Below are 124337 nucleotides of genomic sequence, written 5' to 3' on the forward strand. Positions count from 1 at the left end.
GCTGGGGAAGGCCTGGTCCCCCCAGGGCTGCCCGAGCTGGGCTGGGGTTTGCTGGGCTGTACGGGTGGGAAAGGGCCACCGTCAGATGGGAGCCGAGAGGCTGGGAGGGCAGGGAGCTGCCGGAGGTCCATCCCCGTGCTGCCGGCTGTCCCTTGCCCAGGGCTGTGGGTCAGGACCCCCTCCCCGCTGTCCCCAGGCCACCCCCTGCTCCCCACCTCAGCACGTGCAGGCAGTTCCCGATCCTGCCTGCAGCTCTTACCGCATCTCTTGCATGATGCAATGGTCCAAACCACCCTGCAATCGCCTGCTGGGGTTCTGGGGGGCCACGGGGGCCGGGCTGTGGCTCTGCTCTATCCCCAGCAGCCGCCAGCTTGGGTCCGCTGGGCTCGCTGCCCCGCCGAGCCCCTTCCCAGGCGAGCACCCGGCGAGGGCTGGCTGCACCCCGGCTGTCCCCAGGACGGCCTTTGGCAGATGCAGGGCAGGAGTTATTGCTCCTCGGGCTGCGAGCAAGGACGCCCAGATGTGTTTGCCTTCTGCAAGGAAGCCCGCCCGCATCCCTTTCCCTCAGTGCCACAACCGCCCTGGGAATTCCCCGGGGCCCCAGCAGCCGGTGCTGGTGCCAGAGGCATCGCTGCCGCCATTCACTTGCAGCTGCAGGGCAGGGCTGCGGGCTGGCAAACGCCTGCAGGGGAAACGCAGGGGAAAACCCCAGGGACTTGGCAAGAAAAGCGAGAGCGAGCCGGCTGGTTTTGGAGGCAACTTGGAAAAGAGAAGTCCACAGCCCTTCCTCTATCCATTTCCAGCCAGGACAAGTTCACTGCCACCAACAGAACCGGGCTCTGACCAGGACCTGTGGCCACCATGGTTGTCCCTAGGCCCGCAGGGAATTCACCCAGAGCTCGGTGAAATGCTGTCAGCATCGAGCCGCGGCTCCTGCCCACTCCACGTGTGCGGGACCACGGCCAGCCTGACGCTGCCCGCCGTCACCTGCAAGTCCCTGACAACCTTGGATCCAGCCGCATCTAAAAATACAGCCGGGGGATGCGCAGGGGCTCATCCGCTGTTGTTTTCCAAGCTGCGGGAGTGGTGTGACCCGGCGCCGGCTCTTCCTGGAGCCGGGAGGGCTCTCTGCCAGCGCAGGGTCGCTGCTGATGCCAGCCCTGACTGCTGCATCAAAAACGGGCAGCCGGGAACACCCGGGGACGCGAGGGATAAAAAAGCGGGAGCCCCGCGGGACATGGCGAGCAGCTGCGCCCGGCAGACGAGGACCCTGGGCGCAGGGACACGGCCACAAGCAGCGAGGCTCCCAGCAGGAGCCCAGCCCCAGCAACCGTCCCCGAAGCTGGGCTCGCCGCCCTGGCCCGCCCTCCACCCCAACATCCCGGTGACAGCCCGGGGGACCCCGGGGACCAGCGCTGCAGCCAGAGCATCTTCCCCACCCGCCGCGGGCTGCCACGGCCCCCAGACAGGCAGGCTCCTCTCGCAGCACACCAGCTCGTGACGCGAGGTCTGGGAGCCTCGTGGGAGACAAAAGGGGACGCAGAGAGCCGAGGGGGATGATGTTGCAGAAAAGTAAAAATAAAAATGCAGGAATGGTGACCTCGGGCAGAGCCTAGGGGGATCTGAATGGTGGCTCTGTGCCGGCGGAGGGGCAGGGCAGGAGGCCACATGCAGCCGGTCCCAGCAGCTGCTCGGGACAAACAGGACATGGAGAAAGGGAGCAGAAGAGGAGGGTGAGCTCGTGGCGTCGGGGCCCCGGGGCACCCGGGAGGCCCCCAGGAGCTCTGCCCTTTGCTGCGCAGGCATGGACCCCAGCACCCCCGCTCCCACCTCCAAGCCTTGCTGTCTCAGGGCAGCAGCAGGGCACGGGGCGCTGCTTTAGGGTGCTACAGGGGTGCAGGGCTGGATCCAGCATTCGGGGGGCTTTGCAGGGTGGGCTAGTTTAGCACAGCTGATAAGAGCACCGCAGGGCCCAGGCTGGGAGCCGCTGCCCTCGGGCACCCCGTGGTGTCGGGGTGGTGGGGTCCCGCTGGGCTCAGCTTCGCACCCTTCCCCTCCTGCTGCCCAGTGCCCACCAGTGCCAGAGAGGGATCCTACCTGCTGGCGTGGGACCTGGCCAGCCACGCTGCCTCCCTCCTTGCCCGGCCCCGCTGCCTTTCAGAAAGCGTACGAGCCAAAGTGAGTTCTTGGGCTCATTTCAGCGGTAACCAGGCAATTAAAGAAGGTCAGAGCATGAGCTCATACTCCCCTCGCACTCAGGGAAACTATAAAAAGGCTGAAGCAGAGCATGTGAACTAACGCAATTAACAGAGCAATTGGCCGCTGGTGGGAAAGGGAGGAGCTGGCCCAGCGGGCCCCCGTTTGCATTAGGGATCCCGGGCAGATGCTTGGAGCGGCTCGGCGCGGAGGGCCAGCCCTGTGCGGAGCTGCGGGCCTGGAGCTGCGCGGTGGCTGCAGCCAGGCGCCCCGGCCCCGCTCCCCACGGCCGAGCCTCTGCCCACCCCGCACGCCGCCGGTGCCTGAGCCCTTGCAGCACTCGTGATCTGTACTGCTGACGAAAGGGCTCTCGCGAGCTCCCAGGGAAACGGGAGGGAAGCACAAAGCCCTCCCTGGCGCCGTCCTCCCGCCGAACGAGCCAGCAGCCCAGCTGTACCTCCTCCGGTCTCGGCTTGTTTTCACAGCGCGTCCTTTGGCCACTCACTAATCCCCGGACAAATGTTCATTACCGAGCCTGCCCCAGCAGCTTGCGGCCCACGCTGCGGCCATCCCACCCGCCCCTGGTTCTGTCCCCCATCCCAGCCCTGCTCCCGTCCCTGTGCCCCGGTGGAAGGGACTTCAGCAGGGAAGAGAGCTCCGGGAGCGCTGCGTGCCGTGCCGGGGGATTGGGAGCTGTGCCAAGCAGCAGTGGTGTGTGTCAGGGGGTACCAAATCTGGGGCTTTGGCTCTTATGCTGATTGTTTTTGTACGACTTCTGATCGCTAAATCACACAATTCTGCCTTCGAGTAGGTACTTTCAATCGTTGAAACGTCCCAAAGAGCTGTAAGAGCCACTTCCCTCTGCGGTGCTTGCAGGCCGATTCAGAGCAGAGGCTGCGCGCCGTGCTAAGGGCTGCTGTGAATGCAGAGCAGCCCCGATGGCTCGCACCCGCGCCGCCCGGGGTGGCTCGGAGCGGGAAGCTGCCACAAGTCCCGTGTGCCTGCAGGTGTGCACGCAGGCGCACACGCAGACCGGGCGCCTGCACACGCACGTGCACGCATACGTGCACACGCACACATACATGCACACACGCACATGCACACACACGCACATGCGTGCACACATGCACGTACACATGCACGCGCACACTCGCACACTCATACACGCACACTCACGCACACCCACACGCACCCCCGCCCGCGCAGCTTTGCCCTTCCCGGCGCCGGGACGCGCCCCCCGCGGGAGCGGGGCCGGGCGCTGCGCGGGGGGCGGCGGCGCGGCGCGGGGGGCCCGGGGCAGGACCCGCCGGGGGCTGCCGCCCCCGCACCGCGGGCTCCTTCCCGCGGGGCCCCGCACACGCACGCGGACCCCGCAGCCCCGGGGGCCGGCGCCGCCCCCGCCCCTGCCCGCCGCCGCCTCGGGGGGCCCGGGGGTGCGGGGGGCTCCCGGGAGGAGCCGCCGCCCCGGGGCACCCGGCGGACGGGCGCTCCCCCAGCCCGGCCCGGCCCCCCCGGCCCGGCGGCGCTCCCCGAGCCGCCCCCCGCCAGCCCCCTCCCCCGGCCCGCCCCGCCGCGCTCGCTCTTTCGTCGCCTTTTCTTTCTTTTCCCTTTTTTTTTTTTTTTTCCCTTTTTTTTCCCCCAGAAGAGGCGCGGCGGGCGGAGGGAGCCGGGCCGGGGCCGATGGGGCCGGGGCTGCCCGCCCGCCCCCGCCCGCAGCCCGGGGAGGCGCCGGCGGCCGGGGCAGAGCCGCCCGCGGAGCGGCGGGCGCCGGGACCGCGCTCGGCCCCGGGGAGGACGAGGGACGGGAGCCCCTCTGCCCCGTAGACATGGTAATGCCTTTGCTTTCCTGTCCTCCCTGCCCACCGCCCCCGCTCCCCGCCGCCCGGCAGCGCCCGCGGGCCCCCGGCCCGCCCCAGCACGGGGTGGGCTCCGGAGCGATGGCCGGGGGTGCGGAGGCGGGGTGCGGAGGTGGGGTGTGAAGGCAGAGGTGGGGTTTGGAGGTGGGGTGCGAAGGCCAGGGTGGGGGTGCGGAGGTGGGGTGCGAAGACGACGGAGGTGGGGTGCGGAGGCAGAGGTGGGGTGCGGAGGCCAGGGTGGGGGTGCAGAGGTGGGGTGCGAAGGCGGAGGTGGCCGTCGGCGCTCGGGCAGGCGCGTGCGGGGCCGCGGCCCGCGATGCTCAAACTTCCCCACAAAGTTTGGCAGGGGTCGGGGCGCAGCAAGTGGGTGCTGCTGCGGGAACCGCGCCTGGCGCGCAGGTACAGGGCGCTCGGCGGATCCGTCCCTGCACTGGCCGTCTCGTTTGTCACCGCAGCGGCACGCGCCGTCGCCCTGGGCTCCCGGGCGATGCCGTGCTGAGCGCTGGCCTCCCGCTCCGCCGGGCTGGGGCTGGTCATTGGCGTTTGCATCCTGCCCTGCTGAAGCCGCTGACAACGGGAGCTGCGGGAGCGGGAGAGGAATTGTTATTCAGGGCTGGTCCCAGCGCTGCGACCTCGCTCCTTCCTGAGCAGGAGGGAGAAGGGAGATGGAGCTGAGTCACCCTGTGGCTTTGGGTACGAGTTAAACAACTTCACAGCACCACAACGCCAAAGCCCAGCTCATCTTGTTGGTGTAAACCACTTTAAAAAATATGGGTATTTGGGGAGAAATATCAATCTCTATTTAACAGCACTTTGGCTTATTAAAATGAAAATAGCTTTGCAAATGTAAATCTCCTTATGCTCCCTAATGCCTTTTGTTTCGGTTCTGCGCTCCCTCGCAGCTGGCAGAGGGACAGGGGCTAATTGGTTGCTCTTGGATTTCTGACGGCTCCCCAGCCGGCCTGGGCTCAGCTTCTCCCACCAACGCGGAGCCGCTGCCCCGTGGTTACCCCAAAATCCTCCCCCAGTGATGAAGTGCTTTCTGACGCTCGGTGAAAATACTTTTAGTCATTCCAGGCCAAAACCTTCCCCAGCCCAGCGCCAGCAGCGTCGGCAGTGCTCTCCCAACGTTGGCTCACGCAGTCCCCGCTGCTGGATGAAGTCCTGGGTGGTTTTGTTCCGTTGACAGGGGAGTGGCTTTGTTTATTCAGTCCATCCATCCCCTGGCGCGTCCCGTTGCTGTGGGGTTTTGGTGGTGACTTGGAAGATTTTCCCTTTCCCCCTGCAGCAGGGCTCTCCCCCCCAGGCACCCCGAGTTTATCCCAGCCGCTTTACTCAAACTCTGGGCGTTTCTCCCCAGCAGCCAAGGCGCGGGACCGGCAAGGCCGGGGAGCCGGGCTGTGTGTGCCGCGGCTGGGGGGGGGCTGCTCCGGGGTTTGGGGGGATGGCGGCGTGAGAGACGGTGGGTGTGGGATGGGGCTGCTGGAGGCGCGCGCCTTGGCCCCGTCGGACCGCGGTCTGCGCCCCCCGCCCCGCAGAGCCCTCCCCGGCAGCGCGGCCGAGCCGGGGAATGGCCGGGTTTGGGGCTGCTCCTCTGGGTTTGGGGCTGCTCGTCGCCCCGTGCCGCAGCCTGCCCGGAGCAGAGCCCCGGCGGCCCCGGTCTCCGGGGATCTGGCTTCTCTTTCTGTTTTCTTTTCCTCTTTTATCAGTGCCACACGAGCTCGGCCAGAAAGAGTTTAGTTCAGTTTCAAAAGAGCTGGTTTTGGGATGTGCCCGGGCTGTGCAACGGTGACTCTGGGCAGCAGGCTCTGGCGAAGGCAAGTGCAGGCAGGGCAGGCAGTGCTGGCCCATCTCTCGCGGCAGCATTAGGAGCTGGACGGATCTCCTGTTGCTGTTCCAGACTCGCCTCCATGCTGGGACAGGGAAGGAGCGGAGCTCGGCGGTGCCAGGCAGGGAGGTGGTGGGCGCCCGGCCGGACTCGGTGCCTGGGAGCGGGCGGCTGCGCCGGGGCCCCGCGGGAGCAGGGAGAGCGGGGAGCTGGGCTTCACGGTGCAGCAGGGCTCTTCCAGAGCAAGGTCTCCCGTCCCTCCTAGGGACCGCACAAAGCAAGGCCCAGCGCGACCATCCCGGCAGCCCATGCAGAAGGCCTGCCAGGGGAACGCAGGTCGGCGCACCAAGAAGGGACTTGCTCCGCTCCTGCTCTGCCCAGGCCCCGTGGCTTCTCCTGCCAGGCCCAAGGGCAGGAGATCTCTGTGTGGAGACATGGAGAAAAAGTCAAGAAGAATTAACCGAAGCGTGACTGCAAAGTGCTTTAGCTAAAGCGCATTAAAGCTAATTAAGCTGAATTAACGGAGGCCACTTTGTCTCTGTATGGGCTCCCAGGCCAGTTTCAGCTGCCTGAAACTAATGCCCACCTTCAGCTGATCCCTGACTTCCCGGGTGCCCGTGCAGGGGCACGGGGACGAGGGCGAGCTGCGGCTGCCCGAGGTGCAGGACCTGGCTGCTGCCCCGGCTGCGGGAGGATGCTCAGCCCTGCGGCAGCTCCCGCCGGCTGCCTGCGGCGCTGGGGTCCCTCCGCCAACAAATCTGGAGCCCAGCCCCGGGTGATGGGCCCGGCTTCGCCGAGGGGCTCCTCGTACCCGGCGGCTGGCAGAGGTAGCACACACCACACTGCAGGAGGAGGAGGAGAGCCGTCCTGCTGCAGAGCGGCAGATCCCCGGCCGGCCAGGGTGAGCCTGACCCTGCACCACGCAGAAACCTGCGTCTCTCCCGCAGCAGCACCGTTTCCAGCAGAAAAGGTGCTGTTTGCCCACCCGCCCCCCAGGCACCGGCCCCAGCCTGATTTGTTCTGAGCCTCTCCTGCAGAAATACCCCCGAAGCAGTTGGAGAAGCCTCTCTCTGTCCCACTCGCCGACGGGCTCCTTTTGGCAGCCATGTCTGCAGTCACCCCCGCGCTGCCTGTAATGCAGCTGGGACGTAACGGGCGCCGTCTGATGGCTTCCCTCTGTGCACCCTCTGCGCCAGCCGGCTCTGCGCAGCCGACGTCTCCTGCAAAGCTGGGAGGGCAAACTCAGAACTGCCAGTTTACGTGTGGCACGAAACCAGCACCCTCATCCCGGTCTGGAAGCGGTGCAGGGGAGGGGGCTGTAACCCAGCAGAGCACTTCCCAGAAAACACTTAGAGAACTAATTTTGAGTTTGGCAAATTCAGCGATGAGTCTGAACCGAAACACCCTATCCATCTTCAGATGTTTGTCCTTCCTTCCATCCGCTGCATTCCTACTGAGCCCGGCACATCCCCACGCTCTGTGTCTGGCTCAGCTTAACCCCTTGGCTGCTGCAGCTCCTCCGCCCCCGCACGGCCAGTGTTCCCAAGCGGGGCGGCAGGCTGTGCTCAGGGCTCATCTCAGGCTCCTTAAACCACAGCCCAATGCTGGGAACCAGACCCGGCCGTGCTCCTGCGCCCCGGCCGCGCGGTGCTCCGTGTGCTCTACACCCAGTTCCTCCCCAGTTTCTAGCCCAGGAAGGTTTGGAGCCCCCTGAGCTCGGCGGCGTTGCCAGTGTGGTTGTACCAGGGACCCGGCAGAGGCGCGGTGCAGCGGTGCAGTGCGGGATGGTGGGCACGGGCTCCGTGGGGAGTGACGGCGTCCCGTTGCGGGGCCGCTCTCCCCACCGGTGATGCTTTCCTTCCACAGGACGCCAGGTCACTGGACGCGGCGGTGCAGAGTGCCCTCCAGGCCCTCTACCCCCCCTTCGAAGCCACGGCCCCCACGGTCCTGGGCCAGGTGTTTCGGCTGCTGGAGACCAGCTACCGGGGAGATGGGCTCTGCTGCCTGCTCCAGTTCCTCATCCCGGCCAAGCGCCTCTTCGAGCACGTGCGGCAGGCAGCCTGCGTAAGCCCACACGACCCCGCGCCGCGGTGCCCTGTGCCCTGCTCCCGGCCATGGGGGGGTCTTATAGCATGAGACCCTGCACGGCTGTGCCCTGCGCCAGGCTGCAGGCTCCCTCTCTGCATGTCCCCCTCTCTGTCCCCGTCCCCTCCCCGCAGAGGGGACCGTGGTGTGCCCAGCTCCCCGGGACGGCTCCAGCACAGAGCCTGGCACACACGGTCCCCACGATAAGGGCAGGAGGGCTCCCGGGTCACTTTGTCTCGCCCCTGGAGAGGCACGTGGGGAGCACTCAGCACCCCAGGAATAGCCATGGGCTTGGGGTGGGCTTGCAGGACCCTGCTGTGGCTCGGCTCAGGGACATCCCACTGGGTTGCCAGGCTCTTCAGTCCCCGTTGTAGGAAGCACAGAGCCAGGCAGCGAGAGCGCGTGGGGCCGGCCAGGAGGGTTCGGAGCTGGCGGGGGCTCTTGCTCATGCGCTGTGTTGTTCTTCCCTCCCAGGCTCCCTACTTTAACTGCATCTTTCTCCATGAAGGCTGGCCCTTGTGTCTTCACGAGAAAGTGGTCGTCCACCTCGCGCCACTCAACCCCCTCCTGCTGCGCCCCGGGGACTTCTACCTGCAAGCGGAGCCCTGCGAGGAGCACTCGGCACGCATCACCGTCAAGCACCTCTCCCATGACCTGCGCACGGTGGAGGAGACACCCGTCCCCGAGGCCGCCTACGCGCTGCTCTTCACCAACGAGTGGCTGGAGGAGATCAACGGTGACCGGGCCAGAGCCCCCCTGCACACCTGCCTGGTGGCCACCGAGAACGGCGTCGCCCCGCTGCCGTGGAGCAAGATCGCCACGCCGGAGTTCATCGACAAGCCCAAGGCTGGAGCCGATGGCGCGCCCACGGGGGCCCGGCACGGCCCCGCTCCTGAACCAGCAGCCGAGCCGGCAGCACCCAGCACACCCACGCCCCGTGGCACGGCGGATGCCCCGGTGCCCTACGGCAATGTCGCGGGCACTGTCCCCGGCTGCAAGGTCACCTCTCGGAAGTCGAGCCAGGGAAGATACCCAGGACTGATCAAGGTGGACCAGGCTGGGCTGCAGAAGAAGCCGGCCACGCTGGCTGTGCCCAGCCTCTGCGAGATCATCAGCCAGAACCTGGAGGGGGAGTACGTGGACCTGCTGGAGCTCTCCCAGGAGCAGCTGGACCTCCTGGCCAGGTCCCTGCCGCCCGCCTGCCCGGCAGGGCCAACAGGGGCCAGGGCCGAGGCAATGCTGCCCTGGGTGAACGAGGACGCGGGGGCAGACGCCTGGCCCTGCGGGGGGGCACCCAGCTCGGAGCAGGGTCCCTGCACCCCGTGCCTGGGGAGGAAGCTGAACCAGGAGCCAGAGCTACACGGCCCGCGGTGCCGCCACCGCGACTCCTACCTGGCCGCGCTGCAGAACCCAGTGAGCTTCGGCCCCGGGCTGATGGCAGCCATCCTGGAGGAGCCGGATGGCCCCAGCCCTGAGCTGTCCCCCGCCACTCCCCGTGAGACCCCCACGCAGCACAGGAGGGGGGCTGGCAGCCCCACACTTCTCACCCGCCGTCTCCGCCGAGCGAGTCCAGGGGTGCAGGCGGAGGCACTGGCGCGGCAGGGCAGCCCCCGGCTCCCCCCTGGCTCCAGCCACAAATTCTCCTTCCTGAAGGGCCCGCGGCTCGGGGCGGCCCCTGGGGACGAAAGAACCACCAGCCAGCACGAAGGGGCCTGGAAGAAGATGTCTGCCATCTACTCGCCCAGGATGGGTAGAGCCAAGCCAGCTGGGAAAGGTACCATCCGAGCAGGGCTGCGGCACCTGCCCAGGCTCTGCGGGTGCTTTTGCATTTCTCCACCTCGTTGTGCATCACCAGCTCCTCTCTCCTCTGTCCCCACGGGCAGGTATGGATCCGTCAGCCGCTGTCCCCGCGGAGGAACGGTCCCTGGAAACCACCGGTTGCAAGAACAGTCCCTCCGTGCCCGGCACCAGCACCCCTGGCCGGGAGCCGCCGGCCTGGCAGGACCTGCACGCCGGGCTGCTGCGCTCGGGCATCGTGTGCCTGCCAGGTATCGCTGGCACCACGAGACCCTCGGGGGGATGTCGGGAGAGGCCTCCAGAGGGAAAACGCCGGGCTGCTGGAGAGGGTTTTCTGGAGGAAGGTTTCAGGGCTTTGCTGGAGGCCAGAAAGCCCCCAAGTGGAAAATTTCCTTTCAGCTGGGCGAAAATATTAAAAACATAAAATCAAGCAGTCTGCTCTGAGCAGCTGCCCCGGCTCCCAGCTGCACCGAGCCCTCCCACACCATTCCTCACCAATGAAGCCGTTCAGCATTTAGCTGCCAAACACTAAACATTTGGCTTCTTCCTTTTCCCAAGAGCTGAAAAACAGTGACAAAAACCCCATCTTTTTTTCAGGAAAAACGTCCCCAGCAGCTCTGCCCTAGCATTTCCAGGGCCAGCGTTTGTGCTGAGACCCCTTACGGGCTGGCGCTGCCCCTCCGGAGGGGCTGGGGGAGACTGCGCCGGGGTGGCACCGGGGCAGCCGCTGCGCTGCCACAGCTGCACAGTATTGACCCGGGCTGAGCCCCCCGCGCTGAGCCCCCCGTGCTGAGCCCGCTCCCGCACCCCTCGGCAGCTGTTCCGGCTTGGCGAGCAGCAGCGAGGCCGACGGGAGCCCCAGCCCCTCCACGGGGTTGCTCGGGGCTGGAGTTGGCAGCCGGCGGGTGGCTGCTGGAGGGGTCACTCGCCCCTTTCCCCGCAGGGAGCTCGGACAGGCTGGGCAGGGCCCTCCTCCAGGTGACCACCAGCGGCAGCGCCTGGGGGGCCACGTGGTGCTCGGCCACCGAGCTGGCGAGGCTCGTCCTCTACCTCTGCTCCCTCCCCAGGTAAGGGCCTGGAGGACCTGTCAGGGACCCCCCGGGCCGCTTCCCAGCTGGGGGGTCCCGGGCAGCCCCCGGGCCAAGCCAGGGTGGACGCCCAGCACCCCACACGTGCTGCTTTGGGCACACCCTGCGCGGCCCCCACCGTGTCCACTGTCCCACCTGCAGCCAGCCCTGAGGACCCCGTGCCGTGCCTCTGCTGAAGGCCTGCGTTACTGGGGGTCCGGCGCTTCCCTCGGCTGGGGCGTCCCATGGGGATGAGGCCATTGCCCACAGCTGGCGGCCCCTGCCTGCCCTCGCCCTGCTGCCCGGGGGTGCAGAGCTGTGGGAGGGGGCTTCAAGCGGGTCCTGCCAGAGGGGAGGGACCCCCACTTCACATGCCGCTTCTAACCAGTGCGATCTGCCTCCTGCTTTATTTCCCCTTGCTAGGCGAGAAGCGAAGGACGGCGGGCTCACCGTTGTGGTGGATGCCAGGAAGCAGCCGCCTGCTCCTGTCCTGTTCTCGGCCCTCCGCTCTGTCCAGGTACGCTGGGCTCCGCGTGCCTGAGCCACGGACGTGCTGGGGGGTCCCGGCCCGGCAGCGAGCGCTGCCGCCCTCCAAGGGTCCCCCAGAGCCTCCCCTGCGCCCGCTGCGCGGTCTGATCCCCTGGCTGGCGGCAGCCTCTCTGGCAGCCCCCGGCGCTGCCATGCCTGAGGCCGTGGTTTTTATCTTGCTCGCAGATTTTACCCGTAAGCATCGCGGTGCGGATTTACCGAGGCAGCTCTTGGCTGCCTGTGGCTGCATCGCAATGCATTGATCTAGAAACCCCACGTCTCTCTTGCCTCTTCCTCCCCAGCGGCCAGTCCTGGCTCCTGACTCCCTGTAGGTCTTGTCGTGCTTAAACAACTGCCACTTTGTTCCCCGAAGCTGCTGATAAAGCTCTAATTTCTGAGCACGTCTGCAGCGGTGCAGATCATCCCCCAACAGGGCACAGAGACCGCTTCCCCCAGCCCCCCGAACCGAGCTCACGCCTGGGGCTTGCATCTCCCCGGCTCCTCGAACACCAGCCGCGAGGCACCGGCAGCTTGGGACTGAGGGTCTCTTCCCAGCCCCGCAGGATCTGGCCTCGGCCTCGGCTCCACTGTCACCCGGCACCACGGCGAGCCCCAAGCCCCTAAAGGATCCCGCTGGCTGAGCTCACCTCCGCAGCGATGGTCGATTCATCCTGGCAGGGTTTCCGTGCCGGTGCCGAGGCAGTGCCGCGGGAGTGCCCTGTGCTGTCCCGGGGGCCGCAGGGTCCTCTGCGCCACAGTGCCCTGTGCCTCTGCTGCTCAGGGCTTGCTTGCAGCCTGTCCGATAAATCCTGTGCCGACCCCAACGCTTCCTGCGCGGAGAAGCATAGCTGGTGCGAGCAAAGGGGTTTGCTCATGAGGCTCTGTCCACGGGGCCATTCTGCCGGGAGCTGGTGGATGGGGACGGGGTCACGGCCTGAGCGACCCGTTTCCATTTCCCACGCCAGCGAGCTCGGGAGCCTTTTCCTTTGTAACGAGCTCACCGGCCTCAGCTGACTTGGGCAACGAAGCCCCGGCATCACCGTGGGTAACCCGGGGGCTGCACCGTGGGTTTGCCGTGGTGACTCTTCCCTGCCTCTCACAGAGTGTCTCACCGGGCTGCATCCACACCGTGCTGCTGCTGGCCGAGAAGGAGCTGGTCGCCCCCCGTGAGAGGCTGCCCGGGGTGCAGGTGAGCCTGTCCCTGTCCCTCCTCGTGTCCCCGCATCGTCTCCTGTGGGAAGAGCAGAGCCAAGGTGAAGGGAGCCTCCTGCCTCGGGGACCCTCCATCCCTTTGCTTGGAGACCCCAGTTCCCCTACCTGGGGACCCCGAGCAGAGCAGCACCCCGCTGGGAGAGGTCCCCCCGCGCTGGGGGCAGGGTGGGCCGGGCGAAGGGTGCCCAAGGGCAGCCAAGCGCTTTCCCAATTACCTCCAGTGGCCAGACACAGGCAGTGGGATAATAAATCTAAACTTGAAAGGGTTTATTGTTCTTTTGCTGCTGCTCAGTTTAATTACTATAACGTGAAATATTAATGAGCTCAATCACCTAGCTTGGCTGTCATGGCAGATTATTGCAGTCCCGGCGATCTCCTGTGCATTCAAACACCGCGGAGCTGCCGGGAGCTGCTCCGAGCGGAGCTGCCACGTGGCGCGCTCAGCCCTGCTGGCACGCAGGGCTCCCAGGGCCGCGCGCCGCACGGTTCACAGGGCAGGGTGCTTAGGGGAGGAGGGGGTTCTGCCCCCTGCTTCACCCGGGGCTGTTTCTGGGGAGGGACCTGGCACGGTCCCGCAGCGCTCACGAGCCCTGTGCCCCGCAGGTGGAGACCCTGGCATCGCTGAAGGCTCTGGGCCGCTACGTCGACAGCTCCCAGCTGACACAGGAGCTGGACGGCACCTTCCCCTACTGCCACGGCGAGTGGGTTCAATTCTTCCAGGTGTCTGTTATCACGCCATTAGCCATCGCCTCACCTCCCCGCGGTGCCCCTCCGTCCCTACCGCGGCTTCCGTGTCTCACAGACATCCCTGGAAAAGCGACAGGAAAGCCCAGGAGAGGGGAAGGGAAAGGGGAGCTCTGAGCGCAGGAGGGCAACCCCCCTCCTGCCTGCTTCTGACTGCTCCTGCCTGTAGCTGCCCGTCCACCTCCACACTCCCTTCCTCCTCAGCTTTAACCCGGTGCCCTGCGGTATTCCTGCTCTGGCCTGGCACTGCTCCTCCTCCTCCTCTTCCTCACGGGCAGGTTGCCCCCCCACCCCGCTGCTTGCCCAGCCGCCCGGCCCCACTGACCCACTGTGTGTCCCACCCGCAGAAACTGCATCCCTTCACGGCCGGCCTCAGGCAGGCATCAGAGGTGCTGCAGAGCTGCATCCAGGAGCTGCAGAGCGCCGACGCACTGGCAGGGACACAGGTAACAGGCGGGTCCGCGGTCCAGCACACAGCGACATTTCACCCCGGTTCCCCAAAACTTGGTGCAACCGCTCCTGGCTGCAGGGCTGTCCCCATCCCCTTTGCTTGTCCCTCGGGGTGCAGCCCTGGGTGCCCGTCCTGCGCTGGCCCGGGAGCCGCCAGGCGAGGCCCCAGGTGAGACGCGTGTCTGACCCTCCTTCCGCAGGATGCGGCCGCGTGCATCGGGAGGCACCAGGAGCTGATGCGGAGGGTGCTGAGCGACCCGCAGCTGGTGTGCGTGCAGCGCGAGGGGGGGGCCGTGCTGGCCAGGCTGCGCAGGGAGGCCGCCCGCCTCAGCGCCTCGGCCGATGTCAGGTAGGAGGGGGCGGCTTTGCCAGGAGAGGGGTGCCAACGCTGGGGACCCCCAGCCTCCTTCGCTGGCCGACAGAGCCACCTCCCCAGGGACAGCCTGGTCCCCATGAGCACGAGCCGGAGCTGGCGCCACGCTCCCTCCTGCCCTGCAAACTCCCTCCGAGCGTGGAGCCCTTTGCAGGATTTCCCGTCATCCCGGCTGGGGAAGGTGCCCAGCTCCCTGGGAGGGTCCCCTGCCCCGGGACCAGGCTCTGGGGCTGCTCGGCGAGGCCTGCAGCGAGCCCTCCAGGCTGGTCTCAGGCAAAGCCACTAGATGGGGCCAGGCCCCGGCGATGCTGCATATGTCCGGCGATGCCGCACTCGTCCGGCGATGCTGCTGCACATGTCTGGAAATGCTGCACTTGTCTGGCGATACTGCACATCTGGCGATGCTGCGCTTGTCTGGTGATGCCATGCTCATCCAACGATGCCGCACATGTCTGGCGATGCTGCACATGTCCGGCGATGCTGCACATGTCTGGCGATGCTGCACTCATCCGGCAGTCCATGCATGCAGGCAGCGCTAATCCCACTGCTCCCTTCTGCTCCCTTCTCTTGGCTGGGCCAGGCCACACTGACAGCCAACGCTTTCCCATCCCGCGTTCCCTGACACCCATCTTGCTCCATGGGACGGGGAGGTGGGGGGGCACCTGCAGGGCCAGGGTGCTCTGCTGCAGCGTGCCTGGCGCGCAGGGCCTGGAGCCCGCTGTCCGGCGCACCCCGGGGAGCGCCCTCGTGTCCCAGGTGGGCTCTGAGGACGCATGGGGCGGGTGGGGAGGAGGTCTCTTGGTCGGCTCCTGACCCAGACACCTGCTGGGCTTTTGCCAGCCACACGTGCTGCGTCGTTGCCTGTCTGCTCCCTCGGCTCCTGGCTGCCCGCATGGCCACATGCCAGTGCCTGCTTCCAGGGAGCTGCCTCATCCAGAGGCTCCTGCCTGCTGGAGAGCTGCCTCGGCCGGCGTCTTCAGGGGGAGCCGGCAGCACCCGGCACTGACGGCCCCTCTCCTCCCCAACCACCAGGACCAGCATGGAGTCAGCCGAGCGGCTGTACAGCCAGCTGGAGGAAGAGCTTCATGACCTGGTGTCCCAGTCCAACAGCTGCCTGGAGCACCTGGAGTTCCTCCGAAAGGTCCGGGGGCTCGAGGCGGAGTTCGGCAAGGTGAGTTGGGCGCCCCTGGGGTCCTGCTCTGGGTGCGGCAAGTTGAAGTTGTCCACTGCGGTGTTCCCATGGGTGAGCATTCTGCCCACATTTCCTCGGCTTTTGATGATGAAGGAAGCCCAAAGAATAACAGGATTGCCTGAGCTTTGATTTTCATTACGGGGCGACTCTGCGTAGCCACGCCTGGGATGGGATGCCCCGGTCGGGGAAGGAAGGGGAGGTGCTGCGGAAGCGCTGCTGCCGGCGGCGGGTCCCGCCTGACCCTCGGTCCCGCTCTCTCTTGCAGCTGGGGTGCTGGCTGGACGGGGAGGCAGCGGCACGGCTGCGGGAGATGGGCGCCGAGGAGTGGAGCCCCAACAGCTTCCAGGGCTCCGCCGAGCAATTTAACGAGTTCCTCGTCCAGGCAACAGTATGTTTGGAGGGGGCTTTTCTGTAACATGCATCCCTAGGGTATTGCTGCCAGCAGCACTGTTAGGTGGCTCCGGCCCCTGCCTGGCGCACGGCAGAAACTGAAAATGCCAAATTAGAAACATTTGAACGTCATTTCAAAGTTTGATACAATCAGCCCAAATCCCGCAGGTTTGGAACGAGGCTTCTGGGCAAAACTGGGTGTCCCCAGGCTGGCTGGGTCAAGCTGCAGTTTTCAAGCCCAGCTTTGCCGGGCTCTTTGGGCAGCCCTGCTCTGGTGACAGGGATGGTCGCGCTGCTCCCTGGTGCACTTCAGGCTGGGGCTGCTGTTCCCAGCCCCTCCTGCGCTCCATCCTTCGCGGCCCCTTCCTCCCGCAGGGCCGGGCTGCAGAGCCTGGACGTCCATCAGACAACGAATTATGTGGTGATGAGGATTTGTTCCTCCCGTACCTCTACATCTGGAGGCCTTTTAGTTATGCGCACCGCAGGGAGGACGAAGCAAGGTGACTCCACTCAGGACAGGACAACGCATTTTGTGCCGAGCCAGGACAGAGCAGAGATTTTGAGAATCCCCATTCTCTTTGTTTCTTCTCACTTGCCCAGAAACATTTCCCATATAGCTTTGATAGCGATGCTGAGCGCTGACGTGCTGAGAGCCTCACCCTGCACGCACGTCCCAGCACCGTTCCCGGAGTGTGGAGCTTGTTCCTTCCTGCCGTCCCTGCAGGCTCAGTACCAGCATGGCCTGGCCCTGTGTCAGGAGGCGGCTGAGGTCCGAGACGCGGCTTTCCCCGAGGCAGACCCCTTCCAGGCGGCTGCAGCCCTTTTCCAGACGAAGCTGATGAGCTTCTACAGGCAGGTGGAGCGGCGGCAGGCTGAGCAGGAACTGCTGCGGGAGCTCGGCCAGTTCTCCGGCAAGGTGGGTGCATGGGCTCTCCTCCCGCAGGACCCGGTGTCGGCTGGGCAGCCGTGAAAGCAGCCGCTCTTGCCTTCTTCTCTAGGTCACGGGGCTGAGGCTGGACTGCAGGCAGTGCTCAGCCCGGGGGAGGCGCGGGGAGGGCCAGGCGCTGCAGTGCCTGCAGAGCTCCTTCCAGAAGCTCTCGGTGGAGTTTGCCCTGGAGAAGCTGCAGGAGATGAAGGCTCAGGTGTGCAGGATGCAGAGCAGCCGAGGGTTGGCAGCCTGGACCGAGGCACGGCACCGGTACCAGGAGACCCGGCAGATCCTGGAGGAGATGCTGGCAGAGCTGCAGGAGGCCTGGGGAGCACAAGCCGACGGGCAGGGAGACGCCTTCGGCTCCCCCGGCTCGGGGGCCGCAGCCCCTTGCAAGGAAGCCCCAGGCTGCAAAGCAGCTGCCAGCCCCGAGCCAGCCATGTCGGGGGGCCGGGGCACAGCGGAGCAGCCAGAGCCCAGCGCCCTGGGACCGGGACAGCCCCAAGGGTCAGGACAGCCCCGGGCCAGCAGCGTTCCTGGCCCTGCGCTGGGTGCGGAGCCGAGCTCCCCGCAGCCCCGCTGCCAGCAGGGGCCGGAGGGCGACTGTGCCTTTCACTGCCATGTCTCTGCTGATGCCTCCCTCCCAAAACCCAAGAGCGGAGCCTGCCTGGGAGCTGCAGGACACCTTGCCCAGGAGCGCAGCCAGCCCCTCCAGAGGCATCCCTTCACACTGCCTCCCCGGGCGCATTTTCCAGGTGCTGACCCGTTGTCTCCCACCACTGTGCCCCACGGGACTGTCTCAGCCCCCGGCACGCACGGTCCGCCTGCAGATAAGCAGGCAGAAGCCACCCAGTACTTCCAGGTTTCCAGCCAGAGCAGTTTCTCCTCTGAAGACTCAGACTCGCAGAACTCCACCGAAGAAGCCCCATCCGCGAGGCTGGCTTTTCTCCGGGACCTCCAGAGTCCCTCCGAAAAGCCCCCCCAGATTGTTTACCTGGAGAACCACCACACCGAGAGTCCAGCTAAAGCAAATGCCAAGTAAAACCAGTCCCTTCCAATTGGGGCTGTGTCTGACCAGTTGCGGAGGTCTCGATCACCGACTGGATGGGATGTCCTGTGCTCGGAGGTGGGATGCTGGGACCCGTTGCCCAGCCCTCAGTCCCAGAGTCCTTTAGTTCCCCATACTTAGCACTCAGCCCGCTGTGGAACGGCAGTAACCCTACGACCAGCCTCACAAAGTTCGTTAATAATTACTAGTGTGTAGCAATCCTTGCATAAAGTGCATTTATCCCTACAAGCGCCAGGTTTGCCTCAGGACAGCGGTGAGGGTTCCCTGCAGTCAGCAGCCGTGCTCGGAGCGTCCCATGGGAGCACAAGCCTGTGCTGAGGCGTTCCTGCCCGCCAGCCCCGCTGTGGTCCCCCCTCTGCCGGGCGATTTTACCGTCCCCTCCGCTGCTGCTGCAGCCCTGGCCGAGCGACAGCAATGGGCATTTTGTTCATGTGCACTCGTTAACATGGGACTAACGTTATTAATGTTAATAAACCCGAAGGGAAGCACCCAGCGTGGTCCTTGTGGAGCAGAACGAAAAGCCATGTCCTGCTGAGAGCTGGGTGCTGTGCTGCTCGCCCGGGCTCCCCGCCGCTGCCCCAGCCCGGCACCAACGGGCAGCCGGTGCTGCCGCAGGAGCCTCCCGTGCCACCGGCGCAGGCTGTGGCCACAGCCCAGCTCTCCTGCCCACCGCCAGCATCTCGCTCCGGTAGGATGGTCCTGCTCAAACCGCTGCTGGCTGGTCCCTGTTGTGCCCTGCCCCACCGGCCCCCGCTGCCAGGCTGCAGAGATTTGCAGAATGAGTCCCTGTCCCATTTGTAAAGGTTAAATGCCTCCGTCTCTGGTTCTCACACCGTCCTACCCCCTCCCCGGCACATGGGCGAGGGTGGTGTCATCCTGCCCAGCCTCCCGCTCGCTGGGAACAGGCTGTCCCAAAGCCTCGGGATCCATCTGCGCTGGGCGCGACCTCACCGATTGCCGTCCGAAACAGCGCGGGGTCCCCGGGGATCCCATCCCCACAGGCGCGTCCCGCCGAGCCGCACCGCCTGTTTGAGCACCCGGGAGCGGGCGAAGCCCGGCGGGAGACGGGCTGTCCGGGGCAGGGCGCTGCGCCGCCCGCCACCCCAGGCGGCCGCATCATGAGCTCATCAAGAAACATCACAGAAAAAGCAATAGCTCATGTAGAGGCCGTTCCAGAAAAACACTCTCCTCCTCCCAGCCGCGGCGTGGTCGTGGCTCGCGGCCCCGCACGATGCTGCGCCTCAGCAAAGGGCGCTTGCCCATCCCAGCGTTTGTGAGCATCACTCCTACCCCCCTCAGCCTTGTTTTTGCCAAATCCCCAAGCCAAGCCCCGCTGAGCTCCTCGGGAGGCTGCAGTCCCGGCCGCCCCCCGCGGTGCCACGCTCCTCCTGCCCAGGTCATTAGCGGCAGTGTTAATGAACGCCAATCCCAGCCCGCTCCCCAGGCGCTACCCTGGGACCTCCTGCCCATCGCTTCTGCTCCCAGTCCTACCCATTGCCTGCTCTTAAGTTCTTTCAAACGCCACCTTCTCCAGCTCAAACACAAATTTCCCTAGTAGCACTTCTATCAGCGCCTCACTGAAATCCCGCTAGGCGAGGTCTATCCCGTTCCTTTTTTGCTTAAAAGTAATTATCATAGAGAGACGCTGGGGAAGGTCTGCACGATCCATCCTGGGTGCACCCAGCCGGCTTTGCTCCGTTCTCCCACTAACGCCACGTCCTGGATGTCACCGAGGTCACCCCCGCCAGGCCACTTTTCCTACCTCTTCATGTAACGGTATTTACCCGTGCGCAGCAGTCTGGCCCTGCACCGAGGCTAAAGGGCTTCAGAAATCCCCTTGCTGCAGAGATGATGTAGCACATAAATCCGGAGAAGAGCAGACGGACACACTTCCCCCTGCCCTGACATCCCTGCGAGCCACCCGGGGCTGGCTGTCCCCGCACCAGCCAGCTGAGCGTGCCCGCTCCCCAGCCCCGCACACACGGCTGGCAAAAGCCGTGCCCGCCTGGACTGTGCCCAGCTCCTTCCAAGAGCCAAAAATCTCTTCTACCTCCAAAAGCACTTAAAGCCCAGCCTGACAGTTCCCTCGCTCCATTTTCTGCTCTACCGACAGATGATTTGTTTTATCATCCCGTTACACGCCCGCCTCTGCAGTGCACTGAAGAAACAGCACACCTTCTAAATTCCTCTTTGGATACCGATTTTTGCCTGTCATTTCAGAGAAGCCCGTGGCTTCGGAAGTCCTCGTTATCAGCGTGCAGCCACATGCGTCTGAGCTCAGCCTCCTGCAACCAGCACAGCACACGCGTCCCACCCCGGGCTCGTGCCGGTGCCTTGGTGGGCTGGGCACGCCGTCCGCGTTGCTCATCTCCCTTGGGAAAGGCAGACTGCGTGCTGGTGAGGAGCGCTGCGCACCCCACCGCCGCCACAGGCACGCCAGCTCCCGGGCAGGGACGCCTCTGCCGGGACCCGTGCTACGGCAAGGCAGCTCCAAGCCTGGCAAGGGCTGGCAGGGCCGGCTGGACCAGCCGGGGTCTGCTGGGGCCGAGCTGCCCGAAACCCAGGCAGCTGCCTGCACCGGCCCAGCCGGCGTTGGCAGGCATGGAGGCTCCCCTCCCCGCCGCTCCTGCTTTCTTACCGTGTCCAGGAAAGCAGTAAATAGACAGGTATTAAAAATGAACCACTGTGTAAACTGGACAAGAGCAAGGAAGAGGGATGAGAATATTATTACTGAAATAATATCGTGCAGAAGCGTGTGGGCGATGCCGTTGTTGCATACAAACCCCTCGCTCTCACACAGTGCCGCTGGATAAGCGCCTCCCATCCACAGCTGAGGCTGCTTTTTATCGCTCTGCAATGCTCCCGGAGTCACGGCACTGCCAGGCTGTGAAGAGACAAAAATGCTAATCAATACTTTTGTCATTTTTAGGATTGATTATTCTAATTAATTCTGGGAGCCATTCAGCCTGGCTGTGAACAGATAGCTGATGGTTCGTGGGGTGGCAGCCGGATTGGGATCTTGTTTATCCCATCATATAATTCAGGAGATGAAATCTCTCTAGCGGCCACGAGTAAAACTTCGTATTGACTCTGAAGTGCTTTGCTTGTTTATAGGAATAACACCTCCAGTGCCCTAGGAGAGGTTTTATGCTTTGCTGTTCTCCTGCGCCATCTCCAGTGGTGAGACAAGGTCAGAGGCTGAAGCGACCCAAACCCAGGACGGGCAGGGACCGAGCCTTGGGCTTGACAGCCCTGTGTCCAGAAGTCGCCTCTTTACTTAACTGGGGCAAGCAACGCCTGTTTTAGCTTCCACATTGACATGCAAGAGGCGCTCACCATTTTTCATTGATTTTACCTGTGTTTAAATAGCCAGTTTCCTGGGAGCCCATTGAAAAGGCACTCAAATCTGTGCTGTGTTCGTCATCATCATCACACCTGGAGCAAAGCCAGTTTCTGCGTCTCGGCATCCCCTGACCTCGCCTGAAGAGATTTTGGCACCCGGGCCCAGGCGGTGCAGGGGAGCACCCCCTCACTCCCGTCCCCGCGGGCTGCCGGGCTCCTTGGATTCAGACCCTGCCTTGGCCACGACAGCCGGGTCTCGGCTCCAGGACGGGCTGCCCCCAAGGCTGCCAGGAGCCGGAGGTAAATCCAGGAAGACCTGGATGTGCGGTTTAAGAAATAAACTCAGGCAAAGCAAACGCCTGGAGGCTGGGAAGAAAAGAGAATAGTCAAGACCAGGTGGAGAGGCACCAGTCCCGCAGCAGGATGGATGCTTCGGGCCATAACAAGCCCCGACGGAGAGGCACCAGTCCCGCAGCAGGATGGATGCTTGGGGCCGTACCAAGCCCCTCTTTTGCTGCACGTCGAGACGAGGGTCTGACGGCATCGAGCCGGGGCCAGGGCAAACCCAGCGAGTTGGGGCCATTTTCTAATTTGCCATTTTTGAGCAGCAGCAGCAGTGCGGCAGCAGTAATAGGGATGTCTGCAGCGTGGTTTTGAGATTCCTCCTACTAACATCCTAATTCCTCAATAAAATGCTGGGGAGAATCAGGGAAGAAATAATTACTGACATGAATAATAAATGCTTCACATCTGCGACGCCGTTCCCTGCCCGCTCTGAAGGCTTGGCCAGGAGCGCTGGCGGGTCCCTGGGGGATCCCCGGGCCGGCAGGGACCTCCGAGCTGGGCCGCTGCTGGCCGGCGTTTGCCTTCGCGGTGTGGGAGCACCCAAGGCGGTGGGATGCCCGAACCAGCCGGCGTCCCCGGGGTGGAGAGGTGCTGCCATCAGTCTGCTCTCCACTGCCCTGGTGGGAAGAGCCTTTTTCTCCCTCCCCCACTGCCTTCCTTGGCTAGGAAAAGTGGGGACTTTCTAAATTTTAGTTTTTAGGTTAGGGAGAATAACACTTCCCATGGAGAAACAGAATCATCTTCCAAAACAGATGGAATTCAGACTCTTCTGAATAAAGCAAACAATGGCTTTCCTGTTGTTTTTCTTTTTCCAAACGAAAAAAAAAAAAAGACATTTTGCAAATCCTGAGATTAACTGATAACAGAAGGGAGAATTTCCAGCCCCTCACTAGAGGATGAATCGTTTCCCCAGAGGAGCCCTGTGCTCCCGGCTGCCCGCAGCCCCCACGCTCGGGCACGCACAGCTGGATGCCTCCTACCAAAAAGTGGTTTTGCAACATTCTGCAAAAATTTTCTTATCTCCGCTGATCCTTCAGTGCGTGATTTATGACTCCAAGTCTGACCAATTAAGCTGTAACCTTTCCAGAAAGGCAAGTGCAGGAGTTAATCAACGTCTCTTTCCCACACAGGAAATGGCAAAATCATTTGTCAGGGGCTGGCGGGGGGCGGCCGCGGGGGTCCGCAGCGCCGGGGCGCGGGGCACCGCCGCCAGCCCAGCCCATGCAGGGGAGCTCCCGCAAGGCCCGCAGAAATACTTTTTTCTGAAGGAAAAAAAGTAATAAATATTAGATGCAGAAGACAAGACCAGCCTGGAGACAGAGACGGGCCGTGGGTCAGGCAAGGACGCCGGCGCGGGGGGGCTGCCCTCCTCTTCCCCAGGGCCGCTCGCAGGGGCAGCCGTCCCCCCCCGGCACCCGGGTTGGCACGGAGCAGGGAGCTCCAGCCAGGTCGGCCACTGCACTCTTCCTCCTCGCTGCCAGGCTCCGGTCAAGCCCTGCCTGCAGACCGCGGGGGCAGGAGGGATGCTGAGTTATCAACCACCGCGAGACGGAGGGAAGGGGAAGGAAGAAACGGGCAGGGCAAGAGGCACGGGGGCTGCGATGCTCCCAGCCAGAGCCGCGGCCGTGCCCTCGTCCCGGGCCGGGAGGAAAGCCTGGACAACGGGTGGCAAGGCAAAGGCGCGGGGACAACCACAAGTGGGACAACACGAACCCCCCCGACGGGACCCCCCGCAGCGCTGGTGCCAGCAAAGCTGCCACGGGCCCGTTCCTGTTGCGGCAGCCCCCGGCGTTAGGGCTCGGCCACAGACAGCCGCGGGCGTTGCAAAGCGCAGGAGGGGGACTTGGCCCACGCCACAGCGGAAACGCGGTCGTGCCTGGATTTGTCCTCCTGCGGGGCGGCCGAGACACGCGGGTCTGGCTTCAGCAGGTAAACACAGAGAGCCCTCAACGCAAGAGGAAGCTGAACGGCAGCACAAAGCCACGCGGCGCCATCCGGGGCTTCGCGAGGGTTTTGGAAGCGGTAGCAAGCAGAGATGTCCCAGAGCAGCTCCGACAGAGCACGCTTGGGTCTCACCCGTCATCAAGCCGAGGCGGCTGGTGCTCCCAGGGAGCTGCAGCGTGGCCATAAAAAATGAAAAACCAAAGAAACAAGCAATACCAAAGGAAAACAGGAAGGGTGAAAGGCAGCACCACAGGGTCAAACTCCAAGGGCCAAATGTAACTCCAGTCTGGTCTAAACTGGCCAGGGCAAGGCCAGCCTGGCTGCTTTCCAAAATCCCAGCTGTGCCCGGTCCTGAGGGACTGCTGGAAAACACGAGTGTGCCGGTGCTCGCCCCAGGGCCCGGCGGACACCCACCCCCGGGCAGCCGCCGGCGGGACAGACAGGCACGGGGACCCCCTGCGTGGGGGAAGCGCATCGCTCGCGTGCGAGTCCTGGGGGAATCACGCAGCTTCGGGCATTTAAATCCGGACACGCGCACTCGCAGAGGACACAAGCACGCTGCACACCAAAGCCGTGGCCAGGGAGAGCAGACCCCTCTTGTTTTCCTCCCACAAACGCCGCCGGAGCCGGACTGCGATGAGGGCTGGGAGCGATTCCTGGGGAGAGGCGCCTCGGAGGCACCGGCACCCTGGGGGCAGGAGGGCTGAGGGGTTTCCAGCAAACTGCTGGGAAATGACACTGGGAGACTGGAATTCAGCTTGCACCAGGTTCAACCAGTTCACGTTGCCAAACACTGCGTCCCCGCTCACGGCTCCCTGGCAGTGGATGCGAGTCCATCCCGTGCAGCACCGCAGCCCCCCCTCCTGCGCCGCGGGACCCTGCCGGTGGCTGGGACCAGCCTCGTGGCCATCCCAGGGCCACCGGCTCGGAAAGGCTTGGCACGGCTGGAGGCTCCATCTCCCCTGCACACGTTGCAGCTGCGCGCCCGCAGGTCCCATCGCCCTGGGGCAGCGGGAAGGGGCTGCCCCATCCCGGGGAGCCCTCCAGGGGGGAGCCCTGCCAGGGGGGAGCCCTCCTGAGCAGCAGCCCAGCGGGCAGCAGGGAGACCCTGCCCAGCCCTCCTGCCCCTCGCCGTGCTCAGAGACCGAGTACCTCAAGAGACATGTGAGAGGTTCGTGTTTCTCCTTTTTTTTAAATAAAAACACAGACTTGGCCTAAGAACAAAGACGGTGACACAACAAATTCCTCCTCAACCCCTCCGTTAGAAGCGGGTCGGACTGCCTTCGCCCATGGCTTTACAGAGAAGCCGGTTATCAGGTGCCTGGCTCACCCCTCCGCAGGCGACGCTGGTTCAGCACTCTGCACTTCTCGTAACAGCCTCTGGCTCGGTGCGTGCCGAGGGCGACAGGCCAGAGCCCGGGACCGCGTCCGACGCCTCTGGCACATCCCTCCTCCTGCCTTGTGAGCAGAGGACGCTTTGACCCCGTGGGCCCACGTCCACCGGACGCCCCGTGGCTGTGATACTGGAGCATACTGGGCTCCCCAGACTTGGCTGCGGGGCCAGGTGGAAAAACAATCTGCTTTTCCTTGGAAAAGCCACTTCCCCTCCCAAAGGAAAGGCTGCCCGTTCCCTGTGCTGTGCTGCCTGGCCTGGCGGGCAGCTGCCCCTCGCGCTGCCCACTGCGCGCGGCTGGGAACAAGACCCCCTTTGTGCCGGCTCCCGAAGCCCCACCACTGCGGGAGCCCCGGTGCAGCGCTGAGCCCGTCTTGCTCAACCACTGGCCCAGCGCCAGAGCTGCCTGCAGCGTCCAAAAGCCCCCCAACAGGAGCGATGCCCGCACGGAGCCAGCCGCTGCCCCTGCCCCGAATGGCGACGTCTGCCCGTGCCGCAGTCACTGACCCCAGCTTCCCCCGCCTGCCGGCCCGTCCTCCCTCGCCCCGGGCTGCGGTGCCCTTACGGACCCTGTCTGCCACCGCTGCCCGGCCCTCGGCTCGGTCCCTGCCAGGTACAGGTTTTTTCCCCCTGCTTTTGAAGTATTTTTCCATGCTCACAGATCAGAGCTCCTCTCCGGCTCCAGTGTGCGAGGGGTAACTGCCGCATCCTACGTGCCAGGATCCCTACGGTCAGCCGCAAACACTCCCTGCCAGCCCCGTCATCGTGAGCATAAAACACTTTCTCACCCTTTAAGCTTTTCCCAAACCTGCATCCCAGCCCTGCCGAGGGGCTCCGGCTGCCGGGGTCACCGCATGAGGTGGGGAGCAGAGGGGTCACCCCGGCTTCGGAGGGCGGCGGGAGGCAGCAGCTCGAGGCTCTGCCAAGGGCCACGCTTTGGGGAACACCCGGGGCGGGCGGCAACGCCGGCAAACGGGCAGATCTGTTAAAAGGCGGTTGACAACTTAGGAGGGAGACTCAGAGGAAGACACTGTCCCTTTTCACGGCTTGTTTATCTGCCTGCACAAGAGCCTGAGTCAGGCTGTGCGGGCGCAGGCGGGGGCTGCCAGCGTCCCCGGCACACACCCAGGAAAGCAAACACGGGCTCTGCCCGCGCGGGACCGGGGAAGGCAAGAAACCAGCAGGCTTTGAAGCAGCTCCAGGACCAGGGTGGGCGCGAGGGAAGTGGCAGTCCTCCGCTGAACACCTTGAGCAAATGAGGAGTTATTTTGGGCAACCGGCAGTGCAAACACCCTCTTAATGCAACCCTGTCTTACTAAGGAGAGTAAAAATAATGCCATCAGTGTGGCTGGCCTTCCATGTGCAGTATTTTCCAGTGCCTGGGCAGGCAGATGCCTCTGCGATACGTGGTGGTGAGCGAAGTGGGCACTGAAGCCGGAGCCAAGGGAGGTTTGCTCTTGCTGAGGTGCTGGGACCAAGCCCGGGGCTCCCCGGACAGCCCCGGGGGACAGCCGGGCACTCAGCCCCTGCCACCTCTGACAGAGGTGCCAGAGCAGGGACAGACGCTGTCAGTCGTTCCTGCCCTGTGCTTGGCCAGAAAACCAGACAGAAATTGCGGCAGTCCCTGCAGCCTGGCCAGCGCCGGGCGCCCCGGCTTGCCTGGCCCTGTGCACCCCGAACACGCCAACACCCCTCACGGCAAGGACCTGCTCCTGCGCCAAGCGAGAAAAATCTGTTTCGGATCGCTCTGCGGCAGACAGCGCCATGACGGGCTGTTTGTCACACGTTACCCGGAGCAAATTAAACACATCCTGAGCACGGGACCTCAGGCTGCCGAGTGCATCCAGAGTTCACGTAGGGTAAGGGAGGAAGAGCGGGCTTGTAACGGCAGAGCTGGACCCTGAACCCTCCAGCACGAGCCCAAACACACTCACACTTGTCACCGCCGATGGGGAGGGCCCGGGAAGCAGCCCTGGGAGCGGGGCCAGCTTGGGGCAGGTGAAACCAGCTGCCAACGGGGCTGTGGGCTCCTGCCGCCGCCGGCCCCCCCTCAGCCCCACAGCAGCCTGGCAAGGGAAAGGGGTTCCTGCTCCCCCAGTGCCGGGAGGGCCGGGCAGCCCCCTGGACCCCCACCCCCAGTGAGCCCTCCCTGCACCCGTGGGAACAGCTCGACTCAGCTCTGTCAACGCTGCCGGCACCGAGGGGTCTGGGAAGAGGGCGACGTTTGCAGAGGCTCCTCCTGAGTCTGAGCAACGAGAGCGGGACCCCATGGCGGTAATGGCAGGGGAGCACTGACGGGGCAGCGCTCGCAGGCAGTACCTGCGCGGTACGTCCCACGGCGCTGCTCCGGGTTGGCGGGGTGAGAAGGGCAGTGCCAACACCGGCGTTGCGCCTGGCGAAGGCTCCCCCCGCCACCTGCACGCCCCCAGCCTGCGCGCGCGCATGGTGGAGCGGCGCATGGACGGCGTTCATTAAAACCAGCTGCCCCGAGCTTTCCCGCAGCGAGGATTTGCTGCGCTCACTCTCACCTCCCTCCCTGCCTCCCTCACAGATGGCAATGAAGGAGGGGGCTCCCCCAGCCACCGCGGCTCAGCTCCGTCACCGGGGACGCTGCCTTTCCAGGGCCCCTCTGCCACGCGGGGTAGCACAGGGCAGCGCTGCTGCCAAATCAGCCGTGTGCCCCGACAGCGGGGCTGGGGCCCAGCGACACCAGGAGTCCCCAGCTCGTGGGGCTTTTCCTGAGCTCTTGGCGCGCTCAGACCTTACTGTGACGCTGTCTGTACCAAAAAGCCCTTTGTGGAGCTGAAAGAGGCTGCATGTCTTGCTGCAAACCCTCCCAGTGCAGTGCTGCGGCATGCCCGAGCAGAAAGCGTTGTCTGCGGCTGGGGGCCCCTCGCCGGGACCGCCCCGAGTGCCGGGGGAGCAGACCCAGCTGCACGACCGGGACAGGGCACACCGAGAGATGGGGAGAGCCCAGGACAGCAGGGCTTTACTGGGGCACAGCCCGTGCGTGGGCCTTGTGGGGCGACCCGGAGCACGCCAAGTGACGGACCCCAGCCGCTTTCAGGACGTTGCCATCCACAAGAAGGTCCTCGGTACCCGCAGCAGCCCTGGAGCGACGCACCAACACCAAACCTCCTGGGCTCTGGAAGGGGAACAGGGTGAGGGGTCTGGGGGAGCAGGAGGGGACCCGCTGGGCTGAGGAGGGTTTCCCATGTGCAGCCGCCTCCGACACAGGGGCTGCAGCATCCCGCACCCAGCCAAGGGCCAGACAAAGGAGGCTGACATGGGGCTCCACCAGGAACAAAACCCATCCTTGGTCCCAGCCCTGACCGGCTTAAATCACACAAAGAAAAACCAGTAACTAAACAAAGCCTGCTCCAGAGGTGAGACTTCTCAAGACCTTATTACCACAAGCCACATGGCTGCTCAGGTGCCGAGGGCACTCCCAAGCCCCAAGCCCCATGGAGGTGTGGGGTCTCTGCCCTCCGCCCCTGCTAGGCGGTCTCGAGTGCGCGTGGTCACCCTCGGGGGGCACAGGGAGGGACAGGCCAGGCCAGGCAGCACCGCTGGCAGTCCCATGGGGCCAGAGACCCCCGGGCAGGAGAGCGAGATCCGGCGCATGGGGCGAGGGCTGCCAGGGAAAGCGCCAGTCCCGGCTCCGTGCACACCTCCCCTTGGCACCGTGCCCCGGAGCAAACAGCAAGGTTTCCAGCACGTTTTCCCTCAAGCAGCAAAGTTTCCAGCACATTTTCCCTCCGTCCATTATGTCTCTTGGGGACGCATTTATGGGAAGGGGGACCGGCCGCTGCAATCCCGAGCAGCAATCTCTCTCTTGCCAGAAATGACCTGCTATGGAGATAAAGCACGAGGGAAGAAAACTTTATAAGGAGAAAACATTCCCCAAGTTTCTGGCACCTCGGTGCAAACTGCACAGCCCCTCTCCTCCCCCTGCTTGCCTTTTTTTTCCCCTCCTCTTACCCGGCAGCGGCTCCAGCCCCTGCCCGGGGGAGGCTCCGGGGGCCGAGGGGCCGCGCAGGGGCCGGGGCGGGAGCTCGACCCCCGGCCGCCCTTTTTCTTTTTTTTCTTTTTTTTTGGGGGTGGTGGTGGGGGGGTGGGGGTGTTTTAAATAGGTGGGACCGAAACCACTCCGTTTCCTGGAAACTTTGTTTTCCCTTTCTTTCCCTCCGCCATCCCCGGCCGCGGGGGTGTGCGCGGCGGCGGCGGGCGCGGTATAAATGGAGCGAGCGGCGGGGCCGGGCGGCGGGCGCTGAGGGGCAGCTCCCCGGGACCGGGGCCGGGACCAGCACCGGGATCAGCACCGGGACCAGCACCAGCACCGGGACCGGGACCAGCACCAGCACCGGCACCGGGACCAGCACCGGGACCAGCACCGGGACCGGGACCGGGACCAGCACCGGGACCCCGGCGCAGGGCACCATGGCCGAAGGTAGGGGCGCAGGGCGATCCCCTCCCGCAGGTGCCCGGGGCTTCTGGCCCGCGGCCAGCGCTGGCCGCTCGCGGCTCCCCCGCCGCTGTCCCGGGGTGCTCCCGCCGCCGGGGCTCGGTGGCTCCTCCAGCCGTGAGCCGCTCGCTCGGGGCAAGCGCCGGCTCACCCAACTCTCAGCGAAAGCAAAGGGCGGTGGGGAGTGGGAAAGACAGAAACAGAGGATGGCAACGACAAGACAAGCGTGGTTTCGCGCAGGGTCTGCTCCCTTCCCTCCCTCCGCAGCCACAATGCTCTCCGCCAGCCAGAGCGATGCCAGTGTTTGCAGAATGAAGTTTGGTGCTATTTAAAGCTTTAAGTGCTCTCGGAGAAGAGTGTTGACAGCTGGACCAGGAACATGTGCCTACGTCCCACCCTGGTTTAAGGAGGATTCCTGGAGGCTCAGTCAGAGGCAACGCTTCTGGCCCTCAGAAATCCCTCCACGCAGGTGGCCTTTCGGACTTGCGTGAGGGGGCACAGACACCCCCGCCTCCCCCAGAGCCCCAGGAAACGGGACCGTGCGACACCGATGGACGCACAGCCCTCCGGGCGAGAAGGCATCGCTCTGCCCTGGTGCCCAGCAGCGCCGCGGGCTGGCCCAGCTCACTGGGCTCCTGGCACCACAGCAGTGTTGCCAACGGGGGACCCTGGGGTCTGCACCGGCACAGGCACTGCCAGCACCTGGCACAAAGCTGAGCCGCTACACCCCGGGCAGCCCTTGCTCCAGCACGGCCGTGCCTGGGACCCCGCTGCCATCTGCATGCCCTGGCAGCACCGCAGCCCCCTCCCCACCCATCTCTTGGTGCTGATCAGTCTGGGAAGAGGCACTTGCACTTTGAAAAACTCTCCACTTTTTGCTAAATCTGCTGAGGACGATAACCCTGGGTGACCAGGACAAGGAGCAACGCTGGTCCTGCTCTAACACTTATTTGCAATGAGTTTGGCTCGGTGTCAGTGAGGGCTGCACTCACACAGTTCGTGCGCTCTAGCATGAAGCGTGTTCCTGCTCACAAAGCAGGAGGTGGCAAGGGAAAGGTCCTTTCTGTGCTCTGTCCCCACTCCAGGGTCCCGATGGACCAGCTGGAGGGACCTTGCCCTTATTTGCGGACAGCCCCGGCTGTCTGCAGCAGCTCTCGCAGCGCAGTGGGGACCAGCGATGAGCCTGTCTGCCTCCCCCCGGTGCACGCTGTGGTGTCCCTGTGCCTGGAGAGCCAGGAGTGGGGTTTCCTTTTAGCTGTGGGAACGGCGAGCTCAGGGTCAGCCGTTTCCATCTGGCACTGGCCCGAGGAGGGCACGATGACCACCACTGCTGGCATGCAAGCACCAGGAAGGGCACAGCCAGGGAGGGCTGTGGCACAAGGGCAGCCGGCAGAGCATCGCCCCTCACAAGCCGCCCCGGTCCCTGGCTGGCGCTGAGCTCGCTGTTTGCTCTCCTGCACTAAACGCTTTTGCTTATTCTGGCAACTAACCGGTCTGACGGCAGAGCATTCAAGGGTCACTGGCCTTGAGCAATGATGAACGATATCGCATCGCTCCAGCGCAGCGCCTGGGGCGGCAGGCATGCGGCCGCCGGCGGCTCCGGCACATAGTCCTGCCTGCATTGGCGGCCAGGCTGGGAGGCAGAGCGCCCAAGGCCAGGGAATCAGACATCCTCTTTGTCACCGAATTTACAGTTCATCTCTCCAATTTGTCAGCAGTCACGGAGCGGTAAAGCTGCCCAGAGAGCTGCCCTCGGCCTGGCTGAGGCACAGAACCATCCCAGGCACTCTCCGGGCTCAGCGGCGCTCGGTTGGAGTGGGGGAACAGAGACAGCAAACCCCGGCCGATGGGCCCCACACCTCCCAGAAAGCATAAATGAGCACTGGGCTTTGCTCCAGCGCTGGATGCCGTGAGCTGCAGACCTGGCACGGCTCTGGCAGCACACGGTGCCCCTCGTCCATAGCGATACTGTGGAGGGCAGCCCCACGGCACAAGAAATACAGCACCGAGCTCGGGCAGCGCTTCGCCGTGAGCTCAGCTGCTGGCTGGCTGCAGGACCCCTGCCCCAGCGCCCACAGAGCCCTCCAGGAGGGATGCTCAGAGCCCAGCACGGCCACAGCGCCCAGGGCTGTGCCAGGAACGCCGGGGGAGGACAGGGCAGCTTGGGCGGAGGAGGCTGCCGGACCCCAGCACCAAGGTCCAAAAACCCAGGGCTCAGGGTGAGGGTAATAGCAATCCCTTCCAGCCCAACCGCAGGGGCTGCGTGTGCGAGAGGCGGCTGCGCTCTGGAGCCGGGAGCGCGTGGCAGAGAGCTGTACGCGCTGCTGCCTTTGCAGATCTGGTGCTGGAGACATGGGACCTGCAGTGCGAGCGCAACGGCCGGGAGCACCGGACGGCGGAGATGGGCTGCCAGCAGCTGGTGGTGCGGCGGGGGCAGCCCTTCACCATCACCCTGCACTTCTCGGGCAGAGACTATGAGGAAGGGGTGGACAAACTCGCCTTCAACGTGGAGACGGGTGAGTGCTGCCATGCCCTGCGCCGCGAGCGAGCACCTGCGGCGGGGCGAGCTGCCCCCTGCCCGAGGGCTCGCGTGGGTCCCGGGCCGAGGCGCCTGCCCCATCTCACGCAGTCTCCCCCCCATCCCCTCCTGGCAGAGGCTGGTGCTGTGCACAGCTTTTATACCAAGATGGAGAGAAAAGGTAGAAACCCGGCTCCATAACAAGAGCTGAAGGCAGGTGATAACAAAATGTAACAAAAAGCCGCTTCCTCCTCCCCGTGGCCGAGCCAGACTCGGGGCCACACGGGAGCCGCTAGCTCACTGGGAACTGCCTTGGCTGGGGCCAGGGAACCCGCCTGGGTCTCTTGCCCTTCTGAGAAACATCAGCAAAAGCAAATCCTTTCAGCCAGAGGGTTTCACAGTGCTTTTGCTGACGGTCTTTTTACCCGGCTACCCCTGTCCCCATCGCTCAGACGTCCCCAGAGCGGGGTTTGCTCAGGAAACAAGCCCTGGAGAAAGGAAGCGTTCCCATTGAGCCTCCCCAGCGCACAGCCCCGCTGCGCCTCCCCCCTGAGCGGTGCCGGAGCCGGCGCACGGGAGCTGGGCGCAGCCGCGCGGGTCCCTGTGCCCCACGCTGGGGGCTTCTCCCGCTGTTGCCGTGGCCCTGGCGAGAGCCCGCTGACAGTGGTGGGGACAGGGACATCGCTCCCACGGCCAGAGCCGGGCGCAGCCGCCAGGCGGGAGCTCAGCCCCTGCCAGCTCGGAGCAAAGGGAGAGGAAGCTCTTTCTTGGGCAAGAGTTATTTTGGGTCTGCAGCATCCTGCCGAGTCAACCAGGCCAGAACTCAAAGTGCAACTGCACCCGGGTTTCCTCACAGCATAAAATGCTCTTTCTCTTTTCCCGCAAAAGCTCCAATCCTGCCATGGGTGACAAACACAAACCCGGCGCCCCCCAGCTTCGCCCTGAACTGGCAGCTCCCCCCGTCCCAAGCCAGCTGTGGTGGGGGTCCGCCTGCCCACCGCTGAAACCCACCAGGTTTTTACGAGGTCTTGCTGCATCCCGGGCGACCCCACGCTGGTTTTGCAAGCCAGGAGAAGCCCCCACACAGCCCCTGAGCGAAGGCAGCGGCTGGCAGCAGCTGCTGTCGGGCTGGAGCGCAGCCCCGGGGCTTGCGGAAAAAGGGCAAGGGTGCTTCGGCTCTCGCAAAGGCACGCGGCTGCGCCGGAGGTGGCCCCGGCACATCCCTCACCAGGGCGGTGCAGCCAGGGCAGGGGCCACCAGACCTGGCCCCCAGGACAGCAAGGCCACGTGCCACCTCCCGCTGGAAAGAGGGGAACAGCTCCGTGCAAAAATAGAGCCCGTATTTTTAAAGCAGCCGTGTTTGAAGAGCCCTGCTCAGGCGCCTGGGGCCCCTGGGGATGCCGTGGGTTTTGCAGGCAGGGAGGAGGAGGCGGCAGCAGGCTCCCATGTCTGTCTGTCCCCACAGCAGCGCCAGGCTGGCCCTTGCCAGAAGGACAGGGTTAGCTCAGCCCAGCCTCCCCAAAAGGACAGAGAGGAGGAACTGTGTCACTCTCATGAGTTCATGAGTATTTTTGGTGACTCGCCTGGCGCCCTGCCCACGCTGCGGGCGAAGGCTGGCGGGGGATCAGCCCGAGGGCACCACCACGGAGCCATGCTCGCCGGGGCTGGGCGTCACCGCTCCCCGGAGGAGTGGTGTTTGGAGCTGGCTCGGCGCAGGTGGCTTGGACGCAGCCTCGTGCTCGGAGGGGCCGGCAGGGATCACGCTGTCCTGGGCCCAAGCGCTGCGGCCACTGATGTAATCGCTAATCGTGGGATGTTTACAGCAACGCCTGGGGCTGCACGCACGTAGCGGGGCTCCCACTGAGAGCACCCCGGCGATGGGGGCTGCAGTGTCAGCAGCTGGGCTCTGCCGGGGCCCCCACGCCGTGGGCTGCGGTGGGACCGGGCTGTGCGGGCACAGGGACCTGGCAGCTCCGCTCCGAGCAGAGGAGGCATGGCCCTGGGGCGCGAGCACTCCCTCCGCTCTCCTGGCCCTGGGGCACTCGCGGGGCGAGTCCCTCCGTCCTGCCCCTTCCCAAAGAGCAAGGGACGTGCCTGAACGTCCCACGGCTGGGCTGCCCCGTGCCCCGATACCCGACAAACCAAACAGCAAACATTCCCGGGCTGCAAGAGCCGAGGTCCGGGCAGCCGCCACAGGGCGGAGGGCACGGGAGCACTGCGGGGCACTGGTGGGACGGGTCCCCTTGGTGCAGCCCCGGCAGCACGGGGCTCCCAGGGCCCCTGGAGCACCGGGAGAGCTGACGTGCTCTTTCTTGGCAGGGCCCTGCCCCATCAAGACATCAGGAACCAGGTCCCACTTTGCCGTGACCGACTTCCCGGACGAGTCGGGCTGGAGCGCTGTGGTCCAGCAGCAGGACGGGGGCTCCCTCTCCATCTCGCTCTGCTCCCCCCCCAGCGCCTGTGTCGGCCGCTACAGCCTGACGCTGGAGACCTCCACCGGCTACCAGGGCACCAGCTGCCACATCGGGGACTTCGTTCTGCTCTTTAACGCCTGGCACCCAGGTGAGCCTTTCACCCTCCTGAGACCAAAGGGGAGCACAGGCCACCCCTCGGCTCTGCCGGGGCAGCACGTACCCACGGGTCTCACCCTGTTGAGACCCCAGGTGTCCCAAGCCCTGCCCTGAGCTCAGGTCAAAGCAGAAATCCCTACTTTGCTTCCACCTCTGTGTGGTCCCCACAGCAGGTTGGGCCCGCAAGCACCGGCCCCACCCCAGGACACACACAGCCCCTTTGCCAGCACCCCAAACACCCGGCACCCCATCCAGGCTGCCCCCCCGTGCAATGCCCCCCAGCAGCTCACCTCTGCAGAGCTGATGTGAAGCCCTGGGCAGCCTCCAGCAGCAGCTCCTAGCCAGACAGTGGGCAGAGGAAAAGCCCCTACTTAATTGCCCCTAATTAATTGCCCCCACCTGGCCCAGCCCTGCCCACCTGCCCCCGGGCCAGATCACCCCGCTGGGGGCTCAGGGACCAGCCCTGGCTCCTCCCAGGGGTGTCACTGTCCCAGTAAAATTCAGGCAGCCTGACACAAGGAAGGATGGGTACTGCAGGGCTTAGTGACGCTGGGCAAACAACAGCCAGGATTTTCATCTGTCCGTGTCCTTCCTCTGCCCCAGGAGCAGCCCCGCTCCCAGCCCCACCTGCCCAGACCTGGGCTGACGGAGCCGATTTCCTGAATCCCAAAGGCTTGGTGCTGGCTCCACCGAGATAAGGGGCTTTAGGAAGCTTGGCTCGCCCAGGGCCGTGCCGAGCGCTGGCGCTGGGGATGTATGTGTTGGGTTTTTTTCTGAAAACATTTCCAGTAAATAGTGATTTTTCCAGCAGTAACTGCTGTGCGAGCAAAATGGCTTCAGCTGTGATCCCAGCCAGCGCTCCTGGTTCCCACTGCTCGCTTCTCCCACCAGGACGGTTTCCCCTCCTGGGAAAAGACCCGACTCCATAAAACAAAAGGGAGGAAAGAAAGAGAGAAATGAGAAAGAGTGGAAAAGAAAACCACAAGCCGGCTGAAATTTTCCCATCAGCCGAAATCAAACTGGGTTGAAATTCTCCAGCAGCTTTCTCAGGCGGGAGCAGTTCCAGGCCCCGTTGCCTCATTTCCCAGCAGACGCAGACCCGTCCCCAGCCGCTGCCTGGCACGTCCCGGGGAGGGGGGAGCGCTGAGCGGGGCCGGGGGCGCGGGGCAGAGCCCTGTCCCCGTCCCCATCTCTCGCTTTTCCCGCAGAGGACACGGTTTTCCTCCGAGATGAGGACGAGCGCTGCGAGTACGTGCTGTCCCAGCAGGGGCTCATCTACCAGGGCGCCCGCGACTACATCACCTCCGTCCCCTGGAACTTCGGCCAGGTGAGCGGGCACAGCCCCCCGGGACCCCCAGGACCCCCAGCCAAGCCCAGCCTGTGCAGCCCTGGCAGTGCCGCCTGTGTCCCACCAAAACCTGCACCCCAAATGCAGCCAGCACCTCGGGGAGGATCCGGCCCCGCCATACGGCTGCGGGACAAACAAGGATCTCATTTCCAAGAGGGGAACACGCTGACTTCGAAGCGTGGCAGAGCGAGGGGAGCGTTCCTGGCCCTGGGGCCGCACGCTCCTAATCGGGGTGGCCACGCTGCACCGGGAGCCGGCGCCCGATAATGCGCTCCCCGGCGCCGTGCTGGCCGCACCGATAAGGCAGCGCCTGCGCCCCAAGCTGCAGCCCCGCCACGGCCGCACCGGGACCCCAGCGCTGGGGGAGCCCGACCGCCCTCCCCGAGCTCCGGGCTGTCCCGGAGGGGCCGTGGGGCCGGTGGTGCGCGTGGCCCCTGCAGGATCCGTGCCTCGATTCCGGGAAGGGCTGTGACTCACCCGGTGATGGGAAATAGGTGGTTTTCCCTGGAGGTCAGGTCCGTGCCTGACCCCCGTGCAGCGGCAGCTGCAGGAAGCAGGATCTGGCTCTGGCACAGGGGCGGGAGCTCGACCTTGAGCTTCGCAGGCTGAGCCTCCGCCGGCCGCAGCGCCAGCCCCTTGTCGCGGTGGCACCGATGGGGGCCGTCACTCAGCGGGTGCTGGCTCGGCGAGGGGGGGCCGTGACCCCTGTGTCCCCAGCAGCTCCGCTTGCAGGGGCACCGTGGTGAGCCTGGGAGGGAGGACGGAGGCGGGAGAGCCCCCGTGCACCGCGGGGACCTCACACACCTTTTCCCCCCACTCTGCACCAGTTCGAGGACGACATCTTGTCCATCTGCCTCAAGCTGCTGGACACAAACCCCAAATTCCTGAGGGACCAAAACCGGGATTGCTCCCGCCGCAACGACCCCGTGTACATCGGCAGGGTGGTGAGCGCCATGGTGAGTCCTGCGGAGCTCCGGCTGCCAGCACCACCCCTTGCACCACGGCCGCCTGCGTCCCGGCGAGCTCTTGCACGGCTCCAGGATGGTTAATGGGGATGACAGCACGTGTGAGCTGGGGGAAGGCGCTTTCCCTCCCTCACCTGCTCCTGCCCCTCTCTGCCCAGCCATCCATCCATCGCAGCCCCTCTTGTCCTGCCGCAGGTAAATTGTAACGACGAGGACCGGGGGGTGCTGGCAGGGCGGTGGGACAACCATTACGAAGATGGGATGAGCCCGATGGCCTGGATCGGCAGCGTGGATATTCTCAAGAGGTGGAAGAAGTTTGGGTGCCAGCCAGTCAAGTACGGCCAGTGCTGGGTCTTCGCTGCCGTGGCGTGTACCGGTGAGGGCGGATGTCTCCCCTTCCCTGCAGGACGGGGTCACCCGTGTCCCCCATCTCCCACCCCTGCCCTCCAGCCGCTCCCTGTGCTGCAGCAGGAGGGAACCGCTGGGGCTGATTACAATCAGCCTGCGATGATTGCTTAGCAATTAAGCTCCCTGTTATTCTAATTTATCAGGAAGTGGAGGGAAAAAATGATCCAAAAGGGCTCTGGCTTTTCAATTAGCGCTGCCTCCCCAGCCAGGCAGAGAGGGAGGGGCTGGATGCATGGCACAGGAGAAGGAAAGTGCCTTTAAGGTCAAGTTTGCAATAAAGTCACGAATCCACTGATCAAAATAATTTCACTGCCACCGGCGCAGTCAGGCTGGGGCAGAAGAGAAGAAAAACTCCAGCTCGCTTCTGTTAAGTGCACACGCACTCCTGCACGCTCACAAGCGCCCTGAGAAAACCGCTGCGCTTACAGGATTGCATGAGTGCGTGTGTGCATTTATATAGCACAGATAGGCGAGATCCTTTTTAGAGGAGAGAAATAGCAGAAAACTGAAGTGGATTTTCTGCAACTCACAGAAGTTTATAGCCTTCCTTTGAAGCGTTATAACTACCTCCCTGTTCCCCAGGGAGCTCCGCTCACAGTAAAAGGCAGCTGTGAGATTAAATAAGAGGTTGCAGCACGCTGCTGCCTGTGCACTCCCTCAAAAGCACTCGCAGCCGCTTTTGTGCCTTTTTTCTACTGCAATATCAAAACCCGGCAGACTGTCAGTGCCGCGTGCCACCCGTCTCGCCTGCGGCACGCCGAGTCCCACGGCGGCTGCAGGAACCGGCTCGTCCCGGGGATCGATCCCTGGGCACCCCTTTGAGGGGGAAAGGGGAGGGCAGGAGCCGTGCAAACCTGGGGCTCCATGGGCTGGGAGCTGTGCAAACCCAGGGCTGTGCAAACCTGGGGCTGCCCGGGACAGGAGCTGTGCAAAGCCGGGACCCCCGGCGTGGGGACCCCGTCTGACCCTGCCCTGCCTCCCCGCAGTCATGCGGTGCCTGGGGATCCCCAGCCGGGTGGTGACCAACTACAACTCGGCCCACGACACCAACGGCAACCTGGTCATCGACCGCTACCTCAACGAGATGGGGGAGGAGGACCGGCGCTCCAAGGACATGATCTGGTGAGCAGCATGGTGGGCCCCCAGCCCGCCCGCCCCCCAGGCAGCATTTGCCTCTTCCCCGGAGCCCGGCAGGCGCTGGGGGAGGCTGAGGCCCCTATGTCCTGGCTTCCCTTGCAGGAACTTCCACTGCTGGGTGGAGTCCTGGATGGCCCGTCCAGACCTGGCACCCGGCTATGATGGGTGGCAGGCGCTGGACCCGACGCCCCAGGAGAAGAGCGAAGGTACGGCATGCAGAGCGCGGGTGCTCCGTCCCGCCCCGCGCCCCCGGCACGGCAGGGTCTCCTCCCGCCACGACCATGCCTTGCCCCTGCGGTGGCCAAACCCCGGGCGGTGACGGCGGCTCCGCTCCTTGCAGGGGTTTTCTGCTGCGGGCCGGCCCCTGTCAAAGCCATCAAGGAGGGCGACCTGCAGCTGAAGTACGACATCCCCTTCATCTTCGCGGAGGTGAACGCCGACGTGGTGTACTGGGTGGTGCAGCGCGACGGCTCACAGAAGAAGAGCACCCACTCCTCGGTTGTGGGGAAGAACATCAGCACCAAGAGCGTGGGCAGGGACAGCAGGGAGGACATCACCCACACCTACAAGTACCCGGAGGGTACGGGGCAGCAGCGGGGGCAGAGACGCCCCGGGGCGGCGGCTGTTGGGAAACAGAGTGGGGGAACAGTTAATGAATGCAGCAACTGCACCAGGAGGGCTCCGGGGAGCAGGGACGCGGCTCGGACCATGCCCTCCCGGTGCCCCCCTGGAACCACGTTTATTTTCACGCACCACAGGGTCTGAAAAGGAGAGAGAAGTGTTTGCGAAGGCAGAGCATGAGAAGCGCTCTCTCAGGGAGGCGGACGAGGGGCTGCACCTCAAGATCAAGCTGTCAGAGGGCGCAAACAACGGCTGCGACTTCGACGTCTTCGCCATCATCAACAACGCCACAGACTCGGAGCGAGTCTGCAGGCTCATGCTGTGCGCTCGAACCGCCAGCTACAACGGCACCGTTGGGCCCCAGTGCGGGATGAAGGACCTGCTGAATGTCACCCTTGCGCCCTGGGAAGGTAAGAGACCTGCTGACAGCGAGGAGAGGACGCTTCGGTGAGGGGTGGGGTCAGGTCAGCAATTTTCCCGTGTTCAGCTGCATCTCCGGGGTCTGCGGTGAGGCCACGGTGCCGGGGATGGGTCCCCCCAGCAGAGCAGCACTGCGCTGGCCGGGGGACGGGGCAGCCAGCGGGAGGGAGCCACCGCCCCCGGGTCTGGGCTCTGCACTGACAGCTTTCCAGAGAGGAGCCCCGGGTCACAGCCGCCAGCCACCCGCCATGCACGCACAGCAGCTGAGCCGCAGTAAGAGCTGAGCGCGTCCCACCGGGGCGTTGGCACGGGGAGCCGGGACCAGCGGGAAGGGCTGCAGGCTCACACAGAGCCCTGCAGCCCCACTCAGGACCTGGGGGGTCAGCGTGAACCTCCCTGAAACCAAGGTGTGAGCCAAGGGCCGGCTTTCGCTTTCAGCCTTCCCGGTCCTCGCTTCTCCAGCTTGGCACTGCCCGGTGCTGCAGGGGCGGTTGTATCCCCTCTGGTTGTACCGCCGCCGGTTTGGCAGGTCAGCAATCAGAGGTTTCTTTTTAATGCCATGAAATAACAGCAGTGTTAAAGCATGGCCTGGGGCTGGGTGGCAGGGACAGCCAGCACCCAGAGCCGGTGCCGGCGTGTTTATCCATCTGGCAGCCCCACGCCGCGTCAGCACCGTTCACCAGCAGCCGCCCCAGTGGGCAAAGGCCCCGGCTGGCCGGGGCTCGTGCAAGCCGTGGCTCCGTCACAAGGCTGCTCGGAGAGCGATGCCTCCTGCGGGGGCTTCCTCCTCATTTATCTGCCACTGCGGATTTTTAACCTTTGATGAAAGGATAAGGAACATTGCTCAGGCAGGGGGCTGGCGAGGCATTTAGAGCAGGACAAAAGTTACTGCCGTCGCATCCGTCGTGCCGAGTGAGCAAGCTGTGCGCAGCCCAAGGCTGTCATCCGCGGGCGCTCTGCTGCACTCATCTGCATCCCTCTCTTGCTCTTCCATGTGCCTCTGCTTCCCAAGCCGGAGCTGGGCTAGGCTGGCGTCTCCGGCAGGATTTTCCCACAGGCAGGGAGAGCGGGACCTGACCCAGGGTCAGCTCCGATAGCACGGTCCCAGCTGGTCCCAGGCTGGTCCCAGCAGCGCTGAAGCTCTCAGCGGCTCCTCCTTGGGCAGGCACAACATCTCACAGCGTTTCGCTGCAGCTCTCCTGGCACAGGCCCACTGAACCTTCATTTGCCTTTGTTACAAATGAGCATTACCGCCTGGTAATTAAACAAGAGTTTTGATTTATGTCAGTTTTACACAAAGCCTTCAGGGCTTGGAAGCATAATACATCTGCTGTCCTGGAACAGCCTAATTTTTAATCTACGCCAAGATCTGCTCTCCTAACAGGGCCCATAACAAATGCAGCACTCAGCTCTCTGCTATTTGTTGAGCTGCACTAAGGGAATAACGAATGTGCCCGCTCCCGCCGCCGCGAAGGGAAGCAGGACACTGCCTGTGCCCGTGCTGGCGCTCCCGCCCCGCGACGTCGGCACCAGCGCCCGCAGAGCTGCTCCGGAGCCCTCTGCGGGGCCGGACGGGGACCACGCGGCGCCCAGCCCGCTGGAGGAGCCCCGCTGGCCTTCAGGGTCTGTAACATTCCCATCCACAAGTTAATCCAACGTCGTTTTCTCTGAAGCTTTAATTACAAGCTTCTCCCCCCAGCTCCTGCCTGGGAATGCAGACCCCAGGACTCCCCAGACTGCAGCCTTTAGGGAACCCCTGCACTCTGCGCCGGTGCGGGGAGCCCAGCCGGGGGGGCCAGGCCTGTCCCCCTCCCCACAGCCCCAGCTGATGCTGCAGCACTCCCCGTCCTGCCCCGGGAACGATGGGCTGCGCTTCCAGCAGCCACGGCCACTCCAGGGCCCTTCCCCAGGACAGCTCTGCAGCTGGTTGCCTTCAGCCTCCTTTGCCCCAGCACAAGACAGCCCAGTCTCTGCAGGGCTTTGGGATGAACAAGGCTCAGAGCTGAGCGAGGGCAGCTGCCGGGGAGCCGGCTGCCTCCCACCGCTGGCCGCGAAGCCCCTCCGGGGCCCCGGTGCAGGCGCATCCCCGGGGTCCCTGGCACATGGCTCCTTCCCCTCCCCACGCCCTGAACGTCACTTCTGGCGCCTGGTTTCGGAGCCCTGGTCAGGCTGCAAGGTCGCTCCCCGCCGTCCCTGCTTCCCTGCGTGGGCAGGGGTGGCTCCGGCACCCAGCACCCCAGCAGCACCCCGAGGACCCAGCTGGGCACAGGGTGGCTGGCTGCAGGTGGCTGCAGCTGCGATCTGGTGGCTGATGACAGCCAAATGTAATGTGTTTTCTTTGGGAAGTGATTAGCATTGACAGCCCCCAGCGCAGTTTTGCTCGTGGGCTCGTGGTGCCGTGCCCACCCCACAGTGCCCCCTCCCCACAGGAGCACCCCCAGTGTGGTGGGGACCCCAGCTCCCCCAAGACTTTCCTGTCGTTGCACGGTGCCTGGAGAAGCTCCTGGGGAGCCCAGAGCACCCCAGCAGCAGCCGGGTGCCAGCGCAGGGCTGTGGGCGCTGGGCTGGGGAGGAGGCGAGCCCTGCCCCTGCTCTGCTTCCCCTCCAGAGAAGAGCGTGCCCCTGCGCGTCCTGTACGAGAAGTACAGGGAGAGCCTGACCCAGGACAACCTCATCAAGGTGGTGGCTCTCCTGACCGAGTACCAGACCGGTGACGTTGTCGTGGCCGTCAGGGATGTCTACATCCAGAATCCAGAGATCAAGATCAGGGTGAGTGCCCAGCACCCTGTCCCAGGCGAGTTTGGGGGGACATTTCCCATTGACAGGGGGTTGCTGCAGTCACCCTGGGGGGTTGGGTCCCAGTGACCTGAGCCCTAGGGCTGGGGCAGCCCCACCGTGGTGGGGCTCAGGCATCAGGTCCTGCATCGCCAAGTGGGGCTGCACCCCCAGGGACCTGCCTCAGCCCTGCCAGGCTCAGGGCAAGGGGAGCACTGCGGCCCCAGGCAGGGCGGTGCTGGGGCCCAACCCCTCCTGCTTGCAGATTTTAGGGGAGCCGATGCAGAAGCGGAAGCTGGTGGCAGAGATCAGCCTGGTGAACCCCCTCGCAGCCCCCCTGCACAACTGCGTCTTCGTGGTGGAGGGCGCCGGCCTCACCGACGGGCAGCAGGTCAAGGAGCTGTAAGAGCTTTTCCTCCCTTCACCCGGCCGGGCTGTTGGGAATGGGGCAGGGGCGGATTTTTGTGCCCGGAACCCCCCCCCCCCGAGGCCCGGCTCCACTATGGGCACAGTGGGAGCTGGGGCCACGCTGGTCCCTGCAGGAGCATCTCTGCCCCACGCCTTGCTGGTGAGGGGGCTCGGCCACGCCACGGGGGTCCCTGCTTCCCAGGGCCCCAGCGCCGTCCTGCGGCACCGCGGGCACGGGGAGGGCAATGGGTGACCGGGAGGGAGAGGGGCCGCCCCGCTGACCCCCTGCCTTCCCCCAGCGAGGAGCCCGTGGAGCCGCAGGCGCAGGCCAAGTTCAGGCTGGATTTCGTGCCGCACCAGGCGGGGCTGCACAAGCTGATGGTGGACTTCGAGAGCGACAAGCTGACGGGGGTGAAGGGCTACCGGAACGTCATCATCGCGCCCCAGCCCAAGTGAGCGGCCACCACGGCCCCCCACCACAGAGACCCTGCCTCCCCTCCCGCTTGGGGGCTCGCTGGCCCCTGACTCGCTTTAGCCCCAGATGGTCCCAGCGGCGCACGGCAGGACGACTGCCGAAGCCCAGTCTGACCCCGACGCAGCGGCCACGGTGCCGCGCTCCTCCCCGGGAGCGCTCGGTGCTGGGGGCGTGCAGGGGCTCCCCGCAGCAGCCGCTCGCGTCGCCACCTCTCCCTCACCCTGCGGGGTGGAAACGCCCCGCTCCTGCCTGAACCCCAGCCTGGGCGCAGCACGGACCCCCGGAGCCCCCGAGCCCAGCACGGCCGGCAGCGGGCAGCCCCCTCCTCTTCCTGCAGCGCCGACAGCCCCAGGCCGCAGAGCAGATTTCATGAACCAGACACCAGAACACCTTTCTCCCGCACTGACTGCACCTCAGCCCTGCTCACGCCTGCTGTTACAATTCTCTGAATGCCATTCGGTATACTGTGAGCACAAAGCTGTTCATACGATATATACATATATAACAAATCTATTTATAGGTATATAAATACATGCTGCATAAAACCCTACTGCATAGGTAAAGCAGGGTATTCGCTTTAATAACCCTTCCTGTCACTGCATGCACTGTGCGGTGAGGGATGGGAAGTTACTTTGACATGAATTAACTATGCAAGCACTGAATAAAAAGTCTATTTTTCACTTTTAAAGCCATCACAGCTCTTCTTGAGCATCCTTTCCCAATGGAGGCACCCAGCAGCTCCTTGCCCAGTGCCTGAGCGGGTGGGGGCGAGTTCACCCCAGCCCAGCACTGAAGCTGTGGGGTTATGGCTGTGGCCGGTGTTTGCCGCGCTAAAGCCGCGCTGTCGGCTCCGCTTCAGGCACCTCCCTCCACCCCGAGCTGCAGAGCCGGCACAGCCCGGCGCTCTCGGGGTGCTCTGCGGCTCAGGGGTCGTACCCAGAAAGAGCCGGTGCAGGGCCCCGCAGTGACCCCCGCAGCTCTCCCGGTCCCGCAGCACCCACGGCACGGGACAAACCGGGATCAGCCTCCAAGGCGGCACGGCCCCAGAGGCTAACGCAGATACCACGCGTTCCCGGTGCGTTTCTCCCGTAGCAGCGACGGCACCGCGCTGCGACTGCGCATGAAGAACCGGAGAGAAAACCCCTACAGGAAATTGAACGAACAGATTTTGCACGCCCAGGCTCTCGCCGGGGCCGCCCGCGGGCAGCTGCCAGCGCGGCCGGAGAAAGCACGAGCCAGCAGCCGAAGCACAAGAAACCCAACCTGGGAGCGAGGGAGAAGGGGTGGCTGAGAGCAAGGATGCAAGAGGAGGGTGAGGATTTGCCTCAAGCCTGGAACAGGGGTCAAGGCGCAGCTGAAGATAAGCACTTCCCACACCAGGACGCAACCCTACTGCTTTCTCCCCACAAACATCGTGGGAGCCTCCCTGTCCCTGTTAAACAAACACCGGAAAAACCCTTGCAGAACTGGTGGTCCCCTGCCGCAGCCAAGGGCTCCCGAACCCGCAGCAGCCCCAGGCGCAGGGGACGCACCCGGCCCAGGCGCCGCCCGCCCCAACCGGGGGACGGTCCTAGCACAAGGGGACCCCGCTGGGCGAGCTCGCACCCCACCAGTCCCAGTCACCCCCGCACTGCCGGCAGCTGTCGGGGTCTCCGGTCCCGGCCGCGACCCGGGATGGATGGGGAGCAGGGAGCATCTCCTACCCAGGACAACCCGTCCTCCAGCTCCACTTTCTGTTTCTCTTGAAGGTCAGATCAAACCTCCACGTGCAGTGTTGTAGCCCAGCGCCTCGCCTCTCCCTGGCTCTGCTCCCGCCACGGGAGGACGGGCAGGAGCTGCCCTGCGCCATCCCGGCCCGGGCAGGCAGCAGCCTCGGCTTCTGCTGCGGGTGAGGGGCCGGGGCGGGCGCTGCCGGGCTCAGGCTTCGTGCGTGGCAGCAGGTCGAGTCCTTCAAGACGGATCTCCAGGATGGCCACGCGGTCCTTCTCGCCTTACCTTGTGGGGATTTAACCACCACACCTCTCCATCCTGCTTTTCTCAAATGCACCCAGAGAACGCGGCTGGGCGGCTGGGACCACCGCGGGGCTGCAGTGCGGACGCCGGAGGGGAGGAAGGGTCCGGCCCGCGGCAGGGCCGAGGAGCGGCCACCAGCAGCTCTCCCGAGGGACAGAAACTGAGAGCGCCCACCCCACGGTGTGCGAACAGGACAGGAGCTCCAGGAGAGACAGGGACAGGGATTTTCCCCTCCTGCAGCCGGGAGGGCGAGCGGTGGGGGCCGCAGTGGCCCCCGGCTCTGGCAGCGTCAACCCTCCAGGCGCGCGTCCCGGGAGCACAGACAGCCGCAAAGGGGCGGCGGTGCCTGAAGGAGTTAACGGCACGAACCCAGCGCTGCCTTCCCTTGTCAGGAACATTCCTCAGAGCCAGCGATGATGCACAGCCTTTCTTTAAAGAGCATTTGTTACACACAGCTCTGCTGAGCCAGGCTTCAAGCTGCTCAATGCCTGGTTTAAAAATAACCGGCAGCTCCTCTGGTTCAAAGCTGGGTCCTGATAAAATAAACATTAGCACAGCTATTTCTGAAGGTCACTCCCATCCATCTGAGGCTCGGCAGAGCAAGGCTGCTTTGACGAGAAACGAGCTTGTAAGAGACTCCAAATGCTGCGTTTATGGTTTGGCTCTCTTTAGAGCTGGTTTCTCACCCATTATCCAGCAACCATCAACCCCTTCCAGGCTGTTTGCAGAGCCTAACGAATTACTTACAGCACCTCAAGCCCATGGGTGTTTGCCCCACACACCTTCTCAGTCATCCTTCCAGGACTGCGAGAGCAGCGTGAGCGGTCCTGCAGCCGCTGCGGGGCCTCTCCCCGGGCAGAACCGGCACCATCGGCTGCCATGGCCCGGTGGCGGCTTCCCCACGCACGCCCCTGGGTCACCGAACTCTGTACCGTGCTACGTCCATGCGAGACTGGCACTCTTGCCATGCAAGCGATAAATTATAGATTAAATGTTTACAGCATCGATTGCACGGGAGAATTCGTAATTCAGCATTAGCCCAAGTGCCAAAGCAATGTGAGACTGTTTACATCTAGAGGAGAGGTTATTAATACATCTCAGCTCGCCAGAGATGCTGACTTGCCAAGAAGTGACTGTAAGCTCATTTTAGACTTGAGGACCTTTAACTTACCTTCCCTGATGGATCCAAGACTAGAACCAACTACCATAAATCCCGCTGCCTCTCCAGAGCCCTCCCTCCTGCTCCGCAGACACGGACGCGTGTGCACACTCGCTGACCCCACCGGACACCCGAGGCACCAGCAAGCAGCGAGAGAAAACCACAGAATAAAACCCAGCTGGCAAGCGCCGCGCTGCGCTCCCGCGGGAAGCCATCCCCCTTTTCCAAGACGGCGGGAGCTGCAGGGGACACCACGGGGAGACGCTTCTTTCAGCGCAGCCATCGAGTAGAGATACAACCAAAAGAGCCCTTCTGTGCCTGCCCGAGCCCGCCACGCAGCCCCCAGGCGGGGACGGCCCCCCAGCCCAGCCCCGTGGCTTTGGTCCTGGCTCTCCTCTGCTCGGCAGGGCAGGTCCCCGTCCTGCCCAGGCTGGACGTACACAGACAAACCAGTAAGGAGACTGGCGAGAGCCAGCCAGGCGCTTGCAGCAGACAGGCGTGCTTTCGGTCAGCCACTTGTCTCTTCCCAGAAGAGAATTCCTCTTCCCAGAAGGAAAAGACACGACCCTAAATCTGCTTATGACTTATTATCAGTTCTCACACTAACTCATTTCAGCAGCAGCAGCACATTGGTCACAGTGACCCAGCCAGGCTGCAACACCATAGAAAATTCCCGAGCGGAGGAGAACTCAGAGACATCTATTTGCAAGCACTTTCAAGGGTCCAGGCTTGACGGGGCTGCAAAAGGCCTGCCCCTCAGGCTGCCCTGTGCTCGGGTATTTCTGTGCACAAAGCGCTCGTTGACCTCACGCATCGCCCTCCCTGGCTGCGCCGCTGGAACCAGCACTGGCTGCTCCCCCGGAGCCTCCCCACCTGCGCCCCGGCCGGTGCCGCCCGCGCGGGGAGGGACGCGCGGCGGCCCGGGGTCTGCAGCGCCATGCCAGGCTCCTCCGCAAACCCCGCCACAGCCACGGCGCCACAGCCACGGCGAAGCCGAGAGGAGGCTTTGGGTTTTCCCCACCGCTGCTGGCAGCGTGGCTGATCAGAACAGAGCAGAAGACATGTCTGAAGCTACTCAGTCTCCCAAGACAAATATTAAGCTTCCCTCGCCGCAGAGCATCAGAAAAACTGTGAAAAGACACTTACACAGTTTTAAGTGAAGAAGAATGTTTCATAGTTAACTCTGTGCCAAAAAAATACGAGGCAGATGCAGGGAGAACGCAACTGGGTGTCCTACTACATCAATACACACTTCAGCCTCCATTCCCTGGACAGCATACAAAATATCTCAAACCCCATATTTGACAATGGCAGTGGAGTAGACGATCGTCATCTGCTGTGGCAATTAGTGGCATATGTCCCATCATCTCACTGGAGTGGCCGCTTCACTGATTCACGCAGCAGAAGCTGGGCAGCTCAGTAACGAGAACAAGGGGATGCCAAGATGGGATTCGGGGCACATTCCCAGTGCTGCCGCCCCCTCCCCGGGCGAAGCCGGCCTCCACGCCTCGTCTCCCACCCCGGCACCGCCTCCCTGCGCAGGGCGTTTTGCAGCCAAGAGGACGGATCCCCTGCGTAAGGGCCTTGGACGCTCCTGCATTAAACCCTCCTGCGCTCTGGACCAGAACAACCGTGCAGTTTCAGCTGCTCCAGCATATGTGGAGGCTTGGTAGGGTATTACCCTTTATTGAACTTCTTGCTAAATGGTGCCATGTGAAGCCCCTACTGAAAATACTAATAAAGACACAATCTTCTACCTACGGTTGCCTTCCAGCAGACTTTTCATGTGATTCCTGCAAGTGGAAAAAGCGGGGAAGGAGAAAGGAAAGGCTGCAGCAGCTCTCTAGAAGACATGAAGGCATTTACGTTGTAATTCACACCCGTTTCCTTTCAATCCTCTTTCCACAAGACCTTGCTTTTCACAACAGCTTATTTAAAGCAGCTTATTTGCTTCTTGGACCTCCCAGAGAAGCCCTGAGCTGGACACCTCACCGCGCCGCTCGGCACGCTGCCGGGCACGGAGGCCCTCCCCTGCGCGTCCCAGATCCTCTTGCCACACGCATAAAGCTGCGAAATCCAAACCCGGAGGCACGTAAAACCCCAGACTTTGATTCTTCCTTCCCAGATCAGATGCCGCTCCACCGAGCCTGCTGCCTCCACCCTGGCCCTCCCATCACCACCCAACAGCCTCCTGCCTGCGAAACCATCCCTGGCATTTCCCGTATCACGAAGCTCTCGATCCGAGACTCTTTCCTTGCCATATTTTAACAGGGACGTTTTTATCCTGCTTTATAAACTACCGATTCAGACTTGACTTTGATTTTACCTGGCTACAGAAACAAGAATTTACTTTCTGAGACGGTACAAAACCAATACTTTTAGTGCTGATGCAAAATCCTTTATCTTTGCGTTGCAGTAACACTGAACCTCCGAGGCGTCCAAAGCTTCCCAGTGCTTCTGGCTCATTTCCCCGCTTGTTTATCCAAAAGCCTCCAAAACGCAACGAGCCCCGGGAGCCTCGGTGGGCCCCAACCTTACAAACCCAAGCAACGCTCACAGAGGGAAAAGGCGGCCGGTGCCGGCGGCACTTGCCGAATGGCAAGCGAAGTCCGCGGCAAACGCGCTTCCCGGTCTCGCTCTGCTAACAGACTGCCCTACGTCTATGGTGACATTTCATTCAAATGTTTTACACGGTCGTTTTTTCTCAGATGGCATGAGGCACGTTTTATACTTTTCTTATCTAATCTTAAACATACATAAAGTTTGGAACTGGCCAGGGAACGTATCAGCACTTGGCCCGAGTCAATACCTGGGCTAAGCCCGCAGCCATCTCGCCCTGGGGCGGGCGTCGGGCGCCAGGCAGCACGGCCGCTCGCCACCCCCGCCGCGCTGCAGCCACGCCAGCGCTGCCTTCCCCTCACCGCTACAGCCTGCGACCTCACAGACCACGCGCTGTTAACCAGGGCCGAGTTCTCACCTTCTACGGACGGGTACGGACCTGCTCGTTACACGGCGATGGGAACACACGCGGTGCACTGAAGCGGTTAACTGCACAGAAAGCTGCATAACAGTCAAATATTTTTGGAGGCAGTTGCTTCAGTTCTTAAAAAAACAAAACAAAAAAACCCAGCCCAGATTCTCAAAGGCAAGAAAGGCCACCAGTACCTAGCCACACCTTACGCCTTCGAAAACCTGACTCGAGTCCCTGCAAACGGGACGCAAAGGTGGCTTTGCACTGGAAGGAATCGCATCAGACTCCCTCCTGCTCACAGAAAGCTGCACATCAGTCTTCTGCAGGCCCTTTATGAAAGCAGCACTAAATACAGTCTCTGTAACGGAAGACTGGTGAATTGGCATAAAAACGTAAGTGGCTTTACAGATCCCCTCCGAGGCACGTGAAGCGATTACTAGGTTTGCCCAAGGAGAGCACTGCGGAGTAGCTACCCCGAGCCCCCCAAGGCCTCGGCGAGGATCACCGCCCGGCAGAATGCGGCCCTTCCCTGCCTCCAGGGTCGGCTTTTGCTTGTTGCTTTGTATGTTTTTAAGAGTCATTATTTACATGTCCCCCACGTAACCTAAACGAATTTATGAATTAAGCAGCTAGCCTTCTGTACCCTGTGCCCCTCAAATCAGAGGCTGGCGCAGGGGAGCGTGGTTTAGTCCGGTTCCTTGCAGCCCCCCGCGAACGCTGCGCGCTGCTCGGGCTCGCGGGCGGCCGGGACGCGGCGGGTGGCGCGGCGCGCTCAGGCGACGCTCCGCAACCGCGACCGCGCGGAGCTGGGCCGTCGCCGTCCCCGACTGCAGGGGACCAAGAGCCCGGACCGAGCCCGCGGCGTGCCAGAGCAACACCTGCGCCGTGGAAAACACGCAGAAACGCTGCTGTTCAACGACACCCTCTTTATTCAAAAATAGATATCTATGAGACATTTCAGAATATACTGCTGCCACAAATGGCAGCCTATATGTCTAAATTAATTCCTAAATCAATTCATATACAGATTTAAGCTTTTGTTAAAAAAAGACACACCTTGGGGAAATCTGTTTAACCTCGAGAGAATGTCACCCAGTTCACCAGATGCCCTTTGCCCAAAAAGTAAAACATAAAATTAAAAACCACAAGACTTCATTTAAATTAAGCAAAATAAAACACACACATATATTTGGAAAAAAAAACCAAAACAAAACATTTCAATTAAAAAAAAAAAAAGACATACAACTCTCTCACAGAAGATCTGCCCAAAACACCAGCGTGAGATGTCAACACGTCTACATAACTTTTTTATGACAGCTTTTTTGTCCCGTAATGGATACACATTCGATCAATGGTCAAAAGAATTACTGGTTCAAACAGCCTCAGGGTAACTCCCGAGCTGAGACAGGACAGAAATGAGTCTTTTGGTTTGGGTTGTCGAGGTTTGGGAGGGATTTTTTGTTTTTCATTTTTGGCAAAAGCAGAGAGAATGTACAGTGCTTTATCTAAATAATGTTTGGACCATACAGGCTGTACAATCAAACCAATTCGTGGAAAGAATAGTTCTGCCACTGGAAAATTTCCTGTAAACTAAAGAGAAAAACACATTTCTTGGCTGGGCAGTAAGGGTGCGAGGAGTTTTTAAAAAAAAAAAAAAAAGGACAAAACGAAGTGTCAGTAAGAAAAGGACGCGAGCTTCTTAACAACTTAATGACCAAAAAATGCTGTATTATTTGTTTTCACTGAATGCTGAATAGGCTCCGAATACCCTGTAAAATAAATTAATGAGGATGCAGAACAAGCTTTGCCTTTCTGTAGGTTTCCTCTCATGTCGTTGACAACAGCAGCGTGAGACCATAGGGAGGCACAAACACAGCACAACTGATTTCAGCCTCTGTGGGACAAAACCTGTGTTATCAGATCAAGCGTTTCCAGAAACTTAACATGTTTTCTAGTGAGAGGTGCTAAATTTAAACAGAATTGTTATCCAAACTGGAATGGTTTTCAGTGATCAGAGTCCAGCTTGTTAGACCTAACACACAAACCGAAATGTAACTACATCCATGGCAGCTAAAATATTAGCTAGCAACACACTGGAATTAAGAGTATTTTAAATTTGCCACCTTTTTTTCTTTTAACTTTTCCTGATTATAAAAATCAACTCACAATAATCTGTGACACAAAATTAAGTACATCCTTCTAATATCTACATGCATGGACATGGTACATGTGCATACAGGATATGTGCATATATATGGGTCTATTTTCTATATAAATAAATATTTATACCACATTTAACTTCTGCGCATCAAATAACTTCTCTAAAGCCATGGAGAGGCTTTATAGCGTAGTATTTCCAATGTAACCACCTCAGAGTAGATCGGACAGTGCCTGTCACCGGGAAATCGCCAGCTGCAATACGCCATTCCAGCCTCTCGGTTTGTTAAACCAAAGCTTCCGTGACCATCTGATTTTGTGTAACGAAGAGGAAAAATGTGGTATAAATCTAAGGTAGCTAGAACAAAGTTTACTTCCACTCTCATTTAGGTAACATTCCGTTCTGCATTGCTCAGCAGAGCGTAAGTTGTGAAGCTCTCTCTAATTCACAAAGAAAAGCTGCTTACGTTTATTGCCTGTGGTGAGTTTCAATTTACGTACGTGCCAAATAGGAACTATCTCCGTGTCAGTCCCACAACAGAACGAGGAACTGTAGATTTAAGAAAAATATTTTTCTGTACCATTGCTCAGTAGACGCCGCCTTCTTACGCTGACGTGGTACAGCACCTGCACGCACACCCCCCAACGAAGCCCGCTAGCCACTCTACTGCTCTCAGAGATGAGGTTCAGAAACCCAGCTAGAACAGAAAAGACTTATTCAGAAATAATACAATACTTTTATGGAGGAAAAATGTTGTATGGTCAACCTTTCTTTGAAAACTTTCCATGTATGTAGGTACATGATTCACATGACTTTTGTGGGGGTAACAAGTGCTAAGAGCAAACAGCAACTAAAGAGTATGGAAAAATATGAGAAAAGTTTGCCTATATGGACTATCGCCACTCCCCTCAGAGCTCACAAAAACTCGCTTTTTCCTCCCCTCAGCGTGAGCCAGTGTACACAGGGAGAGGCCGAGCACGAGCAGCCAAGAGGTCGAAAGCAGGGTCTGCAAGTTCCTTGCTACTGGAGATCTTGGAAGACTGGATTTCCAGTCAACACCAGTCTTCTCACTTCTGCTGGTAACAATGGAAAGCGGGGGACACCGTTTGTTCTAGTCTGTTGAAAACAGGTCACCAGCAGACGGCAGAGGCGCCAGACCTCCTGTGACATTGGGCAGCAGTGACAGATCTGGAAGGCTCTGGATGTGGGATTTCAGCTCCTTGCGGACCTGGGTTACCCGAGCAAGCTTCTGTTTGTATTCCTGAGGGAAAGAGACAAGAGAACAAAGATTAAGCGCAGGTTAATTAACAGTGCTTTTAGTTAAGCTAGGGGCATTTTCCAGGTGAGGATTCTGGGAGAAGGTGGCAAGGCACTGCTTCTCTGAGCAACCGCTGGCTTGACTGCGGACCCTGTCGTCTGCACCCGAATTCACAGCCTGGTATCAACAGTAAGTCCACAAGCTTTGGCATCCAAAACCCACTAATCCTGCCCTGCCTTACTTTAACAGAAGCCATGTAAAACACCAAACTCGCTGGGGCCTGCTAGAGTATTTGAGAGAGGTGTCCTTCGGCGGCTGCTCTATTCTTGTACCCCAGGCTGCCGACTTCCAGCCGCTGCCGGAGGGCGCTGAGCGCGTTCCTCGAGCGCACCTCCACGACGAAGGCAGGAGGCGGAGGCACGCCAGAGGTATCGGCATGGCTACGCTGCTAAAATGATCGAGCTTGACAAAACCCAGCAATTTTGAACACTTAGATAATCCAGTTTGCCCTTTCAAGTCATTAAATCAAAACCCAAGTTTTGGTTGTGAAACAGGGTCTCCGCTACGAGTTGTCAGACAGCTCGTGATGGCAACCCCAGCAGCTGGACCAGGAGGCCGGCACGTTAGCAAGCAACGCAGAAACATGTGTATGATCACTAAGTGTGAACCACAGAAAGACACATCCGCACTGGACTGAAACCAAGCAAAATACAGACACCAAAATTTTCAGCTTTTTATTACAAAGGGAAAAAAAACACTAAGTGAAAAATCCCTGAAGAGGAAACTTGCAAGTTGTTTTTCCACAAATGAGGTCTGGACTGAGCACTGAAACTCCAGTAAGAACTATCTATCCATCTTCAGAAGTCTCCACAATCTAAGAGACACCAGATAACAGAGACTAGGATTTCATAATGAGAAGACAGAGGAGGAGCTGGACCCTGAAAATGAGAGAACCGTACCTTGTTAAATTCTGTTTAGAGGCCGTTTAAGAGCAGACCAACACATATCCAAGTTATCCAAGACAGAAGCTCCATTAAAGACTGATGTGTATATAATTTTCAGAGTTCTGTGATTCTAAAGATTTATGTAACAGTCACAGAATACAGCTATTTAAGTAATAAAACCCCAGCATATCATATCGTTGCTTTTGGAATGCACCAGTCTTTCCCCAGCTACACATGGCATATTTTTCCTGGCATCTCCAGAATGCAGGAAACAGCGAGTTTAAGAAAAACAGTACACAGACCAGGCTTCCATAGAGTCAGTTGTAATATTAACTTACTTTTCATTTCTTAATTACTAGGCAAAGAGAACAGTTTACCAAAGAAGAGAAGTTTATCTTTGAAGATCAAATAAAACTAGGCACACATTTAATCAAAACATCTTTCTGAAGAGTTTACAACTTTAATCCAGTTTTCTAACCACCTCAATGATGGGAATTCTCTTCACCTTCTTCAAATATCAAAGCAGAGCAGTTCCTGCGGGGTCACAAGCAACGAGTTTACACTCTCTGTGTTTTATTACTTTGAATTAGAATAGCGAGAGCAGCAGTCGATTGCAATAACTCAGAATACCCCTACACCTAGAATGGCTATATAAATATATTCCATAAATTTCCTGCCAGCACCAAATAAGAATGTCCTTTAACAGCCTATTTCAAACTTAAATCCTTTTATGAGGCTCAGTGAGTTAGCATACCATCATAACCAAGTACTTTTGTTAATGTACGTAGGATATATACTGAAATAATCAAGTTCAACCAAAGCTCTACCAGCTTCATAAACTAAAGTGTACTGTTCTCGAGCCTACAGGAGAACAACAAAAACAACAACCAGGAGACGGGTGTGCCCATTAATTCAGGATTGCGAGGGTTTGGTTTGTTTTAATGGAAGACAAAGAATCAGGATCAAAATAAGAATGCACCCCCCATCCCTAGTCGTACCATTTTGGGAAATATTTAAGTAGGGAAACAAGTCAGGAAAGTCATGTTGTGAAGATAGGGAACAAACCCAGGAAAACACCCCAGATTTTTAAGCGTGAACACATAACAAGCAGATAGAGAGGAAAGCCATGGCAGTACTGCATCCCGACACTTCGCACACTTCTCCAAGAGAACGTGGAAGCCAACACCAGGGAAAGGGGGAGACGGTAAACGGAGCACCCTGCTCAAGGCTGGCACATCACGAATAACCAAAGGCAGGGAGACAGCAGAACACCAGCTCCTGCACGTATGGGATCTAGACAGAAAAATATTTACTGTATTGTTGTATTCCAAAGCTTACAGGTAGAAGCTGGAAGAGGCTGGACACAGAGGCTGCTTTTTCCACCCCCAGAAGACTGTCTTTTAAAAAAAAAAAAAAAAAAAAAAATCATAATTCAGGACATCGTCAGGGAGTGATGGATATCAAGCCAGGAAAGAAAGGGCAGCGCTTTCTCAAGAATGCCAAACTCTGTCAAGAGTGAATATCGGCAGATTTTTTTTGCTGTAGTAATTCTTACTGAAGATAGGAAAGAAATCAAGAAGGGTAAGGCAGCTGGCAAGTCCTCCAAGTCTGATAAATGGGTAGAAGGTGCAAATTCCAAGCATAAGCCAAGAAAATACCTCAAATACTGCTTGAATTGCCAAGATCCACAGACGAGAATTCTGTAAAAATGGGTACAATGCAATGTCTGCCTCCACGGGAAGACTAATGTCCTGCCACTTGCAGGGCAAAACTGCCAAGAGGACCAGGATATGCTGCTTCTAGCGGACGATCAGGACTAGGACACTATAGTTTTTTAGCTGAAGACGATTTGTGTGACTATTACAATTGTATTAGACCCAAACAATATTTCTTTCCTGATAGAACTATTTAGGGGAGTAAGAATCTTTCCAATGCTTTGCTTGATAGCCCAGCTCCGAGAAAACACACCGACAAATGAAGAACCACTAAGATGTATGCAAACCGTATTTCTGTTCTGGTTTTTATGCTATGGCAAACATACAGATTTAGGAGCAATTCCTCTACACATTAACAGCACCAACAGATTTAAAGTTAACAGCTTCAAATGTTTAGGAAAATATTGCTCTTAACATAACCCCATTTTTAGGGATACTCTACATTGAGAGCTACATGGAGTACTGAGCTATCAGAAATACCTTCTCAATTTGAAGAGACTTTTGCACATACATGATGACAAAGGAAAAAAAAAAAATCAAGTCACCTTGAGAACCACATCCATTCAATTCTAAGCAATTCTACCTTACTAGTAGGTTAATGCAGGCCTTAACTAGTCCACACAAAAGTTTTTTGTTAAAGCAGTGAGGTCTAAATCCTATCTGTTAAAAAAAAAAAAAAAAGAGAGAGAAAAAAATTACTCACAAAGAAAAAGCAGCAGCAACAGCCCCAAACCCATTAAAAACTCTGGCTCAGAAAAACATCGCTAAATTCAGGAATGGAAACGATGTTCTAAGGGAGTAATCCAGGAATCAAGATTTCCTAGAAGAGATGAATGCTTGCTGGACAGATTTGATACACAACACAGACTACGTTAGAGAACTGTCTCCTGCGTGCTTAACGCTCCACATCTGCTCTGGTACCAGAACACTCTGCCGATTCGTGGCAGAGCTGTAAAGGACTGGAGAGGTGGGATGGCAACGCTGGGTCAGGGAGCACCGACTGCGCCGAAGCAGCAGGCACGCCAAGCCGAGGGCAAGGCAATGATCTAGAGATGGGGTGTCAAAGACGGAGCCTGGAGGCAGCCCGTCGCTCCTGGTGGCTGCTCCCAGAAGCGGAGAATTCTGGAGTCCTGCTGCAACGTGGAAGAGGCGCCTACCAGGGAGATGCAACCCTTCATCGAAGTGCAAGGCACGTTTATTTGCGCTTGCCATTTGTACTGTTCAGGAATACACCTCAGCTCCACTCAGGAATATGAATAAGCAGGGACACGTAACCCCCTTCCAGGCTCGGGGGGTTTTCTTTTTCCACAAACCGAGTTGTGGCCATATTCTGCACTGCAGGACTCTGGAAGCAGGTTATATAGGAAACCGTACTTTTCATGTAGCCCACGACATGCTTTGAAACTGCATCTTGCAGATTTTTGCATAAGGTCCCTCCATTCTATAAAACTGAAAAAATACGAAGTGCACTTAAAAGAAACTGCTGCTTTCTGAGGTCTTAGTTTGTACTCCATGTGTCTAGCTAATTGCCTCGCTGCGTAGTAGGCTTTCATCAAGATTAATAGTATTTGGATGCTATTTGCCTTTTTTAGACAAAATAATGAGATCTTTGCTGTAAGCAGGAGTTTCAGAATGATACACAAAAAAACTGGCGCCGTGCCACACGAATGCTTTTGCTAACCAACGCTCCCTTCAGTATGCGACACTCTACATCCACAGTGGCCAAGTGAATTAGATACTTAGTCCTTGAAACAAGCACAAAATCAGAATTAAACACCACCAAACGAATCTGACAGAAGCCTTTCATTCAAAAGAAGCCTTGCCTGCACATTATAAAACTGACTGTAATCGACTTGCCAGGAAATTCGCTCTGAGGGCTGCTGCACGGCTCGGTTCACCTTGTCGAGTTACACAGCACGGACTTCGTTTTATTTCAGGTTAGAATTTGCACCGGACACTTCCATTCCTGTGCTGGGTCAAGCAGTAACATGCTGTAAGTCATCACAGCAATTGCATCTACTGAAAAATATCTGGTTAAGCATTAATGAGAATTTAGAAAGTGAATAGGAAGAGCAGCCAGTCTCAGTTTTAATATGCTGTAGCTTGAGCCAGACGTATTAAAGCAGAAGACCACAGAAGTCAGGCTAAAACTGCACCAAGGGCTCATCAGAAATTTGAAAAGAGTACGCAGTGAAGTGAGAGGTTTGACAGTAATACGTTTCTATGTTGAGTAAAATCTCTATTTAAAAAGAGTAAATATACAACAGTAATATAGCAGGTTGATTAGGTATTCCTTAGCTTTTGTTGCTTGCCACTTAACCTATGTAAAGTACTTTTAAAACATACTCATTAAAAGATGTTAGAATAAGAACATCACAATCACAGCGTACTTGTAAGAAATGACCGATATGAAGGGTGTTGGGAGAAAATTAGCAAAAATTAAAAGCTTTCTAAAGCAAGGAGAGTCAAGTTCCTGCTCAGTGAGTACGGGAACAGCACACATAAGCCCTCGTCTTACCTCCTGACAGAACATTTAGACATCAAAATTAGAACAGTAAGGGGTTTTTTTGTTTGTTGGTTTTGGGGTTCTCCCCCAAGGTTGTTCTTTATCATCTAAAAAAGCATGGATTGTTATTCATCAATATTTCCAGTATATATACACCTAGAAGACAACCCAACTTTTTTTTTTAGCATAGATAATTTGTTAGATAACTTTTACAAAAGCCTATCGTTTGATTTCACTTTCGTGCTCAAGACCGACTGTGTACAGAAGATGGCCAGTTTGCACACTACATGTGTGTTCACTGCATCTCCTGCCAGGTTATTCCTTCTGGCCCTTTCAAAAGCTGTTCAAAATTCCCCTTCTCCAACATAAAGTGTGCCAAGTGTATCAGCACTTTTCTCCTGCCTTCAAACCCACCTCCTTCCATGTTCTCAAGTGTCACGTTTGAATAAGCCCCATTTTAAAACCGTATTCTATCCTGTATTTCATACCGCATAAGCATAAATCAATCTTCTCCACATGATGGTGGAAGGCATCGGTCAGTGCGCCAAGCAGAATTACTCACAGTTCAATTGGCAGCTTTCTCCACATCACTTACAACCACCCAAACCTCATCGAAAGCAAATTTTAAAGAGCCTGTCCGCAAAACAGACATGAATTTGCCTTGTAAAGAAACACTGCAGTCCTAGAAATAAAACTAGTCTTGGTCAAAAGGGGGCAGCTGACAAACATTCATACAAAAACCAAGAGAGACAAGGACCGAAAAGGACACCCGAGTTACCCGTAAACTTGCTTATTTCCATGCAATTTCAACTCAACGCAAGTGAGAGATCAGAGACATTCAAGACCTGATCCAGAAGCAAGGCCTCCGACATCGCGTGTCCGGACACTTGCTGGAGTAGGACATGCGTGCCACCGAGAAAGAGACCCGCGCCCGCTCTGGTGCGGGTCGGCGGCTGCGCAGCCTGGCAGCACCGCGGCCCTGCCCTCCTCTGCAGGGCCAGCCAGCGCGCTGCGCTGCAACGGCCTCTTGGCAGAGCAGCCACAAACCCGCAGAGAGGAGCGCAGAAATGCCTACAGCTGCACAGCGCTTCGCCTGTGTCCCGACATCCTGGCTGCGGCGCCTGGGTTTTAGTGCCAAGAGGACAGGATATTCTCCGGGACCCGGCAGAACCCAACAGCAGCGGTGCAGTCAGCACGGCAAGTGCCTTGAGGGGTTCTTAACAGCCGCACAGTCAACCTGCCCCTGCAAGAAGTCGGGTAACAGAGAGGGAAACGTCTTCCATTTCACACGCCGAATGCAGCAGAACCCACCTCAAAAACAAAGTGAAAAAAATGCTAGCGGTGAAGCCAGTTTTCCTTATTTTGCAGCAGCACTAAACCAACAAATCTGAGGTTTTTACGCAACACATCTTTCAGATGCGGTCCAGGAATCAGAGCCTGAATGATGTATTTCCTTACAGAGCTTCAGTTCATTTTCATACCTTAAATTTGTTCACAGTCTTGCTCTTTTAAATTCGACAAGGCTTCTTTCTTTTGCGGCATCGTTCATCACACTTCACCAGAGATGGTATTTCTGCTCTTGGCACAATTACACGCTCTGAAACCATAACTTGCCTCCTTGTTCTCCTCTTTGCTTAGGACAACTTTAAGTTGTCCAACAGAAGAGAGCAACGCAGGCCTCTGCAGAGCATCTCTCCAGCTGCTGGAGACGACACCTCCTCTGCTGGCCTTCGCAACGTTTAAAAGCGCTATCAGAATTGGCCCAGGCTGCCACTGTACCACGGCAACAAAACCTGGCTTTGTTTGCAACATATCCTTTCCACAATAAACACTGGGGGGGCACAAATGATGTTCACAACAGAAAATGAACATTTAGGGCACAAGCAAACAGCTACATATTCACCTCTTCAAGCATCTTGATGCTTTTGATGGCTAAGCAAAAGAGTAGTTATATACTGGTTCACTTCAGCAAAATGCATAAAACATTAGATATTAATATTGGATGATTTTGATTTGCTTTTATTTTTTCCGTATGATTTCATTTACAGTACTACTATAATTATGAATGCCTACAAGTACCTACAAAGTGAAGAAATTACACTTTTGCATTGTGCAAAGCAGCACAGCTGTTGCCTCCAGCCATGCACCACACAACAGAACCAGATTCACCGCGATGTTTGTTTATTGTATCGCTATCAAGCGGCCTTCGTTCTCGTCCCGCACCCAAAGGCGCCCTGACTGGCTCCCAGCTGGACACGCTGATGTTCATTAGTCACTTTTTGCCCTGTTAATCAGCAGTTCGGTGTTACAGAGCTGAGCGTGGTGCTCTTTGCCTGGGTGCTCCCGTTCAGGATCTTCTTGCCCTGCCCAGGCTGCAGAGCAGCAGATCCCCCTCCGCTGCCCAGTTCCCACAGCCACCTCCTGCCACTTGCATGCATGTAAAACACTGACTTGTTTGTTTCCTGGCAGAAAAACTGAAACTTCCCTGCCTAAACCACTGAAATGAATATACCACAACCCAAGAATTCTTGTCTGAGAGGAAAGCAGCAGCCACAAAGGCATGCCAACAGCGACATGCAACAAAAACCTAAGCAGTTGGAAGCAACACAGCAATAAATTGCATATTAACCTGCTGAACTAAATCGTATTTCAAGAAAATGTGTAGTGCCGGGCAGTCCAGAAAACCTCAAGTGAGATTGTACTTCATCCTTCAGAGATGCATTATCAAAGAGGGTTTGCAAATTCATATGGCCACAGCTTTAACACCTTATTAAAGGTGCCTTGAAGCCATGAATATTAAAAAGCACCAACATCTAAAAACTCCCACAGCTCTCAGCAGGATTCTAAGTCACAATTTTTCAGGTGCAGTCAACAATCAGAAAATTTCCCCTAAACTGGATCTTAAATACAGCATGTTCTTTATATTTATATATATATATGCACACATACCAACACAGAGATGTATGCGTATGTATACACATACCCCGACATACACACTGTGCTACATATACACACTGTACATACTATAGTATGTTCCTCATGTCACCTTTCCCAAACGCAGCTACAGAAGATATTTGGAGGGCACGGGGAAAAACTCAGCATCATTGACTGCAAATCTAAACAAAAATTCTGAATGCACATTCTCCTCTCTCTTCTCTTTTTTTTTTTGCTTCTCCTCCCCACTAGATTAAAATAACCCTCCCTCCACTTACTCCAAATTTTCTCTTGTCACTAGTTCTTTCAGATACCCATAAAGCTTCCACACAATTTGCCATTTGCTAGCACTACTTCCACTTGGTTCTTCTAGTTCCATCTATTTGGTTGACTTCATTTTACAGCCACCTGGTACACCAACATGGAAATGTTCCCCCAGATATCTCCCCCCTACATTTTAGTTTTACACAAATTGAGCTCCTGGGTTTTTTCTACTTGCCTGCCACACGTTCAGGCAGAGCACACCGACTTCAAAAGACAAGCCTTCCCCTTGAAGTTCTGCAGACTCAGGTGCTGAAGGACAAAAACCCTCCCCAGCCGATTGTAATTGTAACAGGGGCAGCAACAGCCAAAAATAACACAAATCAGAGAACTTTCATTGGAAGTTAAATGCTCGTGTGAGATACAAAGACACCTTATCTCATTCTTCTAGCAACACCAGTTCTTGTTTCTATGCCTGTCTGAAAATGGATTTTCTCTCCTGACACCCACTATTATGAAAGGCCAGGCCGGCCCCTGATCCAGTCCAGGCCACGGAAGATCATGCAGCAGCTGCAGCATCAAGCCCACGACTTCTGACTGAGATGAAGCATCTTTTAAAAAGAAATTCAGTGTTCAAATGCTGAACCACAGAATCCACCATACCTTTAAGTAAGTTAACCTAAGGAATATTTACCCTTAAAAATATATGCTTTTTTATAGGCTGTTCAGCATCAGCTTTGGCCCAGCTGATTTTGCTCTGCAGCCGATTACCAGAATTAAAGGAATTCTACCTTCTCCTTCTAAGCGCTTTTGGACTACAATCAAATTATCACAGTCCCCCCCCGCCCCGGGTAAAGTAATCCTAAGTATTACACTTGCAATTTTTTCAATTTTTTTTCAATTTCAATTACCCTAAAAGCAGAGTTTGTCCATACGTTACGATCTTCAGGCTTTGTGCCAGCGTTCTCCCTTCAAATTACCAGTGCTTCTTGGCACTGCCTTGTTTCAGTCCTCACTCACGCCAGTCTGTATCAAGGCTGAAGCGTAATTCATTGTCCAGGACCACCTTTCTCAGCATATTGTCCCTTAATTAAACAGCTTTTCTGCAACTGATTGCAAGAGCTCTGTGTTGCAGGGTTTTGACATTGTAAAGGATTTCGCGCATTAGCCTACTAGACGTAAATACGCTGAGCTCCCGTATATGTTTTGAGAATTTGCTGTGTTTCATGAAGGACACTATTAATAGGATTAGTAAACAACCGTAGCTCTTTAGACCACAAAAGCTGCTTTTCAAAACACGTAGATTAGCTACTTTCATTGCTATCACAGCGAAAGACTTTGCTTTGTGAGTAAATAAAATACAAGAAATATCCAGAGTGATTTCCAAATCAGACAGTTATACATCTTAAAATAAAGCCTTGAGTCTCATTGCTACCAGAAACCCCTTTCCCCAACCAGCAGCCTTGGCTAGATTAGGACAGTGAAGCAAACAATCCCTCTTCTATCTAAAAATGCCATCTCATCTGAGAGTCAGGAAACTTACTTCACAAGAGAAAAAAAACTTACAGTCAATAGTACCAAAGATTCTGGAAAAGATACCTTGAGAGCGCAAAGCATACAATGAGAAGATATGTAAAATCACATTGTCTTAAGTTATTTTCTTATTCTGTCTTTGCCTGAGTAAATGTTTTGTTTTTTAACACATTCTTAATTGCTACAAGAATTTCAGATCCTTCTATTAAAATGCTTATTAGCACTACAAAGAAAAATCCAGGCTTATCAATAATGTTACTGTGAGAACATCAAAGGCTCAAACAAAACTGATAAGCAGATATGGCCTGCCATATCTGTACCCAACATCTTCCACTATTTATTAACCCTCTGCAACTCAAGAACAATGGAATGCTTTAATCAGGCAATATCCCTCAGCTAAGATTAGAGATTTAACATGAATACGAGTTGTGCCTTCATGTTAAATACGTAGTAGAGAGCGGTACTTCCTACAACTCATTTCAGACTTCTACAGCAGTAAGGCCACCTTGTTTTGGCAGAATGACAAAGATAGTAACCTAAACATATTAAATAAGATCATTCTTTAGTTTCCAACGTATTAAAGAATGTGTTTATGTTTAATATGGGGGAAGCAACCTGTCCTGTTGCCATCAACAGCATTATTCCTACCAACAAAGCAGCTCAGCCAGTGAGCCGCTTCACTTTCAGGATTATATTTCTGCCTCTGCCAGAGTTAGAATTTTCAAGGAACATTCCTTACCAAAAGGGTATTTTCCAAACCAAAAAACAACACAATTGTCACAACATTTCAGCTACTGCATTAGAGATTTTAATTTAACATTGTCACTGTGAATTTCTTAATTTCACAGCCTTAAAATGACTCAAACTTATGGATTGTTCTGGGCTTTTTAAAACATTGCTGTGCAGCATTTTGCTAACAATTTCTTCCCTTTTTTAAAAAAAGTAAGCAGCAATATGTCTATCATATATATATTTTTATGTATACACACACACACACACGTATGTTTCTACTAGACAGGTGTCCTTTGAGCAAGCAAGAAAAAAAAAAACCTGACCCAACACTTCCACTAGCGTTCAGCAAATAAATCAGGTGCTAAACAGGATTTGGTTTTATGGCATCTTTCATATCCATGTCTGAAAGTGCCTTTTAATGACTCAGTCATGAGACAGACGCTCTGCTTGAAGAACTTCAAGCTAAACAAGCTAACAGAATTATTAACTATCCACTCTAATTCTGAATGCAGCATCAGCACTTGTCTGGCTGATTGGGAAAAAATGTTGCTCTGGAAAAGCAACACGTTCACAGTCACAAGACGGGGAGAAACTCTAGTATAAACACACACGACAAAGAAAACATTCAAAATGGAATTAATCTCAGAACAATGCTGCCCAGCTGTCAGAGGATTAGGTTTGTCATGACAGTAAACAGAGCCCGCAATTGCTACAGCACAGTCTCCTTCCAGAGGATTTTTGTCCTCTGCAGCAACCCCTGTCCCACCCCGCAGCAGCTGCTCACAATAACCAGCAGCCAACAGTGTAGAGGAAGCCCGTAACGTGCCGCCAAGGGGCAGTTTAACAGATGGCAGAGTGACATACAACCACAATCATTAATTAAACTTCCACGCTAATCCCAAGATGCGGTGCTGAAAGAACCTCCGCCGAGCAGGAACATTTCCGATAAGCGGCTGGCTGCCGCGGCCGCTGCCCGGGCTCTAGGACACGCAGCTGGCGCCCGGGCCAGGCCGCGCAGCCTCGCTGTACGGCGCCCTGCCCGCCTCCTTCAAGGGAGGCACGGCAGGAAAGGCAGGTCCTCCTCTGTCCCGATCAGCCCAATTTATGCTCCATCACAGAAGCTGTAGGTAAGAGTGGCTGTTAAAGGATGGATACCAGAACCTCCTGTTTAAACTGCATCCCCTTGTCAAGTAGGGGCTGGGAAGGCAGATGAGGGGCACCCAACCATAAGGAAAAGAATAACAAAAAACAACCAATAAAAACCCCAGCTAATTATGGCAAAGGGAGGTTGACTTTTTGGAAATGGGGATTTCATTAAAAAAAATAGAGTAAATCTGAAGAAACTTTGTTAAGTGAGCCTATTTGTCTTTAAAAAGTATTGAGTTCTGGGCCTTCCATGTCCACGTGTATGAAAACACACTAGACTGAACATCAGAACAGATTTGTCTTCTCCAGACTTTTTACACCACATTCTTACTCCTGTTTTACTCCAAATGTAAACACCTAGAATCACTTCCCTTGAGAGAAACACGCAGATTAGGGGTCAAGCAGAGCATTTGGTTAGGCAATCGGCTTGCCGGCACCGGTGGAATCAGTACTCACTTCTAGCTTCTTCTCTTTCTCCGTCAGTACGTCCTTCTGGTTCTGGGTGTACTCGATCAGCATGCGTGCCAGCTGGCGCCGGTCCTCCAGCTCTGCTGCCAGCCGGCCATTGTACTCCGCTAGTAACAGGCATGCTTCATCCACGGTCTTCGAAAGACGTTCGGCTGCCTCTTTGTCTACATGTGCAAAAGTGTTGGGTAATTTAGAGGCCAAAGTTTAAAACTTTCAGAAGGGTTACAATTCACCAGGCACATGTACAATAACATCTCGTTCATAAATACGCTTCTGGCTTGACAGGAAAACAAGAGTTCTTACCACAGGGGATATAAAGGAAATAGGCAGGATTAATAACCCAAGAATGGCATTTTTTAGACACTGACATGATTGACTGCGTTTTATCCCTGCATAGATGTTAAGGACTGGGGGGGGGAGAATAAATCTATGAAGTTAGCCTCTAGAAACAGGTTAATTAAACTAAAACTTTAGGCTGTACTTTCAGAATTCGATTAAACAAATCACATGGCTTTCACATTTAAATAGGGTATGCATTTTTAAATTCCTTTTTTCTCTGAATAATTCTTAAGTGTATCAATACAAGCAAACATACGAATTGCACACTAGACTTCACAGTTGGACAGTGTAAGAGTATATTATAAAAAAGCGAATAAGTCACAGTTCATGAGTTCTAAATGAAAACTTCTTCCAGGAACAAGTCAAATCAGTTCAGCCTTTAAATGCTTCTATTAAGATTACTTTTCAAATAGAACTGCAAAAGTCCATTTAAAGAAAGACTGACAGAGCAATGGGGGCAGCGAGTTTCCTTTTCCATAGCAATCGAGGACTATGTGTGTACTCAGCACAGTGATAAAAACTCAGAAATATCTAACAGTTGAAGTGTGCAAAATCAAAACACATCCTTTTGAGAACTCTGGCCCTATTTCCTTTACGTTCTTGCAAAATGCTGCTGATGCTCTCCAAGTACAAAAGCCTTGGTCCAAGCCAAAGAAATGGAAGCAGCTATGTACATTTCATCGTCACTTTCACTTCATGAGATTGCTATCTGTTAATTACCCAAGGGCTAGAAAACAAGGACACAAAAGCAGAAATTCACTTCCCCATACACTGTGATTATTTAGAAATCAAAGATTTTTTTTTTTTTTTTAAAGTTATTCTTTGGACTCATGGTCATTCATCTTCCAGTTTCATACCTGTAATTTTCTCCAGTAATGAAACATCTTGAACTTCCTGAGGCAGGGAGGCAATCTTTTGCCGCACCGTTGCATCTCCCGATGCTGCATTTTCCAGGTCTTGTAGGGCTTTGATCAAATCCTCGGTCTACAAGACAAGTTAGCTAACATTAAAACGAGGTAACTTGCATGCCTTTTCCTGCGGACGCGGCCACTGCATCTGAGGTCGCCTAGCTTTGACAGCAACCATTTTTCGAATATTTTCTTCAAGTAATTTTTAAACTGTTGCTTCCTAATACAGAGAGTATTCACTAAGCCTACAATATCCTATTGTTTAGGAACTTGTGCATAATTACAGTAAGATCACCTTTTTTCAAGACTCTGCAGTGGAAAAATTCTCATTCCAATTAGGAGAAGTGATCACTTAAGACAATGCTGAAAGCACGTGACCACACCAGTTTGAGGAACAAACTGTGTTGCATCAAACTGGAGCTGCATCCTGTAGCTGCGCATCCCTGACACTTTCCCTCAGACTAGCAGCAGTGCACCTGCACCTTCGTTCTATTCCAAAGGTGCGTTCTGACATCGCAAAAAAACCAAAACCAAACTCGCATCAGTCCAAGCACAACTGTGTCAGATTTCCATCGTTACAAGATTTAGAGTTTTGTAACTGGTTGATGACAGTGAAAGCTATCCCCGTTAAAGCAAACTTCGTATTGTCCTGATTTTGCAAAGCCGTTGCTATCCTCACTTAGCTCAACCGGCTCTTTGGAAGCACGCTGCAATCTGCGATTAAAGTGGCTCCACTGCATCCCCTCAGCTTCATCTCCCGGCTGGTTTTAGTGCAGTGAGGAAAAACGTGTCAGTTCAGATAAACATTCTTAAAACGTACCCTAGCTTAAAAAGGATGTGTACGAGGACAGCCTTAAGAGGACCTCCCCCGAGACACCGTATTTCCTCCCTGCTCAAAAAAAAATAAAAAAAAAGGAGGAAGACAGACTCCCTGAACAGGAAGGAAAAAGTATTGCTTCTTAGTTTTAAAAAATACTAAAGTTTTAATGGGAGGTTTTTGAAACTGGAACACTAGCCCTGTAAACACCACCGCTAATCTTTAAACTATATTTCAATAACTTGAAAACTAATAAAAACACTGAAAAACTTTAAATATTTTTTTAATTTGAAAAATAAAGAAGTCCATTACCTAATATTTACTGCTACTTTGCAAACTGCTTATGATTTTCAACAGTAACAAACACAATGCTTAGCAGTAAAAGAAACCATAAGTTGCAAGGCATCTGGAGGTAAAAACAACAAAAAAAATTCACTTATTGCCTGGAAAACTGTTACTTATTTTTATTTTTCAATGGTTACACTCTACCAAATGGATGGTATATTTTTTTTATCCTTTTCAAATAGGCAGTGGTTTAGTATCTGTTCATTTTGTAGCCTTAAATGGTCAGAATGATCCTCTATTTCATTCCTACTGTTTCCATGCCACTGACATGTCAGCCTCAAAATAAAGTATTCAGAACTGGCTTTCCTAACCAGCTCCATACAAATCTATCAAAGGTTGAGCTTTTTAGTAGCTCATTGAGAGAGATGTTCTACAAAAAAAAAAAATTAAGTTTTAACTGTGTTACAACTTTGGGTTTGAGAGACTACACACGGATCTTAGAAAGCATTTAAAATATGGTCTGTTCTTCTGGCAGTCCTTGGAGATTCTTACTGGTAGTGCTACTCCGACCTTGGCCTAGGCTACCTGAAATCACTCAGAAGTGGCACAGTGTCTCAATATGAAAGAGGACTCCGTTCCATTTCACACGGTCTTCTCAACCCCAACCACATTTCTCCATTAAAAGCATTTCACTTGTTGGCAGCTCCACCTTGTGGCTCCACCACACAGGAGGTGGCTTTCAGAACAACTCCCACTCCCAGCCCGCCCCACGTACCAGCAGCGGCCCAGCACTGGGGTCTTGGGGTGAGTAGCTCCCAGGGTAATCATCATCTTCCTCCTCTTGTATTTGCTGAAAAGTCCGCTTTAAAGACTTCTTCTCCTCTGCAACTAAAGACACATATAAGCAACTCATTTGGATGCCAGATCTGCCTACCTTAACTACCACTACTTCAAAAAAACTGTACCAGATGCTCGGATGATTAAGCTCTCTAAAGAGAAGGATAACCACAGCTGGACTCAATGTTGGCATCATACTCCAAACACTCAAATGCAAAACAGCAATACAAGGTTGACTTTGTCCACACACGTCTCTCTGTACATGCAAGTACAAGGATACAGTCTTCCTATCAGCAGTGTGCACTGTATATACATTTGTGCCTCCTACGCTGAAAGTAGGAAAGGCAAGTAAATGTCCTGTCTGTCAATAAATGGCAGGTCTTCAACCCTGCTCAGATTCTCTGGTTAATACCATGCATGCAGGTAAGGACTTCTACCCGTAGAAATGAAGCACTGATGCTAAGATACATATGGACAGAAGAATTCCAAGTTATCTTTTTGCACCAAGTATATGCTCACTGTGGCCCCACAATCAACTAAATGACTGCTCGTTATTCAACCTTCCACTCTTCCATCAAAATAAAGGCTTCAGGACAGCTCTGGGGAACTACATTTCTAAGATGTGACAGCAACAACAGCAATGGGCAGAGCATGAACCGATCTCCAAGCAGGTAATCTGTAACACTTCAGAAATAAGGATTTCATAAAGCAAGACAGCGTTGGTTAAACGAACCTTAGTGTAGCATATCTTGGCTTGAAAGGGAAGAGACAGTTTATTTAATGAGTCAGAAGTCTTAATGTAGCCTTTGATCCAGATACAGAGCCTTCAGAAGAAGACAGATCGTTCTTCAGACTTGCCGCCAAAATTCGCGAGCGCCAGGGTAATTCATAAGAAAACTTTGGACAGAGTCATGAGAACATCTCTTCAGTGGAATCAAGTCTTGCCGAGATAATCATGGAGTTCAAGGGAAACATTTTGTAAATACTTTGATTCACAGGAAAATCCAAGATCACTCTTGATTTAAAATGAAATCAGTCTGCCCAACTCTAATGAGGAAGCAAACAGAAAGGTCTGTCCTTAAACGCAGAATTTTGCCTGCCTTGTCAGATGGGACATATGTCTGAAAAACCTTATTTTAATGGAGACAAAGTCAGAGGTGCTGTAAACCTGCTTATGAGGGGAAAAGCTGAATGACCCTCATGAGGTAGACACAAACGCATCACTGTTAGAGAACAGATTTACTCAATGGAAGGCAAAAAAGCATGGAAAACAGTTACCCTAAACCAAATGAATTTTTGATGCGTGCTAGAGCAAAGCTATCTAGGCTAGAAAAAGGTACAGCCTAAGTACCGTATGCGTACAACTGCTGCAAGAGTGCTTGATAATCTGAGTGATAAGCACGACGCCAGATCAACAAGAAAAACGGCTGCTGTCCAGTGAGGTCTGCAAGAGCGGAGTTCAACGGGAGATGTGCAGGTGACAAAATGGCCAGAGAGCGCATTTAAAGTTACACAGCCCAATACAATGCGCCATCAATATTTATCACTTGTCTGTACTTATCATAAGGTAATTAACCAACCAAGGATAAACACCAGATAATCAATAGACGGATGCATGACCATGGTGCGCACAGAAGTAAAAACAAAAACAAGAACTGGAATTCAAACTGCTGAAGAGCCATTCCTGCTGTGTTGCCAACTGCTCTACCACAAGACACAGTATTATGCTTGCTTACTACTCTAACACAGAGGATTCAGAACTCATTGAATTTTCCATCTGAACAAGACCAAGTGAGTTTGATTGGAAACAGTCCGAAGAAGGTAGGAGCACAAACATGTGCAGCCCTAAGCAGCAGTCGCTAGCCGGCGTACCCGAAGGGAGGCCGCTCCGGAGCACAGGAACGGCAGCCGAGGGGACAAAGTGGCCAGTAGACAAAGGAGCACAGCAAAGCAGCCAGCTTTGAAGTAGCGTTTTGGGCATGAGTAGCATGAGACAGATGTGGACTGCTGCACTTTTTTCCTTGGTAAATAGGGGCAGCAGAAGACCTCACTGAAGAATCCTAGAAACACCATCTCCATTTCATCGAAACGGGAAAAAACCCTCACACTTCTTTTCAAACTCAAGAGCATATGGTGGAAAAGGACCCCTGAAAGAGAAGAGGAAGCCAGGCATAAATTATAACACACCCTGCCTGGGCAGCTTTCAAAATCTGCTAGCCAGAAGTAATTTAACCATAACCCTTCTGAAAAAGCCCATGAAATCCAACAAGAGAAGAGGAAAGCAAGCATTAAGAGCGTCTAAAACTGATCAGAATTCAACAATGCTATGTAACACACATCTTCTGAAACAATCAAGATATCCTGGTAGAACATGGACAGCTTCTTCCAGGAAAATCAAGAGCCGACTCTTGACAAGGACATGAAGACGACAGAGAAGCCACTAGAGATGAAGTCAGCTTTCCCGCTTCACTAGAGTCTTCTTCACAGCTCAGAAATTGAACCACTCCCTAAAAGCCTTCAAAGAGCAAAGCACTTCATTCCTCCAAAATGACAGACAATTGCCATTATAACAGCTTTGCAGTGAAACTCCAGGTTGTTGTTATCGTGCTGTTGCAGTGTCCAGAGAGACTCGTAAAGGTATTTCTCCACCAACTTTTCAGTCTTCAAACCATCTCCGGTGGCTTGGGGAAGCTTACAGTGTCAAAGACCTTAGTGACAAAGTATGAGTTTTTCCCGTAAGCTGGCAACACGGGAGATCTTCCCATTCTAGGGTGCTCACCTTTTTGTTCTCATCTCTTGACGACTGGTTTTAGAGGTAAATAGGCTTCTTTGATTTGACTCCAGGCTCATATGCACAGTAAAGAGAAACCAACTGTGGAATCTGTATACACACATTCAAAAGGATAACTAGGAGTTTAAAACTTTCTCTGTTAAAAACAGTGGGTTTATGTGTTTGTTTTTTTTTTAATCTCAAGGCAATATAAAATTATTGTCTTCTCTCATGAGGACTTTGCTACCTGCATCTCCTCATTCAAGAAGCAGCCACTCCACATGGTAAGGAACTCCTCATGTAGATGATGTCTTTCACTGGAAGGAACTACGCCAAGGGTTCAGGTTTAAAAAAAAAAAAACAAGCCAAGTAGTCCTTAATTCACATGAGGATTTATCAGTCTCAGCACAGCTACATCAGGTGCCTTTTCTGACAGTTAAGCATACAGCTACATGACAAGCTGCATGAGCAGAAACTTCTGTCTACGGGAAACACGCAAGGAAAACCCATTTAACAGCTACTGTAGATCTAGAATAAACAGGCAAACCTGTAAAACAGGGGTTTCTACTTCTGAAGTTCTGTAGGTTACCTGAAAGGTAAACCAGCTGAACTTAAGTGGTGTCCTGGTTTCGGCTGGGATAGTTATTTTTCTTCCTAGTAGCTGGCATAGTGCTGTGGTTTGGATTTAGCATGAGAACAATGCTGATAACACACTGATGTTTTGGCTGTTGCTGAGCAGTGTTTATACTGGTCAAGGGCTTTTCAGCTTCCCATGCTCTGCCAGGAGCACAGCCAGGACAGCTGACCCAGACTGGCCCCAGGGCTATTCCATACCATATGACATCATGCTCAGTATATAAGCTAGGGGAAGAAGGAAAGGGGGGACCATCGGCGTGATGGCATTTGTCTTGCCAAGTAACCGTTACGTGTGATGGAGCCCTGCTGTCCTGGGGATGGCTGAACACCTGCCTGCTGATGGGAAGCAGTGAATGAATTCCTCACTTCGCTTTGCTTGTGTGCACAGCTTTTGCTTTCCCTATTAAACTGTCTTTATCTCAGGCCACGAGTCTTCTCACTTTTACTCTTCCGATCCTCTCCCCCATGCCACTGGGGGGGAGCGAGCAAGCGGCTGTGTGGGGCTTAGTTGCTGGCTGGGGTTAAACCATGACAAGTGCTTTTTTACAGGTTGGCAGGGCTAGCATTCTCAATCAGCGTAACAACAAGTAAGTCTCCCAAAACTATAACTAAAACTAAACTTCTGTGGACTTTAGGTTCCAAGCACCAGGAGTTTAGCAACTTGTGCAAGATCCAAGTAAATTCATACAAAAGACACCTTTGGAAAGTGATTTAGGACAAAACATTGAACACAATAACAACAAAAAATAGACAGCTTTCCTAAAGAAAACAGAAGACCACCACAGAACACCAGAAGACACAGAAGAACAAAATAAGAGAAACCTCATGGCCCAGTGTACCCTCCAACTGTTTTAACCCTGTGTTTCTGTGGGGGTAGGTTACTCGTGATTGTTTAAGTTCTCATTACAACACGCATTTGTTGGTAGCCTCTCCTAGGTGCCTTTATTTCAGTTATTCTTGGAAGCATCCCTGCCTGCTCTCCTCTCTGATGTTTTTCTCCGTATTTTAATATGGCTCTGAATTCCTGTGCCAGAATTTGCGCTATGAACACAATCAGAGCAAATGGGTAGCAGCTCAGGGTTGTGTTACGCTGCGACACTCCTACATCAGAGCACATTCAAGGACTTCCTTCAACTGCTTATTACAAAGACAATGAAAAGAAAACGTGTCAGCTATATAGGTTATATTACCTAAAGGATTTTACATCAAACCTCTACAGACCTAGTTTTCCCAGGCTTTAAGATAAATGGGTGGTTCTTCCCTACTGCTTGTAAAAAGAAACACTGTAATAAAAATAAGATTAACGAGAAAGCAAATGCAAGCTTAATGAATACATTTAGAGTTAAAACAATATCAGTAAGATATCAATATTCAAAAGCTCATTTCCATGGATATGCGTATTTCCTTAAGGAACCTGAAAGACTAAAGAGATGGTAGTAAGCTGCACCCCTGAGAAGTCAAAACCAGGGAATATAATGCTTAGAAAGGGCGAGTACTCTTTCCCCTCCACCTCTCCGAAGGGAGAGCTTCGTTATTTGTGCAATCACTTCTGTTCCATGGCAGGAACTTAGCACACGCTGCCAACTGAACTGCTGTACATTTACCCAAGGGCTAAGGAAACACCATTGAAACACGCACCGAGAAGCTTTACAGCGGCCTTTCCTCACTGATACAGGCCTCTGCTTTATTTTGGCAAGTTTCACACCTAAGCGTAACGGGTGCTCCGCAACCCCCGCAGAGCCATCCTGTTCAGAAAGCAGCACCCACCAGCCCAGGAATTTAAGATGCTGCAGTATGAAAAAGCCACAGAGAACTACCTGCACAGACCTGGCGCCATACCTTGGGCTGAAGAAAATAATACTTATTATCACAGCACCAGATACCCTTAAGGGGCTTCAAAATTTTGTTTTAACAGCACAACCTTGTACCAATCTAAAGACACTAATACCACCTTTTTCTCGGCTGTGTCTACCTTGGGTGCACACAAAACCAGGAAGCCGGAATGGTTTTGGAGGAGCAGTGTGCTATGGTTTTCCACTTTTATGATAAACATCATATTTGTAAAACACAATACATTATTGTCCATCTCGCTTACATTCACCTGTTTGACAATGGAACAGAGTAACTACAACAAAGCCTCCTGCAGCATAGTCACCCACCAGAAAATGGACAAACACCAATTTATCTTAGAAATCCATAAAAATCCCATTGAAACTAGCTCTTACCATTAAGAAACTAATTTGAAAACAAGCCAGTCAAAACAAAGAGAAAAACTCAGGAGAATTCTGCTGAGTTTTTCAAATTTCTTTTTCCTCTTAGTTTAAAAATCTAAATTTTTTTTTTTTTTTTACAATGAATTGACAAGAAGGCAGCAATATTCACACTCATGAAAAGGCTTGAACCTTTCTCTCAAATAAAAGATCCTACATTAATATCTCCAATTACCCAGGCAAAAGCTAAGCTTCTCACCGAGTGAAGATGCACACACAGCAGTTCATAAAACATTTGTACATCTTCATTCTGTTTCCCGTAAACAAAGGTCTGTTACACTTCAGAAGGGTTTGATTTTGCACAAACATCTTTAAGTTGGTAAGATCACGGTAGCAGGACGGATTGATACCACCCGCCAAAGGGAGGACGACACCGAGCAACAGCTGGGTGCCCATTCACCAGGAAATCGCAGTTGCGTTTCTTGGACACACAGTATCGTTTTGTTTAGATTAAAGAAATAAGTGTTTCAAAAGTGTTCATCTAGGTACCTTCAATTAACAGTTTCAAACCCTCAGTTAATCAGTTCAACAACCATTCAGGCCTGTAAGTCCTGTCCTTTCATGACAAACAGGTGCCTCACGCACTGCACCCAGACAACAGGAACACCCCGATGTGAGCTGTCCCAGGCAGAGACCGTGCACCTCCCACCCTTCCCCTCTCCCAGCGCCCAGGGCAGGGACTCCCTGTCCTGACACAGAGAGACAACCCCTTCGGTCAGGTCAGTTGGTCTCCCAGCTTTTGGGGAAAAAATGGCAATGCCTTCTGAATGTCACACTTAAATCCTGGTAAGTTGGAAGGCCTCTGCTGTAAGCTGCCAAAGCGCCAGTAATTTCACCTGAAGCAACATGATAAAACACACAAAACTACAGCCATAGATGTATGTCTTCACATGCATGTCTCATTAACGTTCATGTCTTCCTATTAATGCTGTATTAATTAACAACTCCAGTAGACATCTCTTGCTTGTTTTCCCTACCTAAGAACGGCAGAAGAGCACTTTACTAATGACTAGGGCAACTCTCTCACAAAGTATCGCACCTCTGTGGGGAACAGAGCAAAATTTGGTCAAAGCAGAAATGTGATTTTAGCTAATTTGAAGGCACTGACACTTCCTTTAGCTGCAAAGTGGATAAATATTCCCCTGACTGGAACACTCTGGATTTTTAATGACCCTCACCTTCCATAGGTTAGGCATCCTACTGCTCCCCTCTTTTCATTACAGTACTACCAGTTAAATATTTTCAGATGCTATAGAAGAAGAGGCAGTATCTGCCAGAGCAGTATAAAAGCACAGTAAATGCAAGAAGTTTACACTCAGTTTCTCACATCTGTCTCATGCAATAATAAGGTTACAACCGTGATGTTCTAACGACATTAAATGATGCAAATTATTGTTTTCCCCAAATGACATCAGCTGGTATAAGAAAAAAAGAGACCAGCCAAGCTTCTGGGCATATATTCCAGCCTTCAATTATTAAATATCATAATAAAATACAGTAACTATGCAAAATAAAAAAAAAATGAGAATAAAAGCACTAACAGTATTGAATAAACCATTATAATAACCCAGCTGACCACTCTCAGAGATGTGGAGTGGGACAATTTTAACTCTCAAGGCAGACGCAACAGTTCCCTGTACCCTGCTTGCTTGTCTTCGCATCAAAAGGCAGCCCTGCAGTATTCTGTCTGCATGAGCAGAAGCAAAAATTACCTTAAGTTTAGCTTACTGCCAGCCACAAGTCACAAGGCAACACACTTTCAAACTGGAACTGCGAGTTTAACGAAAATCAGACTTCTCTCAAGGCGATCCCGAAGAATCTCCGTGACCAGCTCTGGCAACAACCCCGCTACAGGAGCCCAGAGCTCAACTCCCCACGGCACTTTCAGTGAAACACGTACCAGTTTAAAAAAAACAAAGTAAAGCACACAACGAAAGCAATATGCGTTTACCTTTAGTTTGGGGGCTATTGGAGTCTTCCATAGAAAGTTTCAGTTGCTGTATGAACTCACTGCCATACACACTCCTTTCTTGCCAGATGTTAAGCAATCGTTCCAAGGGCTTTTTGCAGCCCTCATCTGCTTCTCTGTTCAAAGATTAGAAAATAATTAGAGTTGAGCTGAAAAACACTCCTTATGTTTTAAGAGAGCATCTTCCTAACTAGCAGCTGCATCCGTTGTAATATTTGCACGTTTGGAGGGAATCTGTCGCACGTTGTCTGAGACAAACTGTGCAAAACACATTTGTGGCCAATTTTCCCCTTTTATTGGGACCAAAGATTGCCTGAGAGCGCCCCACATTCCCAACCCAAAGTAAAAGCAGGAAAAGTTTTGAAGGAAGAAACTTGCTATCATTCAGAATTTGTAAGAGGAGTTATAAAATACCCCCAAGTTGACATGTTTACAATTCAGAGTATTAACTTTAAACAGTTGTTGCAGTCAATAACATCCCAATTAAAAAGCAGGTTGTTTGGATCATTAGGCATGTAAATGTACTCGTACAGCGCACTGAAAGTTAGACAGCCATCCAGAACAGCATACCACTAAACACACAGAACATTAAAGTTGTTTAGTTGAGATAATAGGAATTATTATGCTATTTAGAGAAATCTTAACTAAATGACAGTCCATTTTTGATAGGATGGTAGCTGCATCACTTCTTCCCTTTTATGTATAAAATTCTTTCTTCCCCTAGCAAGAAGTCTAACGATCAGATAACCGTTAAAACCAGCAATGCAAAAAGAAACCGCGCTCAAACGAGAACACTGACGAGAATCCACTGACCCAAAATATCAGCTCTTTTAAAGTCTTCTAACAACGGGGGAGAGCCATTCATTTTGTGGCTTTAATACACACATGCAACTATTCCATTTCACTACCCATGAACAGATCTGCAAGGTCTTTTGGTAACAATCAAAATAAAGTACATAGGAGTTGCATGCAGAGAACAAATGTGTAAAGCTGTGAGGGGCTGATGCACGTACAAACAGGTTTCCCCAAAAAGAAACATTAATACTGAACAATTCCTAGCTGCAAAGTAGTCAGAAACCAATCTCTGCTAGAGAGAGGGTACAAGCATCCCTGAGGCTTTAAAAAAAACAAACAAACAAAAAAAAACCAACCACACAACCAAAACCCAACAAAATCCAACTGAATTCAACTTTGTATAACAAGAATGCAAATCTCTAGAGAGAAAAGTTGAAGAAATACGTAACATAGCAACATACCTGGCAACATGAGAAAAAGCATCCACAAGAACAGATTCAAATTCCCTAGTAAATTCAGGACCTTTCCTCTTACTGTTCTGGATGACATCGTTTGCTAAATATAGGAAAGTAAGTTTCCTACTGGATTTTGCTGGGAAAGGGAAAAAAAGAAAAAGAAGAGAAAGAGAGAGAGAGAGTTTGCATTTATTTCTCACTTCTTTCACCTGGAATCATTAACATGATTTTCAAAGTTGCTTATAGCTTTTGGGCCTAAAAACAAACTTCAAAATATTTCCATGTTACCAAGGCAAATCAGAGGCCTTTGAGTCAAGCAGTTCTTGATCTCCTTACTTCTGCTTGGTTTTTTCCTAAGTGATTTATAAAACAAACACGAGCTTAATACTTTTTGCGCACAGTGACACATCAACTCTGAGGAAAGCTGCATAAGAAATAAACTTGAAGCACATGATCAAAACGAGCTGTTCTAACGTACCAGCAAATTAGTGTAACAACAAACTTATTTTTCATTAATTAAATTCAGAAAAAAAAACTTGGTATAGAACCACTTAATTCAGAACAGAGTGAAACTGCAGGAGAAAGCTATTGTGGAGACTCAAATATTTTTCCAGGCAATGCCGTGCCAAAGCAACATTAAATTTCTTCCATATACCATAACTTTTCCCATCTTGACGCCACCAGTTTCTATTTTACTATGGCCAGAATCGGTGGGAGATGCTGTTCTCCAGAGCGCGCTGGCTGCAAATACGCACGCACAAGACGGAAAACAAAAGAGCTTATTTCCACAGCGCGCCAAACTCAGATCTTTCAGAAATTCATGCTTAACGTACTATAAACGGCAACAACTAGCGGTGACCCGGGGGGCTCCAGCCCGCTGCAAGGGCTGAGGCCGCTGGCTGCCCAGGCGAGGGAGGCGACCCTGGCTGCTCTCACGGCTGCCCCGGGGACGGGGCATCGCCGCTGACACCGCCAGGCTCCCCGACTTCGTTATGAAGCAACTTGAGAAGTTACCAGAAGTTAACTTTAGTTAAATTAATCTGCAAGGAAAAAAAGCAGAAAGTATTTCTGGATGATACTACCAAAGGGCTTTTACGGATCTCTACGACCGTTTTTACTTTGCTTATCTCCTCATCCCTTAGCGCAATTCTATAACGGATAAGCGGTATGAATCCAAACCCCGGATTTAGAAGCAAAATCTAGAAGCTAAACAGCCCCCAACCCGCTTCACGGCTGACCCGGGCGCGCCCGGGGCGCAGCGCTCGGTAGGCGGCCGCCCCGCACCGCGCCCGGGCTCGGCGGCCCCCCCAGCCCCCGCCTCGCCGTTTCACCCCACGTTTCTGCCCTCCGTCTCCCCGGCGGCGCCCGCAGCGGCAGGCTCGGAGCCGAACGCAGGCTCACGGCCGCGGGGGACGGCGCCCAGCGCCCGCCGCCGCCCCAGCCCGCGCCCCGCCGCCCGCCGGGCTCGGAGGCCGCCGTCAGGAAGAGGCGGCTCCGCGGCGGCCCGTACCTTTGCGGAGCTCCCGGTGCCAGACGGAGACGATGGGCCCTGCGTGCTTGCGGTGGTGGATGAGCCACAGCGAGAGCGTCTGCACGCTCTGCTGGGAGTTGCTCAGCTCCGACAGCTTCTTCTCCAGCGCCGACTCCGAGAAGGAGGACATGGCGGCGGGCGGGCCCGCGCCGGGCCTGCTCCGCCCGCGGGGGAGGGCGCGACGCCGCCTCACCGACAGCAGCCCGCCGCCGCCGCCACAAGATGGCCGCCCGACCTCTGACCCCGCCGCGGCGGGTCGAAGGGCGGCACGGTACGGATCGCCGGAGGGAGGGCGGCCCGGGCAGGCGCATGCGCATTGCCCGTGCCCGGGACTTTTCTCGCAGCGCTCCCCTCCGCCGCGCTCCCGCGGACTCTTTTTGTCGCGCCGACAGCGCCGGTTACCTCACCGCCACTTCCGGCACGTGGCCGCCGCGCTACGGCAGCCGGTAGGCGCGCCGGGAGCCCCCGGGGCCGCCCCGGGCCGCCGCCGCCCGGCCCCGCGCTGCGACGGCCCCCGGCGCCCCTCGGCTGCTGCCGCCCCAGCATGGCCGTCTTCGACACCCCCCAGGAGGCCTTCGGCGCCCTGCGCCCCGCCTGCGTGCGGCTGACGAGGGCGCAGAGCGCGGAGAACGTGGCGCGGCTGCAGGCCCACCTGGGCGCCGTCAGCGCCGCGGCCCTGCAGGAGCTGCAGGAGTACGTCCTCTTCCCCCTGCGCCTCGCCCTGAAGGCGCCGGGGCCCAGGCGGGAGCGCCTGGTGCAGAGCGTGGTGCAGTGCATCGCCTCCGTCCTCGCGGCGACGCGGGTGAAGAAGCAGGAGCTCCTGCGGGAGCTGTTCTCTGAGCTCTGTACGTGCCTCGCTCCCGCTTCTGGCTCAAGCAAACCAGCCCCGCTGTCAGAGGAGTTAAAGCTGGCTGTAATCCAGGCACTCCACACCCTGCTGCATTCCGCTTATGGGGACGTTATCTTGTCTCTGTATCAACCTTCCACCCTTCCTCTCTTGGGATTCGCTGTATCTTTGCTTCTGGGCCTAGCAGAGCAAGAAAAAGCAAGGCAAATTAAGATCTCCGCTTTGAAGTGCTTACAGGTCCTAGTTCTGCAGTGTGACTGCCAGGAGCATCGGCACCTAGACGAAGACGAGGCACAGCAATGCGGGGATTTGTTTGCTTCTTTCCTGCCTGGGATTTCCATTACGCTGTCTCGTGTTATTACTGGAGACATCAAACAAGGTCACAAACCCACCGTTTCTGCCATCAGACTCTTTTATCTGGTTGTCGGCTCGGTAATGGCTGATGCACAGCTAGCCAGAATCCCAAAGAATAAAGAAAAGCTGCCAGTGGAACAAAGCAGAATAGCAGAACTAATGGTCCATAGAGGACCTGACTGGAGTAAAAGTACTGCCGAAAAACTCTCTCTCCTCCTGCATAAAGTGGTTGAATTTTCTTCAGTTCACCCACACTGGAAAGTGCGGCTGGAGCTGGTAGAACTGGTCCGGCACCTACTGAGGAACTGCGGACAGTCGCTGGTGGACTCGTTCAGTCATCTGTTAAAGGCCTTAGTTGGGCTGGTGAACGATGAAAACAGTGAAGTCCAAAGCAGGTGTAACGACGTCCTGCGCGGCATCGCAGAGCGGAGGGTTGTAGCGCAGAACAGGGCTCTTGCGGATGTCCTCTCCGAGAACCTCCATTCCCTTGCCACAGCTCTTCCTCGCCTGATGAACTCTCAGGATGACACGGGCAAGGTTTCCACTTTGAACTTGTTGCTCGGCTACCTGAAGCTGCTGGGCCCCAAGATCAACATTGTCCTCAACTCCGTGTCCCACCTCCACCGTCTGTCCAAAGCGCTGGTGCAAGTTCTGGAGCTGGACGTGACCGACGTGAAGATAGTGGAAGACAGACGCTGGGGCTGTGAGAGCGCGTGCGGACCTGCGGGCTCCCTGCAGCACGGTGTGCAGAAAGGCAGATGTCAGAAGAAATACTTCCGCTTCTTCACGGAGGAGAAGGTTTTCCAGCTCCTTCAGCAAGTTTGTCGTGTTCTTGGCTACTACGGGAACCTCTATTTGCTTGTGGATCATTTCATGGGGCTGTACGGTGAATCTGGCATGTACCGAAAGCAGGCAGCGATGGTCCTCAACGAGCTGATTGCAGGAGCTGCTGGAATGGGGGTGGATGTCCTTCAGGAAAGGGAAATTTCACCAAACATGGATGATCTCAAAGGGTCCATAACGTCCATTCTTGATGAGTATACAGACCAGGCAAACTGGTATTTGATCACTAGCATTGATACAGAAGAAATCAGCCACGAGCACTCTGTGCAACGTTCAGGACTCACTGCCCGTCCAGGAGGTGCGTGCAGCAGCATTCTCCTTCCGTCTCCAGAGCCGCACGTAACGACCCGCACCATGAACAGCAACATCTGGCAGATCTGCATCCAGCTGGAAGGCGTCGGCTGCTTCGCTGCTGTCCTCGGGAAGGGGTTCCGGTTGCTTCTGCTGTCAGCTCTCTACCCTGTGCTGGAGAAGGCTGGCGACAAGACTCTGCTCATCAGTGAGACGGCACTGGGGACCCTGGTGGACATCTGCGAGGCCTGCAGTTATGACTCTGTGCAGTCTTTGATTAATGAGAATTCTGACTATCTGGTGAATGGGATTTCCCTGAATTTGCGCCAGCTGGCACATCAGCCGCATGCTTCCCAGGTCCTGGACACCATGCTGAGGCATTCAGATGCCAGCTTGCTGCCACTGGTAGAAGACGTTATCCAAGATGTCTTGTCTACACTAGATCAGTCTTACAATAACCAGGCTTCCACTTTCCTCAGGGTCCTCCACTCAGTAATGGCAGCTTTAGGTATCTAAATGACGTTTACTTTGCGTAATTCAGTCTTACTGTAACTAAGGGTACTTGTCTGTGACCTCTCGACTTGCCATGGGAGAGTTTAAGTAGCTGAGGTACTGCAGCGCGATGGCAACTTTGCTTTGCTTGGTGGGCCACCTCTCAAGCAAAGATGGCCAATAGCTTCTGCTCTCCACAACCAGTTTCTGTTTGTCTGGCCTGCAGACTTGCAGGAACGTGGCCTGTAGTGGTTGAGAAAGGATGGATTTGCTACTCCCATGTTCTGTAGAAGCACATGGAGTACATTCCTTTTTATATGGGGGGTTTTAACGTTCTCGTACCATCAGGGAGGTCACAGTGATGTGACAGCAGGTGCCCGATTCAGTCCCTTGAGACGCGAGAGTCATGTTCATCTCTCCAGGAGTCTGTGGTACCTTGTGACTCGCAGGAGGGGATCGCGATTACTTAGTGACCTATCAGTTCCTTTTTTGCAGTCCAGTGGTTTGGGTCGTCCTGCGGTGAGGAACACCAGCGAAGGCAGACCGCCGAGTGGCGGAGCAGGACTTCGTCCCAGGGGCAGCAGGTGGTGACAAGGCAAGAAGTGGAGCGATTCTTCCTTGACTACGTCAGACAGAAGCAGATCGCAGAGGGCAATCTTCCTGACACAGGTGACGAGGAGGCAGGTCAGTACTGTGCGGGACTGGAGAAGAGTATGTTCGGCTTAGAGAAAGACAGTGACCTCCGAGGTTCCCTGTTGTCAGACGGGGGACTCGGGACCAGGCTGAAAGCCTGGCATGCTCCTGACAGTCTCAGGTCTGCTCTGAGCTGACCTTAGCTCACGTAAGGTGCTGCTGGGTGTTCTTGCTTTGTTCTGTGCGTGGGGCGGGAGGGGGGCAGTGAAATGTTGGCAGATCAAGGCTTGTCTAGCTCTAAGACACAAGCACGCTGTGTTTTTCCGTACCTCATAACCAGCCATTTGGGTTCAGGACCCAAAGTTTCCTCTTTCCAGGATTGTACTGTGTTTTCCTCACCCTCCCTTGGGAATCCCTGTACCGTTTTTTCCTGGCTAATGATGCCACCCCTCCCTTCTCACTTGGCCTTGGCAGGGCATGCAGCCATTCACATCGGAACTTTTTAGTCTTTACTGGGCTATGCTGCAATCCTGACCTTTAAATACTTCATCTTTAAATACCCAGGCTTTTCATTTTTAATAAAAATCAATGGGAAGTAAGTCCGTGGTGAGGAGAGACTGCAAATGTCAGGCCAACTGCATTGTCCAGTAAAGAAAGCAAACCTTCCCTAGTCCCACACTTAACTGAATCCGACGCTTAACTCGCACAACTCGAGCGTAGACTTGACTATATCTAAATATGTTAAAAAATGCCAAAGGCCTCACTTGGGAATTTGCAGAGTAGTTGTGGGTGGGTATTGTGATCGCCCAGAACTTCCAAGTCATTTTCATGGCTTCAGTAACGGTTTTGTCTTCCAGATGAGGTTCCCCCCCTTGCTAAGCTGGAGCCAAACAACTCTGACACAGAAGGAGAAACTCTACTGCCGAGCCATGCTCAACTGGCCAAAGATGTGATGGAGAGGTGCATCCACTTGCTGTCTGACGGGAACCTGCGAGTGCGGCTGAAGGTTAGTGAGCGCCGGCGTTGAGGGGACGGGCGGTGCCCGTGAAGGGGGCTGGTAGCTCGTCAGCACGCGCACGACGCGCGTTGGGCTGCCTGCCGTAGCGAGGTTAGTGCTGCCGTACACTTATTCGGGACAGACCCTCCAAGTCTGGCAAGGGAAAGGGAGGCGGTTTCTGGGAGCAGTCTCTTTTAGGAACGGCAGCCAGGCTGAACAGAATCTTAAGGGTGGCTTAATACCAGGCACCATCCCTTGATGCTCACACTAGTCAAGCCTTGTGCCTCGGCCTTTAGTGCAGGAGGCAGGATTATCCTTCTCTGATCTAGGCCTCCCATCCCCCTTCCTCAGACTGTAGTGCACAGACTGAGGAACGTTTCTGAAGTTGCTGGGGCGATGATAAGCAGGGCTAAAAGCCTGGGTTTTTTAATTATGAAAATCCTTTGAAGGTGGCCTCCTTTTAAACTGCAAAGCGAGACAGAAAATGCAGCAGTGAGGCATAACCCAGATTCTTACTGCCGAGGCCCCAGCCCTGCCAGGTGATCGGGCTGCCGTGCCACAGGAGCAGTAGGGTCCCAGCGCACAGCTCAGCCTGCAGGGCCAGGCCAGAAATCACACCCTGGTTCCAGCCCGGCTCTGTAGCCCAGCACAAGTTATGTCACTGTGCTACTTGGCCCTTTCCAAACAGGCCTGTGTTCTGCGCACTGCCCTGTTATCCCAGTTCATGCTGAGGCAAAACTGTACCCTTCTGTATTAAAGCCCTTCTTGCTCCCGGCTCCCTGGTGCGACACTGGGGATCCACCTGAGTGCCTGGTGCTGCTGGCGCTGCAGCTCTCTGGAAGTCTGTTCCCTGTCCCTCCTGCCCAGGTCCTGGACGTGCTGGAGCTCTGTGTAATTGCGCTGCATCCTCACGGAAACCATCTGCTTCCCATGGCTCATCGTGTCTGGCCAGCTCTCGTCACCCGGCTGATTAGCGATGACCCTCTGGCAGTGCTCAGAGCCTTCAAGGTACAGCAGCGAATCCCTGCCAACAGCCTTCAAGCTGGTGCTTAGAAGGCAAGCGGCTCAGCCATTGCTGTGGCCCGCGAGAGAAGCGCTGAGCTTGTGGAGCGTGCAGTGGGCAGGCTGCTCCGCTGCCACTGCAGCCTGTCCACAGATAAAACCTCAACACTGTTCCTGGGGGAAACAGCAATATGAGTGGTTATTGCAGGGAAGAGGAAAACAGTTCTTTTACAGCCTAAGCAGCTGTCAGAGGCACTGTATAGTGCAACTTGCCCTTGCTGGAGCCACAGTCTCAGCACCCCCCTTTGGAAGTCTTAGACTGAAGAGAAGGGATTGTTTTGCGATTGAGGCGTTGGCAGGGGAGGGGAAAGGTTAAGCAAAGACGTAGCCTCATAACAACACTCTGAAAGAGCTCCTGACCACGTCAACTGACTGCATTCTCTTCCTGAGTCACAAGTTGGACAATAAAGCATGTTTCCAGAGGTTGCCAGTCCCAGGGTTTCACAGGGCTTCCTCTGCTGTGCAGAATGAGATTCATTTTAGAATCCTTCAGTGCAAATAAAAGAAGAGTTTTGATTCCCCAAATTCAAGAAGCCATACACTAGAATTTCAGAGTAGCCATGCCTCACATGTGCCTGCCCCAAAAGAAGGGAGAGATCACAACACAAAACTAATTAACTCTAGAAAAGTTCAAGGGATCATGACAGTTAGCACTGAGTTTGGGTTTTGTTATAAGAAATCCCCTGTGAGTGTTTTCCTTCCTAAATCTCACGGATAGGAAGCGTGGTATCGGTGTAAGCCAAGCACCACAGAACCAGCATCTCGGTCCTGCACGCTAAGATCGCGAGCTTAGTGAAGTTCCGCGAGAGAACCGTGTTCTGCCGCGTGGGTTGGCCCCATGGGTCCCCCCTTCATTTTTACGTGTATTTAAGGCCATTCTCTAGGCCAGTTTGGTTTTTATCCTGGGCACACACCAGTAGCGCTGGGTGCCCTATGCTGTAGCCAATTGGCCTTTCTGTTCGCTGGCATGCTTGTAAAGATGGGCTGTTGCCACCACAAAGGTGATTTATATTTTAACGGCATTTTCCGTCAGAGGCTCCTCCAGCAATTCTGAATAAGACTTCACAGACTACTCTTACCTCTGCTGCGCCGATGAGGGAAGGGCAGTCCCGGAGGTTACCGTGTGAAACTGAAGAGCAGGGTGCGGGTCACCCCGCCTCTCCATCGAGCATTCGCCTTCTGCTCGTTATGGAAAGCTGCGGCAGGTGTGCTCACATTGCTCTCGACTGCAAAAAAGCGATCAAGGGAGAAGGAATGCCTTATCCCCCGAGCTGGCGCGGATTGCTGAGCTCCTCCGGACCAGTATGTGCCCTTATCCTTCAGTAACCGATGTTTCTCCACTAGGTGCTGAGTACCCTGGCTCAAAAGTGCGGGGACTTTCTGAGGCAGAGATTCTCCAAAGATGTCCTGCCTAAGCTGACCAGCTCCCTCCTCAGCCAGGCCCCAGCAAGTGCCAGAGCCGGGCCGGTGTACAACCACACGCTTGCCTTCAAGTTGCAGCTGGCTGTGTTGCAGGGACTGGGTTCTCTGTGCGAAAAGCTGGACATGGGTGAGTACCAGGGAAAGCACAGGTTGTGCAGGATCTCTGCCAGACACCTCTTCTCCTTTCATCCCAACTGACCAGGCCTGCACTTCTTACCCTCCTGCTGCCCCGTGGGGTTGGTTTCCTGATCTTCTCCAGCCTCATCCCATTCGGGTCCTGCTGGGCCTTGATCTGTCCTCTTTGGGAGCTCTGCGTGGAGGGGCTGGTCGCTCTTTACTCCCCAGGAGACAAATGGGAGAGAAGATTCCCAGCACCTTGTAGAATCTGACTGCTCATCTCGCTTGTGCATGAGAAGCGGGTATAAAGTGGAGTGCCTGGGCTGCTGCAGCTAGGCCTGTTGGGCCGTGCTTTGTTCTTAATTAACTGAAGAACTAACTGGAGCCCAGATAAGACTTCTAGCTAACTTGACTGGCTCCGTTTTGGGGCATCTCTCTGGGTGACCCTTTAAATTCAGCACATCACTTTCTTCTGCTGAATGAAACTCTCTGAAATTCTCCTAGGTTAAATTTCTGGAGCTGACTTTGATGAGGGAGAAGGTTTGCTGGCTAGTTGCTCTTTTCCTCTCTCAATGTCCTTGATTGCTTTCCTAGCTTTGCAGCAAGATGCTTAAGAGGCGAGGTCAGAAGAGCTCTGGGCCAGACAGTTCAAAGGCTCAGAAGCCTCTTGCTGCCAATTTAGAGCTGATTCTGTTAGGCAGCAGCCGCTGAGTAGGTTACCTCCTACCCTTCTTTTCTGTTCCATTTCTGCAGGTGAGAGTGACCTGAATAAAGTGGCAGATGCCTGCCTGATTTACCTCAGTGCCAAGCAACCCATGAAACTGCAAGAAGCTGCCCAGAGGTAATGTCTCTTAAATGGAAGTGTATCAGGAGTACAAATAACGTGGGGCAGAGGGAGCACGATAACCCCTTTCCCATTCCTCCCTCCGGCGTGTTTGAGTCCTGTACAACAGGGTCTTTCATGGAAGTTAACCCCTTTCTCTGGTGAAGTATCATTTACTACCCAGAATGAGCTAGAGAGGTTAGCTTGCCCACAAGTTACAGCTGACTTTCAGATTACCTCGCAGTGCATTTGGGGACAGAGGGGGAAGATGTGCTACTTGTGTTTTTCTAACCACCTCCTATGCTAGAATGCTTAGGGCTCTTGGCCCACTGGTGGCATAAAACTGCAGAGGGGAAGACAGCTATGCAAGAGGATGTGCCAGACATTCCCGTGTATTTTATCACTTAATACCTTCTGCAAGCTGGGGGATTTACTTCTGTTTTCCTTCTGTTTTCCCTGGGCTCCTGTGATCGCGTCAACCCAGGCTCTGCCAGGTGGACCGGAGTTTGTTTGGGAAGCTGTCAGGCTTGGCACCGGGCTCTGAGAAGGTTGGGAGAGGAGGTTAAAAGAGCAAAAACAGTTTAGGTGAACACACATCAGCTCTATGAAGTGTTGACAGACATACTTTGCTGCTTGGCGTACAAAATCCTGCTCAGCATATTCCTGCTGTCAGGATAAGAAATCACTATTGTCATATGCTGTCACCTGGAAACAAGGCCAGAGATTTCAGCAGACAAAGCGAGTCCAGTTACAGAACACGGAAAGTGAATAAGCAAGCCGCGCACCTCTGTCTCTGCTGAAGGACGGGGGTAAAATCCCCCCTTTCTGTGTGGCCAACCCTCCCCTCCGCCGAGGGGAGAGGCAGGCAGCGGTGAGCAGGTTCAGCAGGCGCTGGGGATTGCAGAGGGCAGGCTGCCGAAAAGGGAAGAGCTGCCAGTTCCCTTCCACCTGAGCGCCAGCCTCCCAGGGGTGCAGGGCGTGAAGGGCTTTTGTGTGGCTGGGCAGCAGTGTAGACAGAGAACGCTCTCAGAAGCTGTAGCCGTACCTTTGTTTGTATTCCTGCACTGGTGAGAGTGGGTTTATTTTTACCTTAGTGGCTTTTATTGCATCGCAGCAGGTTTCAGCAGCATTTGTTCTGCAGAGGCGTTCTTTGCTGTAGGCTTGCATACCCTTAATACAATAAAGCGTTCGTCTGTGTAAGCAATGCTGGAATGGAAAGCAGAACACTAGGATTTATCTAGATGTTTGGAATCTTAAGCTTTTAAATCATTAACAAAGCAGTCTGAAAAGCTGTGCAATTTCCCCCCACAGCAGGGGTGGGGGGCAATACTGAATTAGCCCTATGACGTCAGAGGGTCATTAGAAGCTATATTGTGAAGCAAGCTCACTGTTATCGGAGAAGGGCAGCAAAGTTCAGGGCAAGTAACATTTTTCTCCTGTATATCATTTTTATTCTATTTTAAGGGAAAAATGCCCCATATTACACTGCTCCCCCCATGCCTTTGATGCACCCTACATTACATATTTCACTGAACAAAGCAAGCTCTTCCATGAACAGCTCGCTCACGTGTAGCTCTGTTGGCCAGACACATACATGCATTAATGCACGGATCAGGTCTGGCCTGATATTAACCACACATATGGCAGTACTTGTAGTTCTCTTTTCTTTCTTTTTTTTTTTTTTTTTTTTTTTTTTTTAGTATAGTCCTGTCTGATCCCTGGTCCTGGAGCCTGGATGGATCAGTTAAACATATCACCATCACTTCTAAGTGTAGTACACATGATATGAGGTTTCAGCTTGGAAAAGTCAAAATTAGTTTGCACCGCCACGATCAGCCCTGGCACCAGGATAAGAATCACTTCTCAGCCATGCTTCAGCTTCCTTCTCCAGCTGCTCAGCCCCCAGATTCCTGTAAGCTCTGGTCCTTCTCCTTGCTCTCTGTGTGCCTGAAAGTAATCCTGTAAATGACACAGGTTGTCACACGTAAGGCCCTTTCCATCTAGGCAAGGGCAATGTTATCAGCCTGCTACATGAAAAATTCTGCATCTTAAATTCTTCTAAAAACAGACAGACCAGAACTAATCTTAGCCACAGCATGAGTGCCAACATACGTCACATAACTCAGCTTTATCACTGCAGAAATCATACAAGCTAAAAAGATGTTTGGAATCAGCTTGCCATATTGATTTATACTAACTGGCCTTTGCTCAGCTTTCTGGATTCTTACTCAACTCATGAGCTGTGACCTGCCAAGAACAAGGTCAGGTCTTACAAAGTCAGTTGTAGCTCCAATAACTCCCTGCGCTGACTAAGTAAGGATTCTGTAGGCATGCAGTGGGCTAAGCAGGAATTTTTGGCCAAGGTGCTAGAGCCACAAAAAAAGAAAAAAAAAAAAAAAAAAAAAAGAAGAAGAAGAAGAAAAAAAGAGTTTTGGCTGTCATCCAGGGATGTTATCATGCCCCAAGGAGGCTGCTTAATCCCATTTATGGGACCCTGTAGTTTTATTAGATGAACCAGTGGGAGTAAGTGAATTTTGCAACTGCAGCTTCATGCAATACTCAACAGGCAAAAATAGAAAAATAGATGCTGGGGGGGGGGAAAGAACTCCAGAATGTCTGAGGAAGAGAAAAATGGGTCAATAGGTTTTATTATAAGATGACTGCTGGGAGTATTCCAGGAGAGGAATATTATCCAAAGCTTGAGGAAAAAAAAAGTACTAAAGAGGAGTTTGGGAGGGCTAGGAACACTAGGTACATCTTTGCTTTCATTGAAAATAAGCCAGTGCAACTGTGGGTAAGGTGACCAGAAACACCTGAGCAGCCAAGGGGTGGTGGTGTGGGGCCAGGCACTGGGAACAAGGCAGGGGGAAGAGGGTGTAAACCGAGAGTCACCATGTGTAAATCTGAGCATCTTATCAGTTCATTAAGTTGCATCATCCCTGACACGCTTTTCATTTGGGGGGAAAAAAGCTTTGAAGGAAGAGAGATTAAGAAATTGTCATTGGCTTATGCCAACACTTCACAAACAGTTCTGCGTTTTTTCAGTTTGAAGTGACTGTTTTGAAATTTACACTTAATTCCTAATAAATGTTTACAGCCTGTGAAATTTACCATTTGACCTTTTGGTCAACAGTCTGGAGAGGAACGGGGCTTTTTGCCAGGATGCAGAAATAATTTCCCCCATTCTTACTGAAGCCTGTGGTGAACTCTAGCTAGTTAAACATTCAGCAGAGATGCAAAAGCCAGAAAGGCGTCTCCTTTTGCCAGCCAGTTCACTGTGCCATGGCTTTGCTTAGAGCTTTGGAAAAGGCAAGGCAACAGAACAGCAAAACTCTGCTCTGTGCTAGTAGAATAAGTTGTTTAGCACAACTAGAACAAATATGAGCTATTTTTGGACCTTTTTAGATATCAAAGTTGATTACGCAGCATACCTCTTTTGATTTGTGTGGTTTATTGGATACTTATTGACAGCTGTCACTCGCAAGCTGGGCTGAAGTACACTAAAACAGCCACCTGCACAAGGCAAAATTCAATAAAATGATATTTAAGTTGAAAAAAAAAAAAAAGGCAACAACAGAAAACAAACCTGGATTAACCCCCAGGATTCTTTGCCATGGAAACAGGTTGCTTAGAAACTACCCCAGAGTTAGCTTGAAAATGTAGAAGTCAAGTTGTTCTTTAAGCTGCACGGCACTCCAGGTTATCGGGAGATAATCACACGCCTCAGGCCGCTGTGGGCACAAGAGGCAGTGGAGTTCCCCAGGGACCAGCTCGTCTCCCGAGGGTTGCTCTCTCCAGAGCAGCTGGTTGGGAACGGGTTGGAGAGCAGGATATCTTTGCTGTGAATATAAGAGGTAAAGTTGTGCATATGCTGAAGAAGCAGCAGCCAGCTGAGTAGCATTCCCTGTTCCCGTGTTTACTTCCCGGTGATTCATCTTTCTTGCCCGGTCCTATCCGCCCCAGCCATAAGGAGCGAGGATTATTTCTGTGCCGCTGCCCACCAGCAGCAGCCCATCAGAAGCCAGGGGAAACCACTGGGACCTGCTGTTTGCTGGCTGGCAGACAGCTGCGGGCTCGCGCTGTCACGGCCAAGCGAGCACCGGGAGAGCGCTGGCAGCCGGCAGGGCCGGGTGCGGGGATGTCGGCAGGCACCAGCTCTCGACCCTGCCCGCGCTTTGCTCCATCTGGCACCCAGCTGGGGCCAGCCCTCCCTTCTCCAGTCAGCAGAGCTGCGGTAAGGGAGCCGGGGAGCCCCGTAAGGGAGCCGGGGAGCCCCGTCAGCTCACCTGCCTCTGGCCGTCCCCCTGGAAGGAGGCGCGTTGCTGATGCAGCTGTTGCCAAGCACAGCTATCACTTTGGAGCACCTTCACACTGGCTTCTCTGGAGCAGACAGATAGGCACTGCAGGCACCTTCAGGAGGGGACGCTGCCAACAGCTTGCAGTGGCAACGTCTTCCCTCATTGCTGTTCGGAGACCTGCACTGAGAGACACGCAAGTGGTTAATGGCAAAGAGGCAAAAGCAAAGGCTTCGGCTGCTCATGGAGTAACAAGTCATACAGCCACAGGATCATTGTGAAGAGATGAGGGAGCTTTCTAGTGCCTCCATCTCACTTCTGTGCTTTTTCAGGTTACCCATGGCACTGCACTCCCTTTCAGAGGAGAGTTTCTAAAAGGGATTTCTGCCTGCTCGGCATAGAAGGCAAGCTCACTTTAGGGATAAAAGTTCTGCAGGGAGAAGTTTTGACAGCAATCAGGTCTGGATTTTGTGTGGCTTTTGTAGAAGGTGATCTGTGATTTTAGAGAGGGGTGTTCTGTCCTGTGCTGCTTGGGGGAACAGAGACAGAGCTGCCGTCTGACTTCTCTTCATATTACCTCTCCCAGCTGTGGTTCTCCTCATGGCCCTATGATTTCAGTAGGAACTGGAGACCCGAAGATGCATGGCTAGGCATTTACTGGGGTCTTGGAAAGCTTACCCATAGGTTTGGCGAGTGCTGCGTACCCGTGGTGCTCATAGTCTCTGTGGGAGACCCAGCGCCAGGCAGGAGGAGGCCTTGCCGTCCCCCTGTCAGGGCAGCCCGCAAATTCTACTTTCATTTTGTACATGGCACAGCCAGAGAACTTAATACCAGTTAAGCCCAATAAGCCTTCTGTGCGTGAAACCCTGACACAGACCTGGCCAAGCCCAAAGGTTACCGGCAGTGAGAACTGGCAGGAAGAAAAGCCTAAGTGTAGGTCATGCAAATCAGCCATTTGCTCTTTTGCTCCTGGGAGCTTCCTGCTCTCCAGCAGGACCGTCCAGCATCTTTGTTACAGCAGCTCACAGCTGGAGCCGCAAGCCTGAAGTGCATACTCGAGTCAAATCCCCCATCTTGCCTGGGGTATTGAAATTCAAAGTGCAAACCATCAGCACAGCAGTAGAGCATTAGAGGAGGTTGTCATTCCTCTCTGCCTCTATTCTACTGTTAATGGTTTGGGGTTGGTTGGTTTTTTTGTTTTGTTTTTGTTTTTAAAAAAGAAAACCCTACTTTGGGAAAGGTGCTGCGCAGAAGGAAGTAAATTTGGAGGCAGCTAATAAGGACTTGGGATGATGGGAGACCTCACAGCAATAAAAAGCCCTCAGTACAACATTCAGCTCTGCTCGTGGCCCAGCCTGGACAGCTGTCCAGGAGCACCCACGGCTTTACCTCCGCTGAAAAGGGAGAGAAGTCCAGGTGGGCTGACCCCTCACTCCCCAGAAACCAGAGAGGGTGGTGAGCAACATACGCAACGTCTTTTAAGAGCGCTGCAGGGGCGATTGTCCAAAACAGGCCTGATGTAGGCAGGGCCTGCGATACTCTGCGGTCACCGCTCCAGCGCTGGGGACAGGCTGCTTTAGAAGGGCTTTTGCCAGCAGCAGCCCGTGACGCTGCCACCAAAGCCCGGGTCGGTGACTCGCAAGCTGCTGGTCTGGTGTCAGTAACTTACTGTGAGCACAATAACTATTTTTCTGCCACTTGCCGGTAGATGTGAAACCAGTGAGCTGTCTTCTCTTGGGCACTGGAGCCATTTCAGTGGCTCTCTAATGAGCCTCCAAGTCTGTTCAGCTGTCAGAGGCTGCAGACAGCATCAATGCTTTCCGTAGCTCTCTGTTAATGACCCTGTTGGGTGCCAATCAAAAGGCCTTCTCCTTACTCGTCTTTCCTTCTTCCCACTGTTTTCCAGTGTTTTCCTCCACTTAATGCACGTGGACCCGGACAGCACCTGGCTGCTCCTGAACGAGGTCTGCTGCCCTCAGCAGTACGAGCCCCCCCACATCAGCCTGCGGCCCGTGAAGCTCAGTGGGATGGGGAGGCAGCGGAACGAGTTCACCGACAACGTGCTGCTCCTGCTGGGGAGGCTGCAGCAGCGGGAGAGCCCAGCGCCCGGGGCTGGCACCCAAGGGGCATCTCCTCCTTGACAGACCTGTGCAGCGGCTGGGAGGGAAAGGGGAACCACCAGGACAGAGCTCACCTGGGAAGATCCCGTCACTGAGGCCCCGACTCACGCTGGGGCAAAGGAAGGATTGCCCAGGCTGGGGCACCCTGCCCACGGGCAGAAGGTTGGGGTTTTTAAACAGTGTTTGAGGCCGAGGCGGGCACATTGCCCCGCTTCCTCCTGACTGGTACTTCTCTGCACGTGGTGCTGGGGAGAAGCCCAAGGGTCATAGCACACCTATTGCAAGTTCTTCGGTACAGAGAGAGATTAATTTTCCAGGAATGACTTCCCAACACTCGATCCTTGGGTGGTGACTGTCAGCCCCCCACACCCCTCTGACCTCCTCACAACTGGTACTCCCTCCTGTTCCCAGCCCGACAGTGATCGCCAGCTCAAAACAAAAGCTTTTTCTGGCCTTAACCCTTCCCAGGGAGAGAATCCTGTTTGGGGTGCATTAAAAACCTTTTCTTTTTTAAAACCAGTTAATATCAGAAAAAGTTAAAATGCATTTCCAATAAATTCCTCACCAGTATTGCTGGCAAGAACACCATGTCCTCTCAGAAACATCCAGGCTGTTCCTCACAGTTTGCAGCTTGCTAAGACTGGCTGCTGAGACCGGCCGAAGGCCTCGTGCTCCCCGATTCTCACCACTGAGTGCGAGGGATTCTTTAGAAAAACGGCCAGCCCCGATTTACCGCTTGCAAGTGATTTAAGACTCCTCCTCCTTCCCAGATTGCCTGCTGTTCTCGCAGGCCGTTCCTCAGACCACTCAGACTTCTAACACCCAGCCCGAGGAGGAGCAGGTGAAGTACCTACCTGTGCGCCAGTACGACCTCCCGGGTGGGTGCAGACGCGGTCAGACGATGGTGCGAGCGCGGTGGTACCGCGGCAGTGCCACGGTTTGCTTGAGCGGGTATAGCACAGCGCAGCGAGCAGAGAGGACGAGGCTTGGGGGTCTGCTCGCTGCCGCTGCTGGGGGGCCTCCCCTCCGGAGCACGGCACAGCCTTACCGCCCGCCCGGGAGCTGCTGCAGCGTACCCCCGCTGCCGGGTCCCCCCGTCCGCAGGGCCTGCTTTACTCGGCTGCTCCCAGACCACGGCGTCGCCTGGATTCGTCCGCTTCACCCAGAGCGACTCCTGGCAGCCGGCTGCCTTCCGACAGACGCGAAAGCTTTGTGCTAGTAAAGCAAAGGTACAGATCTGGACTGGAAATCTGGAAGCAAGCTCCAAAATGCAACCAAAGCAATAAAGGGATTGGTACCTGGAATGGGGTCTGTGCGTTGCTGTCGGGGATCCCGGCTGAGCGTCCCAAATGTGTCTCAGCTGTTGGGACCGGGGGCCTGCCGCTGACACCCACACCCCCTCGGCTGAGATTACCTCCCCTTGTCTCCCTGTTCTGTTCAGACTTTAATCCTGGTTGCTTCTCCAGGAAAAACCCAAGCCAACGGCTTTTTACCAGGTAGGACAGGGCTGCAGTTCAGCTTTTACCCTTTTATGCTTTTTTTAATATATATGCAGTGCTTAACATTGGGTTGGCTTGTGTACAAAGGAGCCCTTCAGAGCTGATCTGACGGGAAGACAGGGGAGGCAGAGAGGTGAAATATTACCTTTGGTCTCCAGAGCACCCTTGGGGGCGGTGCAGAATTTTCTGGATTGTTGTAGCACTTGGTAAAACTCATCCATCAGGTGCACACGCTGCATCCCGCCCGTCTCTGCCTTGCCTTCAGCGCCGGCTGGAGCTCGCACGTGACAGAGCGCTGACGGCGTTCGGTGCTCCTGCCCCAGCCATCTGCTCTGGTCTCTGCGCCCGCCGCCTCTCCCCGCGGCCAGCGACTCTCGCGGGCCCCTCGGGGGCTGCGCCTCTTGCCAGGGAGGTACCAGCAAAACCTCCGCTGCCTTCCTGCGGCTTGGTACCAGCCCGGCGAGAAGCACCCCTCCGAGCGCCGGGCGTCACCAGCTGCTCAGGGGCTGCCGGCGCACAAGTGATTTATCTGCACACGCTCTGCTCCCTTTGAATTGGTCACCTCTGGGAAGCAGAAGTAGCCGAGCCTTGCCAGATTCACCTCTGCCGAGACAAGGCAAGCTTAAAAGAAAAACCAATAACCTTTATCCTAGCTTTTTTTTTTTTTTTTAGAATAAAAAGTTATGCGCGTTTCTGAAAGGAAAAGCATAAAACCAAACGGCATCTGCAGTACCCACCACAGCGAAACACCTCCCCGGCTGCCTTCCCAGCGCCAGCCCGGTGGGGCCTCCGAGGACACCAGCCTGCCCGCGCCGAGGCACACCACCACGCACGACGGGCACGAGGCTGCAGGGCAGCACTGTCGCATCAGAGTCCTTGCTCCCGCCCCTGCCGATCCACACATCCCGCTCTGGTCACATCCACGCTGGCTCCCACTGCCGGGGTCTTCACAGCCCCGGTGGGGACGGCGCAGCCACGGCTCCTGCGGACAGGGCTGGGAGCGAAGCCGTCTCTGGCCGGGGCAGCATCTCGGGGCTGCAGACCCCCAGCACGCACACACGCGCGAGCTGCCGGGACGTGCCCCGTGGCCAGAGGTCTCGTGGCACCGCACGGAGCCCAGAGCAGCCTCCCCTCCCTGCCGAGTGTGGGCCAGGCGAGGGAGGTGGCTGCTGTTTCTGAACAGGATGGTACAGACAGCGGGAGGGCTGTGACAACAGGAGGGGAATTAGAAAAGTTCTCTTAATTACCATCTTCCCCATGTAATGGAGCTGGGGGGGGGGGGGGGGGCAGGGAGTAACTGGAACAAGATGCATCCATCGGGAAGGGAGCCTTGGGCTGCTGCTCCAGCCTGGGCTTCCCGGTGACCCCATAACGCAGCCAGCTGGTTTCGAAGCTGATGGAGCCCTCGCCACTGAGCCAGGCGGCACCGACTGCACGAAGCTGGGCTCCCGGAGAGATGCTGATGGGGCTGAGGGGCTGCTGCTGCACTTCACCCTCTGGCTGATGGGACACACAGCACCCAGGCAGCGGGTCACTGCCCCGGCACAGCGGGGACCGGGGTGCTCAGGTCCTTACGACAGTGAGGGCACGCTCCTGTCGTGCCCCTTGGGGACAGGGCAGGACCCACCGCTCTGTCCCTCCTGTGATGCCCCTTCCCAGCACGGAGATGCTGCATCCACGGAGGCAAACGCACCTTCCCATGCAGCCCTTCCCTGGCTGGGCATTACCCCCGGGCAGGGCAGAGTGCTGCAGGCAGGGAGGGCCGATGCCCGCTCCCGCAGGCCACCCTCCTGCCCTGCCCGCTGAGCGGGTCGGTGCGTTGGTCACCGCCCCAGTGCCCAGGAACCGGCCACATCCCCCCCGGCCGGGCCTCTGGCACAACCGACTGCACCGAGACACCTGCTGAGGCCCAGCGCCGGTTTGTCCCGGTGCTCTCCAGGCTTCTCGGCTCTCCCGCAGATTTTCCCCACGGCTGCCGTCCCCAGCCAGCAGTTCGGTGCAGGCAGCGGAGAAAGCCTGGCCTGTCTGTCTTGTGGCCGTCTGTCACGGCTCTTCTCAGCTTCGTTATCACCTCTGCTTTATTACAGGCAGAGTAAATTGCTTTTGTCTGAAGCAGGATAATGGCCAGAGTGACTGCGTGGAAATGGCATTTTCATGAGGCTGGTTCCTCCCCAGCAGTGACTTGCATATTAAGCTCAGCCCGTTTGCAAGCGAGCCCAGGGGCTTCTCTGCTGCCCTGCCCACAGCCTCCTCCCCGGGCGGGCACCCAGCAGCCCCCAAACCCACCAGGGTCCGGGACCAGCACCCCAGCCCGCCGAGCACCCTCGCCACCCCGGAGGAGACCCGGCCCCAGCGGGCAGCTGCCCCCACCTCCGCAGAGCCGGAGGGTCTGCTCGGGGGGCACGGCAAGCGGGGCTGCCAGCCAGCTCACCCCGCTCCAGCCACCCTCCCTGGGGATGGGGAGCCGAGAAACCCGCATCCAGCCGCCTCCTCCGTGCACAAACCCAGCCAGGAGCAGGGGGAGACCCCCACAGCCGGGGCTGGGGCACGGCCCCACACGCAGCCCCCGGCGTCGGGCGCTGCCACGGGGCTGCTGGGTCCTGCACGCGGATCCGGCGGGGTCCTCTCCTCCAACTCCCACTCCCAGGATTTCATATAAACTCAGCAAAATTAATCTCTTCTAATAAAACCTGTTATTTTTAAAGCTTGCCTCTAGGTTTTGCAAATTACTAAACCACACAGCAATTTGTTTACTCTCCATTTGAGGTGATTTGCAGCCTTTCACCCTCCCCAAGCAGCTCCAGCTCTTCGTTTTCCTCCTCTGTAGACTGTTTTTTACTGCTCCGGTGGCCAATGCCTCCCGCTCCTCCTCCTCGCCAGCGACACGGCTCCCTGGCAAGGAGCAGCCCAGTGCAGCACAAGCCCCCACGGCTCTGCCGGGGAGAGCTACGGCTGTTATTGCTTCTGGCAAAACAGAATTTCCAACAACAGCCCCTTTGCCCTCCAGCTGCTTAATATTTTTCTCCTGACAAAGTACCCTGCGTGTTTACAGGCTCCTGTGCCGTGGGCTCCCCGAGAGCGTGGCTCTGCAGGCGAGACCCACAGCGGGCGGCAGAGGAGAGCGTGGCTCTCGCTGTGGCCCGCAGTCACCCCCGCACCGTGCCCTTCCTCTGCCGCCGGCACTGGCTGATACCAGGCCAGCAGCTTTTGATTTTGTTACTCTAACACATGACAAATCGCTTCATATCAGCAAAGTGAGAGGCAAGTGCTACAGAGCTCTGGGGATTAATAACCTGCAAAGCAGCCAGGGGACTCCTGGCAGCTGGGGCTGAGCTGGGCACTGCTGATGCTGGGAGCTCCCCTCCTACAGCAGGGCAGAGCCCAGTCCTGGGGGGCAGCCAGCACCCCCGCTTCAGGGACCCCAACCTCCCGCCTGGCCGGAGACAAGGCCTTTGCTCCAGGAGCCCAGGCAGGGGTCGGGACTGGCACCCAGTGGCACGGAGAAAGGCCAGAGCCCCAGCAGCCCACCCAGCCTCCCCACTGCACCCAGCGCCCCGTGACCACGGTGCGGAGCAGCCCCCACTCACCCGGGACCCGGCCGTATCCTGCACCCACAGGGCAGCATCACCCAGCTCCCAGGCAGGGCAGGGAGCTCCCACCCAGCTCCCCAGCTGCAGCTTTTAAACGCTCTGAGCCCTCAGCTGTGGGTGATGATGCCCAGCCCCAGCCCCAGCCCCAGCCTCAGCCCAGCGCCCAGCAGCCCCCGGGGGCAGCCCCAGCCCTGCCACCCCAGCTGTGCCCCTTCTTAGCCAAGACAGTGCCAAAGCCACGTCCCCTCGCCATGCCAGGGGCAGAGACCACAGACCCACAGAGGCTTCGTTTAAAGAGCTTTATTAGCTGCAGCAGGTCTGTTGGTGGCAGGCGTGGCGGCGTGGGCGAGCGGCAGTAGGGGAGCAGCGCCTGGCACCCGGACGGGGAGACCCGGGACCCCCCTCTCCCTGCCCGTGGCCCCATCCCCAGCGGCGCTGTTTACCCGTGGGGGCACTGGGGATGGACTCTGCCATTTGCACTGCGACACAGGAGCCCGTGAGCCGGACCCTGCCCGGGGCGGCACGGTGCCGTGGTGCAGGAGGAAGGGGAGCTGGGCCGGGAGCGGGGGGCCAAGAGCCGCACCAGTGGGGGCAGCAGGGACGGAGCGAGGGCAGCCAGGGCTGACGGCCGAGCCCCGCTTCCTCCGTGAAATGCAAAGGGCCAGGAGGAGCAATGGGTGAAAGCAGGTCCAGCTCCAACGGCACGGCTCCCTGGGCACACACGGACCGCGGGCAGCTGCCTGGCTGGGCGATGCCGCGGCACAGCCCGCAGCACCACAGCTGTGCTGGGAGCGTGCCGGGAGTGTGCCGTGCCGTCCTTCCTCCACCGAGCTCAGGCCTTGACGTGCTGGGATGGCTTTGGGGCAGGCAGGGGCAGGGAGAGGTGATATACACGGTCTGTAAGATGGATGCTGGAACTTATATATGCACTGCGGGGCTGGAACAGAGCAACTAAACTGGGCCTCCTACGGGAATGGACGGTCGGTTCTGCAAAGCACAAGGGAGGGCAGGGAGGGTCCCGCGGGCAGGGGGGGCCTCTGCCGGGCACGCAAAGCTGGGGCACAACACGGCCCGTGGCACCGCGGGCGGCAGCAAGCAGCAGGGCGCCCACCCACACGGGGCCAGTGGGGATGGGGACCACCAAGTGTGGGCGCACGCCCCGGGCATGGTCCCAGCGATGCCCCCCCAGCGCGGACTCGCTCCTGCTCCCACACAGCCCTGGCACCGCTGAGCCACAGGGCTGGGGAAGAAACCGAGATGGCAGTGGCCAGTGGCGGGGGGGGGACAGGGTGGTGGGGCCAGTCTCTGGCGGGGGGCGCGGGACCCTCGCCGGCTCCGCTGAGTCCGGGGCGGCGGGGGGCTCCGGTGTCCCCCCGGCACTGCCTGCCTACAGCACGCAGGAGGCGTCCACTGAGCGCTTCTTCAGCTCCTTCCCGGCTTTGTGGTGGTGGTGGTGGTGGTGCGCGTGGGCTGAGCCCGGCGCAGCGGGGTCCGGCAGCGGGGCGCCCCGCAGCTGGGTGTCCTGGGGGTGCCCCGCGCCCCCCGCCGCCTCCACCCGCAGGTACGCCTTCACCTTGTGGTGCCGCGCCTTGCCGTCACTGGAGTCGATCACCCGGCACTCGTACGTCCCCTCGTCCGCTGGCTTCACCCGCGACAGCCGCAGCTTGTGGGAGATGTTGCTGCCAACCACCTTCACCACCTGCGGCGGAGCAGACGGGGGGTCAGGCGGCCCCCAGGACCCCCATGGCCCCAGACACCCGGCCCAGTGCCACCCCTGACCGTACGCCGCCGCGCCGCGCCCCAGCCGTGTGCTGGGGAGGATGCGGCGAAGGATGGCGAAGCCAGGCGGTCGGCGTGGGAGGACCCTGGCCCCAGTCCCAGCCCGCGGGATGATGGAGTCCCCAGCGCACACCCGGCCGTGCGGGGCTCGGAGATCGATGCGGAACCACGCCGGCTAATTAGCTTTTCTACCAAATTGATTCGCTCTCAGTATTTATCACCCAATGAAATTTAAGACTTACTCACTAGCCAGAGCTGCAGCTGCTGTTGGGCTGGGTCAATAAATCAGATTTATAACCCGCCCCGAGGCCCCTGGCTCTGTTCCCTATAATCACACTGGATGGCAAAGGCCATTTTTCTACTTGCCGCCGCGTTTGTTAGCTGAAGATTTTATGGTGTTTAGAAATGGGGCTGGGAGCTGCAACCAAAAAGCCACAAACTCCTGGCCCAAAAGGCAAAGGAGACAGCACCGACACGCGGGCGGCAGCGCGGGGATGGGGGCCCCGTCACCGGCCCCTCCGACGGGCTGAGCCGCCGCAGCCGCCAGGGCAGCCAGTGCCTGCACACGCGTGCACATGTGAGCACATGCAAGCACGTGTGAGCGCACGCGAGCAGCTGCGCCCAGCCGCCCTGCACGCCGTGGGCTGCTGAGAAGCGGCCGGTGCTGCATGTCGTGGCCAGGGCCGCCCCAAAGGGCGGCTCTGGGGCTGCTCAGAGCCCACGCACAGCCGTGACCACCGATCCTGCGGCGCCGGGGATGGGGGTCCGGGGCGGCTGGTCCCGCAGCAGGGCAGTTTCTCCAAGGACGGGACAAGGCAGGATCTGAGCTGCACCCGAGACGGGGCAGGGGCTGCGGGGCGGGAGGGAGACAAGCGGCCGGGCCCCGGTGCGAGCGTGCCAGGGCACCGAGACCGTCATGAGAAAGGAACTTCAAAAAAACCCCTTTGTGTCAGAAGAGCAAGGAGTCACTCACCGAAATTAATGGCTGGGACACTGAGAACTCATAAAAGAAACCAAAACTTGCTGGTGCTGCCAGCGGCCATGGAGCCACTGCCCAGCGGGTCACCGAGCCTCAGCCCGTGGCTCTGTTATGAGTGGGAGGGATAATTTTATGACTGGTTGCAACGCTCACGGCTTCGCAGGCTCGGGCAGGGCAGCGACGGCCTGCACTGCCCCGCGGGAACGGGGGGAGAGACCCCTGCACGGGCCGGACGGACAGACAGCCGCAGAGGTGCCCAGCCCCAGCACAGCACTGCAATGTGCTGCTGCTTGGCGGCAAAACAATGGATTTAAAGAATTCAAGGCGGGGGGAATAAATGCAGACCCCATCGTATTTGCTACTGCACGGCAAAGGGCAGCAGCAGTTTCCCTCTGCGCATCTCCGCAAAGCGCGGTGGCTCTGGGCAGAGTCGGTGCCGGTGCCTCCAGCTCCAAGTGTGTTTTGGCGAATAGAAAATGGCCATGGGGGTGCCTGGCGCGGGGGTTTCTGTGTATGATTTACGTCGTCTCACGTTGTTTGACGCTGCCGTTTGTTCTCAGTCAATTGCCGCCGTGGCTGTAATGCACGTTTTATCAGAACCGCTCGTGGTGGTGTCTCACCCGTGTTCATTTATCTATCATCTCCTCCATTCCGTAAACACTTAATAATCAAGGACATTTAAAAGAACAAAAAAAAAGCTTTAAAGCTCAAGCCTCTCTCTGCTGGCTTGATCTGGAGGAGGTGACAGAAGTGTCACACCCCAAGCATTTCAAAATAAATCCTGGTTACACATGCACACGCATCGATTACATTCCAGCGTGCACTTAACTGCCTAATTATGCTGAAAAATGCAATGGCCGAGCTGAGCGGGAGCGCTGGCCCCGGGGCGGCTCCGCAGCCCCGGCAAAGCGCTGCGCCCTGGAGCGGGGCTGGGGTGGCACGGGGGGCCCAGCCGCGCTCCCCAGCCGCGCGAGCAGCGCTTTGCAGAGCGTCCTGCCAGCTCCTGCTGCCCGCGGCGGGCAGCACCGTGCCCAGGGGCTGGCAGCGCCCGGGCTCTGGCCGCTCCTGCAGCAGCCCCAGCGCTTCGCTGCTCGCGGGGCGGCGAGCCGCGGCACCCCGGCGAGGGACGGATCCTGGAGGCGCCTGCTGGGGTTTGGACGTGGATCGTGGGCGCATCGCGGTGCCCATCACAGGAACGGTGACAAACGGGGCTGAAATGTCGGGGAGCCACGACACGAATCGATCAAAGGGGGTACAGTGCCCGTGGGGGATTCATTGCCAGCAAGAGAATCTACACGGGCTGATCCCCCCAGATGGGAGATGAGAGGCGATGCCCTCCCTCAGGAAGCTTTTTGGCATTTCACCTGCCGCGGCACTCCGTCATTTCCCAGGGATGAGAGCCGGGCAGAGGGACTGATCCTGGGCACGGGGGACGCTCGGCCCTGAGGAGCCATGGCGAGCCCCGTCCCCCCTCACTCGCTCAGTGAGGGAAAAATGGAAGAGCCAGAAGAGCCAGGGCAGGGGCGATGGTGGGAGGCGCTTTCCAGTATTGCTCTGTTTCTGTGGCACCCCCAAACACGGAGCCCCCCGCGGTGGGGAGGGCCAGCAGCTGGGGGGCACACGCCTGACAGCGGGAGGCCAAGAGCGCTCATTTTATTTAACTGATTTGTGTCTCCTCATTCTGTTCACGTGAGCCTAAATGGCTTTGGGATGCTAATGCAGTGAGTAAATTAGATAATTTTCTGTTTAGTGTAAATGTGTTCCTCAGATGCCGACAGGAGCCGGACGGGGCTCACGGTCCAGGCTGGGGGGGGAACGGGGGAGCCGCCCCTCACCCTGGCAGCTCCCAGCGCCGAGGCTGGGGCGCATCCAGCACACCCACCCCGGCATCGCCAGCCCGCGGCACGGCAGCACCGGCGAGACCAGTGCACCCCCCCGCCTCCCGGCCTTGCACAGAGACGCAAACCCCAGGAGACCCTCCTACCCCGCCAGCTCCACGCAACGCTGAGCGCCGGCATCGCGGGGAAATATTCCAGCCGAGCCCTCGACCGGAGCCCCTGCAAGAACCATCAGCCAAACTCACGCTTATTTTTGTCGCGTCCTTCCCAGGCTCCTCCTGCGGCGATGCTTTCAGCTGTCGGGAAGAGCAGGATGGGGAGAGAGACCAGAGAGGGAAGAGAAACGGTCAGCTCAGCTGGGAGGAGGCATGAGCCCACCGGACCCCTGCCCACCCCCGGGATGGCTGCCCCGAGCGAGGAGGAGGAGGGAGAAGGGAGAAGGGGGCTGCTCAGCGCCCACAAACCCGGGCACCCAGGGCAGATGGGAGCTGCACAGGGCAGCCGGGGAGGGGAGGGAATGGCAGCGCCGGAGCACCGGGGAGGACGGGGTGCTCGCCCGCGGGTCCCCGCCACAGCTCGGCTCCGTCAGCGGGTGCTCCCCACAACCTGGGGCTGGGGATGGAGACCTGCTCACCATGGCATCGCCACTGCGGCAGCGATCCCTGTCCCCAGCAACCCCAGCCCCTTCACAGCCAGCACCTGCCCCGATCACCATAAATATCCCCAAATCGGCTAGAGGGCCGGGCAGCGCCCTGGGTCCCCTTTGGCAGCCACCAGCAGCACCAGGGCCCAGGCGTGCAGGGTCCCCGCTGCGCCACGCAGCCCGCTCCCATGCCCGCTCCCCACACCGGCGTCCCCACCGCCCCGTGCCCTGCCACCCCTCGCCCCCGCAGCCCCCGGGCCCCCAGCAGTGCTCCTGAGGCAGCGCTTCCCCGATGCTTCTCTCAATTTATGGTAATACCAGTAGCAGCGCTGCCAAAGACACAATAATAAAGGCTCATTAAAATACCTAAAGCTGCCTTCCCATTATTTGGCCCTTATCTCTGTGTGAACAGAAAGAGAAATAAAGAGACAGCTGTTTGCCGAGACCGATACACACGGAAATGGAGAAAACAAGGGAGGGCGGGGGGGTGGAGGATGCGGGGACGGATGCAAGGGGACGAGTTCGTGATGAGATGGGAGAAGGCACAAGCACAAAGACAAAGCCTCTGCCTGGGATCGGTCCCGGGGGATGGGCTGCGTGGCCCCTTGGCTAATTGGGAAGGGCGGCCAGGACAGCCTGGCCTCACCGGCCCCGGAGCACCCTAGGCGCAGCCGGACGCCGTGCTCCCCACACGTGGTCCTGCGCCGTGGGACCCCCAGGCTCCTCTCTGCCTGTGAGCACAAAGCAGAGCGGGGTGAGACGTTTGCAGGTTGGGTCAGCGCTGGGGACACTGCTGCAGGATGGGGTCCCCCCGAGCCCCAAGGGCTGCCGCAAGCGAACCCCCTGGGCAAGCGTGGGGGAGGGCTCTGCCCGGCGATGCTGTGCCCAGCAGCGCGCTGCCAGAGGGGGAGGACGGTGGGCATTACCTGGTTGGAAGCCCACGTCTGTTTGTCCGTCCAGTCCTTGTGGTTGCGGACATACCACCACTGTATCTCAAGGGAGTAGGAGGGGGAGCCGCTGCCTCGGAAGGAGCACGCCATCTCCACGTCCTCGCCTGCCTGGGCCGTCATGTCGTGGGGGGTCTCGGTGAAGAGGGCTGCAGGAGACAGAGCGAGGGCTGCGGGAGCCTGCGGGGATGCACCACCGCCCCGGCGAGGGACGATGCCGCTGGCCACACGAGCAGGGTCACCAGGAGCACCCAGACCCTTCCCCGCCCAAACAGACCTGGCACCCTCGGCACAGGGACAGGTCCCTGCGGTGCAGGTGGACCCCCCATCCCCGGCTGCCCACCTGTCCACCCCAGTGCCCCCTCCGAGCCTGGCAGAGCTGCCCGGCCCCCGGCACTTGGCAAAGAGCAGCGGGAGGAAGGGCAGGGAGCAGGAGCCTCTGGCCCCCCTGCTCCACGCCGTCCCCCGGGACCCCCCGCCCCAGAGCGGGCAGGGGACCCCACATGCCTCCAAGATGTAATAAATAAATAAAGCGTGATCGCATCTCCGCTTAGATCAGAGCATAAATGAAAAACAAATCCTTGTTTAATGCGGCCCCCAAACAGTCTCCCACATGCCATATGATTTGCTTTCCTCGCTCTAAACAAATATTGTTTGGAGATGTAATTAGAATTCTTTTCATCTCCTCTGGAGAGATTATTGTTCCTCTGTAAAGACGGCCCCGGCGTGCAGGTCACCAGCAGATGTTATTGTTGCAATCTGCGGTGGGCACAGGGGGCTGAGAGAGGCCAGAGGCCAGATCAGGGTCCCGCTGTATCCGCACTGGGTGCCCCGTGCCCTCCCGTCTTCGCCGGCCACCTCATGCTGCCGGCGCTGCCGGCTCAAAGCCACCGTGCAGGTCCCTTCGGTGCCACCGGAGCCCCCGGGACATGTGTCCCATCGGAAGCAGCATGCAGCTCCCCAGGGCTTGTCACCGAGCCCTGATCCCCTCTGAAAACGAACGATTACCAGCCCAGATGGAAAAGTTAATACCTTTAATATCTCCCTGTCCCTCCGGATGCATGAAAATCCCATATACTTATCGCTTTCCTTTAATCCATTTTAGCAGGGGAGCTGAGGGAAATGCCCAGCACAAGGGGTTTAACAAGCCCTGCTCTCCCGGCAGGGTTCCCAGCACGGCTCCTGCAGCCCCGTTCACCCGGGACCCCGGCGCCAGCAGCCGTGTGGGCTCCACACCGGAGAGCAGAGGGAATCCCGGTGGTTGAAGGTTGTGGGAAGAGCAGGAGGGTCCGGCACTGCCCGGCACTGGCTGCTCCTCGGCACATGGCAAAGGGCTCATCCGTGCTCCCGCCACGGCAGTGCCGGGGCCATTACATCCAGCCATGAACCAACACTTGCACACCCATTCCCCGCCCCTGGCCCAGGATCGGGCTTTTGCTCCGCAGGATTCCTGATGGCAGGAGCGACGGCCGAAGCCAGAGGGTCCCGGCAGACCCCACACCAGCCCCCGGGGACCCTGCGGTCCTGGCTGGGCGTGCGGAGCAGAGGTGGGGGCGACGGCCTGAGGGCTCCAGCCATGGCCAAATTACTCCAAACACAATTAAAATCTGCTCCCACGGACGGGAATTTGGCAGATGAGCGCAGAAAAGGCTTGATTGAATCAAGCGCCTTCTTTCTTTCAGATTTTAATTGGGAAGCGTATGTATTAATTAACCCCAGGGCTCAATTGCCTCCGAGTGCATCCAGAGGAGGGCAGGTCCCGCCGGGGACCCCCCACGAGGCAGCCGCTGCCCTGGGAGCCCCTTCCCATGGCCCCCGTGGGGACCGCAGACCCCACCGCATCCCCCACATCCCTCCCCACACATCCCGGCCCTTCGTCCCCTCCTCTGCCTCGCTGCCCTCCCCCTCCATCCCAGCTTCCCACCCCCGGTCCCCGTGCGGGGAGGGGGCTCCAGGACCCCAGTGCCAGGGGACGCCCATGCAGCTCCTGTCCGCAGGGCACGGGGCTGGGCTGGCCCCCCCCGGCCCCAGCATCACCCCGGGACACCCCAGCCAAGGGGCAGCCGGGCCACCGCCAGCGCAGCCCCCAGCCCCAGGATCGCGGCAGGACCGTCCTGCATGGCACCACGAGAGCGGGACGTGGTGGGCGGCCGGGGAGAGGTGCCAGGAGAGCTGGCTGAGGCCAGGACAGCTCGTCCCCCGGCTCCCGGGGGACTTCCACTCCCCGAGTACAGATGAGTTTTGGGTGAGCGGGGCAGCCTGGGGCGAGGTCACCTCCTCGCTGCTTTTCAGCTGGGAAAGATCATTTGATGTGTTACAGGGAAAAGCAATAAAGGCTCCTAATAACTGCAGGTCACCACGTCCTGGGCAGAGCAGCCAGAGCGTGGGAGCGAGGGGGCGAGACAGGGACAGATGCGTCTGTGAAGGAGAAAGCGGCACGGCAGAGCAAATGTGAGATGAGAGACGGACAGACAGACAGAGAAACTCCAGGTGATGGGTCAGTGAGAGAAAGGAGATACCCAGGGGACGGACAGTTCACCTCTCCTGCTCCTGCCGAAAAACGAGCGGGGTCTGATGGAGGGGGATGGCAGCTCCCAGGGGCAACGAAGCCCTTTCGCCGGGAGAGCCGCTCGGGAGAGCCGGGGCTGAGCCATCGGGGAAGGAGGCAGAGGCATCTCAGGGCTCGGTGACTGCAGGAACAGGTGACCAGTGCCACCAAGGCACTCCTTTGCTGGGAGCAGATGCCTCTTGGTCTATCCGCGCTCACCGCACAGGGCACAGTCGGTATCGGGTGGGCCGTGGAGCCAGTCCCCACCCGGGAAGCCGAGAGCCCAGATGTTTGCAGAGTGGCTGAACTCCAGCAGGAGCATTTAACTGTGCTTTTTTGCAGGGCGTGCTAAAAATCACCCTTGCACTAATCTGACATGCATCTCTGTGGCCAGCACAGCCACAGCTCAGCCCCGTGCAGGCTGCAGCCTGAGCCCCGGCACAGCCACGTCTGCCAGGCACCCTCCCTCCGGTGCACCGGCCCACGACCCGGTGCCTGAGCAGCAGCTGGCCCAATGCCCCCACCCCAAGTGGCAGCAGATGCCAAAGCAAAGGGCAGGACCATCAGACCCGCAGCTGCTGGCAAGGGTAAAATAAAGAACTGCCTCAACGACAGCTGTTCGGGCCCTGCCTCTGCTGGGGCAGCGGACTGGCGGCTGGCACCGGTGCTTCGGAATGACCTCTGGAAGTGATGGGCAGTTTGGGGACCCTCTGGAGGCCAGCTGGAAGGGAGCCGTAGCGGTGGGGCAGAAGGGCAGTGAATGTCCATAGAGCCACCGTGGGGCTGCCGGGAGGGGACACCTTTGGGGAGGGAGAGAGGGGCTGGTCCCCATCCCTCCAGCAGCACCACGTGCCCTCCCCGATGGACGCGGTGGCCCCCGGCCGCCCGGGCAGAGGCAACGCAGCGGGGATGGGCCTCGCTGCACCCCCAGCCCCAGCCCTGCCCTTCCGCAGGGACCTGGGCAGAGGGGATCCGGGCCCCCCCGGGCAGCCCCCAGCCATCAGCAGCCCCACAGCCGGGCACAGACCCTGCACCAGGGCGGCCGAGCTGCCCGGACACCGCTCCCACCGACAGCGCTGGCAGGGACAGGGGACAGCCAAGCTGCCAGAGCTGACCAGTGCCCCAGCCCCCTGTCCACCCCTGGCCCCCCATCGCCCAACACCATCCCTCTCCCCGCCGCTGACATTGGTGCCGCGTCCTCCCAGCGGAAGGGAGGGGGCCGGTGCCGGGCTGGCTGCTCCGCATGCTTTATGGCCTGCTACCTGTCATAAACTGAGAAAATCAGGATCAATAAATCTTCCAGGAAACAAAAATCAGGGGAAATAAAATGAACTCAATGGGGAAACACAGATAAACGGAATTGAAAACGCCTGCTGGGACAGCTTGGTGCTCTCATAAACCGGAGATATACAGGCTGCCGCGCTCCCTCCCCACGGCGGGCAGGATTCATTACCACAGCCCCCGCTCGGCACGGGCAGGAGGGCTGCCGGCAGGCAGCGGGCAGCGGAGAAGGGGGCCCCCCCCCCCGCCCCGTGCCAGGGGCAAAGGCAGGCCGTGCATTGCCCCGGGAGCCTGGAAATGACCCGCTGGACCCCTGCCCCATCCCCCAGCATCACCCCCAGCCCCCGCCCCGTGGAGCACGCGAGGCCACGCAGCGCCCGGGAGCCTGGCCAGGACCACGCCTGCTGCCCACTGCCCACTGCCCACTGCCCACAGTCTTGGTGCAAGTCTCCCTGCAAGGAGCCGTGCTGGCTTTGCCGGACCCCTCACCACGGCCCACACAAGGCACCAACCGCCGGCTGCTGGGACAGCCACAGCTTAAACAGCGATGTGGGCACGCAGACAGGTTAATGTTTGTGCAAACATGTATTGGAGGGCGATTAAATATGTATTGGACATTTGCAAATGCATGTTAATCACCCAGTTAGTGCTCGCGCTTGCTCTATGAGTTATTTACCCCACTGAACCATTACAGCACTGGTCAATCAGACGCTTCTTTCTCCACCTAACCGAGCAGGAGCCCCTCGCCAGAGCCACAGCCAGGCCAGAGGGGCGGCATGTGCCGGGCGCGCGGCAGTGATGGGGGCTGGCTCCGTCCTGCACCGGGCAGGGACGGGGCTGGGGAGGCTGGGAAGCCCCCGGCCCCAGGGGAGCGGGACCGTGCCACCGGAGCAGCCTCTGCCGCCCCTCGTCCCTCCCTCCGGCTGCCGCTGTTATGTCGTGGGCTGCGATCAAGTGTGGCTTATTCTTCCCTTCACAAAGCTCGCAGTCATAATTCATGGTTTATTATGGTTCGGTGAGTCAAGACACTCGGAGGACTAATTGCCAGCTCAGCCTCACGCTCCCATCATCCACTCCCTCGGTGGCCCCCTCCCCATGCCCCGGCAGCAGGAGTCTGCCCTGAGACACGGCGGGAAGGGAACCGGCTCTGGATGGGGCCCCTGCAGCCCTGGGTCCGCGCTGGGGCGAGGAGCACCCCAGCCCCAGCCGAAGGCATGCCCCCGGCAGCTCCGATGGAGCCTGGCCCCAAGCAGTGTCAGCAGCCTGCGTCCAGGCGAGCTGGTCCTCACCACCACCCAGACCTGCCAAGGGTACCAGCGGGTTGGTGCTGCCATCACCGTCCACCTGCCCTGGGGGCTGCACCGCTCTCACACCAGCTCCCCACCACCCGCAGCTCCCAGCCAGGCACCGCCAGGGCCCCCCGCCACCACGGGGCAAAATGAGAGGCAGGAGAAAGCAGCCGGCACTGCCAGGAGAGCCAAGCTGCTCCCTCCCTGCCTGCCGCGGAGCCTGCACATGAAGAGCCCGCGGAGGGGACCCTACAGGGCTGCTGAGAGCCGTCCCCCCCACAGCCCCTGTCCCCACACTCTCCAGCTCAGCGCCAGGGCTGTCGGCCGTGCTCAGCCCTCCCTGGGGATGGCTGCTGAGGGCCTGCTCCTGCTCCTGCCCGCTGTCGAGTCCACTCAAACCCTGCCCTGCATCTCGGGCACGGGGCTGGCTCCCTGACCTGCTGGTTTGCACCTCCCTGCACGCCCACACCGCTGCAGGAAAAGCAAATGCATCTGACAGCAACCGCAGCCGACAGCGCCTTCCCCTCCCCAGGTACCCGCGTCCCCCCCGGCTGATGGAGAGGGACGGTCTTGGCTGCAGAGGCACCGACATCCAGCCGGCAGCAAAGGCACTTGTGGCACATCCCAGCACGTGCACAGGCAGTAACCCGGGGAGGGACGGACCCTCCTTGGTGCCACGGGGCCCCTCCACCCCTCGCTTCAGGCTGCCCGTGCAGGAGTCACCCCAGGAGATCAGAAGGCAGAGGAGGCATCACCCTGGATGGGCCTGGGAGCAGAAGCCTGGGTACTGCTCCAGCGCGCGGGCTGCGCCAGGCCCACGCTGTCCCCACAGCGGGGACACGAGCGTTGCTGGCGTCTGCTATGCAGGTTGGGCTAAAACCTCCCTCCTCTTCCCATCTGCCCGTTAACATCTGTGAACGAATCTCCTCCTGACAAGCCTGCGAGCAGGGATGCTGACCTCGGGTCACCAAAAACACATCACGGCGACAAACCAATGCATAAACACAGCGGCGCAACGGCCGGCATCACCGGCGAGAGCAGGGCAGGCAGCTCCGACTGCAGCAGCTGTGCCGGGGCAAAGGGCTTCGGCAGCGAGCGGCTGGCAGCGCCGGGCAAGGGCCAGGGCTGGAGCCCAGGACGGATCCGGCCGCAGACGCACTCAGGCAGCTCTTGGCTCTGCTGGCGGGTGCCGGCCCGGTGAGCACCCAGCCAGTGCCGAGCCGCTCACAGCCTGGCCCCGGCACCGCGGGAGCACTGCTCTCCGCCGGCAATCCTGCAGTTGCCCTTTGCAAGGGAAGCCCCAGGCTGGAGCGCCGCCAGCGCCGGCCGGGGACGGAGGGCTCCCGCCGGCACGCTGGGGACGGGAGCGCCATTTCTCTGCCCCTATTTACTGTCACATTAGCAGCAGAATTAGCTCAAATTTGCAGCATAAATTAAAAACAAAAAAAACCCAGCTAATTTGGTGATTGTGATCAGGCCAGAGCTCACCTTGCCAGGGAGCTGGAATTAACCTTGAAACCTGCGAGTATTTCCAACAGTGAACCATTACGGCTGCGCTGCCCCCGGCTCCTGCCCTCCCAGCAGCCTCCCCGCTGCCCAGGTTTTTCCGCCACGGCAGAAGGGACGCCAGCGGTGAGAATCCCCCCCAGCCCAGCCCTGGCTACGCGGAGCTTTCCGCAGGGAAGGGGACTGGCTGCTCCCAGCTGGCTCCCGAGGAGCCGCAGTTCTCAGACAATTCCCTCCCGAGGGGAACGAGGAGGAGCAGTTATTTGATAGTATAAGCAGCAAAAAACTAAAATGGCCTGTTAGGACGGCTCCCGGCGGGACCCTCGGCAGTGCTGTGCAGCCGTCCTTCAGCTGCCACACGCTTTGGTGCCGGTGGCTGCCAGGGGATGGTTCCCAGCCGGCAGGGCGCCTGGCAGCGGGCAGGAACCAGGATGAGGCCGACAGGAACTCTGCTCTGCTGGAGATCGGTCCCCCCGGTCTCACACCCAGCACCCAAAACACGAGCGATTGGCACCAGCAGCCGCTGCAGAGAGCGCTGCCCACGCCGCGCATGGTGCCGGCACCTGTCCCGCAGAGCCGTCAGCCCCAGTGCTCGCGGGCACAGCACCCTCCTGCCCCACAACCGGTGGGCTCGTCCTGGAGCAGCTCTGTGCGGAGCACGTGCTGCGAGACACCAACGCATCCGGCACGGCCGAGCCCAGCCAACGGCCCCGGTGCCTGGCCGCACGCCGAGGGGGCAGCCGCACGGGAGACAAAACCGCAGCCGGGGGAAACGGCCATGGAGAAGAGGAGCCCGGACACAGGCAGAGCCGTCAGCAGATGGGGCCAGGCGGGGCTGTCCGTCCCCAGGCGCACGAGTCCTTCCGCACTGTGAACCAAAATCCCGGAGCACCCGCGACAGGGAGAGCACCCGACCAGGTCCCCGCCTTGGCGCCCGCCCGGCCCCGAAGCGGGGAGCGAAGTGGAGCCGCCAGCTCCCCGGCCCCCTCCGGGTCCCCGCTCCCCGCCCCGGCACCGCCGCGCTGCCCGCAGCTCCCGGACCGCGCGCAGCCACACCGGCTGTTCGTTTGATTTGCTGCCTCGCTCACAGGGAACGTTATGATTAAAATTAGCTGTCACTGTCCTAACGTAATAATTCCCAGTGTCTGGCCCATCGTCTGTCAGCTTCTTCAAGGGAAAAGAAAGCACAGACATTTGATGAGGAGAGGTGTCAGAAGTAATTGCGTTGAATGACTGCACGAACAGCAGCAGGAAAAACACATCGGGTGAAGAATTCCCATCAGGAAGCATGAAAAAATCCAGCAGAATGCAAAGTGTTTATGGAAGTAATTGATAGAATAATCATCGGGGTGTGTGAGAAAGGAGAAGGGCAGCACCCCGGGGAGCCGGGGCACCACTCCCTCCAGCCTTCAGCCCTCCAACAGCGGCTTTATTGACGGCGAGACACCAGCGCTCGCAAACGATGCAAGGAAGGAGCCAGGCTTCTCCTCCTCGGGAATGCAAGCTGCTCACCGAACGGCTCTCCCTGCCCTGCTCCGGTAGCCGGCAGGCTGGGAAGGTGGCTGGAGCTTCCCAGTTAGCGCCGGTTTGAAAGCCGATGGCACCAGCCCAGCATGCACAGCCTGTCTGCAACGGGGGGCATGAATAATTGAAGGCGCCAGCCTGAGGAGAGGAGCGGCGAGAGGCAGCACTGTGGGTAGGGGAGGGATGGCGAGGAGGGATCCTGCGGCTCAGGCGCTCTCCTGGGGGCAGCGGGGCAGACGGGGCCGATCCTTGCTCCAGCCAGAGCCTTTGCTGGGGGGGCAGGGAAAGGACTTTCTTTGGCTGAGACTTCTCCCTCCCTGAGCAGCCCCGGCTGCCATGCGAGGGGAGGCACGCTGCTCACGCCTGCAGGGAGGCAGGGTGGGGGAGCCGCCCGCACCCCGAGGGGTGGTCACCGCCGCCCGCCGACGCCGGCGGAGCGCACCCCGCTCCCGTTCGGCTCCCTCGCTGCATCGGCTGCAGACAAGTTAAAGATAAGAGCGAACCCGCTCCCGGGCCGCGCCAGACCCTCGTGGCGCAGCAGAGGCTGCTCCAGGCTGCCTGCACTGGGCAGAGATGGCGGCGAGCTCCGGACGCTGCCTGCTGCGGGCAGAGCCTGGCAGGACCTGCCCACCCCGCTGGCCATGGCCGAATCCATCCCGCCAGCCCTGGCCCCTCTCCCGCTCCGCGCCCCCGACCCACCGGGCTCTGGCAGCGTGGAGGGAAAGCTGTACCGGCGAGTAATGAAATGATCAATCTCCGATCTGCTAAACAGCAATTTATACAGGTTTTCAGCACACACAGCTTTTATCAAATTGGTATTCACCTACTGAACACAAATGGCTTATTATACATGACCCACTTATTCACTGCTTTTCAGTATCGTTAATAAAGGTTTCTGTTGTGATTAAGTGAGTTGCTGCAGAACTGCTCACAGTAGCAAGCTGTAATGTGGCTCCGAAGTGCACTCGCCCTCCCAGAATATTTCTTCTCCTTGGCTCCCTGCTCCCTCGCAGCGACCATTTCACTATTTATTTGCCTATTGCTGAATTTCTGAGGGGAGCGGCAGCGGCTAATGGAGGCTCTTCGCCCACATCTCCTTCTGGCACGCCGGGCCGGCGGGTCCAGAAACCCTCCTGCCTCTGCCGCCCCAGCGCAGCGGCGGATCACCCCTTCCCGGCGCGGGCAGGCACCCGCGGCCCACGCACCGCATCGCTGCGGGACGCCGCACGCGGCGCGGCCCCGAGGCTTCCGGTGCCTGGAGGCTCCTCGGGGCAGAGAGCAGCTCCCGTCCGCATGCCAGCAGCTCCGGCACCGTGCGAGGGGGGCGGCTGCGATCCGGGCACCCGGCTCGCACCCCGCGGTCGCTCCTGGGGCTCGGGTTTAAACCCACCCGTGTCAGAGAGAAGGAGGCTCTCGGCGCTCTCCCCCGCGGGGCTCTGCCTCGGCACCCACGGGCGGGAACCGCCCCCCTTCCCCGGCCCCCGGCTGGACCCCGGCCGGGCTCGGCCGCACGGCGCCGGCGGAGGAGCCCCGCAGGCGGGGAAGGGGAGCCGGGAGCGGAGCCCCGCTGCGGCCGCTGCCGCCGCCAGCGCGGGGTGGGAGCGCACGGTGATGCGCGGCGCCGTGCGCGGGGAGGCGCGGGGAGGCGCGGGGTCCCCGCTGGCACGGGGGTGCCCGCTGGCACGGGGACGAACCGTGCAAAGCCACCCGCGCTCGGCAGCCCAGCGGCGAAGCCCGAGGCCGCCCCCCGGGCCCCAGGGACGGGAGCGGCGGAGCACAGCCCCGGCTCGGCCGGACCGCCCCCCCCCGCCGCTCCCGGCTCCCCGGACCGCGACGCGGTGCTGCCCGCGGTACCGGAGCCCAGAGCCGCCGCGGGCACCGGCACCCCCCCCCCCGCCACCCCCCGTCCCGCTGCCCGGGCAGGGGCCGCCCCGAGCCGCCGCCAGCCCCGCACGGCCGGGCACCGGCACCCGCGGGGACCGGCAGCGCCGGGGACCGCGGGCGACCGAGCCCCGGGAGCGCTCCGAGCGCGGCCGACCGCCCCCCCCCGGGGCGGCCGCCGCCGCCAGAGCCCCGGTCCCCGCGCCGCCGCCCCGGCCGCCGCCCCGCTGCCCGCGCTCACCGCTGCCCGCCGCCGGGGCGTCCCACGGGGGGTGCCGGGAGGCGGCGCCGAGCTGCAGGTAGAGCCCCAGGTAGTGGAAAATCCCCAGAGCCAGGGCCAGGGCGCCCATCTTGCCGCGGGCGCGTCCGTCCCGGGGGCGGCGGCGCCGCCGGGCCGAGCCCTGTCCCCGGGGCTGCGCCGCGGTCCCGCCGCCGCCGCGCTGCGGAGCTCTTCCCTCGCGCGGAGGGCGCCGCGCGCCGAGGCGGTGCCGCGGCTCGCCCGGAGCCTCCCCCGCCCGGCGGAGGGATCCCGGCCCCGCGCGCACCCCCAAAGTTTTTTCCCACGGTTCATTCTTAAGCCGCGCGGGGCGGGGCGGGGCCCGCCGCGCCCACGCGAGCCCCAGGCACCGCCCTGCCCCGCGCGCGGGGCCCCGCTCCCCGCCGCTCCCGCGGGGCGGCTCCAGCACCCGGGACAGCGCCCGCCGCCGCGGCCCCGCGGAGCCACCGCGGGGCGCCGTGCCCGGGGCGTGCGGGGCCCGGGGGTTGCGGTGCGGGGCCCGGGGGTTGTGGTGCCCGGGGTGCGGTGCCGTGCCCGGTGCCGTGCCCGGGGTGCGGTGCCGTGCCCGGGGGTTGCGGTGCCCAGGGGTGGTGCCGTACCCGGGGTGCGGTGCGGTGCCCGGGGACGGTGCCGTGCCCGGCGTGCGGTGCCCGGGGGCGGTGCCGTGCCCGGGAGTTGCGGTGCCCGGGGGTCCCGGTGCTCGGGGAGCGGCGCGGTGCCCGCGGGCCGCACCCCACCCCTCCTGCCACCGAAATCACCGCGTTCCAGGGACAGACGCGGGCGGGATGGGTAGGGAGCAGCGCTGGGGCCCCGCAGCCCGGGCGGCTCCCTGCCTCAGCCGGGGAGGGGGCTCGGGCGCTGGGCCCCCGCCGTGCAGACGGGCGAACTGGCGCGGCGGCGGGGTGCTCCTGTGCCTTCAAACGCTGAGGGAAGAGCAAGGGCGCGATCCCCGCCTGTGTCAGGGATCGCCGCTCCGGGCCGTGCAAGATTCACCTCAAAATGAAAAACCCGGGCCCGGGCGGTCGATGGGCTCCAAGCTGCGCTCGGGGCGTTGGCGGTCGCGGTAGAGCCGGGCAGGCAGCGCCCAAAGTCAGCCCTCCCGGGGGAGAAGGGCCGTTCCGTGCGGCCACCCTGCCAGGCCGGGAACGGCAAACCCGCTCCTGCCGAAGAAAGCATTTAATGGACGGGGCAAGATCCTGATCTCCCCGCAGCTGTGCAAACCTAGAGGCCAAATCCAGGGACGGCCCCAGCGTTTCCCCAAACCTGCACCTTGCAGCAGATTGGAACCGTGGCACCGTGACCTACGCAATTTATATGCCTGTTTTGAAAAGCCTAAAAATGTGAAAAGGAGCCCGAAGGCAGCCTCTCTCCACCCTCCCCACCAAGCCTCAGCGCTGCAGGGGAGGCACAGATGCAGACTTCGCTCACACGCTATTATCTGTGTGCTACATAGCAATCTGAAGGATATTTGCTCTCTAGATAAACAGTAAAAATCAGATTATTTCAGGTGTTCTCTGCCATGAGATGACAGATGCTTGCTACAAAGAGATTCTTTAAATTGGACTTGAAAATGCAAACTGTATTTCTTCGCCCTTCCCTCAGCAGGGTTCCTCCAGCAGAAGGAGCAGGAGTATTTTTCACATTAGGGCCCTGCGAGGGGCGGGAAGAGCCCCGCACACGGCCCCCGGAGCTGCACTCTCTCCTACCTGCCGTACAAATCAATAGTTTTAAAGAAGTTCTACCTGCTGCAGTGTTTTCTGCGTGTCAGAATAAAGCCCAGATCAGAGCGGAGCAGAGATCATTGATCTCTGCCCAAGTTCATTACTCCCTCCGGAGTTAAAAGCCGGGAGCAGCGGTAATGGATGAGCCGGCGCCCGGCAGCCACGGCTGGTTGGGTTCAGCGGGTCCCACTTTGGGACAGCAAGAGAGAAGCAGCAGCAGCAGCAGCGGGCTCTGGGCTTCCCAAGGGAAAGCGCCCAGGAGCCGGTGGCACCCAGGCGGTGATGGGAAGGAGCGGGAGGAGGGTGCCGGAGGGGCTCTGGAGTCACCCGCCGCTACGCCCGGGGGGAACAGCCCCCATGCCCAATGCCACAGCGGGGTCCCAGGGACGGACCCTGCGCTCCGAGCAGAGACCCTTTCCTTGGGCCACAGCAGGCTCCCGCCAACCCCCAGGATGGTGGAGCGCGGCCCCTGGCCGGGAGCCGGCAAGCAACAACAGCCGCTGCCGGGCAGCAGCTCTGGGCTGGATCCTGAGCAAAGCAAATAGCATCAGATCGCCCAGATACATGTGCGGAGGCAAAACACCCGTGCAGCAAAACATGGGCTTGACGTCCAGGGTCAAGTGCAACAGGAAAAAGCAGCAAAGGCCAAGCGCGAGCGAGCCCCGCAGTGCGGGCAGTCCGGTCTCGTGGCTGCTGCGTGGCCCAGGGTCCCTCCTCTGCCCCCAGCCGGTGAGGGGACCTGAATGAACCCACGCTGAAACAGCGTCTACAAACGGTGCCCCCCACACCTGACACCCCCACTTTGCAAAGCACCCACCCATGGGTGCAGCCAGAGCGGGAGCTGGGGATGTCACCCGGCGCAGACCGTGCGTCCTGGGCAGGGGCAGGGGTCCCTGTCCCAGCCCCGGCTCCCACGGCCCCGGCACGAGGGGCGGCACAGCCCCCGCCAGCCAGCCGGGCCAGCGGGTGCTGAGGCTGCGTGACTGCACCTCGAGGGCTAAAACCCGCCAGGACCTTCCAGTGCATCAGCAGAGAGGCTTAAATCGTGCCACGAGGAAGCAAAGAGCACAGATTCCGCTCGGAGCTGGGAACACCTCCAGGTGCGGAGCCTGAATTAAGTCCCATTTGCCGCTGATTTTCTGCCGCCACACGAGGACGACAAACAGGCTCTGGGTCTGCACAGGGCCCAGCAACCAGGGAAGGGGAAGAGCCAAGCATCCGCGCATCTCGGGCGCACTTGGAAGGTTTCATTTTCCTCCTCAATTTTAATTCATCAGTGAAAAGGCCCAGAGCAGATGCTGTCTGCTGCTGCAGCCACGCAGCCCTGCTGAACCCCTGTGTCTGGCAGGGAGGGGAGGGAAGGTCGCTCGCACACAGAAGCGAGAGCAGAGCCAGCAGCTCCCAGACCAGGCAGACACCGGCACTCGCTGCGTAACGAGGTCCCTTATCTGCACGCTCGCTCTTGCTCTGAAATAGCCGGTGCCTCCCTTGCAGGGCTCCCGTTCCAGCTGAATGTGGCCAGGGACCCGCTCTCAAGGATGAAACGTTCCTTATCTCCGTTAGCGCCAGGTTTTCTGCCTACCGTTTAATTTTGCATGTGCTGTTGGTTGTGCTCAAGGCGGGTGTCTGCAAGATGGGGGAATCCAGTGGCCATTTCCATGTGGCAACACCACAAAGACCCCAGCAGCACCACGTCCGCCGCGATCGCAGCTATGCGCCCGCGAGGTCCCCTGCTTGTTCTCCCTGGGGTGCCCATCTCTTGGGCAGCAAAGGCCGGCGGAGGCTGCAGCTCTGCAGAGCTGGATGAGAGGCTGGAAGCGGGGGGGGCCCAGCCACATCAGCAGCACCTCCCAGGCATCGCCCCGGCCCCGGGAGGACCCAGACTCCCCGGGGCAGCCGGGAGGATTCCCCGGGAGGATCCACACGCCGCGGCGCAGGGACCGTCCCCCGGTGACATGGCCCCGGCCCGGCCCTCCCCAAGGACACCCAGAACCAAAGCGAGACAGGGTCGGTCGTTCCTGCTGGCAGCCAAGTGCCGCTCACGTTCGTTCTGACGCAATCCAAACCCTGTGTTTTCTTCTGACAGCAGAGCTACCCAGCAACTGCATCTGCAGCTGAAGGCATCCAGGGAAGAGAAAACCAAACCCAAACAGAAAACCCCCAAGGTACCGAAGCGCTGAGGGTTGCCTCATGCATTATTTTGAAATTCACCTTTTTAAGGGTTGGCGCGGAGGCGCCCCGAGGCTCAGCACCCCTGTGCTGGTGCACGGCGGGGTGATTGCTCTCAGGTCCCCGCTGCCTGCCTGCCCTGCCCGCCCTGCCTGCCCTGCCCGCCCTGCCCGCAGCCACTCTCGCCCCCGACGCTCCCCCAAGGGCGGCCAGTCCTGCTTCCCCACAGCCCCTCGAGCCTGCAGCTGCCTGGGAGAGCAGATTGGGTTGTTCATCTCTCTGACGGGCAGAATAAACACCCTCCACATTGATGTGAGCTCATTTCTGATACTTGTTTAGAGACTTGACAATCCCTGTATAAAAGGATTTCCTTCCGCAGCTGAAGTTTGACATTCCTGCATTATTAGATTATTTGCAAAGGTCTGCGTGCGCTGCAGGAAAACAACGCTACTGACATCCAACACTACAGCCATCTCCTCCACAAATCATCCCGGGCGCAATAAGCCACGGAGACAGCGCCCATTTGAAACCCCCCGACGCAGAGCAGCAGCCAGGGGGGCGGCGGGGTGGGAGCGCAGGTGAGCGAACACAACCCAACCATGCTGTGACAACAAAAAATAATAAAAAAAATTAAATCAAGCAGGGAGGCAGGCGCGGGAGAGGGTTTTGGGTATGGAGGGAACCCTGCCCCATACGCACCAGCTGCTTGGTTCAGACTCCAGCGCTGCCGTGGGCTCCTCGTGCCGCTACCGGCACGGCCCTTCCCGGTGGTGCGACCCGGCTGGGAGAGCACCGGGGCTCCGTGGACAGGGAGAGCATCCCTGGGGCACGGAAAGGCGGCGGCTGCATCCCCTGCCTGGCTTGGGATGGCCGCAGCCCCGTGCCCTGGGGAAGCCCCGGGGTCCCGGCCCAGCATAGGGGACGGCGGCGGCAGCAGCCTTCCCCCATGGCGTAAGGGCTTCGGGAGTCACCAGCGGGCCCAGAGCAGCCCCCACGCAGGGGAAGGTTACCCAAAGCATAAAATTCAGAAGAAAATGACTTGAAAAGAATTACTGCTTCAGAGAACAATTCATGCCCATTTCCAGTCCATTAACTCCTTCCTCCTCTGCAGAACCCACCGCCAGGTTCCCGATGGAGAGAAGCGCTGTCACTGGTGTCAGTCATTTCGTCAACTGCTCCCTCTTTCCAAACCATTGTTTTAAGGACCAAAAAAAAAATCAAAGGTAAAAAAAAAAACCCAAAACAAAACAAAAAAACCAAACCAAAAAACCCCAAACCAACTGCCCCCTCCCCTTCCAGATTATTTACTGCCATATGAGAAAAGCCTTCCCTGAAACCCAGGTCTTGAAAGAAAAAAATTATTAGAAAATAAATAGTTTAAGTGACTTATTTGTGCTGCTGAAGGTTTGTTTCTCAATTTTGACAGTGTCTCTTTGTATTTAGTGCAGCCTGGGTCGCTCTACCGGGATGCCAAGAGATATTCCTCAGTCACAATTTGCACTCATTTCTCCCCATTTAGAGCGGCTCAGCCAGGAGCGGAGCTGAAGATGGATTCAGACGCGCGGCGAGGACGGTGCCGGTCTCCTGCGGCCGCGGGGAAGTGCCGCCAGCTCCCGCCGCTGCCGGCGGGAGGAAACCAGCGCTTCTGCAGCTGGGATCTGACGCCTTCGCTGGTGCCATCAGCTGCCTGCACCGGGGCTCCCACGCCATCGCCCCCCATGGGGCGGGTGCGAGCGTCCCTCTGCCGCCTCCTTCCCGCACCGGCTGCCCCAGGACTCGCCCCAGCAGAGCCCAGACTGGGCTGGAGAAGACCTGGCCTGGGCAAACCCTGCTGGGGCGAGAGCCCGCAGAGAGCAAGCAGATGGCCCTGAAAACTGGGGACAGCATCTCCCCCGTCCCCTGCTGCTCTCCCGCTTTCCAAATCCACCGCTAGCGCTCAGCAGCCTCGTGCACCCCATACCCAACCTGGATCAGTGTCCTGGTGGAGCCCAGATGCCCAGGTGATGGGCTCACGTCCCCTCCTGCGGCAGCCGCTCCCCGCAGCCCCGGGGGGAGCAGAGCCCCTGACCCCGCTTCCCGGGGCCCCACTGCAGAGGGAAGGGGGAGCGTGGGCCGAGGGGCGACGCTCCCGCTGCAGAACGCCCTCCCCTCGCCCTTCTCTGAGTGCAAATTTCCTACCTCCCCATCACCAGAGTGCCTCATCAATCATGTTCCCTCTAATTAACTTCTAATTTACCTCTTTAGTCAAATCTGTTTACAATCAGAGACAAGAAAACATGACCCGACGAGAGGTGCAATGAAGACTGGTCTCTCCCTGCACGCTCCGCTGCCGCCGCGCCGCAGCCTGGCCCCCAGCACACGGGCGGCTCTGCCTGTCCCCGCAGAGCGGGCAGAGCGCGGGCAGCAGTGGGTGCATCAGCCCCGCGTCCTGCCCAAAACCCGGATCAGGGCTCTTCCCAGCCGTGCTCCGGCTCCCGGTCGCAGCGCTGCTCCGGCCATCCCTGCCTTGGGAAGGTTTCAGCATCTCCCCGCACGCGAGATCTCCCGCCACCCCCGAGCCCTTGCGGCTGCCTTGTGTCCCACGCGGTGCCGCTGGCACACGGCCACCTCGGGGCGGGCGGGGAATGAACACGCGCCTGGACATGCCGAGGGCTCAGGGGTGAATCAGACAAAGCCACCCGGCTCCTGTCACCTCGTGAGACGTCCCCGCCATCACCTCCAGCAGCTCAGAGCCCAATGGTGCTGCCTGGGGTCTGCGCCGCTCCCTCACCCCACTCCCAAAACACATTTAGCCCAAAACCCAACAGTGATGCTGCCGCCCCTGAATTTTTACCCAGGGTCAAAAAAATCAGCAGGGGTTAAACCAGGGAACAAACCCCACTGCCCACAACCTACCAATGCTTCAAGAAAATGCTCGACCCTTTAATCCTCCCCCAATTACAACAACAACATTCTCCACAGCTGCTAAGACTCATGGCGCCCATCCTCATACCTCCAAGGCTTTTCTGTGCTGCTCAGCATTACTGCAAAAATGAGCTGGCCTGCAGCAGCACATTAAGCTGAATAATTATCTTAATTAATAACAGCGGGCCCAGGTGGGCATCCAGCCCATCCCCAGGACCAAGGCAGAGGATCCGGCGTCTCCCAGCAGCAGGGCTCATGGCTGCAGCGCAGGCACGCGGTGGCGCCGGGTGCCGAAGGCTCCCCCGACCGCAGGAGAGGCGCGAAACAACCTCCCTGCCCAGGCACCCCGTGGACAAAACCTGCTTTTGAGAGCGCAGCTCAGTTCCCACAGGCCCAAACCAAGGTCACGGTTTATCGGACATCACCCTCTCTCAATGCATCTCCCTCTCCTCACCAAATGCCATTATTTATCTCCTGAAAACATTTATGGAGCGGGGATTTCTCCAGGCACAAGCTCTGGGAGCAGCAATGCAAGCCCAGAGCCAGGCCATGGATAGGGCTGGCCCCAGGAGCGGGGGGCTCCGATCTCCCGGTGGTGCCGAGATGCTGGAGCCAGACCCCAGCGCAGCACCCCAGCTCACCAGCACCCACCAGGCCCTGGGGAAGCTGAAGGGTTTTTTTGTGGTTTACCAGGGTTTTGTACAAGATAACGGGTTTCATACACCCCAGCCCCAGGGCAGGGAGCTGCTTCCAGTCCCTCCAGTACACCGGCACTGCCAGGCAGAGGATCTTAACTTTCGTGCAGTGGGGTTCCTCCCTCTGAAAGAGTTCGGAAATTAGGAGGAGAGAATAATTCATCATCCATCTTGTAAAAGCCTGACCACAATAGCAAGCTCTGTGCTAATTCCTCAGCAACATCTGGAGCATCCTCATCCATCACAGAGATGCAACGACTGGGTTGTGCTCAGGTAGGCACAGGCATTTTGGCTTTTTTTAATCCCCGCAAATATTTCCTTCGGCTCAGGAAGGAAAAAGTAAGTGAAAACACTCCTCCAAGGCGTTCCTTCTCCCAGGGCCAGCCCGTTGCACTGGCACAGGAGCTGCCGCTGCCATCAGGCCGCTCAGCGGCGCGTTCCCCTGGAGAGGCTGCGGCACGGCGCGGTGCAGCATCACGGCAGGGCCGTGCCGGCCACGGGAACCGCGAGGGGCAGGGCAGGGGTGGCACCACGTCCCTGGCCCTGCGGCCCCCAGGAGAAAGCTGCGCTCTCCCAGTGCTGCCTCCAACTCACGCCGCAGCACGGGCATCGGGTCCTCCTGCGGCCGCCCAGGCTGGAGAGCAGGCAGCAGCTCCGGCAGCGGCTGTCCCGTGCCCCAGCCACCCCTTTGCAGCCCGTACCGCCAGGCACGGGGAGCACCAGCTCGCAGGACGATGCTGACCCCGGTCCCCATCACCAGTTGTCCCCGTTCCAGGTGGGAAAGTCGTGGCCCTTCTCCCAAGCCGGGACAGCACTGACCGCTGGCGCCCGGAGCAACGCTGCAGCCCTTCCCTGCTGCTGCCCCGGGAGCCCGGCGAACCTGCACGCCACGGCACTGCCACGGCACAAAGCCTCTGGTTCCTTCGCCCGCTGTGCCTCGACACAAGTACTCACGGCGAGCGTTCGCTGGCGCGACCCACCGCGGCAGCCACTGAGCAAAGGAAAAAGCCCAGAAGACGACTGCCCCGAAAGAAGCCGGTGAGAGGCGTTCAATCGGGCTCCTTTCTAGCACAAATACCCGCCCCGAGAACGACTCTCATCCCAGCAGAAGCAGCAGCGCCCCGCATAATCGCGGGGTACACACCAGTTAAATCACCACCACTTCAATACCAACTCTTCCAGTGAACTATCCAGAGACTTAAAGGATTTGGTGAAGCACTTTGAAGAGCTAACAAATTACAAAAGGGAAAAAAAAACAATCAAAGAAAAGCTGTCTTATACAAGAGGAACATTCATTACGAGCAGGCTGAGCTCCCTCCAGCAGCACCGCGCCCGGAGAGCGAGCCGGCCAGCCGTTAGAGCAGGGAATGATTTTCAGCCCAGAGTCTCCATATTTAGTAGCCCGGCTAAGGCAGCTAGAATGGAAATGGTGAAGAAGGAGAAATCCACTTTCCGAAAGCAGAGCTCCAGCAAAGCAGGCACACGGGAGAGGGGCTTCCGCTCCTGCCAGACACCACTGGAGCCCTTCCGCGCCTGGGAGGAGCCGACTCGGAGCAGCGACCGCGCACCGCACCCCCGCACCAGCTCACTAACCCTGCACCGCAACGATCTCGCGTACGCGCGCACAGGCAGCAAATCAAGTGACATCGGATTACAGACAGTGCATTTAGATTTAAAAAAAACTTACCTTGTACTCAAGCAGTTTATACTCCCACTTCCACGATCCTCCCTGCCCTGTCCCCCCCAGCTACGTGGCCCCCGCCTTCCAGTCGAAGCTGTTTCTCATTCATTAAGTTCCCCTTCTGTTCTGCCTCAAACCTCCCTCCTCACCCCCCTCCCTTTCTCCTCGGCTTTTCAAGCGCGAGGGTACCAAGAGACAGGGAACAACAGGTATCTTCCAGGAGGAAACCAGAGACCGGCTTTGACCACAAATGCACTGTCTGTGGTGTGGAAAGGGAACAATTCCCAGACTCAAGTGAAGTAAAGAACTAAACACATCTGAAAGATTAAGGAAAATACACCTTTAAGGAAGCGGGTTGAAAACAGAAGAAAGAAATGCCGAATTCAAACAAGTTCTGCACCAAAGATGTGTTTTTGCAGCTTTTCGTGGCTGCTGAAACTATGACTTCCATGTTGATCCCCTGAATAACAGCGCTTGATAGCACTCAGGCCAGCAGTGCCTACACAGTCATGATTGAAGGAAGCCTTTAAGCTTCCCTGACAATGCATTTTTCTTGGAGATAAAAAATGAATGCTGCCAGCATGCAAATCTCTCTAAATTAGGCAAGGCCCAGCTTGCTGGAGCTGTGATGCTTTGTGATGACAGTCATTAACTTTAGCAGAAGAAAAGAGGATGCAGGAAAACATTCTCAGCTACTTCTTGTCCCAGTTGGGAGTCACTGCTCGGGGAAGCGGTGGGGTTTGGCACGCTGACATCTGGAATTACACTGCAAGTGCGGAAGGGTAACAGAAAAATGAGCTGCGGTCTGTTCCACTGCAATCAGGCAGGCAGAGGCCAATCACTCCGTCTTTCTGCAGCTCCCACAGCGCACCTGCAAAAGGCTGCAGGAGTGGGGTTTTCCCTCTTCTATTGGTGAACTTACTGCTGCTATAAAAAGCCAGGCTCCCAGTTCAAGAATGAGAATACTGATTTTCTACAGAACGAGCACAGACAAGACTTAAAGCCGACTGCGAAAGGAAGTCAGCGGAATT

At 57.5% G+C, this 124337-nt stretch overlaps 5 protein-coding genes across 10 annotated transcripts; 3 read left to right on the forward strand and 2 right to left on the reverse strand.

Annotated features, from left to right (window-relative positions):
- Positions 1-6985: 6985 nt before the first annotated feature.
- Positions 6986-18400, forward strand: KIAA1755 (the record flags this gene model as incomplete). The annotated part of the gene is made up of 14 exons (XM_082325710.1): positions 6986-7012; positions 7570-7944; positions 8440-9739; positions 9849-10013; positions 10706-10829; positions 11253-11346; positions 12460-12546; positions 13173-13289; positions 13661-13759; positions 13964-14112; positions 15169-15307; positions 15594-15716; positions 16443-16634; positions 16717-18400. 14 exons carry the CDS (start codon positions 6986-6988, stop codon positions 17686-17688), a joined length of 3963 nt encoding a protein of 1320 aa, XP_082181836.1. The 3' UTR covers positions 17689-18400.
- A 10464-nt stretch (positions 18401-28864) lies between these two features.
- Positions 28865-43541, forward strand: TGM2 (transglutaminase 2). Of its 3 annotated transcripts, XM_082326262.1 has the most exons (14): positions 28867-29106; positions 29158-29189; positions 31541-31720; positions 34042-34284; positions 35501-35619; positions 36468-36596; positions 36801-36981; positions 38000-38135; positions 38253-38356; positions 38491-38730; positions 38909-39181; positions 41800-41960; positions 42232-42368; positions 42674-43541. In XM_082326262.1, the coding sequence occupies exons 2-14, from the start codon at positions 29180-29182 to the stop codon at positions 42828-42830; spliced, it is 2070 nt and encodes a 689-aa protein (XP_082182388.1). In that variant the 5' UTR covers positions 28867-29106; positions 29158-29179; the 3' UTR covers positions 42831-43541. The 3 variants fall into 3 exon arrangements, with proteins under 3 accessions (XP_082182389.1, XP_082182388.1, XP_082182387.1); XM_082326261.1 differs by having other exon boundaries at positions 28867-29189; XM_082326263.1 differs by lacking the exons at positions 41800-41960; positions 42232-42368; positions 42674-43541 and adding an exon at positions 40576-41789 and having other exon boundaries at positions 28865-29189.
- Positions 43542-50194: 6653 nt separating this feature from the next.
- RPRD1B (regulation of nuclear pre-mRNA domain containing 1B) lies at positions 50195-78496 on the reverse strand. The gene is made up of 7 exons (XM_082325921.1): positions 78239-78496; positions 76735-76864; positions 75461-75594; positions 67772-67884; positions 65844-65970; positions 64636-64811; positions 50195-52411 (listed from the first exon to the last, which is right to left on the reverse strand). Exons 1-7 carry the CDS (start codon positions 78387-78389, stop codon positions 52262-52264), a joined length of 981 nt encoding a protein of 326 aa, XP_082182047.1. The 5' UTR covers positions 78390-78496; the 3' UTR covers positions 50195-52261.
- Positions 78497-78794: 298 nt separating this feature from the next.
- TTI1 (TELO2 interacting protein 1) lies at positions 78795-94775 on the forward strand. 4 transcript variants are annotated; one of them, XM_082325917.1, is made up of 8 exons: positions 78795-81102; positions 81582-81770; positions 82577-82725; positions 83584-83724; positions 85123-85327; positions 86071-86158; positions 92342-94051; positions 94708-94775. In XM_082325917.1, exons 1-7 carry the CDS (start codon positions 78804-78806, stop codon positions 92574-92576), a joined length of 3306 nt encoding a protein of 1101 aa, XP_082182043.1. In that variant the 5' UTR covers positions 78795-78803; the 3' UTR covers positions 92577-94051; positions 94708-94775. The 4 variants fall into 4 exon arrangements, with proteins under 4 accessions (XP_082182043.1, XP_082182044.1, XP_082182046.1 ...); XM_082325918.1 differs by lacking the exon at positions 94708-94775 and adding an exon at positions 87841-88052 and having other exon boundaries at positions 92342-92482; XM_082325920.1 differs by lacking the exons at positions 92342-94051; positions 94708-94775 and adding an exon at positions 91656-91820.
- Positions 94776-99031: 4256 nt separating this feature from the next.
- Positions 99032-114209, reverse strand: VSTM2L (V-set and transmembrane domain containing 2 like; the record flags this gene model as incomplete). The annotated part of the gene is made up of 4 exons (XM_082325529.1): positions 99032-99343; positions 102486-102536; positions 103810-103979; positions 114101-114209. The coding sequence occupies 4 exons, from the start codon at positions 114207-114209 to the stop codon at positions 99032-99034; spliced, it is 642 nt and encodes a 213-aa protein (XP_082181655.1).
- Between the last annotated feature and the right edge of the window lie 10128 nt (positions 114210-124337).

This window comes from Platalea leucorodia (assembly GCF_965183815.1).
Source record: "Platalea leucorodia genome assembly, chromosome: 13".
Taxonomy (NCBI): domain Eukaryota; kingdom Metazoa; phylum Chordata; class Aves; order Pelecaniformes; family Threskiornithidae; genus Platalea; species Platalea leucorodia.

Excerpts from the sequence above, each read along its gene's own strand:
- TTI1 (XM_082325917.1), top strand. The coding sequence starts at position 78,804 with ATGGCCGTCTTCGACACCCCCCAGGAGGCCTTCGGCGCCCTGCGCCCC. Across the intron at positions 82,726-83,583 it reads ACCTGCGAGTGCGGCTGAAG|GTCCTGGACGTGCTGGAGCT; the intron begins GTTAGTGAGCGC and ends CCTCCTGCCCAG. Across the intron at positions 86,159-92,341 it reads CTGCAAGAAGCTGCCCAGAG|TGTTTTCCTCCACTTAATGC; the intron begins GTAATGTCTCTT and ends ACTGTTTTCCAG.
- TGM2 (XM_082326261.1), top strand. Across the intron at positions 38,136-38,252 it reads CGCTCCAAGGACATGATCTG|GAACTTCCACTGCTGGGTGG; the intron begins GTGAGCAGCATG and ends CTTCCCTTGCAG. Across the intron at positions 38,357-38,490 it reads GCCCCAGGAGAAGAGCGAAG|GGGTTTTCTGCTGCGGGCCG; the intron begins GTACGGCATGCA and ends CGCTCCTTGCAG.
- RPRD1B (XM_082325921.1), bottom strand. The coding sequence starts at position 78,389 with ATGTCCTCCTTCTCGGAGTCGGCGCTGGAGAAGAAGCTGTCGGAGCTG. Across the intron at positions 76,865-78,238 it reads GCACCGGGAGCTCCGCAAAG|CAAAATCCAGTAGGAAACTT; the intron begins GTACGGGCCGCC and ends TCCCTTTCCCAG. Across the intron at positions 64,812-65,843 it reads ATTACTGGAGAAAATTACAG|ACAAAGAGGCAGCCGAACGT; the intron begins GTATGAAACTGG and ends TTGCACATGTAG.